Source organism: Topomyia yanbarensis, chromosome 1, assembly GCF_030247195.1.
Source record: "Topomyia yanbarensis strain Yona2022 chromosome 1, ASM3024719v1, whole genome shotgun sequence".
NCBI lineage: Eukaryota > Metazoa > Arthropoda > Insecta > Diptera > Culicidae > Topomyia > Topomyia yanbarensis.
The window spans coordinates 61,647,187-61,781,621 of NC_080670.1; the positions used below are offsets into that span (position 1 = coordinate 61,647,187).

Below are 134,435 nucleotides of genomic sequence, written 5' to 3' on the forward strand. Positions count from 1 at the left end.
ATATTGCTGAATATGACATGACCGCTACACTACACACAATCGTTTGAAATCCCTTGGTATCATTCGAATTCAAGGTAGCAGTACATCGGCTCCTTTATATTTTCTAGTTACAATGGTCGCTTAAATGAATTTTTTCAACCAAAGCACAGTTGTGGTGGGTCGATGTTGCGCAGTAACTAATATAATAGGCACACAAAGTTTCAATTGCAACACATGCGGTGCAAAGTGTTGCAAAACGACGTTTTTACGATCAAAATTCAATAACTCCTGAACCATTGGTTTTGGAGAATGGATTTTTTCGAAGAAGTTTCTAGATAAAAATAGATGCATCTTTTGATATAATGAATTGAGTGATTAATCCCCTAAAAGTGAGATAGAAAATTTATTTCCCCAAATAATTTAGCTAGAAGCTCGCTGTCTTCAGTAAAGTTCTAGAAAATATCGTTGTGAAAAACTTTACTGAAGATACTAAAGCTCTATATAGTAACAGTAGCGAAATATGTAGGTTTGCTTTGGATAGACCCCTTAAAAACAGTTTTTCGAATATAACTTTTTACGATTACTTTTTATTATTAAAAGTGTCTTATACAAAGTTGTTAAAAGCGATAAAATACACATTTTTTTATAACAACATGATTTCAAAAATAATTTTTTGCCTTTATCATATAGAAAGGTTATGCAATCATTCTAAAAATTGGCAACACAATCCCGGCCCGGAGGGCCGAGTGTCATATGCCATGCGACTCAGTTCGTCGAGATAGGAAAATATGTATGTCTGTGTCTGTATGTATGTGGAAAAATGTCACCTCTGTTTCTCAGAGATGGCTGGATCGATTTGCACAAACTTAGTCTCAAATGAAAGGTACAATCTTCCCATCGGCTGCTATTGAATTTTTGATTGATTGGACTTAGACATTGGACTGAAAAATTTTCAAAGGAGGGAGTAAGGAAAAATTTCGGAATCGAATTTGTATTTTTGATGTCAAATGACTTTAAAATACATAAAACGTTGAGATTATATGCAATCCCTAAAAAAATTTTGACGAGAATTGACTTTTTTGGACTTTGGCACATTTTTGCCTATATTTTTGCCTTTCTAATATAGAAAGGTTATGAAATCACTCTAAAAATCGCCCACCTTAAATTTTTTAGACTTATATAGGCTTAGGTAAAAGTATGCAGTGAAGGGTTGCTACTTTAAAATAAAACTAGTTCAAAATTTCTTAACAATTTAAAAAATTTTGGCAGGGTCCGAACCCCCCGGATCTTCCTCCTTGATCCAAGCGATGTTTCAGTGTCGACACATAGTATCTCAAGATCGTGGCTGTCGATCCATTGTATGTATGTGCAAATCGTACTGAATATGTAGTATACATTTCCACCATTGTATTGAACATAACCAGCCATGGAATCGTAGTTTGGGCAAATGAGAAAGGCACAATTGCACCACTAGATGGATTAAAACAGATTTTTTTTTTAAATTGTAAGTACTTATATCATTTCAATAAAAGAAGTTAGATTTTTATTTGTGCTGGAAGAAAAGATTGAAAGAGAAAAGTTTGTTTCAATATATCGAGCTTCTAGCTTCTTTCGTTCATTAGTTAGGGTAACCAACCTGATTATGACCCCTATATATTTTGGACCCTGTTTTTGTATTTGCCTCCTGCACTGCCAGGTTTCTCTGCATTTGTTTGGTTTAATGCAACAATTACATTCCTTGGGTTTTCTATGAAGTTTCAATGTCATTAACAGAACATTAAACAGAATCTACAGTTTTAAAAAAAATCACCGAAAACGTTTCATATTTCAACGATAGCCAAGAGGAACAATGTACTTATTTCAACGATAGCCAATGATTTAAATGTACAATTGTAATATTTTTTATTGATTTAATTAGTTTGTCTGAGACTTCTGAAATCCATGTTGAAGAACATTTGGTCGGTGTTAGGTCAGACCGGACTAAGTCGCAAAATCTTGAAAAATGAGATAATGATAGCACTCGATACAGAAGTTCTTCTACTATACATTAGACTTTTACCGGATTTGAAATATGTGACGATAAGTAAGAATTATGGTTAAAATTAATTTTAAATTATTTTGTAAAGGATGCTTCGATGCAAACTTTAAACTCGTTTTTCTCGAAATCAATGAAATGTCACTTAGTTCGGTTTGACTTAACACCGACCATTTGCAGTTCGAATATTTTAAATTCGACGAGTTATATGTTGACAAATCTAAGCAGCACATCACAATTAAATAATGATAATAAGAGTGTGCTTGCTGATGATAATAAGAGCGTGCTTACTAAATTCCTGATAAAAATCTGAACGTAAATTCGATTTGGTTCAAACCACTTGAAATCCATCTGACGAAGAATTGCTCATGCTATCACGCGCACATATCCCTTCTATGTGTCAACTGTATGAACCAGTGGCGGATTCAGGGGAGGATGCTGAGGGTCCAGAACACCTCCGATTTTTTTTACTTGTTGAGAAATTTTAAATTAGTTTAAAGTTTATATTAATTTCAGTGCATTCCAAACCAAATTTGACTAACAAAACTTATATTCATTATATAAAGCTACTACGTATTATGAATTGTACAATGTTCATTTTAAAACCGAAATTTCAGAGACCTCCCGAAAATAATTTCTGGATACGCTCCTGGTATTAACTATATATGCACACACGTAAATTATATGTGTGTATTATTATAGTATCGGGTGCACATAAGCATTATAGTTATGAAATGTGAATGTAAGATTAATATTGCTTGTAAATACACAAATTAGGTTTATGTGTTGGTTTATATCCATGTGTAAAATTAATGGGCATAAAATTTACATTTCAATCAGTGTAGAATCGCCTAAACCACTCACACGAGCAAGCGACGCAGTCCTGCTGTTTAAACATTGCGCGGAAGACTTGAATATCACAAAGTGAAAATTGAAGCAAACGGAAAGTAGAGGAAGAAAAACAAAGAAAAGCTGAGCTTAGAAAGAATAACAAGAATCAACCTCGTAAACAAAAGAATTAAAAACTTATATTTAGTACAAGAAGATTCCTGACGAACTTTGAACCTTGATTTATCATCCATTTGAGGATGTTACTCCATGATACTCTTACAGAAGAATTATTACAGGAAATTTATTATTGCTAACTCTATTGCATAGCATTTATTGCTGCTTTGTTAAGTCTGCAGCAACCTAACTGTACCGAAAGTTTTTCTATTTTTCAAAATAATATAACTAAAAAAATACTTACTTGATGCAGTCAGCCTTTTATATAAAGATTGATGTACCAGAGATCTTGAGATAATTTTTCAATTAAGGAGTTTATTTACTCATTCGAAAAAATCGCTATTTTTCACGAAAAAATCCGTCATTTTATTAATAAAAAGCCCCCTTAATTGAAAAAAAAATTATCTCGAAAAATCAACGTAGGGGTTAGGTATTTTCTACATAGAATGTGTATGCAAAATTTGCAATAAATCGGTTAAGTAGTTTCTGAATGGCAGTTAACACCGCAAATTATGTTTTTTTCCAGAGACGTTCTACAAAAAGCTTCGTCACTGAGTCACTTGTCGATATTTTTGCAAAGAAAAATTACAGAATATTATTGAAATGATACATTTTAATGTACAAAAGTTTTTGATCAATTCACTTCATCCAAATTTCTAAAAAAATCGAAAGAAAAAGTATTTTTTTAACATGAAGCTCTTATTCTTCTCTTAAATTTCTTTTTTGCTTATATTTATCGTACGAAAAACGTACGAAAATATTCAGGGATTTTTATGTTGAAATTTTCATCTGAACGAATTGTCCACAATATGATCCATATATATTCGCTTGTACATTGATTATTTGGCATGGTAGCTGAAGCTGTGGAAAGCACAGTAAGGTTTTCACAATTTTGTAATGAGGAGTGTCCTCTCCTACCATTGAAGCATGCAAATGTCCTATGAAGCCAGCTGTTTTACAGTCCATAGAATGGAATATGTAAAACAATGCACATATTATTGATAAAAGTATCAATCCATCAGATTGTCCAGTTTTGAAGAGATATAATCACACATAAATAGAACAATTGTGGTCAAGCAATCAAAGCAATCCATTTTGAAAATTTTGGATAGATCCTCTGTAAAAGGTTGAGTTTTCAAGGTGAGAGTGCTGACTTTTTTCCATCTTTGATAACTTTTGAACATTGTTATGATTCATTGTGCAATTTTCATCACTGAATAAACCAGCTTTCCTGATGAAAATGCTGTCATTCGTTTCTTTCTATAACAACTTGACAAAAACGGTAAGGCAAAAAAAAGGAAAATTCTTAAAAGAGTTTGATTAAATCTTTCACTAATTGTTGAGTTCTTTGTGGCACATTTTTATTCCCAGACCTGACTAATGATATGAATAAACATTTATCTAGTATACATTATCATATTTATGTCTTGGTCAGCCCAACAGGCTAAACAGATTCTTATACCTCGTCGTTGTTATTTCTGTTGAGTTGAGTTAAGACTCACCTTCCAGCGTATGATCCTTTCAAGCGTGTAACACGAAATCCGGTCGGAAATTAAAAATTCATGAGAGTAGATATATACGTATATCTCTGGTTTGCGAAACTGTCTCGGTATAAATTCAGATCGACCGAACCTTTGCCAAATTCATTCCACTCAGTTTTCCTCCTCAGCTTGCCGTTCACTTTCCCGTCGGATGAGAATTATTTCCGCTTTGCGCTTTGCGAATCGATTCCCAACACCGAGAGCTTTTCGTCCATCATTTCGTTTTATCTTTATTCCACACGACGATAGTCATCGTCGGAGTAGAGCCAGGTGATCACCGTTCCATTAAATGGGATTATTTTCCTGCTTATCACTTCACGATAACTTACTTTAGTGATTCTACCGCTTTACACACTCTCTAACTTACACTCCCTCCTTTCTATCCGCCGCGCCGATTTCGGTTGCACTTGTATAGTCACTGCTAGTATCCTTTTCAGTCTTCTAGCCAAATCCACACCGCTGTAAGATTACACGTCGTGCTTTATGATGAGCTTGCGTTTATTTTTTTTTGCTTTCCTCCTCTCACCACCCAATGGGGAAGCAAAGCAGAGATTTGTCGCAATGGGCAAAAACCATCAGCGAAGCGAAAAATGTTTGTTGAACGATTTGACTGCCTGTTGTGTCTGCTTGTAAGCGATACCTATGTGTACATGTCACGTCCTAAATATGTATAGGGGCGTAATAATGGATGACAATTCTTGAACATTCTATCGAGGTAGATATGCCAACCAAGATCAATCTCTACTTCAATCCCAAACTTTCGATTGTTTTAGTGTCGAAAGAAGTCGATTTTTTTATTAGTTCGTTTATTTGATCGGCACATTTGCGTTAGCTTGGCGATGCCAACGAAAGAAGTCGAATTAGGTACGAGTTTTGATGCGACGATGGACAACAATTACAACCAAACCAATCTATGAAGTGGAATTAGGATGGGTAAATGGACAACTATTACAACCAAAACAATCTATAAGGTGGAATTAGGATGGGTAAAACCGACACCCCAACTTTATCTAGAAGTCAAATTTTTATTCATGTCGACTGGAAGAGGAAAGGTGGCAGAGATTTTCAAGCACATTAAGCTGTCGAAGCTCGCAAAGAATTATCTCATGTGGCAGGCCATCTGTTCCTGTGGCTTGGACATCGACATTTGCATCGCAACCGGCGTAATAAAACAAAAAAATGAGTGGAAAAAACGTCTGTTTCCTTTCCCCAAGCAACACAATTGCTCCGTTCTGTCTTGGGCGGGTTGGCATCTTACCATTACAAAAAAAAAACCACTCCATGTGGTAGGCTGCGAACAACGTCCAGGTGGTGCCCTAGACTATGCACACTCCCAACACGCTAGAGCTCCGTCCAATAGAAAAACATTGGGCAATATTCAAGCGGAGCCTAAAGAAATTTTGAAAATCGTGAATAAGATCCTGTAATCATGAATATAATTCACACTACGCTAACAGAGAAATCCAATAGTAATAATGAATTCTGAATAAAATATCACGATAACGTGAAAATACATCGCGACTAAGCTCCTAAAATTATGAACATCGTTTACCTGAGAGCTTTTTAATCGATATAGTTTATACAAAGAAGTGTATCCCAGAATTATGAAAAAGAATCATGACAAACTTAAACATATTCAGGGCCATAAATTCGAATGTAATGTCATGTATATTTGTAGCGCGAAATAGTTTTTGGAAGCACAATTATTCATGATTTCAGGAACTTAGTCACGATTTTCGTAAAGCGTTCAGTTCACGAAATCGTGATTTTATTTTAATGAATTTACGAATGTTTTCGTGCAGTTGGATCTTGTTTATGAAATAACAGAAGCAGGCAAACTTTAAACACACGATGAACTATCTGCCAGTTTGTTCTCAATTATTTACTTCCAGGTTCTGCGCCGGGTGTTGTGTGCTTTTCCCAACATAATATTTTGCTTGTTTCCTCTGTTAGATCCCTGAGCACTAACCACAACTTTAGTCATAGTCCGTATGTAAATGTTTTCTTAACTAATCCAATTTAGTTTCAATATAAAATCGATTTGGCAAATAATGGCATGAGTACCACCTTTAGCAAATTCTGCCGCCTGAGCTAAACAATATGCATCCAAAAGTAGCTTAGCTACTACATTGCATATCATTACTGAATTTGATTCAATTGGGACATTACTGGATCTGGAACAGTTCGGAAATGCGTTACCAGCCACTTGCTCTCTTTCCTAATCAGTGTTCTGATTTTTCGTCGATTCTTTTACCCTAATTCTGGTGTGAAAAAAGGACATAACCGAAAGCAGCAGAGTGGCAGAACAAGTTTTCCGATATCATGATTACTGGCGGTAGGAATTTTCTCTACCCCGGCTCATTATCACCGAAAGGCTCCTAAGCCAAATTAACAAAGGTTTAGGAAAATGAAAAAGAAATCTCCCTTATTGAGCCCCTGATCATATGCAAAAGCACTTAGGGCCGATTTTTTCACCCTCGCTTTGCGCTTTTAGCCAGGTTTAAACATACTGGTGAACCTGGTTTAAAGCGAGGGTGAAGAAATCGATCCTTAAAATACCAAAAACGCAACCACCTTATTTTCACCAAGAATCTTCAACTGGATTTACATCGATGTAGGGCAATGAGGCTATTTTAACTATATTAAGGAGGGGACCTAACTATTTTTTGAATAATTTTTTTATGTTTATACAACTAAGGTAGAACCGTTTGTCCGTAAGTACTCATTCAGATGTTATATACTCTTGTTAACTTTATGTCTGGCCATTCTGAAATATAATAGGTAAAATCGCTTATATGGACAATTTTGACTCCATTGAATTAAGTAACTCAAAACGCTATTTTGAACCACTGTGCAGCGATTTGAGCGGCAGAGTGGCCTATACTATTGGCGCTTCAAATGAACGTGTCTGTGATATGGTTAAGCTGACCAACTCTGACGAAAAAATCCGTACGCATTGTGAACTGTTTACCTGAGCGTGGTGAACGATTACGCTTCTTTACGGTATGGTATACGGATTTTTTCGTCAGAGTTGGTCAGCTTAGATATGGTCATAGCTTGGCATTGTAAGGTTTTTACCAAATTTTATTGTTCCTATTTCATTTGATATTTTATTGAATTTTCCTCACATATTGCAAATAATATATTACGTAAAATGACACGATTATTTACAATGGGATTTAAAGTAACGTTAATTAAAATAAATAAAGAAAACTGTTTTAATCCACCTAGTGGTGCAATTGTGCCTTTCTTATTTATCCAAACTATGATTCCATGGCAGGTTATGTTCAATATAGTTGTGGAAATGTCTATTACATTCTTAGAACACTTTGCGCTTAAACACAATGGCTCGCCAGCCTCGAACTTGATGAGCTACGCGTCGACGGTGAAACACTTGAAACAAAAAAATATAATCTTTAATTTACACCAATTTTAATAAAAATTTTCATCATTTTGATAGTGGTGATAGTGGTATGAACCGAAATCGATAGCAGGCGATGGAAAGGTTGTACCTTTCATTCAAGAGTAAGTTTGTGCAAATCGGTCCTGCCATATCTCGAAAACAGAGGCAATATCATTTGCCACATAGACACATACACAACACATTTTCCAATCTTGTCGAACTGAGTCGACTCTCCGGAACTCGGTTAAAAAGTCGATGTTTGGAGCGATTTCATAACTTTTCTATATGAGAAAGGCAAATTGGTCATCTGAAATCATAAAAATTGCCCCGTGTTACCGAGAGTGGAGCGAGTAAAGTGATTATGACGCATAACCAAATACATCACGTGGTTTCCACACACACACCCTAAAACGATACTACATTTAAATCGCACGTAACCAGAAACGAACAAAATAGACCGAAAATCGAAATGTATTCCTATCGTTGTTCTCAAGACAGAAATTGTTCAAAATTGTATATTTTCTTACACATACTAAATTAATATCTCTATGTATCAAATCTGATCAGATGTATTCAATAGGTGCAAATTTGTCGGTCATTGGAACTGGTGAAGAAGTTTAACTACGGAATCGGAAGATAATCTCAGATCATTTTCGATCTGACATTTTTAAAGAGCCGGCAGCTCGTTGTGCAATTATTCATGAATGAAAATAATAACTACATATTTAGGATGCATCAGGATTAAGCTCCGTATTATAGTGATCAAAGTGTCTTTTGGCCTGCAAATCTATGTAATTTAACACTAATTTTAATAAGTTTTACATCATCTAGGTATCATGGTGGTTCCAGTTTATATGGGGATTTACTTTACCGCACGTCTAATCCAGTAACTCCGGAACCGGATGTCGTATCAGTAATAAATTCAATAGCAACCTATGCCTTTCATTTGAGACTAAGTTTTGGAAAATCGGTTCGATTATGTTCAAGTAACCGATGTGCGATTGTTGGTAACATACATACACACATGGACACTCATAAGCACACACATATTTGCCGAACTCAACGAATTGAGTTGAACGGTATGAGTTTCGGCCCTTCGGGCTTCTGTTAACTGGTCGATTTTGAGTGTGATTGCATAACCTTTCTATATGAGAAAGGTAAAATGTTTTATATGGGAAATTCACGTGCAGTGCCAAGAAATTACACTTATCAACGTTTAAAACCGACGACATTGTAAAGTAGGATAAATGATGTTAAGTGGGACTATAGAAAAACGGATCAAGATTAGGACTATTTGAAAAATATGCTACCAGGCATATTAAAATAAAATGATGCGCCAAAACCATCATATACAGCAAAATTTAGCATATTTTAAACAATTTCCCAAGATTACATATAGCTAGAATTAATTCGAAAACACCAAATTTTTCGAAACAAAATTATTTCTTTTTCCGACACATTATGTTGCCTTGAGTGAGCTTTGTTAAACAAGCATGCTTATGATAAAACGCTCGAAAATTTAAGTTTTATATTTCTAATGGGAGCAAACACCAGTACATTTTCATTCGAATAGATTGAAAATACTACGGAAAATGCCAAGTATAATTATGGTTTTTTGATGTTAATCGCATTACAAATAATCATGATTGAGACCAATAGTTTCAGCTATTCTCTCCTAGAGGAGTTGTTTTTGGTAGCATTTTGGTTTGAAAAAAACTAAATTGGGAAAAAATTCTAATTTGTTTTTGGCATGCTTTGATAGAATATACTCTCGATATGTTTCGTAGAAATTTCAGCATTAAAACCCATTTAATCATTTCCAAATATATTTTTCATCCATTTGGGATACCAGTATTTCATCTGAAACATGTTAAAACTTTTAAAGAGGGCAGAAACTATAGTCCAAATCAAAATTGTTTTTAGTTCCATTCCAGATTAGCACATTCTTCAGTCAGTAAAACTGTTATTCTGGTTGCAATTACTGTTTAATTTAAATTTCAACCCACAAATTATCAAAATTATTAGTTTTACCTGTCATCTGATACGTGTTGCTAAATATTTTTCTAATTGTATTTCGAAATCGAGATATGTGTCGACGATACTGCAGAAAAAACTACAAAATGTCCCACTCACCCTACTTGATTTATGAATTTCAATATCATGTAAAATAAAAATCGAACGTGAAACTATGTCATTGTTGATGCTCGTATGTGAGGGTAAAGATCCTCAAATTCGCACTATCTTTTCTAGGTGTGTAGAAATTAAGGAGGGGAGTAAGGTTTTTTCGGTAAAAAAGTATTTTTTTTTTCTGAAAACAGATACAGAGAGTCTTGTAAGTCTATTCAGTCAATTTTCATACGATAAAGCCCAGGGGCGGATCCAGAACAAAAATTCGGGAGGGGTCTGAAATTTCAATTTTAGAATGAACATTGTACAATTCGTGATATGTAGTAACCGTATTTAACGAGTAACAGTTTTGTTGGTCAAATTTTGTTTGGAATGATTTTGAGTTTGAAACTAATATAAAATTGGAACTAATTTAAAATTTCTCAACAAGCAAAACAATTTCGGAGGGGGTCCAGACCCCCAAGATCCGCCACTGATAAAGCCACATTCAAACTATTTTTTTTCTGATTGTTGTCTCCGAAATATTAAAAATTAGGCGATTGATTGAATCTTCAGGATGTACACCATAGCTCGAAATCTCTTAGACCAATCGTTCTGAAATTTTGCACAGTTCTTGATCACATCATTGCTCAAGTAACTACAGGAAGTTTTTTATGAAATTTTTATTTTTATCTTAACATGTTAACCGATTCTTCTATAGTAAAAACCGGACTTTTGGCTTCAAGGTCCACCAAAAATTTAAAAATCGAGCAAAAAAGTTCCCGTAGTTACCTGGAGAATGATGTGAAGAACAACTGTGAAAAATTTCAAAGCGATTTGCCCACTCGATTTTGAGTTATGGTGCACACCGCGCAATAAGTTATCGATGGGCCTCCGGAGATTCACTGTCACTCGCTCTATTTTCAGCATTGTGATACTATTATATAGAAATGGAATTAATACACTAATACTCTTCCTATTGCCACAACTATTTTTAGAACAAAATATGCCTTTTTACCTAATTTATTAACCTTACCCTTAGAAACGCCCCCACCCTCGTCCCTATAAACTCCCATTATAAACTCTCAAACCGAATTCTATTGTGTTGATTTCCCACATCTTTGATGATTTTGTTCCAATGTTTCAACTCATTGTTTGTTTTCACTGAACATTGCACGATGCATATAAGAAAAATGCAAAAAAATATACAAAAGGCAAATTAGAATCAAATTAAACTAAATCAAATAAGTTTTTTTTATTTCGACTATGTAGTCACATTTTTCTTTTTTACTTTTTAACGACATTCAATTAACTAGAGATTGCTGAGTAGGGAACGTTATGAAAATTTAAAGCCATAGTACTCAAGTGAGAGCAAGGATGTGAAGTATACAGATCGGAAAACTAGAAGTGGTAGGGTCCTTAGAACAGGCTTAATACCTTACGGGCTTAACTTTTGTCTTCTGTTGATGGGGATAGAGCTTAGGCAGCATAATTACGAATCATTCAAGTCCACCAACATGTCTCTTGGTAAAGACAAACTTGTAACTCTTTACCGTGAGAACCGACATCCTTGCTCTCACTTGAGCACTATAGCTCTAAATTTTCATAACTTTCCCTACTCAGTAATCTCTAGCTAATTGAATGTCGTTAAAATGTAAATCAAATTAGAATTGTAAAAAATACTGGTTGCAAATTAATCTCATTACCTAAAATAGTATGGAATTGTAGTGTCATCCATTGGAGCACTACTTGGTTACAATAATGACCACTTGGTGCCATAACTGATAACTTACGTATCGCATTTAACCCAATTTGTTGACCAAATTCATAAGTTTCCTGACACCTTATTTAGAGATCTTTTCAGAATGTCATGAAAAGAATAGAGCGCTAAACGCTTATTCGCCTAATTAGAGCCGTAAGTCAGTGGTTTTCAACCTTTTTCGTTCCGTGTACCTTTTTCCAAATATTGATCACCATGATGCGTCAGAAAAAAAAAATTCGATTGGATAAAAAACATTATTTTGCAATCAGAGACCTGTTCCTGAGTACTCTCAGTAAGCATATCAATTCTTGACACACTGAAATAAATATAAAAGCAAATATCCGACGGAAATGTTAGGATAACAAGTTAAAATTTGTCCCTCTACAAAAGTCGAATTTACCCCTGGGGGTAAATTCACCCCCGAATGAAAACCACTGCCGTAAGTGGACCTGCCCTACTTTTATTTATTATTTCAGCGTGTGCAGTAATTCGAAAGAAAGCGAGATGATTGACCCCCAAACAGTAGAAAGATGCGTATTTAATGGCTACCCAGCATAGAAAGGAGATCTCGAAGCGATGTATCGAATTGCGTATAAAAGAATTTATCAACATAAGTAATTCAAAAGTAATTTGATCGTATTTTTAAAATCACAAATCATCTAAACAACGTGAAAAGTACCGAACTATAATTTGATTGACCATATAGCTGTTGAGCCTAAGATTGACAATTTTACTAGTTATACAAAAAATTAGCTTCATTTCCATGTTCAGAATACTAAAGACCAAGATAGATTGAATTAATATGACCAAGTTTCAAGACTGTATCAATCGTAGTTTGTGTAAAGGTGGTTAATTAGAATTACAATCGGTCGCAACTACACGCTAATGCATTTCAAAACTGTTCTTCGTATTTAGTTGATACTACGAAGTTGTTCACGCTGAATTTCTGAGATCTGAACTTTTCTTTCGCTTTACACACAACTTCCTCAAACAACAACTCCCTATCTTTGCAGTCTTGCTCGACAATAGCCTGCTGTTCAAATTCGGGAAGATTACAAATTACGTTCAAGGTGATGAATGAACATTCGCCGTGTGTCTTCATGTCGCGTACGTTGTAAGTATACCATAATTTTGTATTAACAATCTATTATGCATACATCAACAGGATTCTGTCATTGATAAAAGGGCGCGAGTGAAACGGAAACCCGAATTACTCCCGCCGCAAGCAAATCGTAGCAGCAAGAGAGTGCAACCATTCATTTTGCACGTTATATTCCACCTACATAATACGTTTTTCCTGTACACAATACACCACCGAACCATTCTCTGGGAAAATTTTCACCGCTCTCGAATCCCAGCGATGAGATTTCTCTCTTCTCCTATTTTCACTGATCCCCGTCCTCGCTGGTGTTTTCGAAGGAGTCTTCCTACGTTCTGGCTGCTGGCGAACTGAATACCTTTTTTATCAATAATTAAAGGGAGGCATAAAAATTGAACTTCCTGGTATTCATAACACTGGCGTTTTCCTTCGTTATCCTATTTTTTTCGTATGTCGCGAATAAAGCATTTTCAGATACCCACCCATGGATTCCATATTATACACCCCCTTTCTTTGCTTTTGTGCTTTACTAACCATGAACTATTCCACACAAAATATTACGTGAACCTTTTCACCTTGCACAATGCTACATACATCACCACCTATAACAATTTTCAGTCAGTCCCGGAAAGAATTATCCTTATTCACATACGGTTACGCGTATTCCAGTATTTTCAAAATGATGATTTTTCGTCACATTTGACCTTCAATTTACTTCAAATGAAGCCTTTAGTAACTAAACGACGAAAAAGCCACACTCCCTTTGGCAGAAGCGATGGAAAAACAATTTTCACTGTCCCAGAAAACCACTGCCAGAACTGTGGTGTGGCTGGCTGGTTTGAACAGATCCAAAGGGCCACGACACGAGATTGGAAATTCCGTGTTGCCTCCAACACTGGCTAGGACCGAGTGAATCGTAGACTGTGAATTTTCTCATGTCAGGACGAGCTGAGAGACCGAGATTCAGGCTGGGGAAAATCGCGCACACACACAACTCATAAAGGCTCTCCACAATATAGGAGATCCACACTGATGGCACGGAGAGAAATTTCGTAAAATTTAGTGTATCTTCAAAATTCCAACGAACGAATAATACTTACATTACAATTATTTTTTTTTGCGTTTAAATCGTTTAAAAGTTATTGATCTGTAAATATCTGATATTTCCATATGAAAAAAATCAATAAATTTGAATCCACGCTTTGATTTCATTTCTTCAGTAGACGATAGCAGACTTGACCAACAAATGAAGTAAAGAGGACATCCTGTTCACGCAAACCAACTGGTAATGGTTAAAAGAGATGTTCTGATTCGGCTGCATATACTGAAGAGATGCAATCGAAATTTTGAATCGAACTTATATTATTATTATATTACAGTATATATTAGGGTGGGGTACTGTTGTATGAAAAAACGTTAACTTGGTCGCATCAATTCAGCACAAAGTTTGGTTTGGTTTCTTTTGAGGCCCTAAATAACTCAGCAAAATTTGGGGTCGATTTGTTATGACTCAGCGTAGCGCTTTGCGTTTGAAATTTGTATAGGAACTCAATTGGGAAAACATGCCCGTCCCCCTTTCCAACCAGGAGCTGTTTTTGTAATAAGGTGTTCACATTTCGTACTACATGATTCTTTTGCTGATTTAGATCTAATTTAAAAAAAAATGAAATATATATTAACAACAGATGCGCAGCAGTTACTGTGATATGTCATCTGATTTTAGTACTGACTTGCGATAATCTGAGGTGCGTAGCTTGGTCTTTGCAAGAATATGGGCTTATAATTCAAGTGGGGTTAAATATTAAGTTATTGGTCCAGATTGTCACTTTCTCATCACTCGGACATCCTTGAAATTCTTAGAAATCTCAAATTGATCCCACCTCTCTTTATTGCGACATCTATGTTACCATCCTTGTACCTAGCGATCTTGATAGTCAGAAACAGACGAATGGATACGACAATATTTGACGTCAGCCGCAGCAGTGTAGCTTAATAATGCAGAAATATAAGAAATTGTTCTTTGCCTTCCAACAATCAAAGTAATCAAAACGGGTGGAACTGTTCTTAATTATGTTGCTTTGTGCACTCTACACTGAGTGCCTATTAAAGACACCAGAGAGGCCTGACTCTACCATCAAAACCTTAGACTTACCACTAGGGTGTCCCAAAATGACATCATATTAAAAAGTCATCGGGTTCACTTCGTAAATGAAAGGTTAGGGTATTAGAACCACTTTCTTCTTCGGAGTGAAATTGTTAAAACGCTTCCTACTGGTGGCGAATTTTGATTTTTTGAAAAATCGGCCGATTTTGGATAACATTTCAATTTTTATGCCTGGTGAAGTGGTCCTGAACTGTCTTAGATTTTTTTCAGCATTATTTATTTTTCTGGAGATCCAAATGGAGAAGTTTGGTTAGTTAGTTTGTACAAATTTTGAATTATAAGAGCGGCAGAGCCATTAAAACTTAGTAAAAAGTGAAATTTTTGGTGTTTTTCAGTATTTTTTCTTGAAAATTGGCTATCTAAAAAATTTTAAAAGTATAGAAAACACTTTGTACGGATGAGCCGATCACAAGGGCGTAATGGGGCATAGCAGTGCATGGTTGTGTATCAGTACTCGTCATCTATGCGCACAAATGCACTACGCTCGGTGAGGTATGATATTATCCACCGTGTCAGCCACTCAGGAGGTCCCATTCACTCAAATTTGGCCACGATTAACAAATGAGGCACCCTATCGAACGCTTTTGCAAAGTCAACATAAACGGCATCAACCTGCTGAGGCTTTCCAAGCGCGCTATTAAATGACGAAACGTACGCCATAAGATTAGTACTCGTCGAACATTTTTTCACAAATCCATGCTGCCACTCGGAAATGATATGGTAAACCTTCGGGTACAGCAAATCGTGAACGAGGCTTTCAAAAATTTTCGGTAAACAGCTCAAAATTGAAATGGTCAACCATTTGGCCTACGACTGAGAAACAACAACAAATTACTTGGTATTGTGTTAGTTGTTCTCTTAATTCTTCTTTAGTGTTTTTTTTCTGAAAATACCAATTCTAATATGGAAGCTCGATGGATGAGCTCAAATTTTGTTAATTTCACGAGCATCTGCATTTCGTGGAACGAGTAATTTGCCTAAAACGGTGAAATGCAAAGGATACAAATTTAAGAACATTATACAAGCGAGCCACAACATAGCTCCTACGCCGCACACACCCCTCTCCCCTGCCTAACCATCTATCTGGCATTAGAAAATAAAAAAAAATACGTTTTTTCAATACACTAACCTTGCGTGTGTACCACGAAACTGCTACTTGAGGAAGCTAGAACATTTTCTTATACAGCCAACCCGAGTTTTTGACGGAATTCCATCTGTAGCGCTTATTTTGTGCGAAAATATCACCCCTCTTCACTTGGGGTTTCTTTTCGAAACACTCTTATTTTTCTTCTTCTCATTTTCAGTGCACTTTTTCAAATGCACTTTAATCCCACATCACTGCACAAACACTCGCGAAATTTTAATCGTTTATTAACAAAACTTCAAATTTTCTGGCAATGTACAGATGATCGAGGGAAAATGTCCGAAAACTCTCATTTGTGCGTTTGAATTTTCACTTTGAATTCCATTTTTTCTCAATTTAAACAAGCGCGTCGGTGCCTAGCAACAAGCGTGCGTTTCCTGGCTTCCACATATCTACACCTTAAAGCTGGCTTCGACCGAGTAGGCCGTCAGGGGACCTTAACCAAATGTCCACTTACTTTGGCATTTGTTTGGTAAATGACCTTCGTGATGCTTCTCAGTTTAGCAACATTGTTGATCGTAAACTAGTGTACACTTTGCGAAATGAAATTTTTCGCTGTTATAATTTGACCACAAAATTAAGCGGATTTGAAAACTAATCTTGATGTTGTGATGCTGCAGATTACTTAGGTTGCTGTCGATTATCCATTTCAATTTGATGTTTTGCTAAAGACATTTGATCAGCAAAATCAGGACAAAATTGGATTTCTTATTTGACATTCATAACCTAAAAGCAAATTAGGATTTCATAAGATTACATCAAAAAAATTTCTGTGATTTGTATGTTTGACTTTGCTCGGCAAGTAGTACGATTATACGTTGACACAGTAAAAACATTATTTTTGTATTAGTAACAATAACTCGGGGTAAGATGGCTACGAATGAATCAATGTATGTTTATTTGCAGGTAGTATCTAATATAAAGGTAGGCACAATGTCTTTGATACAAGGTACTGTAATGGTAACCTAAGTAACAATTGAAGTTTTATAGCACGCCACAAGTGCAACCGAAGTTTTATCAGTGGCTCTAAAACTACCATAAAACCTCAATTGTTACTAGGGAAGGTAACAATAAAACGACCATTTTTGAAATCAATAATCTACACCCTCTAGCATCGCTCCAAATCCTGAAGAAATGACACTGTGCAAAATTGAGCGAAATCGGTTAACCGTAACCCCTCTCCTAAAGAGCTAAAAGTTTGTATGAGATTTTGGGCCAAAATGTATGGGGAAACACTCGCAGTTCACAAAATTACCGCTAGGGATCACTGTAAACATTCGAACATGGACTAGGAAGGAGTTAAGCTTTTGAAGATATGCCCAACGGGTTTGTCGAAGACTGCAAGATAATCCAACTAACCGTTAAAGAGTTATTAAACTTTAAAGTTGGATACTGCTGCTTAACATTCGCAAAAGGCGTAGCGGAGTATCTCATGTATGTGAACCACGTGTATAGGTGGAGCAAATTTAAGAAAAACTCATTTATCTCTGAAACGATAAAAGATAGAAAGTTATGATGTTCCACAGAGTTATGGAGGAATAAAAGGACTTTGGTGGAGGTAGTGAGCCAAGCAATTTAAAGGGAATATTTTGATGTTCTACAAAGTTGTAGAGTAGCAAAAAATACTTTCTTTTCTCATTTAAAAAATGCAAAATTCTGCCATATGGTGGCGCCAGAGAACAAAATTAATTTAAGGTAATACGCATACGAAAATGAAAAAGACAAAACCTCTAGAGCATTGGGAGCGCTTTTTCTTTAGTTACGCGTGTGTTCATGACAAAATTTGTATGACATGTCATAATTGTGGATGGAAAATTTTCTATACAAATAATGCATCAATTTTTAACTTTTATTCATATCATCGGCTTAATTTGGTCTAGAAACAATCGGTGAGATGCATTTTAAAGGAAATTAGGAATCTAGAAAAAAAGCAGTAAACTTTGTTTACAATGTTTCCAAGCATACATTTTTACATTTCTTATAAAAGAAATGTATAGAATTCGCTCAAACTTTCAAGATTTTTTCGGAGGCCCGGAGGGCCGAGTCTTATATACCAATCGACTCAGCTCGACGATTTGGGACAATGTCTGTGTGTGTGTGTGTGTGTGTCTGTGTGTGTATGTAACGAACAAATTCTCATTCGTATTTCTCAGCAATGGCTTAATCGATCTTATCCAAACCAACTTTAAATGAAAGAACTAAAAAACAGTACGAACGCTATTAATTTGGTTTTGATTCTGATGTTTAGTTTCCAAGATATGAATGCTTGAATGCGTAAAAATGGCGTTTTTTGCAGTTTTTTTGAATTATCTGTCGAAATTGACAATATAGATTAACAATTTATATATTTTTAGACAGCTTTAACGAATACCTTTCGAACAAGCTATAAATTGTTGAAATCGGACTATTATCAAAAGAGATATTTAACATTAAATGCGGACGAAAGATTTTTATCATTTCCCATTGCCAGAAATATGACCAAAAACATGTAATCTATTATTAACGCCAAAACGGCTTATTTTAGGTCAATAGTATCTTCGGAGAATATAATGGAGGCAATATGCCCTTTCTTTTGGTGTTGTGCTTTTGCAGATTAATCCTCCTATGAGTGAGATATTTTCACAAATTTTCTTGGAAGTGATTATATCGAAATTATGCCTTCAGCAAATTTGTAGCTCTTACTTTTGTGAATAACTTTAGTGAAGACTTCAAATATCTATTTTGAATACTTTAAAAGTTATGGCTTGTTGTTTGTGGATTACTCTTTGTCGCCTATTTATTGTTCAATATAGTAATAATCCATTGAAATAAGCCAAACATTATTTCGATAAAACGAATTTTGTATTTCATTTTTCTATCTATAACCGCTAGAAATAATCACCGAACACTTCCAAGTTGTCTGGAAGGAACTTGATAACTTATCTGTGCAAAAATGTTCATTTGTGCGAATCTTCTGACTGCAATTTTTCTAACTTATAACAATCGGATCGATCTGAAACATATCGAAAAATGAGAAGCGAAATAAAAAACTCCATGCAACGGCGTAGCCAACAGAAGGTTTTGGGGTTTAACACCATACAACCCCCCCCCCCCCTCGCATCACCCAAATAAATATTGGATTGAAGTTGATAATTTATTGATGCTGACTGATTTAATTCAATATTACAATAACAATTATCTGATCCGTAGCTTGATAACCTGTTGTTGTAAACATCATGAGGACTTTTGATAAATTGTCAAAATGGGGTCCTGATATGTAACTGATCTATTGGTCTTGATTTCACAGTTGTCTAATAGTATCAATATCAAATTCCTGCCTGAAAACATTCCAATAGAAAATTCCAGAGTTCTGTAATCAATCATAATCCTCAGATTTATTTTCAAATCGAGTTTTTGTAGAGATGTACTGTAATAAGGGTCTTTATTTAATAGGAAGCGAAGTTAAAATTGATTTAATGTCTATGAAACATAGAACTGCTCACCAAAAAATGCATAACTTTCAACATTTGCTAAAAATGTTTTTGCCTTTCTCATTCACTCTAAAATTCGTCAATCTAATCCCGACCGGGAGGGCCGAGTGTCATATGCCAATCGACTGAGTTCGTCGAGATAGGAAAATGTCTGTTTGTGTATGTATGTATGTGTATGTGTGTATGTGGAAAAAATGTGACCTCTGTTAATCAGAGATGGTAGGATCGATTTTCACAAATGAAATGAAAAATTTTCAAAATCAAATTTGTATTTTTGATGCCAAATGACTTTATAATGCATAAAACATTGAGATTTGATGTAAACTCGAAAAAAATAATGTTTGACAAAAATTGACTTTTTTGGACTTTGGTACATTTTTGCCTTTCTCATATAGAAAGGTTATGCAATCACTCTGAAAATCGTCAATCATACCGGCCCGGAGGGAGTATGCAGTGAGGGGTTGCTACTTTAAAATTAAAACTAGTTTAAAATTTCTTAACAAGTTGTAAATTTTCGGCAGGACCCGGACCTCCCGGATCTTTCTCCATGATCCGCCGCTAGTTTTAAGCGATGTTTCAGTATCACATAATATCTCAAGATCGTGGCTGTCGATCCATTGTATGTATGTGCAAATCGTACTGAACATGTAATATTCATTTCCACCATTGTATTGAACGTAACCAGCCATGGAATCGTAGTCTGGACAAATGAGACAAGCACAATTGCACCACTAGGTGGATTAAAACAGGTTTTTATTTTGGGAATGCGTCGAGTTGAGACGAAAACGTAATATGATTAATAACGAGGATAACACTTTCCGAATGTAGAGAGAAATTTATGAAAAATGACGATTTCCATTCGACTCTAGCAGGTCCTGATCGATTTTGATGAGCATTTGATTTTTGTTGTATGACCAATTATATGTATAGGTCAAATGTTCAAAAACAGTAATTTAAGGTCAAGATAACATCATTTTGAAACCGCCAATTTCGGAGGTTTAGTATCTTCGATGAGTTTTACAAACGTTAAACAGCGTATCATTTGATAAAATAATTTTGACGGTATACCATCCAAGAAGTATTTATGGTGAATTTTCTCAGGTTAATATTCATGACTACAATAAAGTCTCAACAAATTCGCTAAAGACACGAACTCTGTTACTATTTTCTGAAAAATTAATTCTGCATAATTTTAAGACTTCAAAAATTACGGCTTCGGAATTATGCCGTTTGGACAGTAAGATCGATTTTCACCAAACCCCCACCAATTGTAAAATTGGTATTGTAAAAAAAACGTAAGGGCGATACTTCAATGCTCATAGGTGGGACCGAAAAAGTAAACAATCGCCAAAGGGGCGATACTATCATTTTGTCAATTTCAATAGCAAACACAAATTTTAATTTAATAATTTCAAATACTTCATGAAGTTTTAGGTTTCGATCACTGAATCATGCAATCTAGGATGTAAAAACACAATAGTTCTTAAATAGGAAATAAAACCAAGTCTGGAAATATTCACTGTTGATTTTCTTTGAATGGTATCACTGCTAGTATCGCTTTTTTCAAGAAAAAGCGTTGATTTCTTAGTTCTCAGTCGCGTTAGAAATTTGAGTAAAGTATAAACTTCAAATCGATTCAAAGAAAAATTCGATTTGGCTCAGTACAATATACATAACCCCTTTAGGAAAATTCAGTTTTCCCACCACAATGCATTGATTGAGGAATTTAGATATTTTATTAACAGAGCATTAGCAATAATTCGTTTGTATGTCTATTTTATGGGGCATTTTTTCGCTTTCCCATGGATTTGGTTTGAGATTTCTAGCACTGATGCTGTCCTATGCTGATTTGAGCGATTCTCTGAGTCCTGCCACTATCCCATGTAGTATGTGTTATCAAAAACATCGCGAAGCATCAAGTTCTAAATGTTCTCAAACGATATAATATCCGAAGAGAGTGATAAGAGTTATAAGAAATGTCTCATCACACTGTTAAGTGGATTAAAAGCGTTTTTCTTGTTTAAATGTATCTTTCGTTTGAAAATAAAAGAAAATTAACGCGAAAGGTTGACATGTTTTTTGCAATTGTCGTCCCGGACTGCAAGAGAACAGCTTGATCGATTTTAATAATATTGATATCAAATTAAAGGTAATTTCAACCTCCTCAATGTAAACCTTAAATAATATGAAAAATTATTTACATGTCTTAATTCATTGGAAGCACGGATTAATTGCTGAACAGCTAACTTCTATGTATGAAAAATTATAAATCATAAAACAACCAAACCTTATATAATGATTCGGCAATTCCATAAAAAGTTTATTGACTTGAGTTCAAATCCACATTTTCAAATCTATCATAACTGTTGAGTCACGTTTCAATTATTCTCTAAACATAAGTGCGCTTGTAATCATCCTCTAATGTATAACATTACGTCATTTTTTATGCAATTGAGCCAGGGAATTAAATGGCGGCAAGGAACAAGTCATGGAACAAGTGTACTTGCTCGACAAACATAAACAATGAAATATATCCTGAAACAAGAAACATTCACGTATATTTCCAATACTCAATGCGCTTCAAATTCCTAATTTATAGGGAAAGTAGAAGCAAAAATCCTAAGCCCATTAAATTTAATATGATTTATTATTACCTTTTCAATTTGTTTTCAGATTCGGCACACTTTGAAGCAAGGCAGGGAACCTCCCTTTCTACAATTATTCGGCTAGACGCGTAGGGTAAATGATCCTTTATTCATCGCATTTATCTGGGTGCCACATTATTCCATTGATTACTCGGTCTTCATTCGATGGATTGCGCTTACGAAGCGGCGTACTAATGGACTAATATGAATTAAAGAACAGGTACCCTTGATAGTGATGATGAAAATGATTCAGCCTATAAAATGATAATGGGGCCTTTAAAAGGCACATTTTGGAAGGCACCCTTTCTCAAGTACACTAAAGTACAAAAAGGATGGCTCAGCTGTTGCAAGCTGTATCAGCAAACTGTTACTAGTTACCCAACCCTTCCGAGATTCTTTCGCATTGATAACCGCCTGTGTATAATATAAGTATTTATTTTTCATTACGGTAGTGTTTTTCCTTCTCGTACAAAAATTGCAACATTAAAATTTTGCTCTTCTTCCGTTGAGTGCTTTATTAGAAGAATTGATGCCCACCATTACAAAAAGCTTCTTCTATTTCCGAGCAGACCTGAAATCGCATGAAGGGCGAAGAGTTGTATTTAGTTATCATAACATAATGGAGCTCCGTTCGGTTCTTAGCTCTCATCTCCTGCAGTAAAATATGGATGGTGCATTGCCTGTAATTAAATATTAATTGATTATTTATTGCATTGATTCTATTAATAGTTGGAACGAATAAAGTTATAGTGTACAAAAACATCGAGCGTCGATGTTTGTGTTTAGCTTTAGAGCGTATCTAGCGTATCGGGCCCATTTTTAACCTATTCATAATGTCACCCCACTCATTTGGCAATCTAACGTCAATAACAATTGTGTCAAAATTTTCCCCCCACATCATTGAGTATCTTTGCGGTCAAACTTGTCGGTTGGGATAAGTTGGCAGAATCCCTTTTTCTCCGTTCCAATTAGACGTGGTGCGGTTTCTTGTTGTGCACATCGCTAAAATCCAAACTTATATTTCATGTATTCCACACATATGATATGCATATGTTCAAAAATGTGCTAAAATATAAATTATATTAATCACGCACATACATTTGATGTCAATTCAGCTATGAAAAAAAATCTATTATAATTTTGATGTACGCCACATTAATTTCAATAGTTTTCACATGATATTTTTGTGTGTGCTAATACAAATTGCAAAAAATCATGTGTGAAATCAATAGATTCAATATAGCGAATTTTATCAGTGTACATCACCTAATGCGAAATATAAACACTCATAGTAATAGACTCGCGGATGTAAAGACCGCAAAACTGGCAACTAGAAGAACAAGCATGTTAAACTGGCATCACCCAAAAATGTGCAAGCTCGAACGTGCTCGACTGCATTCGATCATCTGTTTTTATCAAAATAATTTTTCAAATGGTTCAATATATGAATCAAAAGAGTAGTTATACGTTTAAAACTAAACAACAAGGAATTAATAAAAGAAAAAAAATCCAATTTCTTCAAAAACATGCTTTTTAAGCAGTTATAGTGAACACAATAAATATCTTTCTAAATGACGTTGTAAAATACTAATACGCATATATAAGTGCACGCCTGTCACGAACCTGATAAGCAAATTGTCGATACAAACACACTTGAAACAAACAAAAATATAGTATTTATATACCTCAATCAGCGTGATTGAACTCACGCTGATTAAACTATATAAGGTGGTTAACTTTATGGTGGAGAAGGGAAGCGATATAATTAGTGGGAGGGGGAGGATGCGTCGTGAATCATCTGACTTATTATAGTGTACGAGGTGGTTGAATAGAATGCATATGGGAGGTTGGCCTGACAGGGTGGGGGGTGAGAGAGGGGGGGGGGGAGGTTGATAGGTAGGAGGTGGAGGGGTAGATGGAGGATTCAACACCGAACTTCATTTGAGACTAGGTTAGTGAAATTTGGTTTAGTCATCACCAGTGATGTGGCTTTAGATTTGGAATTTGCCCGGAACCCTGGAACTTCCGGAATTATCGATAGTGGACAATACATTCCAATAATATTTGATTCGCCATCAGTGATCTAGGCCTGCGAATCGAATTAATTTGATGTTCATTTTAATAGATTTTAATCCTATGAGGTATTGCGATTGTTCCGGTTTATATGAGAAAGTCCTATGAGACCGTAATAACCAACCTGTAACTCCGGAACTAAAAGTCAGAACTGAATGAAATTCAATAGCAGTCAATGGGAGTATTATATCTTTCATTTGAAATCAAGTTTGTAAACATCGGTTGAGAGTTTGCTGGAAAACAGGCGTGACATTAGCTCGGAAACTTGACTAGTTCCCAGGGGGCATCAAGAACCGTCATAGGTGAGCAATGTGGTCAAAACTACTTTAATTGGTCATTAGTGATCTAGACCCGAAAATCCAAATAATGTTGAACGTATTTGAATATGTATTACATCATTCGGACATCATAGGGGTACCAGTTTACATGGAATTTGCTGTGTGACCACACTTTTCAACCCGTAACTCCGGAACCGGAAGTTTGATCAACTAAAATAGCGTCTTATAGGAGCGTTATACCGTTCATTTGAAACTGAGTTTGTGCAGATCGGTTCAGCCATCTCTGAGAAAATTGAGTGACATTATTTGACACACACATACATACAGCCACACATACACACATACATACACACCCACAGATATTTTGCGATCTCAACGAACTGAATCGAATGGGATATAACACTCGGCCCTCCGGGCCTCTGTTAGAAAATCGATTTTTGGAGTGATTGCATAGCCTTTCTTTATATGAGAAAAATCGTAAAATCAATTATTATCTTTCGTTATAGAGTTATGGTGTCTTCGGAAAAGTTGCTGTATGGCACTTAGCGTTTTATTTGGTTGAATAACACTAGTTCGGAATTCAGTCGCTAGGGCGGCGCTGTTATCAACTTTTTAATGAAGAAATGTGGTGTCTTCGAGAAAGTTGTAGGTGCTATCATTTTAAACATATCTTCTGAAGATGCAATCATTGTAGGTCCTGTACGTTTTGAGACAGAGAAGGTTTTAGTTAGAACATTTACTTACAGATTGTGTTTTCAAAAATGCGCGATATTTCAAAACCTGTAAGACCTATAAATTTGGTGTCTTCAGAAGATATACTTATAATTACCTGATATACAACTCTGCTGTAAGCACCATCTTTCTATCTCATTCCATTAAAAAGTTGATAACAGCACCGCCCTAGCAACTGAATTCCGAACTAATATGAAATGATCAAATGAAGTGCTAGATGTTACCCAATAATTTTGCCAAAGACACCATAAATCTAAAACGAAAGATTAGGAAAAAAATCCGGCTATGTCCTATAGAATCTTCGGACTTTTTTGCTTAAGAAACACTAACTATGGGAGCACGTATTCAGCTCTCCACCAAGTTATATCACAGACCAACAGACATAGCACTCGAAAACAATGATTCGTCCGCTTTAACGGTAATTTTAAATATATTTACAATTCGGACTGTGGTCGCATTTGCGATGATGGCGCCACTGACATATGAACGAGCATGCAGGGGATAGACCACTAGTCAAAAATTGTTACCAAAACTCTTAATAAAGAATTTTTTCGAAGAACCTGAACTGGTAGGCCTAAGGGTTATCCATTTATAAAACGTTTTCTATGGCATCCCCCTAAAATTAGAAAAAATTGCTGATTTTTTTACGGAAAAGACAACAAATATGAAAAAGTTAGCCTGTCCTATTCATAGGGTTCTGAGTGCCATGGATCAAAACTCCGTACCTTTATTATGCATAGTTTAGACATTGAAAAAAGTGCCTGCTCGTGCATTTTGGTTTGCACATTTCTTTCTTATACGTAGTTGAAGTTGACATAAAAATTTTAAAAAAAAATTTGAAACGAATTGAATTACATACAGTCTTCAAAAATATTATGTGGTTTTAATGCCTCCACATTTGTCTGAAACATTGTTTGCACAAAAAGTCACACCAAAAAAAGATATAGGTATTTAAAAAATAATTATAAGCGGAATGTCATAGAAAACGCTTTATAAATCGATAACCTTAGTCCTACAAGTTTAAGTTCATCAACAAAATTATTTAAAACGAGCATTTCTAAAACTTTGTCGAAGACACAAACTTCTACCTCGTTAGTATAAAAAGTTAATTTTTTGAGCTCGATCATAGTCAGCCGTACCTAATTTGAATTTTTATGGAATTGTGGGAAATATTCCTACGAACAATTTCTCCAAAGACACCCTGTGAGTATATTCAATGGTTTGGCTTCTAGTGAATTCACGTTTTTGGCGTTTTCGGCTCCTAAATCTGAAATCAAACGTTGTCAAGTTTTCGCGTCACTATTTTGAACGCTAACATCACTGTTATTTATGGATGGATTTCTGTCTTTTTACTACCAAACAATTCGGAATTAACTGGAATTGCTATATAGTTTTTGTATTTCAATAGTAGGGGAGACCGGGGCTAGTTGGCGGTGTTTTCAGTTTTCATTTTTACCGCTTTGATTTTGATAGATCTTGCAAAATAGAACACGTTGCATGAAATGGCAGACTGTTGGCAACATCTCTGAATTTTATGAAAATGTTTCATACGTTGTCTTTATTTCTAGAGAAAAAAATATGTGACGCGGAAAAGCCGCCAACTTACCCCAGCCCCGGGGTTGGTCGAAATAATTGTCCCGTGCATTGATGAGAGACACAAGAAAAAGTTTCTCTTACTTTTGAGTGAATTCGAGAAATGAAAATATTTGATGACTATTTTTGCACTGTAAATAGTACCGCCAACTTGCCCCGTGTGCGTCACCGCCAACTTACCCCAACCGCACTTTTTATAAAAAAAAGGATTAAAAAATACTTTTGTGTATGGATAGGTGTAATATATATATATATATATATATATATATATATATATATATATATATATATATATATATATATATATATATATATATATATATATATATATATATATATATATATATATATATATATATATATATATATATATATATATATATATATATATATATATATATATATATATATATATATATATATATATATATATATATATATATATATATATATATATATATATATATATATATATATATACGGATACTGAAAGCTCTTTTCACGCACTATCGAAAAATATAATCATTCGGGGAATATATTGAAAAACCACCTTAAATAACACAAAATGTTTAAAATTAAGAAAATTTACAAAGTATGTTCAAAAACACAATATCACCCACAGCTTCTACAAAACAAAATGATTAACAACAAAAACACATTGGATAATGCGTTTCACATTACGAGGTTCACAACGAGAGAGAGCGCTTTATGTCTAATAGAAACGGAGAAAAGGGGATTACGCCAACTTACCCCAACCGCCAACTAGCCCCGGGCTCCCCTACACTATCGAAAACTCGTAAAAATGAATAGATATCGAAAAAATTGAAAGCTCCCATACATAATTCAATCTATTCCGGGCATAGCCGTCAATAGGGAGTACGTAGCGACTCAAACAAATACCACGAGGTAATAAATAGAGGTACCGCGTGTCTGTTTGAGACAGTCGATGCTTGCAGTCCAAACGAGCAACATCGTGACTATATCGTCCAGACAGTAGAACAAGCGGTAAATGCTATGGCATTTCTGCAACCCGCACACAGTTAAACCGTGTACAACATGCAGCCGTTTCCTTGTTGTGTGCAAAGTTTATTATGCGCTGCGCAAGTTGAAACTTTGCGCTTACTAGAAATGCGATAGGTCCGAGACGTGTACACACAATGATTAGCAATTTGGGAGGGAAGGGTAGGTTTGTAGGGTGGGTTTGGACTGAGTTCAACACTGCAGGATGCGACATATATGTGCTGCTTGTTTGTTTGGGAATTGGGATAAATTATTTTTAATTGTATGCTTGTGTGTGCGGGTGGGTTGACGGTGTGTTTGTTGGAGATTTGGATTGAGTTATGTTAGAGCAGTTTAAGTTTGGGTTTGTTTTTAAAACGTTGCGAAGCTAATCTGAAGCAATTCTTGGTAGTTAATTCAAAAGTAATGCCGTATGACCTCGAGAAAGCACTGAGGGATAATCCATAAATGACGTAGCATTTTTTGAGTGATTTTTAACACCCCCCTCCCCCATCGTAGCATTTCGTCACAAACTCCTAAATACCCCCTGGTAATTACGTAGCTTGACGGTAACACACCCCCCACTCTTGTTCCCGTAAAATTTTTGAAAAATAAAAAAAAGATGTTAGATGAAACGGGTAAGATGGCCGTGACATCAGGTCAACTCCTATTCCCGTTTAAAAAAGCTACGTAGCATTGCATGACCCCACACCCCCCAGGAGTTATAATTGGTATGAAAACAATCACATCTCCAGCAGAGCGTTCTGATTTATTATTTCGGACAGTTTTGTCTCGAACTAAAATTTTTATATACTGCTGTTCTCATTATTGCTTCATTTGAAACACATTTAAAACTGTGTTTTGAATATATAAAGAGTACTCAGAACATACACTCAGGTTCAATAGATTGTGGAAAATTATTTCGAGTCGAGTAACGACTTAATGACACGTTCTAGAGAGATTCATTTTCAGATTGAAGTTTTTCGCTTCTTCACGGAAAATTTTAAAACTGAAACTTAGTCTACCCAGCAGCAGGTTAAGCGGGTGTTCTTTTTAGTTTAAAATTCAAACCATGCCATGTCTTACTCGACTTAAAATTATTTTGCCCCCGTTTATCCAGTCTGTGTATCTGTACTGCTCTATGTATTTGAAATTAAGCAACAAATAGAACGGCGGTGTACCGTCAAGTCGCCAATCGTCGTGCGTTATCCATTCACCGTGCAGTTGCAAAACCACGAAATTTATGGACCTAGTTACCTAAAACCCACAAATCCTACCATTTTATCGTTTTACTGAAAATTCTAAATAAAGTTGAATCAAAATTTTAAATACACGGGTAATGGATCCCTTCATGTACAGTTAATGATGGCATGGAACGGTAACTGGTGACTATGACCTGTTCCAAACAAATGCCCTCAACACCTTATTTTCGTTTTGTTGCTAATAGTTTAATAGTATTTCTAAATTGTGACGTATTGTGGAAATATTTTTACGTTGACTATGAAAGCGGTTATCATTTCGATAAAAACAAGGCTTGAAGTCACGCGAAATCCGCTTAAACGCATGGAGACTAATGACTTAACGGTACACCAATTTAAATTTTGATACAAAATTGTTCGAAATGAGAAAACAGAATGCTATACTGTGAATGTATTTGTTTCAGTTCTAGTTCCACATTGAAACTCCTATGTAAAATATAACACTGCAGAACTTGCACTAACTTCATATTTTTAGTTTCAAGCTGGATCCGGTTTAATTCTAAAATGACCAATTCAAATTTATTAAATAATGTTATTTATTGTTCGTTATGGTATTTTAAACGATCTATTTTATGTGCACAATTCATTTTCGAAAACATTCTTTCGTTTACACATTATTATTGATATCTTATGTGCTACATAACACTGAATAGTTTATAAATTGACTTGATAGCTCACCATAAAAATTACTAAAATCTGAAAATAGGTGCTACATGCACATGCTAATGTATCAATCGTTTCCCATAAGTGTTTCAGATTTTATTGTCCCGAGTTCTGATTTGTCCTTGTTAAATTTCCGGATGTTGTTAATATCAATCACGTCCCTGCGCGTTTATGTCCCTCCTATTACCCACTTCTATTATAGAAACAGTACAAACTCACCTCATCTGCCGTTAGCCTGCTGCTAGGATTGTACGTCACGAGGCTGTCCATCAATCCAATTTCGTTCTGAGTAGTAAAACTGGGGAATATATCCTCCCAACGTTCGCCTTTAGCGTTGGGAAATCGAATTTTGTTGTAATCCGGCAGACTCCGCACCTCAGGCCAGTCCTTCAAGTTTGGTGTGCCGAGTGTGCGAACAACAAGGGCAAGCTGTTCAATGTCAGTCGCGCCGGCAAACAGCGGCACGCCACGAAGCATTTCAGCGAAAACACACCCGACGGCCCACATGTCTATAGAGGGCCCGTACATTTGGCATCCCCAGAGGATCTCCGGTGCCCGGTACCACCGCGTGGCCACCTGCGGCGAGTATACCTTTACCGGGTCTTGGTCGTTATAGAGCCGGGCGAGACCGAAGTCAGCTATTTTTAGGACATCGTGCTTGTCAATCAACAAATTCGCTGGTTTTATGTCCCGATGCATGATTTTTATGCTGTGTAAATATTTCAGTCCGTTTAACAGCATAGCCGTGTAGCGACGTATTTCGCCCCGGGAGAGAGGATGCTCCTCGTCCTTCATTTTACTGTATAATGTGTGAGGCATATACTCAAAGACGAGCGACATCCCGGACAGATCTGGGTACATATCCAGCAGCGATAAGATCTAAAATAAAACAAAGTTGATGGACAGTATGAAATGTGTGCGCTTTGTTATATATTTTGGTTGAATCGTCATTCATGTACAAACTTGTACCAAACGGAAAGCTTTCACATTTAATCAATGTAAAAAATATCAAGTGAGTTTCTTCTTACGTAAAAATTAATGCTGAACACGAGTATTGTGTAGGTTTTTCGATATTTTTGATTTTGAAAAAATATGGACATCAACATGAAACATGCGCTTGGGGGCATGTAAATTTGAATTATTGAAAAACGACAAAACGAAGTGAAGAAGACATGCAAATGCATCTGCTCAAGAAAGCGCCAATATTCGATCAGTCTCTAAACAATTTATGGTTCCGTTCGAAACATTACGTGCTCGTGTGAAAGGAAAGTGCTCGTAATCAATAAAAGCGCGTCAGATATTTCGCGTGAGTTTGCAATATAGTAATTCAAGGTGTTGTTGCGGCAGGTAATCGAAAAAACATGATCGAAAAAGCGAAAGAAAAGAAATCCAAAAAAATGCTCCGAAGCGCAAACGTAGTCGTTGTACAACTAAGTAAACATGTGAGCGGAATGCACAAGTTCAATTCCACAATCTGACGACAACGAGGACACTGAAGAAGTCATTTGCAAGTACAAAACCAGACGATACTGGTGAAAAAACATGTTTTTTGATATTTCCTTCCACGGTTTCATAGTTTTTCACATCATTTGCCACTTCCTCATTTTCTTACCTGAATGACGTCAACAGATTGCATTAATTATTTATGTTATTACATTTTAAATAATCTTCAGTATTAAGTCTCTTCAAATAAAAGTTAAACCGCTGATTTTTAGATGTGTACATTGTTTTATTCAACCTCAAATATATACCTATCGTGCCCCCAGATTTTAAAAACATCGAAAAAATGTACCATCGCCTTATCGGTTTTGGCTTGAAAAATATTTAGCCATGCATAAAACCATTATTGCCACAAAGTTGCCAAATGTTTCCAACGAGCGCTTGTTTGTCAAAATCGGTGCAAAAATACCATCCCCCGAGCACGCTAAAAAATTAACCTACTTGACCCCACTCTACTCTATTTTTCAACCGAGTGAATAGTGGCTACTTCTTGTAAATGTTTAAACTTCATAGAGAAATTTGAAAATTTGTGACAGATACGCATAAGGTTGAACAATTCATCCAGTGGATGTAGATGGTACGATGTGCACCGCATTTTTCCGAGGTGTCTGCGGAGATTTACTGCTACTCAATTAATTTCCAATATTTTGCAATGAAAGTGACATTCAATTCTTACTCACGTTATCGCACTGCGAATTCTGTAGCACCTTGATCTCCCGTATCGCATTCGGTGCAATCCATCCGTGCTTGGTCCGCAGCGTCAATTTCTTGATGGCAACAATCTTGTCATCGTTGCTAAGATCACGTGCCTTCACTACAACGCCGTGTACGCCTTCGCCGATACGCCCCAACAACTGGTAACGCGGGGGCATGTAGTCGTCCATTTAACCTGTGGCTGTGTGGCAGGATTAAGAAGATTCTTTCCTGGATTATTGTGGATAACTAGATACATTTATTCTAAACATGTAGTTCACTTGCTTTCCAGAGCGAGACGGTAAATATATCTACATTCTCAATGTTTACCAGTATGCTTACGTTGTTTGTACAACACGTTGCCATAGGAATAAGTGTTGTTCGTGTATCGATATAACCGGAGTGAAAAAGCGAATCTACCCCAATCTGGAAATCACCGCAATAGTAGCTGTATCCGAAACAGAAAATAGGTACCAATTTTCATTTTAATTTTTTTTTGGAGATTAGTATCATAGTGGTTTCGACATAAATATATTCAAGAAATCAGTTTAAGTGTTAATAAATTATGCCATTTCATTTGCCATCATTAATAATTCCACCATCACCGTAATGGCGAAGACGAATCACCCGAATAATGATCTAATAAACCACTCATCTTTTTTCCGGCGCCGGCTAGCGTAATGAATCAATGCATAGCATTGTCCAGTATTAATTTGTCTCACGCTTCGAAGCTTAACCGTCTGCCGTGCCTCCAGCTCTTACAGTGCTAATGGTGATTTATGGGGCTCGACAAATTCGCTTTTCCTCACTTTGGCCGCTGCATCCTTCTTCCGGGAGGAGTGCACTGAGAGCTGCTTCAGTAAAAATATTATATTTTCTTCTCTATTCGCAATGTGGTGGCGACTGCTTGGCAGGGAATGCTTCTAATTATTTATTTATTTTTTGTTTTGAGGCGGAATACCGAACGTCCTTCGGTTAATGAAGGACGATACGCATTTTGAGTACTGTCTTGACTGTCAGAATAAATAACAAACTTTGAGTTGACGTTAATGTGTTCATTGAGTACTAGTTAGTAATCCTCATGAGATATTTTTATTCTTTAGCAGATACTGTACAGAATATAGAAGGTGTTTTATTCGCCATTACGACTCTCTTAAAAGATGATAGAAAACTTATGACCCATGTGATCTTAACCGTAATAGAGTTGTTGAACATTTTCTGTAATTGACTCGTTATTTTTTAAATGACACCATCACTTAAAGTATACCTTTTTGTTTTGATTCTTTTAGTTCCACTAGATAGCTTAGAAAAGTTTCTATAAAATAATGTATTCGTATCTTTCAGTTACTGCGCTTTGACTCATTTTCAACATTTGACATTTAAAAATCACTTTTCTAAAAATGCTATTTTCATATCTAGTTTTATATTTGATTATATTGCTAGGTTACTTTACATCTCTAATTCAATATAATGGGTGTTCAGTCACAGATGGTGGCTTTTAGTTCCTATTACTTACATGATTCGCTTAGTTACTATTAAGATATAAAATGATTTCGCAGTAAAGTTATTATTGCAGTAGGAATTTTTTAACTTACTTGTCATGTGAATAGAGGAGCTAAATAAATTTTGAAAACTAATATATAAACACATGAAAGCTTTGTTTCATGTGTAAGCGACATCGCAATAACTTAATCGAACTATTATCAAAACTATTTTTTTATACTCCTTCTCGACAAGTACGGAATCGCAGTATCTTTTCTACAATTCACCGCTAAGTATGCCAAGTTCGACCCTTTAAACTAAATGACGAATACTTTGAACAAACGTTGCGAAACCATTGAACTCAAATCTGCCGCTCACCGCATTGTCCCATGTGTATAGGGAATCCCATAGCGCATGGGACATTTATGCGTATAGTCGCAGATATGTCGAAAACAAAATTGTATACTAGGAAAATTATGGGTAAAACCGACACCCCGCAATATTCTCTAGAAATTATTTTTTCATTCATTTCATAATGACAGTACCATTATGTAGAGCATTTGAAGACAAATCGGATTTAGTACGTCAACTGTCATGAAAATAAACAAAACCTACGACAGCAGCGTTCATGCTTGTCTGGATGTCAAATTTTGTTGGTAGATTTTAAGGTTTTACGCGAACAAGAGCTTTTCAAATCATCGCCTTTTAGTACTCATTATTATCGGCCTTTCATAAAGCCGTGTGGTGTCTGGCGGGCTAAAATCTTTTTACACAATTTCAGCCAAGAATAGAACCACTGCGAACCGGCTCCCATGTCGTAAGATGCGACTAACAACATGCTAGGAGTTCCTAGGTCAAGGTATTGCTCCGTACCGAAGGCTTAACCTGGATGGACCTTAAGGTTATGCATTATAGCCTTTATCCATTCTGTATTGAGTGAATCACTGACATACATGACATGACCTTTTCAATGTTCCCGATTGTATACCAACATTTTAGGTTTCTTCTGGCGGTTGTACAATAGCCGTAAAGGATGAAGTCTAATTCATAAATAAATAAACATAAACAGCATAAATTAATATACCGGCTCTTTCACGCCAAGGTATAATTTTTAAGGCTTTAGTTTAAAATCGTATTTAAAATAGCAAACTTTCATGTAGGAAATTTATTGAATTGGCCTAAGATGAAGCTGTCGAATTGCACAAAAAGTTTTTTGTTCAGCAAGCGATCTGTAGATGTGTCGAAACAAGCCATTTTTTTTATTAAATCTGAAAGTCTAACAACAAATCTACATTGACAAATACCTCCAAAAGTGACTTCTTGAGGCCTCAGGAAGGTCTGACACTAGCTTTTTACTACTTTTGCTTTCCTAAACAGTGGTAAACATTACATTCCAGAACTTCACTCTGTCAAAAAATGAAGTGCCATCGCAAACTAAAACTTCGTAAAATCGCACTCCAGGTCCTTTCTTCAAAATCATCCAGTGCAGTACTCTGCGTCATTTTTTCGAGTTTGAGCAGCTCATATGGTAATCGGTATTTGCCAGTATTGCTCTTCTACCATCCATTCTTCTTCTGGGCTGCCGATGGATCAAAAGCCCTTGTCGTTATGTTTATTATATTAGGCATAATAAACGTTTGCAATTAGGCGTTTAACCCTATCATGAGAACGTGTGGAGAGTGGAGATGCCAACTTGTCATTAACATTTCGCAGTGAATTTCTTCACACTCATTTGGGATATCTTTTATGCTTTTTGTTCACTTTCTTTGTACTGCAAACTTTGGAAATGATTACTGAAGTGTTAATAAGAAGCAATACTCCCGATGGCCGGATGTTCGGAGTTCAAATTGCTCGTTTCGAATTCTCGGAAATTGATCGCGAGCGACTTCGTACATATTGCTAAGATCATAATGTCTATAGATGAATAGACCTCTATTATATTCCACACGGCTTTATCCTTTTATGTAACGCCCGCGGAAGGATAATTATTAAAATGCCTATTCGACTGGCATTTATATTTCTACTGGAGGTTGCACTCCTGTAAACTTTGATCTAAAATAAAAAAAGCGCATGAGTATTTAGCTAAATCACAATATCTACCAAGATAGGGCGATGAGCCTATTTTCGCCATGTTTCTATTATCACCCTACCCATTTGAAGCCGTTGGTTAGAGCAGCGTCTTTGTTCAACGCATTGAGTCAAATTGTAGCGCAACAATAGCACTCGATTCGAATGTTCGGTGCGTTAAAACACGAGAATTTCGCCATTTTCAGTGCATTCGTGTTATTATCTTGATTCTTAACAACGAAGCAAAGCTGTTGATGCCAACTTGTACGCATTCCATCGATTGTAGGCCGAGCAATTAATGAATTAGTGAGGCACCCTCCTTAGGATGGTGAAAATAGTCACTTTACCCTATATCCTAATTCATCTCCCTACCTACTAACACCAATCCTATCCTGCGACTTTTGTGAATGATGCATAGAATTACTCAGTCATAATAGTTACAAGTCTAACATTCCTTCCCATCCCAAAATTAACCTGCGTGGTCATCTACGTTATTGATTATACTAAGCTTAGTCTCTGGCTCTGATCAATCACGGGAAACTCACGGGCGGTCAACTAAGCTAAGCTCATTATTATCGGCCTTTCATATGATCAACTGGGTGCATTGAAGACGAGTTTGAACGCTGGCGGCAAAGGCTCAATTGTGGTGGAGGATCGGGGTCTTTTATAGTGCCAACTGCGTTGCGTTCCAGTATGCGCTCAAAATCGACACTCATTCATAATGTCGGTGTAGTATGATATGGCGACATTGTCAATCGTTGCGGAGCCTTCGATAGGGTTGTTGACGGGCTGGGTTGAATCAGCGGATTGCATACTTCTTCTGAAAGCGGTGGGAAATCGTTCGGAGGGCTCCATATATTCTGGGTACGGCTATCCTCGATTTCCCTGAACAGTAGGTCTTGCGGCCATGTATCTGAATTAACCGCTTCATGACGATGTTGTTAGTGGACAACAACGTTTTTAAACAGCTACAACTTTTGATTGTTGCAAAATTTGCTCACAAAAACAAGAACAAGTAAGGCTGATAAATGTGACTATTACCTTTCATTTGAGTACTAACAGTTACAAGGGCCAGCTCTAGAACTGAAGTTATTGCAATTAGTCTGATTGAATTCCGCTGGAGCAGTGCTGCCAGGAACAAATTACGTTGACACGGAAAATAATTTTTCATATATCTTCGTTATGTTGCAATATTATTAAAAATTGATAAAAATCATCAATTTAGACTGTCTTTGGCTACGTTTTCCACGCAATCGGGCTATTATAAATATTCTAGGAGAATTGTATTGAGCATTGGAAGATAAAAATTGAGCAGCTTCTAGCACTGCGAGGGAAGCACCTATTTTTATGAAAAAAAATGCATCATATCAAACATTGCGTGCTGATTTCGTTCAAGAACATTAACCAAGCTGAGTCATTCGCCACGCGAAACAACATGCAGCACACCGCCGAATGCGGCAATGTTAAATATAGCATTCCCGTATACATCGAGAACGGCGCTGTAGAAGTTCGTGTCCATGATTTGGCTACGCGTACCCTTGACAGCGTGATTAAAAAATGCTTGCAAAAATACGGAGAAGTAGACTCCGTTACACACGATACATGGAGGAATTTTTTCCCGGGCATCCCTAGCGGTGTTCGTGTGGTGAGAATGCGTGTGACCAAGCCAATTCCCTCATACATATCCGTCACAGCGTTAGGAAGTGACGATGTTCTCATTCATCAGACATCACTAGTCACGTACCCAGGGCAAATTCCTACGTGCCAATTCTGCACGAAGAAGCTGCACCTCGGAAAACCTTGCGTAGAAACTGTTAAGGAAAACCAATCCAACTTAAAATCAGCCCAGAACCATCTTACGCTAAACCACTAACAGCTGCAAAACCAACATCTCCGGATCAAGCACCAACAACCAGCAACAACAACAACGAAACGAATGCCGAAAAATACGAACATACAATAACGACCGATAAGAGTAAGACACAAACTGGAACATCTGACCGCGAGCAGCAGGAAAGTAGTACGGATGAGGACATGAACATGAACGACAAACGGATCGAACCTCAAATTGCAGTGGACAACACTGGCAATATTTCGCCCCTAGAAAATCTCAACACGGATCAGAAAGCTGAGCCTGAACGAGACAAAAAACTTAACTTAGTTGTTTTTTTATTTATTGTATAAAAAAACGAACAATCGTCGAGCTACCGAATTCGGGCCTAAATAAATTTAATAATTATAAAAAAAAAATACATACCGACTAGTTTATTTATTGTATAAAAAAACGAACAATCGTCGAGCTACCGAATTCGGGCCTAAATAAATTTAATAATTATAAAAAAAAATACATACCGACTAGTTATGGATGATTTAATTTACATACACTCGGTGCTATATGCAAGCAATACTTTAAAAACCTGTTTTAATACACCTAGTGGTGCGATTGAGCCTTTCTCATTTATCCAAACTATGATTTATAAGCTGGTTATGTTCAATATAATTGTGGCAATGTCTATCACATTCTTATTAAACTTAGTACATATCCCACGCCTACCACAAAATTCGACGCTCACACACTGATCATATTTTGAAATGCTAGGGGAATGGGTTTAGAAGTGGAGCGGGTGGGGGCTAGTAGAGAAAGAGTCGAGGATAGGTCAGAAATCCTTTATCCTTTTTCGGTATGCGGGGTGGAAAGCTGGTGTGAGGGTGATCGACGAGGGGAAAGTGGTGAAAGGGGGGGGGGGGGGTGATGTAACGGTAAGAGGGGGAGGGGTGCAACAGCCATCTGCATATTCTACCTTCCATTTGAGACTTGGCTTGAGAAAATCGGTTCAGTCATCACCGAAATATGGATGTGATTTAAACTGGGGAATATGCCCAGAAACCGGGGCTTCCGAAATTGTCGATAGAGCACAATATATTCAATGGTTGTTTGATTGTCAATCAGTGATCCAGACCTGCGAATCGACGTAATTTGGTGATAATTCCAATAGATTGTTAGCCTCTGAGGTATTACGATTGTAACAGTTCATATGGGAAATTCCAGTGTGACCTTACTAACCAACCTGTAACTTAGGAACCAAAAGTCAGAACCGACTGAAATTCAATAACTGTTAATGGGCTGCACAAGAAGAATATAATCGTAAAATTGAGACTGAAATCAAGACCTGTCCAAAGAATTTCTTCAATTACGTGAAAACGAAATTGAAAAGTAGCAACTTTCCATCCCAAATGCATTTTGACGGACATGTAAGGAATAACAATACTGAAATTTGCAATTTATTTGGAAAATTATTTCAAGAAGTCTACACTTCATATTCCGAAACACACCGCGACCGCAACTACTTTTCATTTATACCTGAATTTTCAAATGACATTTCTGTCCACGAACTATCTGAACACGAAATAACCACTGCACTAAAAAACATAGACGCATCAAAAGGACCTGGACCAGACGGAATAGCACCAATATTTTAAAAAAATCTAGTAGAAGAATTCACTTTACCGTTACTACATATTTTCAACATGTCACTGAAAAATGGAACATTCCCAGAAATATGGAAATCATCCTTTTAGTGCCAATTTTTAAATCAGGCACTAAATCGGACATCCGAAACCATCGTGGGATTGCCATTATATCATGCATTCCAAAATTATTCGAAAAACTAGTAAATATTTCAACAAATCAAAAATCAAATAACAAGCAAGCAGCATGGCTTTTATAAAGGCCGCTCAACAACATCAAACCTTTTAGAATTTGTACATGGAACCATGTAGAAACACTCTACACAGACTTTAGTAAAGCATTCGACCGTATTGGCATACCTTTATTACTCTTCAAACTGCAAAAATATGGCATAGAAAATAAACTATTGAAATTGCTCGAATCATATTTAACGAAACGTGAACAAACAGTTCGCTTTCAGAATATTCTCTCGGAACCAATTTCTGTCACCTCTGGCGTACCCCAGGGTTCCCACTTAGGCCCTGTTCTTTTTATTTTGTACGTAAATGACATTACCTTTATACTCAAACATTTTAAAGTGCTTATATATGCAGATGACATGAAACTTTTCATGGAAATAAGAAATGTCAAAGACACTGAAATATTCCAAAACGAAATCAATATATTCCATACGTGGTGTAGCAAAAGTCTACTCCAACTTAATGTAAAGAAATGCAACTCAATAACCTTCAGCAGAAAAATTTCAAATGTTCCCATAGACATACATTTAAAAATTTATTCTCCTCGCGAAGAGCAATTTTAAACCGGGACATATCTTCATAAACTAGGTACTAAACGAACGAAGAACCTCGTTCAGTGTATGTCGCTACGGCTTTTCACACGAAGTATACATGCGGGCGTGATGAACAATTCATGTTCATTGCTCCAGTTTCCAATCACTGCTCAGAAATACATTCTGCGAAGACCACTAATGTTCAGCAGTAAATCTAGTGTACAGTCAGCAGTCGCATCTCCCTAGAGAGTTTTTGATCAACCTCCAAAACTTAATGAAATGGATTTCGGACAATATCTACACCAATCATTCAGTAGACAACGGTACTAGGCATCACTGGAAATCAGTAGTTTTCATACATATGGCATTGAACACTTGCTGGCAGATACGCTTGTAATAGGTGGAGTCGTTACTCCCAACACTTATAAGACCCCCCTCTACACTTCTCAGGGAAGGCTTGCGATCGCGAACTATTACCAAGAAAACACTTGTTTGACATTCAAGTAAAACCCTCTATATTTTCGGATATCTATTTCACTTTAATTTGCCTTTTACACTGGTTGCGGACTTTTTCCACTTCCTTAAGCTACTCCTACCTCCCCAAACAACCAGAAATCGCATAAAGTTGCATAGATTACATCGTACAAAGTGCTGTTTAAAAACATTATCGTATATCTGTTATGGTCATGTACAGAGTTAAAAATATTCAAATTCATTGAATGAAAATTGATCATATTCAGCCGCATTCATTTTCAATATTCAGTGACGCCGCTGAAAACGTCAAACGAACAAATCGCCCATTCATCCATGCAGATTTTCATTCGTCTCCGATTATTACACGAAGCGCCCGTGCAGCAACGAATCAAATGCATCAAAGTAGGCCCTGGCACAATGTAAGCGATGATGATTGTTGTTTCATATGCTTTACCGGCATTTGAAAACATTTTCCTAGAGAAATAGTGAAATGAATATATTGTACGATATTCAACTGAATGAATAACATGGATATTTGAATGAATGTTTTTTCTTTTCACCGCGAGTCGCATCAGCTTCATTTTCAGCCGTCAACAAAGAGCTTCGATTATTTTTAACTCTGGTCATGTATATATTTTTTCGCATATAATGATATTACATGAACTTATTGCGATTAATATCACAGAATCGCATAACCATGCAGATGAATTCATGTTATGTATGCTGAAACTCGTCAGAATTCCTCAAACTGATCAATATACGTGAGTTCCAACAGTTTCCTTGATCACACTGTATTGTGTAGGTAATACGTCGTACAAACTGATAGTTTATAACAATAAAAATAATCGCTTGAAGTCGGATTATATGTTGCATCATTGTAGCAATGTGTAAATAAATTCAATCACTCCTAAAGTTTTCACATTTGTAGCATGAAGTGAGACATATAAAATAATGTGTGATTATTTCAATAGTAAACGATTTATAAAAGCTCGAAAAAGTGGGATATACAGCCGATTATTACAGCGATATAGGAAAAATTGGACACTTGTGGATAATGTAACAATTGAAAACCCCGAACTTGATGGAAAGCAGAATACAGTGCTTTCCACTGAAAATCAGTACGAAAGTTACTTAAAGTATCTACGAACATTGAATTAACAGCCATGCCATTGTTAATGCACATCGGGTTGTTATTCAAAACAGCAGCCATAATACTTATTTATATTCAATATTGCATGATTATTTACAAGGCAAACATTTGCAGCTGACAGTACGAATCTTGCTACTGACATTTGGTACTAGTCCACGGAGTTCCACATCACTCAAACCGCAGTGAAATCTATTGTAGGAATCCTCAACTCCTACTAGAATTGGAATCTGCCGAGTAATGCTCGTACCATTATGAGGACCCCTAGAAACATACGCATAGTAGAAATGTCGGGAAATGGACAATATTGGCATCAGGGATTTAAAAACTACTTAAATAAAGCATTGGAACAGCTTTACCGACCTTTGTCAATATCGTCTACTATTAACATTGACGGTTCACCAGTTCACAGAAGTAGTACTAAAAACTTTTGGCCAATTCTCTTCGAGGTACACGAGTTTCCTATAACCCCCCCTCCCCTATGGCCATAGGAATATATCACGGAACCAACAAACCTAAAAATGCTACTTTTCCTGCAACTATACCGCGCGTTTTAGAGAGGTTTGCGGGTCGGAAAACTCCTGCGGCCAAGCACGCTCTAGTGGTTTCCTAGGGTAAAACCGAAGGGGTCCTGTGGATACAATGAGAGATGGTGGTATTACGGAAATATTGGTCATGGCAAATCGAGGTATGGAATATTTTAATTGATGGTTGTTATTACTTGTTTGTCTGCTCCTCCTTAACGATTCGATTTTCTTCTTGCCACTTTTTCGTACTCCGTTCAGTTTATCACCGTTAACGCGCTTATGTTATCCAAATTTTCTTCTAAATCTTTCCAACAATTGAACCTGACTCCTAGTTGGTTTGATAGTTACTATGCTAATGACAATCATGGGAAAGTTCGTTCACTTCGAACCTCGACTGTTGACCCTCTTAGTCGTCCACATATTCCGCCCCACCCTATTCATACAGCTGTGTAGTTATCGCCACCCTCCATGGCCGCCTACTTCCTTCGATATGCGCTGCCGGTGGTGAGTGGTGGAAACTGCTGCGTGTGATGGATGGCTGCGTGCTGTGTGGATGTTGGGTTGGCTGTTTACCTCAGATGATACATTTATTTGACACTAACATAAATAAACACAAAAATTACGAAACGCGAAAATCTCAACAGTCTTGGACGAAACTATACCATTTGTTACACGGTTAAGCGAGCAGCCATATGAAGTACGGTACCAAGAGGTAGTTAGCAGTGGAAAGTATTTTATAATAATATCTGGCAACAATCAGAAAATTCTCATCGTCTAGCACCAGTCAACGAAAACATTACACAATATTCAGAGGAAAATAGTCAAAGTCATTTCCCTTTTTAAAAAGTGCACTACATCAGTGTAGTAGAGTGTAATGATTACATCGCTTTTGACACGACACCGGTGTAGCACCACGTAAAAACGAAAACGCTATTAAATATTCGCCTAAGGGACGTAATGAATGATGTTATAAAGCGCAACAAGTAAATGCACTTGTATTCGCTTGAGAGAAAATAAAGGTATAATATAATTAAGTAAACTGCGTTCTTTTGATTTCTTTCCCTCCCGTCAGCCACACATTCTTAATAAATAAAACCAGTCGAGTAGTAGTTTTTGAGAACAAATTTTATTCGCCATAATGTGTACTACATTCGTATTCACTGATTTACTTGCCTTAGCTTATTTAAACAAATACGGTTTGTTCATTCGATAAAATATAGATATTTTTACAAATTCCTTCAAAAATGCTACACTTGTAAATATATCTTTTTTCCTTACCCTTAGAGGGTTTAAATGTATAAATTTGATTTCCCTTCCACATCAGCATACTATTCTGAATAGGCTTTCATTCAACTTTCTGCGATCGTTTTTTGTTCCAACTTGTCTATTATTTAATGCATCCTAAAAATAATAAATCAAAGCTCTTAAGGTTAAACAACGCGAATTGATATTTGCAAACATCCGGCCAAAAAATGGTAAGTCCGAGCAATCCGTGGATAAATATATTTATTTGTGTGTAGCACCTTCAACGCAACTGCTGACATGGTGTGAAATCTTCTGTACTCGGTGCGGAACGTGAGCTATGAACTGTTCTTACTGCAAGACGTGGTAGTATGATTGATGGTTCCGAGAGATAAGTGTGATAATGATATCCGCTGTCACGTGCGAAAGGAGGAGATTGTTTAAGTTAACACTAGGCGTTGCATATTTTGACTTCCGGAACCATTTTTTTTAACTTCGCGTAGGGGCTGAATGAAATTATGCACGCTGTGATGATTTGATGCAGTGTTCGTTTGTCATTGAATACGCCTTTTTGATATATGCGTAAAATGTGCAGCGAATCTTTTCTAATGATTTTTGATGAATAAATTTAACTATGATGTTTCATAATCATAAGTCCGGATGAGATGATCAAACCCAACAAACAATTTAGCTGGATAGTGACTTGAACAGCTCTTGTTCAGCTTGTTCTCTTGTAACAAAGGCTTGTTCAGCTTTCGTTGTTTGTTGGGAATGCTAGGTTACAACGTCTTTCATGGTAGAAATTGGCAAACATCGGTTATAAGCCTTCAAGCAACTCATATGAATGCAGAAGGTTATCACACGGGGAACTTTGAATCTGTAAATGCTCAGTGATATTCGCTATCAAGCAATGTGGTTCCAGCTTCGCGACGGAGACGTGTGGTTCTTTGCTGTCGGTACCAACGACTAAAACGTGACAAGCTAACTCGTAAAGAAATATATTGCTTAGGCAACTTATAAGCCAGTGCGCCTGCGAAATGTATATTTTTAATAAAATAGCGAAGAAGCATGCGAGCGAACTTCTGTTACGAATCGGTTTGCATTCGTTCAGAGCGTGTTATGATTTTGGATTAATTAAATAAACTGCTTTTCCATGCTTCACTAAGTGCTCTATTAACTTACAAGCTAATTCAAATCACTTCTATCAAAAAAGAAAGAAAATATTTGCACACATAATTTGGGATAAGGATTCTGCTTGTCCAAAATGCCTTAAGCACATTTGTTACGATGACAAGCACAACAATATACTAATGATAAATCTCTAATAAATATAAAACCAACAAAAAATATGCGAATGAACTCAAACATTCTAAAAAATATATAAATAAATTAGATAAACCATATTTGTAAGGTATTAGCGTTATTTTTGACGTGACGTGCAACCGTTAGCGACCGTAGCGAAGATGAAGGATATAGTAGTGCATGTAAATGATCCGATTGTTAACCTATCGATGTTTGTAACCAAACGACGTTACATTGAGGCAAGAGTATGAAAAGACCTACGGGCGCTGGAATTGCAATCTTACCAAACAATTTGGAATATAGACAATATGAAACAATAGATTGGTAACCCAATGAATCCGGTTGTCGCAGCAGACTAGCAAAGCAAAGTGAAGGAGGAAAAGTACTTGCTAAGAGCGGGAGCTCAATCGATCTAATCTTACTCCTATTCTAGCTCTCGCTTCGAGGGCGGCACAAGATGGTCGGGCAGTGAGGTCGGTAACTCGTTTCCATCCATTTTGACGTTGATTAAATGCATAGCTAGCGCGAACTCCTCAATATCCAGGAAACCGTCCTGATCAACGTCAGACAGTTTCCAGATTTTGCTTAGCACGTTGTTCGGTAGTTTGGATTTTATGAGCTCCGATTTAGCCGCTAGAAAACAAAACACAACAGCGTTAGCGTTTGTTGACATACCATCATTGTCGCATATACGGTTGTGTAACTTACCAGCACCGGAAATCTTTCCATCGATTGGTTTCAGTGCTTCAAACATCGGGTCAGTACGCGCCCGATCGCGATTACAAATCCAGTCCACTTCACCGCAACCGGCGTCAATTCCTTCACCTTTGCGATAGCCGAAAGGAGACACTATGTCTTCAACACCATCGAAGGCGCCTCCTGCGTGAAAGAGACAACAAATATTAGTACCCTTAGTTTTAGAGGAAGAGAAATAAATATATAGAATGGAGAGAGAATTGTGATACCCACATTGGTGGGGTAGATTCTAAATGTTGGCCAGTAGACAGATAATTGCTGTATAAATCTAGATGGTTGTTTATAATATTCTCATATCAGAAAGAATAAAGTAAAAAAAAGGGGGTAAGAGTAATCACATACACATAAAACCTAAGTTACTGTGATACAGACTAACTAGTGTAACTAAGACCAGGACTGCAGACGTGTTTAAAGGAGAGAAATATCCTGTCCCAGTGGAATAGACACAACCTCTTATGAAAAATTTCTAACCCTATGTGCGGGGTTGGGACTCGAACCCAGGTGCGATTTACCATACACGCTACGTCCATCTCCTATCCTAAATTAGATTCATAATAACTAACTCAATTAATTCCATATTCTCTCATATACGTTACAAATGCTCGCATCCTTCGCAATAACACAAACTTGGTCATGCAATTGCAATCATCCACACATACTTACGTCCGCGATCTCCCCAACAATAAAACACCCCGGTAATTAAGGGAGCGTTTTAGCACATCTAAATTCACAAACGCGGTCTCAGGAGTAAACCTACAAACGCCTGTATTCGCGCGATCAGGAATCGGTTACGTCTGAAAGTCCCTTTCCTCGGTACTTGTAGCATAGGTCCAATGCCTTCAGGTGGACCAAACAAAAAATGTTGCTCTTATATACTAAACAGCATGTTCAATGGCAACAAAAAAATCGAATTTATGCACGCAAAATCACATACATGCGACAAACATGTCAACATGCAAATGCTTGAACCCTTCACGATTATCCATGCAACCTACAGCCGCGATATCGCAAACATGGTATCATCCTGGTGATAAGGTGAACGTCTCAGAGCTTATAAATTTCGAAGCACACTCCCGCGCTCGCACGATCAGGAATCGGTCACTTCCGGAAGTCTCTATCCGATCTAGCAGTCTGGATCCATACCTTCCATTAAACCAAATAAAAAAATAGAAAGCTCTCACATCCAGTAGACGTTACATGGCGACATGACCGGGACTCTAGTGATATGGGGTAATTCAGAATCTAGGCAGTACACCAAAAACTAAATATCAGATATATATACCATCCAAAAACACACGCGAATATGTGAATGACCACACGGTTATAAAATCGAATTCATACATGCGAAGTCACATACACGCGGCAAACTCGTTAACACACAAATTCTTGAATCCTTCGCGATCATCCACACACACCTACGACCGGGATCACGCATTTTTGATAACACCTCATTACGAACGTTTACGAAGTTACAAACGCAGTCTCAAACGCAAACCCACAAACGCCCGTGTTCGCGCGATCATGGATTGGTCACGTCCGGAAATCTTTACCCTCCGTCCTAGTAACTTAGGTCCATACATTCAGTTGGACCAATCAAGAAATAACGCTCATATTTACTAGACAACACCTTTCAAGGCAATATGGCATGGAATTCTAGTGATATGGAAGATATCACTTTCTACTAGCTGAACCCTACACCGAAAATTAAGTATCAGAGTCACGGTCCGCGCGCGATCATCCAAGAACACACGCGAATATGCGAAAGCACACGGCCATAAAATAGATTTTATACACGTGAATTACATACACGTTAGCACACGCGACATACAAACGCACACGCAATCGAACACGTTAACGTACAAACGTTCGAATCCTTCGCGATGATACACGCAATCGCGAAGTCCCTATACCTGCACATCAGAGAACCGTACAATGAATATCACATTCAGAATCACGGCTCGCTGCAATTGGCCTCAGGCAGTTTTTTATTGGGTGACATTTCCTGTCTCGTCTGCAATTGTAGTAAGTGATTCGGGCGGGGGGCCCTGCCGGGACCCTAGCTCTACAGCTCCTATATGACAACTCTCAAAAAAGTAGTCTATTGAAAATCGGGAAAATTGAAAAGTTCACGAAAAAGGGTATTGCTGATGTACGCTGTTGTTCTCTTTGTTGCTTTATTCGAAACACGTTTCGAACTGTGTTTTGAATATATAAAGAGTATTTAGCGCCGATGCACTTAATTTTGTTTTACCGAATCCCAGCTTTTTCCGCAACTTTTACCGAGTTTTACACAGACGAGCACTCAGTTCAAAAAGAAATTACCAAAATCCCAGCAGAAGTTATGTTTTTTTCGCTGAAACTCGGAAAATATATCGCTGAAAATTAAATTAATTAATTAAAGTAATTAAAAGCTACTTTGCTGAGCTCTCCGTTGACAATTTCTACTGAAAGTTCAGAAGTGCGGAAATTACCGAACAGAGTTAAATGTGTGTACTCAGGTTCGATAGTTTGGGGAAAACAATCAGGAAAGCAACCCAATGGGGAGTAGAGGGTAGAATAGCTACAGGGTTGTTAATCGATAATTAATCGTCATCGTCGATAACGTTAACCACCCTTCAACGTCATCGGAAACTCCGTAAACGATAATGTATCGTCGGATTCATCGTCATCGTCGATAATTCATCGGTGGCTATCGCGATACATTTTGCGTTACTTTCCCGTGTATTGGAGTTGAAGTTGATGCGGTTAACTTTAAATTGCTTAGAAATAAATAACTATTGAAGGACATGTTGTTGACAGTTGAAAATCAATAGTTTTGGACATTTTCTATGAAAAGGGGGGGGGGGTCAGACGATGTGCCAAAATGGAATTTTTTGTCAACTTTACGGGAATGTTTTATAATAAAGGAAAAGTTATTGGCAGTTGACAATCAATAGTTTTGGACATTTTCAAAACACAGGAAGTTCGACAATTTGTCAAAATGGATTTTTTCAAATTTTGGGGAAAGTTTTTTATATTGAAGAAGTTATTGGTAAGTGAAAATAAATAGTTTTGGGCATTTTCAATGTACCGTCGGTGGGTCAAAATAGATTTTTTTTAAACTTTTTATATTGAAGGGCAGGTTGTTGGCAGTTGAAAATCGATAGTTTTAAACATTTTCAATTTATAGGAGGATCCACCAGTGCACAGTGTTTCCAAAGTGTCAAAAAGGTGAAAGAAATTCTTTGAACCACGAAAAAACATTTTTAGCTATTGTGTCTTCCGCAATGTTTATTTATATTGTTTTGCATTTAAAAAGTATTAGTTGGGTGATTATTCCCTCTGAAGCTGAGAAGCAAGTTTTCGTTTGGTCATTTATGAAAATTAAAAAAAAAACTTTTTTGGCAAAGTTGTTGAGCTTTAACTTTGCTGAAGAGACAATGTGTCTATCTGTCGATTTTAATATACATTTGTGGAGATAGCTTTGATATACCCCTGAAAATAGCTTTTTCCAAAATACTTGCACTGGTAATTTTGTAGAATTTCAAAATGTTCCAAGATTTTATTCTGCATAAAAAATACAGAATTTTTGTAATGTAAGTTTATTTGTATCTCTTACATTTTAGAAGTTATCGAATGTTTTAGTGTCCAAAAAGCAATATTTTGGTATGGAAGCTGCAATTTTCTGCAGACGAAGCTATACCAATACGAATCTGTAAAACAAACACTATCAAAAACGTTTGGTAAGCTCTAGCCCACGTTCAAGTCAAATTCGAGTAAATTCCTTCTTTAGCATAATTTTCTTATCTTAGTGATGCAAAATATACAAAAATAAAAATACTGTACTGTAAGACCTCCTTAAGGGACATTTTTACTAAATGATCAGAACAGGTTATGAGGCTTTGTCGAGGGACTAAAGAAGAATATATTAACCGCTGCGGTTTTTAAAAAGAAAGAAAAAAAATATGTTAGTCCAGGTGTTTGCGTTTCGACTTCGTTTCAGAACCAGAAAAAATATGTGCCGATTTTGTCAATGTCATCGTTTTGTCAGTCTAAAATTCACCAAGGGGCTGATAAAAACGGGTCTTCACTGTATTCAAAAAACGATTAAAGCTCTATTATGAGGCCGTTCATAAATTATACTACATACACTCAAGTTTTTTTTTATGCGGTTTTTTTTGCGCGGTTTTTTTTACGCGGATTTTGAAATTTACGCGGTTTTCATTTACGCGGATTTTGAAATTTACGCGGTTTTCATTTACGCGGTTTTTGAAATTTACGCGGTTTTCATTTACGCGGTTTTTGAAATTTACGCGGTTTTCATTTACGCGGATTTTGGAATTTACGCGGTATCCATCAATGAGGTTCCCTTTATCGCGGATTCTTAAATTTAAGTGGTCTTCATTTACGCGGATTTTGAAATTTACGCGGTTTTCATTTACGCGGATTTTGAAATTTACGCGGTTTTCATTTACGCGGATTTTGAAATTTACGCGGTTTTCATTTACGCGGATTTTGAAATTTACGCGGTTTTCATTTACGCGGATTTTGAAATTTACGCGGTTTTCATTTACGCGGCTCGTATCCCCCGCGTAAAAAAAACCTGAGTGTATTTAAGAGTAAAACAAGGAAGCATGAAGCATCTTGTTACATAGTGGAGAGAAGAAACGGAGGAGGGGGCTTAAAGCTTCCCAACTAGAAAAGGAAAACAAAGATTGGAAATATGCATATTCTCCTTTTTAAAATCCAAAATCTTCTAGTTTAAATTAAAATTATAATAAAATCTGTTAATCACCACACCACTTAAATGTGTAGTGTAATTTGTGAAAGGCCTAATAATAGCGGTTCAGTAGTTTTTTCAATATATGTTTTTGCGTTCTAAAAATTACTAACTACACAATAGCTCAAAATTTGTTTTCTTCGTGATCAAAACATCTTTGATCACCTTTTTGCCACTTGGAAATCGTCGGACCCCGCTGTACATGGAAAATGTCCAAAACTATTGATTTTCAACTGCCAACAACATGTCCTTCAATAGGTATTTATTTCTAAACAGTTTGAAGTTAACCGCATGAACTTCAACTCCAATAAACGGGAAAGTAACGCAAAATGTATCGCGATAACCGATTAACCGACGATGACGATGAATACGACGATACAATTATCAACGATGACGATGAAGGCGACGATACATTATCGTTAACGGAGCTTCCGATGATGATACATTATCGTTTACGAGTAACGCCGATAAATTATCGTGAAAAATGTATCGTATTAACAACCCTGAATAGCTAGTAAAATTCTGGTGATGGCTGAAAAGAAACAGTAGGCAGAAACGTCAACGAAAAATATAAATTAAAATCCGCTAAAAAAATCTGACTATCTGTGCATATTTTTCACGAAGTTGCTACCGAATGGTAAAAAAAATTACATCCTCTTATAAAGCTTCTTAATCAATGCACAGTGGTCCAGAATGTAAATTTAGCAGGAAGTTTGAGATTTTACAAAATCAAAACAACTTACCTAATTAAGCTTTGGAAAAGTTTTCGTAGTTTGTGAGCCCCTTCTTTTTGTTAAAACAACAGTTGGTGTGGTTCTAATTTTACCAAGATCAATTTAACTTAGTTATTTAACTTTTTAATCATTCCAGCTAGAGCCAAACGATCTTCAGCGAACTTGTAGACCGACAAATTTTGGAAAAGTTTGCTGAAGACATGTAAGCTCTATCTGTCATACTTATTGTTTTACAACAAATTTTAAATCAAATGTTGGGGTGTTTCTTAGAAAAACTGATTTATTCAAATAACTTTTGCGGTATTGCTTTAAAACCGATGTCTTGTAGTCTTCAGACAACTTTAAGGTTGTTTTAAGACGGACAAGTTATTTCATGGCACCGCATATCTAACTATTTTCGATAAAAAGTTATGAGCACTTTTTCGCCAAAAATTTGGTTATTTGGAATATCAATATCACTCGTTGGGGCAAAACAAAAGATAATTCTTTTTCAACTATAATTAAGGTCACGATAATTGAGCAAAAAACGAAGAATATGATATTTTTTAAATTAGCCAAAATTGATTTAAAAAAACCTATTTTTGAAATATTAAGTACTTATATCTTTTGAATAATAGAAGCTAGAGTTTTGATGTGTTAGAAGAAAATGTTCGTTCTCAAAAGCTCTGAAAAACATCAGAAGAATAAATTGGAAAAAAGTGAAAACTGAAAAAGTTATATTAAAAAATTTGGTTTTGCATGAATTGACCCTTTGTAATATGTTTAAATTACTTTCACGGTGGACAATATATAAAATATAGTTTCGTTTTCATGAAAAAATATTGCACTTTACAATTAATTTCTATTATTTTAAATAGTGGGTAGGGTGGCTCTATTTTTTAAATCGGTAAAATTAACTTTTTAATGGTTCGAGATAGAGTTTCACCGCCTTCCAGCAAATTGAAGAAAATAAAATTTTAAAAAACTTTGGCGAAGACACAAAAACACTAAGTCGTAAACTTTCCATTTTACGATAAATTTAAAAATATCAAAAAAAAATATCTCTTAATCTCTAATCTTAAAAAATGTTTTTTGTACAACTTTTGCAATTTTGATTTTTCAATAAGATCACTTTAGAAATACTATCAGATATTTTGAAGGAGAGCAATTTGTTTTAATACACTGAACCTCTAGCTTCTCGCGTTAGAAAGTTATACATAGTTTTTACTAAAATTAAACATTTTTTTGAGTAAATGTTGCAAGATATAAAAAATATCGTTTTTGCCATTTTCTGGTGATCTATACTACAAAACATGCTTTTTCATATGACAGCAACGGTATTTAATGTTAAGTGCCCCAATCGAAGATAATAAAAATAATGCTATCTGTAAAAGTTATATTTTTTAAATAAAAGTTCTCATAACTCTGAAAAGGAAAAAGGTTTAGTAAATGGTGTTTTAAAGCAAATCATGCGCCCTAAAATAATCTTCAAGTTGTCCAAAGGGTACTTTAGTGTAAAATAAAGACTGCAAAAGTTATAGAAATAAAACCGTTTTTTTTAAGAAACACCCTAAAACTTACCTTTGGATTTCTCGTGCAATGGAAAGTATAAAAGCTAGAGCTTGCATGTCTTCAGCAAATTTGTCTAAAATGTATTGCTCTACAACTTCATCGAAGACAGTAAAGCTCTATCTCGAACAGTTAAAAAGTTCAATTTTAAATATTGCTAAAATTAGAACCACCCTAGCATATGTTTAAACATAAGAAGGGCCTTGCAAAGTACAACAACTTTGCCAAACATATTGTAAGGCATTTAATTTGGGCAAAAAGTTTAAATTCCTGTCAAATCACATTCTGGACCACCGTGCAATGCTTCTACCAAAACCCAAGGAAATCGTTTATTCCTGAGCCATGACCGATACAGTGCTGGACAGACAGTTCAATTATCTCTAACTAACATCGTTTAGTACCACTTGAAACTATGAGTCATTCCTGTCGGCGCAGCTAGCTGCATTCTGTTCCGTGAAATCATTCGCAGTTTTTTTCTTCGCTTTTTCAAGATCACAATCCACTACGTTGGTTTATCCCTTTCATATCCATGCATTTTTCTAAATCATATTGGGTCCAAAGACTATTTTTCTTGCAAATGATTAGAGGAAAAACAAAATTTGTTGGGATCAAAATTCATGGCTTCCTTGCGGTGCTGGAGGCTGTCCAATTTCTCGTAACTAGTTTACAATAGTCCAATTCCATTAAGACTGCCTAAACCGATATATTTTAACATTTCCTAATAATATTTCAAAACAGCGAAGCCACAGCAACGTGTTTTCCAGAAAACCAATAAACAAATTTTTTATTTCCTGGGAAACACTGCTCCCGGAAAATAAATACAGTAATGTTTCGATTATATGACGCTTCTATATATTTTTTTATTCATTTATTCGATCTTCGGCAGATACCGTACAGATTACACTTTATCTGTACGGTATCTGCCGAAGATTGAATAAATAAATATAACTAGGCGTGATATAAACGAAACATTACTGTAAATCTAGTTACAATAACTTTAGTTCTACCGATAGTACTAATAACGGTTGTAATTAAAATAAAAGCTTAGGAAGAACTTAGGTCATTAGTTATGATCAATTATAGTTTCGGCAAGCAAAACTTATCAAAATCTAGATGCTATAGTTGTTTATGAATGTTTTGTTCATAAACAACATGGCCGTGAAGGGGTTTAGCAGCGGGAGCCATGTGTTTCGTTGGATTGTGGCGTGCGATCCATCATCGCTATAATATAGGCAACGGAAATAGATTTAGCGCTAGCCCTGTGCGACACGCCAATTGCCATCATCTTCGCTAATCATTAAGGTTCAAAGAACTTTCGGAGAGTGTCTACACGAATTGAACGCTTGATAGAATGTGTTGAAAAAAATGCGTTCAACTTTGTCACCGGTTTATCCATATAAAACATTTATTAAACTCTAAAAGAAGAATATCAGTCGATTTATTAGATTATCAGGATTCAAATTGTGCAAAATAGTGGTGGAAAAACAATTGATCGGGCGGAATGGTGCTTTTGAAAAAGTGGCGGTGATTTTTCGTCACACCACCACATTGTGCCGGGACACGCAACACAATTGCTTAGTGAAAAAACCACAGCCACTTTTTCAAAAGCACCATCCCGCCCGGTCAATTGTTTTTCCACCAACTATTTCGCACAATTTGAACACTGATAATCCAATAAATCGACTGATATTCTTCTTTTAAAGTTGAATGAATGCTTTATAAGGAAAAATCGGCGGCAAAGCTGTACACAATTTTTCATACGCATACTACCAAGCGTTCAATTCTTACCCATACTCAAACAAAGTAACTTGAGCCTTAAATTTGTAGCGACATGGTTACTTTTCCGATGCATTTGCTTTTGGAAGATTCAACAAAGCTGAGCAAAATCAATCGTTGTTTCGCTATGAATTGTCTCGAGGGTTACATATATTGCATTTTTTTATTAGAAAGGTTTTGAACTTAGGGTCAGTCGTCTCTTTTCGGGCTAGAGAAATCTCTTTTGAAAAAATCTCCAACTCTATGTGCGGGAAGGTGCGGGGACCCAAGTGAGCTGCATACAAGGCAATCGGTTACCAACTATGCCATCCCGAGCAAATACTCATGGGTTCAAACACCACATAGCCCCTTGAAGAGACCTTAAACATGGTCCGTGCCAAAATTCACAACCATCAAAACACCATAAAATGGTCTCAATAACCCATAAATATACCAACATATGGTATTTTATATGGGATCTACCGGACCATGGTGATGGTGTTTTCATGGGTTGAACCCATTTCAAACACCCATGTCAAACCCCATGAGCATGGGGGTATTATGGGCTTTTCGTTTGCTCGGGATTCCCGTCCCCTATACATTGTATTGTATTGTTTATTGGGAATTTAACCTCGATCGGTTATTCGCCCTAGAGTTACATTTAGTTTTTTTTTGATGAATATGGATAAATTTTGCATAATTCGTAGTTCTATATGCATCTTTAAATCTTTAATCCAAGAACGTTGCAATGGTGAATAAATGTACCCCACGCCTTCTTTGGAGCCATGTGAAGACGAGAATTCGGCATTTATCAACCTGGGGCCCTAACCATAATTCAATTTAGAGTTTCTAGTAAGAGTAGGGAAAGGTGGTATAGCCAATTTGCTTATAGCATTCATGGAAGCAGGTGTCAAAGTTGGCGTGGGGTACATTTGTACCCCGGTGTACGGTTGCCGCTAGCGTTTCGTCAGGTTTTGTGCGGTTAGTGGAAATGTAGCTCGTGACAATACCAGTTTAAATACTAGTTGTTTTACTACGTAAGTAACCAATAGTATTATAAAAACGTTTTTAATCATTTAATCAATTTTGAAGTATTTTGAATCGTTCTTATTTTTGCTGATTTTTATTATTGTAGTGATTTTTATAGCTTTTCAAAATAATGGCTCGCAAGTAAAATTTGCGCACAGTAACCGCTGTAACAGTAACGTTGCGTGTTACCAATGTATTAACGGTCAGATTTTTTTTTCATTTCAATTTCCACCCCATTTCGTGGTATTTTCCAAAACCCGATTTTTAAATTTTAACTCTTCCAAACAATTGCACTTTTTCAAAAAATCGAAATTCCATTTTATACCGTTTCTAGACCACGAAAAAAGTATACACTAAAATAAGTTTGTGACATTTTTCGCAAACAAAAACAATTTATGCTATAAGAAATCAAATAACAAAAACGCATTTTCTAAACATTTTATCTTACGTCAACAAAATTTTCCAAACATTTTATCTTACGTCAACAAAAAGAAAGAAAACATTTTAAATAGAATTACACCATGAAGAAACTAACAGTTAAAAAGTTTTTCTGACGATAACTTAAAACATATTTTTACATTTCATACTAATTTACAAACAAAATTATAATTTTATAATCAAATATAATCCTAAATGCTATTTCCAATCAATGTGCATTTACCAAAAATTTTCCAAAATGTTCGTTTGTTTTCGATACATTTGGAATTTTGTTCCAACAAAAACAATTTTTTTGTGGAATTGTGCTCTCTTTATAAGTTAGTCGCGTTTCTCCATTATAAACTAGCAACAATCAAATGTTTATCTTTACACACAAAAAAGATATTTTTAGTATGTTTGCATCACAGGAAGTGAAAGTAAGAAACAATTAGAACATTTTGAGAAAAGAGCAACTTTTCAAAAAGGCGTAGAACTTTCACTTTCAAAAAAAATGTTCGATTGTCGTATTTTTACCGGAAAATCGTATCCGAGAGTGAATTAAGCGCAAGTTTTCAAAAGTTGATACCCGTTGGCTCGAGAGGTCGTATTAATGTTCTCTGATTTTGATGAAGCGTTCATGTTCATGTATATGTAGGACGAACTTAGGTAAAATATTAATTTCCTACTTTGAGGGGAACTGAAGTAAAATGGTCATTGAGAATTGGCCCGAAGAAATGGATCGAAATTTTAAAATCTCTCCAACTTTGGTATAACTTGATGAAATCTAATTCAGTTTAGTTTTTTGGAAAGGGCTTTGAGAGGATCTGAAAATAGAATACACCTTTGTGATTTGTAATCGATATATTGAAAAAATATTTCGTATTTTACCCTGAAAAAATGACAATTTAAAAACCGTTATAGCTCTTTGCAACCACTTAATTGAGGGTAGATTTGTATGGATGACATTTAGAGTAAACTTAGCGCTATAAGCTAATAGTAACAACATTTTAGGATGTACTAAAACTTGCAAAATAATATAGTTTTTCATAAATTTCGTATCTTCATAGTTACATTTTTACGCAGTTTCTTTCCAACCAATTTGTTATTCAAATTTTTATCATTTTTAGATTTCTTAGGCAATTCTACCCTAATTTGATGTAATATATTTTGTGGAAAAATCTAGGTTTTAGTACGATCGAAAGACTTCCCTTTAGTATTCGTGGTCTTTAGCGATAATCAAACAATCAAGTAATGTTTCTAAAATTGCTATTTGTAAGGTAAAATATGAATGCTTCCAAATGTAACGGTTGCAAATCGAAAAAAGCACATTTCAAAGCATATTTTCAACCTTGCGCAAAACCCTTTCAGAAAATTAAACAGAATTAGTTTTTATCAAGTTGACCCTGAGTTAGAGATTTTAATATATCGACTTATTTCTTCGGATTGAATTTCAACACTCGTTTTACCCTCCTTGCCGTAAAAGTAGAAATTTATTATTTTACAGAAGTCTGATATGCCCAACCAAACGCTGAAATTTTCATCCAAATCGGAGAACGGCCAGCGACAAAATTTAGAAAAACTGGCTCATAAAGGAATAATAGTTCTTTTTTTCGAGAGTTGTCCTACTGGAGCTGTAGGATCTCAGCAGGGCTCCCCGTCAGAATCACTCACTACAATTGCAGACGAGAAGGAAAATTATAGGACCGTGTGTCGCGAGTGTTCTTGGATGATCGCGCGCGGAATCTTAGTTTTCAGTGTACGATTCAGATGCTAGAAGAAAGTGAGTTCTTCCATATCACCAGAGTTCCCAGTCATATCGCTATGGAACGTGTTGCCTAGTGGATATAAGCATTATTTTTTTGGTTGGTCCTACTGAATGTATAGACCCAAGTTGTTAGGAGGGAGGGTAAAGATTATTGGAAGAGACCGATTCATGATCGCACGAACATGGGCGTTTGTGAGTTCACGTTCAAGATCGTGTTTGTAGCTTCGTAAGTACTAAAACGTTCACCTTATTGCCGGAGTGGATCGCGAACTGCTTAAGCGATCTTATGAAAACGTGTTTGTCGTATGTGCTCGCGTGTATAAATTCGATTTTATAACCACGTGGCCATTCTTTCTGATGTTTAGATTTCAGTGTACGGTTCAGATTCTGACAGAGAGTGAACTACCCCATATCACTAGAGTTCCCGGTCATGTCGCCATGTGTTGTCTAGTGACTATGAGCGTCATTTTTTGATTGGTCCAACTCAACGCATGAGTCTAGGCTGCGGTCGTGACCGATTCATGAACACGCGAGCGCACAGTGGCACGACGAGTGACAAAACCAGAGGCGACGCGCGGTTTCACCGTTAACCTGTTCAATGTTCCACAAAGGCCCTCAAAACGTCACAATCATCTCTAATTCGACTCCATGAGACGTTTTTAGATCAGCTGAGTATTTCTTGTTTATCTCTTCTGACGTTACTCGGGTGGGTTCGACGTCCGACAAAATCGTCGATTCCATCCAACATCTAAAGAATAGGACCAATGAAAGATGTTCGTCGACGGGTTTTCTGTTCGCAAGAGCTGAGCAAAACAAATTTGTTGTCAGAACCCACCGGTGAATTCTCAAACAAACGTCTGGTAGAATGTTTAAAAGAGCAAAAAGTACACTGAGACTTTCGAACGCTTATCACGAATCTGTTACATAATTTAAACGAATTGTTCCATAAAATACACGAATATCTTTATAATATTTACGAGCATCCTTCGCAATATGAACATTTTTTTCTGGAGAGTCCCCAACATAAATATGAACCAAAAATTCATATCGCGAATTTATTCGTATATCTGCTAAAAATAGATTAGATGCTTTAATTTCGTGAACTAACTGAAAACATGGCGACTTGATGGACGAAAATTTTCGTAATTTTAAATATTTTATGCTGCTCTATCCAGAGCATGCGGTGAGAGTATGAGATGCGTGCATGGCTGAGATTGAACCGTTCATGGGCAGAAATAAAATTTTTGAAATGTACTTGCTTGGTATGCTAGGTTGGTTTTGTCGTTTGGATCAAATTGTCGAACTTCAAGGTTGGGAGATTATTACTTTCATTTAAATTAATGCTGCTATTAATTTTGACTGAAATGGATTTCGGGTCAGTTTTTGGTTGTTCAATGAACAGGTTGAACGTACCGATGCGTCGCCTCTGGACAAAACCCCAAAAATCAACGTCTTGAAAATCTTTTGCAGATATTTTTTTGATTCTTTTTTCAGTTTGAATATATTTATTTAAAAAATTTACGATCATCGGATGAAAAATCAATTTTTATTATGACGTTGAAGCAAGCGATGTCGAGGGTTTCTTTTTTATTCAATTCACAAGAAATGTTCGTAACTTCTAACTTCAAATGGCGATATCTCAAAAACTATACAGCCGATTGGAGTAAATTTGATTTCTTTGGAAAGAAGAATGAATTTATCTTTATGCGTCTTAAAATTTTTGAGATGGTTTCCCATGGGTCACGCAACATGAATCTGACTCAAAATTTAATGTAGTTTTAAAAGATATAGGCCTCATTTTGCCCATTTTTGCACCAAAATTTTTATATCCATGCTTCTTGAAAATACCCATACGGAGACGCCCTGTAGCTCAAAAATTTTGTAACATCTTGGTTGCCCAAACAACATCATATTACTGGAAAAATTAGAGATTTTTACTAGTTTTGTCAACCATATCTGCTATCCGATGCATTTTTTATTTCGATTAGAGGTTTTAACCTTAAGGTCATTCGCCTCTTCGAGTTAGAAAAATCTCTTATGAAAAAATTCTAATCCTATGTGCGGGGTCGGGACTCGAACCCAGGTACGCTGCGTACAAGGCAATCGATTTACCAACTACGCTACGCTCACCCCTCTGATGTAATCGGCTGCTATTATTAACGTTTATATTAACGTCCAACGCCTTCAAATGGGTGCACATAAAAATGGTCAAAAAAAGAATTATGTAATTTTGAAACTGATAGCAGAAATGGATTCCGCGACCCCAAATTAGTTGAAAAGCCATTTTTGTCCGACATAACCAATTTTTACAACTTTGTATGGAGAGATGCCACTGTGGAGCGGTAGGTTAATGCTAGAGAGTTTGTGAAGTTATAAGTGCTAAAACGTTTACTTAATTACCTTGGTGTTTTAATATTGGTGAAATCGCGCGCATGAGTAAGTGTGCATGATTGCAATTACATGTTCGTGTTTGTGTTACCACGAAGGCCACCTTTGTACGATTGGAATGAAAGAGATTGTGAATGTATATGAGAACCTGTGCACGATGACGAAGTCGACCGATAAATTGACACAAAATGAACCCCCCCCCCCCTGTGAGCCGCGCCAATCTCCCACGCCATTGTGTACAAGCTGTTGTTTGACTAGTTATGGCTAGTGCAGAGCATGAAAAAACACAAAACATAAAAAGGCCCAAAAGCCCTCTTTATCTCCTCGATGCACCACTATCGAGGCGTAATACAATAACCGTCTTAGAGTAGTTGTCTGTCAGAGGTTCTTTAAAACTGATGCACAAATATGCTTGATGATATTTGCAATACCGTCAAACCCGTCAACCAAGGGGAGGATCTTAAAGGCAATGAATAGTTCTGCGCTAAAAATATACGCTAAAAAAGTTGAATTTTTTTACAAAAAGAAAAAATTATGTTAAAAAATTAAATTACAGAAAACTTTTTAGGTGTTTTGGTTTTTTGTCCACAAAAAGCCTAAAAGAAAGGAAACATTCTAAATGTCATTGCATCACGGGGAACCCTCGCGCGTTTTTCGAAAAGGGCCAATAAGCGTACTGTCAAAATTCATTTTGAGAGAAAATTCCGGACAACCGTAACTCGCCGAGAATGGATGTTAATATTTTATGAAAGAGGAAGGTTTTACTTTCGTTTACTGCTGTGGTATATAATTGGCGATTAATGGTGTGTCCAGAATTTCCTCTCAAAGTGAATTTTGACAGTATGCTTATTGGCCATGTTCAAAAACAGGCGAGAAACCATCAGTAAAAAAAATTGTGACAGCAAATTTTAACATAGTGTTATACCACTACGGAAAAACAAAATTTTCTTTTTGTCTTTTTGAGTCTAAGTTCCATTTCAAATCAAAACGCTAATAACATTTTTTTGGAAAATGTAGTCGTTTTCATGATATAGTAAATTTTGTTTCGACTAATAGAATTATTTTGATGATTCAACTATATAGTTCAATCATATTTTTATTGTTTTCAACAGTGCGTGACAACTAGAATCATATTGTGTAATACAGTTACAGTTTCGTAATAAAAAATGTGTGTCGAAGATGCGTTGTAACATGCTAGAAAACTAAACCTGATGTTGACGGTTTGGAAATAATGAGATCCTTAACAAACTGTTTTTGAGATTTAATTTTTGTTTTTACTTTAACAGTGCATATTATTACATTTTTCGGTAATAGATTGTAGATAACATACTTTAAATTAGAAGTTTATAGGGCCAAAATAGGTTCATCACCCTACATTGTTTCAACAAACAGTAAATCACGATTGCATCATGCTGAACTAACACAAACGACTGAATCACGCCATCGAACTGGGTGGCAACATCCATGAATTGTTAGTACGCATTCTTACAGAGGGTACACTACTGGGCATTTTAGCACTTCGAAACGGTTGAATCATTACCACTTTACAGTGCTGGCGATGGGTCCCTTATCTGAAACCTTTTGAGCAAATAGCGCACCTAATGAAAAAAAAAAACAGTAACCTATTCCGAAGCACCTCTGCGATAAACAGTGCACATACTTATATCGGTTTCTAAAGCAAAGGCGCGCCACACCTTACTATGTCGCTGTTTTCAAATCTTTGTTAGAGGGTTTTGGTACCAAAATGTTATATGTTTCATCACTATTTCTGTTTCAGGATTGTTACGGAAAAACGATAAAAAAGCAATATAGCAAAGAAAAACAAATCCAAATCTGCGAGGTTCCTGAACCAATTATTTACAAATACAGTATCAAAACTTAGATTTAACAATGATTCTTAATCAAAATTTCTTGGAAAATTTCTCTTGTGTTGAAATTGTTTCTTTGATAGACGTTGGCTTTCGTGCTATTCCCAACTTTCAGAAACATATTTTTAGGCAATTCGTTAGATCTTCGCACCCTGACCAGGTAGGCTTTTCACTAAAATCTGAAAGACTGTTCAACTTAATATAGTGTTAAAGTCAAGTTTCACAACAGATTTATTTTAAGAGTTGCCTTACATGAGCTGTAGCTCTACAGCTCTGGATTATGGGGAGGGCACACTTTCAAAATACCTCACTAATTACAGACAAGACGAGATACGTCACTCACTAAAACACTACCTCAGGCCAATTACAGCGGGTCGATATTGTGATTGTGATATTGAGTGTACGGTTCAGATTTGCAAGCATAGGGACGTCACGAACGCGTGGGAATGAGCGTTCATTTGTTCGCACTTGAGACTGCGTTAATCTCATTATAAGTGCTCTAGCGCTTACCAAAACATTAAAACGATTTGGTGTTTGCGATAACTCGGGCATGGTTATGCGAGAATGATCGCGATTGCATGTTCGTCTTTGTGTATCATCGCGACGGACTAGAGCGTTTGTATGTTAACATGTTCGATCGCGTGGGCGTTTGTGTGTTGCGTATGTGTATGTAACTTCGCGTGTTTCAATTCGATTTTATAACCGTATGGCCGCATATACGCGTGTGTTCTTGAATAATCGTGTAAACCGTGAATCTGATACATAATTTTCAATGAACGGTTTACATGCTACACACTTAGAAAAAATGAAAATTACATTTGACGTAAACAACATTGCGACGTATTTTCCTGTCTAATAATGGAATTTTACATGTTGTACATGTGAAATAAAATATTGTGTCTCTTTTGATGTAGAACTCGGTTGAATGGAGATGGAGAATTGTGAACACAGCGTATTTTTACATGTTCTTGAATGTAAATTCAAGTGAATTGTGATGCCCCTTCAATGTGCATCTTGCGAGATGTAAATATTTGTAAGTGTGTAGAAGAAACTAATTTTCCCCATATAGCTAGAGTTCGCGATCATATCACCATGGAACGTGGTGTCTAATGGATTTGAGCTTCTTTGTGTATTGGTCCGACTGAAGGTATAGATCTAGGCAAGGACCGAGGGCAATCTTACGGACGCGACCGATTCATGATCGTGCGGGCGTTCGTGGTTCGCACTTGTGACTTGAGACCGTGTTTATAAATTTATAAGTGTTACTATGTTTTAATTGCCCCAAGGTTCTACTGTATCGATTTTGTTGGCTATTTTCGGCAAATTTAGACTAAGAGAAACGAAAGCAATGAAATTGAAAGACGGATAGGTATTCTAGAGCGAATCAGTTATAAACTTAGAACGGAAAACTAGAACTAGGCAGGCTCATATGGGCATGATCGAAAGGAAATGTGAAGAATTCTTTGCCTTATGCAGAGTAGGAGTTGGGCGTTGCACCCAAGTCTACCGCATGGTCTATGGTAGAACATAACTCATCATCATGTTTTACCGCCGATGCCGGCGGTAGTTATAAAACAAATTTATAAGTGCTAAAACGTTCGCTGAATCACCGGGGTGTTAACATGTTTGCGAGATCGCGGTTGTATGTGTGCGTGGATGATCACGAAGTTTAGAATATTAACGTGTTTGTGGCGTGTGCTAGCGTGTCTGTAACGTTGCCTTTATAAATTCGATTTTATAACCGTATATCCAATCGCATAGTCGCGTGTGCTCTTGGTGATCGTGAATCTGATGCTTAATTTGTGTGTACGATACTAGAAAAGTACTCTCTTCTAGTGATTCCTCGTATCACTAGAGCTTTCGGTCATGTCGCCCTAAAACTTGTTGTCTAGTGTATATAAGCGAAGTTTTTTTTTTTAAATAATCCTAGTGAAAGCATGGACCTAGGCTAGACGCAAGGGTCTTCCGGACGTGACGAATTCATGATTACGTGGGATCGCGTTTATAAATTCGTAGATGTAAAATGTAATCGCATGGGCGTTTTTAGGTTAGCAAGATCATGGGTTTTGGTTTGTGACCAATGTTGCATTATCACGCAGAGCTCGAGCGTTTGCATGTTAGCGAGTTTGATCGCGTGGGCGTGTGTATGTCGAATCGCCATTAGGTCGAATGGCCTTCAGGCCGAATGGTTATTAGGCTGAATTGCCAATATCCCAAATGACACAAAGCCGAATGAACCAAAGAGAGCAAGTTTTCAATGAAGAGAGAATTTTTGCGATTCTTTTTAAACTTTAAAACTGTTTTGCGTATAGTTTGTTGGCCGGTAACATATATTTATATTTAGGCAACAAGCAAACCAAAACTAATTAGTTTGTTAATCTTCTGTGTTACTGGCGTAATGAAATAAATAGAGTTGTAGCCTAATGTAGCTACACCTATAAACACTCATAGTAATAGACCAGCGAAGGCCATTTTATCGAGCCAAACAGACTGTCAAAATCCGGAGTCAAACAAGCATACAATGCAAACAAGTACTGTGAGTTTTTTTTAAATGAATTCTGTTATTCGCAGTAGGCTTCATTTTTCATGTCCGTATTTGTATTTTACAATGTTATTTAGAGAGATATTTATTGTTCTCTACCTAACTGCATAAAAAGCATTTTATTTATGCTCTTTTTCATCGACTTTATGTTTTTGGAGAAATTGGATAATTTTATTGCTTTTCTTTATTTCTTGTTGCTCAGTATCAAACGCATAACTTTTCTTTCGATTCATATATTGAACCTCTTGGAAATTTATTTTGATAAAAACAGATAAACGAATATAGTGGAGCACGTTCGAGCTTGTACATTTTTGGTGAAGCCAGTTTAACATGTCTGTTTTTCTAGTTGCCAGTTTTGTGGTTTTTACATCCGCGAGTCTATTACTATGAGTGTTTATAGCTACACTCCAACTCGCGTAATCTACGACATCGCTGCCGCTCCAATGAACTTAAATTAATTCATAGCAGCTATCCCTAGTGACGATTGAGGTTTTATGGCACTCTTGAAGCCTTTCTTAAAACTTAGAATGCACTTGTAGTGTGCTATAAAACTAGAAATGCTACTTGGGATGTTCAGGGGACCTTCTCCTGGATTCGGTGGAAAATCAAAGTAATATTTGAGAATTTTTTGCGGAAAAATGAAAAGACATAATACTAACTTCTGCTTTTGATCTTTTATTCGTTATTTATCGATAATTAGAAAATGATTTTTTTTTCGCAAACTCAAAATGGCGGCTTCAAAATGGCGTTTTTCTCGAAACCATGGTTTTCTGCTAACGTCAAAAATAGCTCTTGTTCTATTGATCTGATTTGCTTTATTCAAAAAATGTTTGGAAGTATCTACACTCAGGTTTTTTCACGCGATATTTTTTGACGCGGTTTTTTTACGCAGATTTTTTAACTTCCGCGGATTTTTTAATTTACGCGGTTTTCATTTACGTGGATTTTGAAATTTACGCGGTTTTCATTTACGCGGATTTTGAAATTTACGCGGTTTTCATTTACGAAGTTTCGCGCGCAGAGGCCGACGAGAGGCCGACATTTTGAAGCTGCCGTTTTGAATATTCGAAAAAAAATCATTTTCTAATTATAGGTAACTATCGAATAAAAGATCAAACGCAGAAGTTCGCATGTCTTTTAGTTTTTCCACAAAAAAATCTCAAATATTGCTTGATTTTCCGCCTAATCCAGGTGAAGGTCCCCATAATCTTCTCTACTAACGAAAATCTAAAGACAACAAGCGACACCATCGTTGCCAGATTCCTTATGCATACTATTCATAATTGCTGGAAATAATCGTACCGCAAAGATCGCACCTAACCCAAAAATTCACAAACCTGCCTTTAGAAATTAAATTTTATATTGATTGATGTCTCTTTTAACAATATACGTAGTTATATCGTCATTAAAGACTTTTATTAATTTTGCATGAAATGTTTATATACCTGTATCCAGAATAGATCCAGCAGCACTGTTATTTAACCCCTTTGTAAATAAAATGAACACTCTTGATTGTAAAAACGACCAATCATGAGCTGCTTCAACTTTGCGGATATAATTAGCTCGCGATTGTCTTCTCTTTTCTTAGGCCAAAACAAATAGTTTTCTTCTTGATAATGTATAATGCTTAAGATCTGGCAATGAAAAACATCAATTAGCCACGTATTCTTTGGGTGAATGAAAATACAGCCACACTGAAAGCGATGGATGGATTATAATCAGAGCACCGAAAATTGGCGAACATTGATATAAGCAGCCAAAAGACTGCTGAAGGTAGTTACCAAATCTAATCATTATTACACCTTTCCTTCGTTAAATTTAGACATCGGCGAAGCATAATTTACCAGACATCAATTACGCTTTAACTGCAAACCTTATCGAACTCTTCTGATCTGTTTACACTGATCATTTTCATGACGATGAAAGTTTACACTCCAAGGTGTTGTGTGAAACATTTCCAAGAATGAAAGATTAGACTGAATCACTATGGACGATCGAATAACAATGAATAGCGTTGACATTATGTCACTCGAGCCGCATCATCGATGGTATTCTTATCGCATTTTACCATTAGTTTCAAACTTTTAAGTCGAAAGAGAAAATGCACTCGAACATTGTGCTGATTACGTGAGCACGAATGAAGAGTCATTGACCACCATCCCTGATTTATTTCCGAGCTGTGTGAGTATCAGGTAATCGTTCCATGTGCAACTCCAGCTGATTTCGAAGTGATCCTAGGATTGAGACGAAACATCGCGTACAAATTTGACTACCATGGTCGAACTCCAATAAAATAAATGTTATAAATGCGCAAGCGGTTTACATTAACAATCACTAAGCGTCCTCTGATCACACAACTTATACTTCACTGTACGTTCCAACGACGCATTCAGTACATGTTCAGAACCAACTTTAAAAATTTCATGAACCATAGCATTCAAATGCCTATGAAGCCATCTAGTTTTTTTTTAACACGACGATACATCTGTTTTGGGGCTACATATCGAAACCGAAACACTGAGAAGACAATGCTTTGAACTCCGACGTGACTGGGTTGTTTTCTGTTATAGCGATTTCAATTTATTTGTAACTCTCCCCGCCTATAGCAGACTGCATTTGCAGTGTTGGAAGAATGCAGCATTTTATCTTGTACTGGAATTCCAGACACTATCTTAAATTTAGATGTTTGAATATTTGAGTAAATAGTGAATAAACTGATTTTAATGCAATATTGCTGAAGCACTTGTAAATTGCTGTATTTGAATTACCAGTGTATTCTATCTCACGCAAACTATGTCTCTGATATTACCTATCCATCCCTTATCTCTGTATTTTTTATGAAGACCATTTTTAAAAACAAAATAACAATTGTATAGAAGGGGCGACATAGCGTAGCTGGTGAATCGATTACCGTGTAGGGGAACTGGGGGGAAGCCCGACACCCTGGGTAAGCCCGACACCCCACGACTTTTCCCTGATATCAAATTTTAAATCATACAATAATGACAGGATATTATTAGTACGATTATTTTTGGCATTTCGATACATATCGATGCCATATGGGTTCATAAACGTCAACAAAATAAACAAAACAAACGAAAGCAAAGTTGGTGCGCTTTTGGATGTTATTTTTAGTTGATACATTTTAAGGTTTTAATAATACAAAAGCTTTGAAAATGACCAGTTTTTTTGTCACACATTCTATTCTACTCTCCATATCGTTATTTGTATGTATTGAAGATAAGTTTAAGTATTTCAATACTGTTAATTGAGCATTTAACAAAAATGGGCGCTGTTGGGGTAAGACCGACAGTTTTTGGGTGGGGTAAGACCGACACGGTGTTTAGATAATTGGGTTCATTTTTGATTCGATACAAACGACTGGGTATATTTGTTGTGTTCAATTATACTATAATTACGTCATGTTAATAATTGAAATACACGGAAACTATGTTGTTTGCATTCATTTATCAGTATTGTCTCAAGCCGACCAAAACAATTAAAAATTAATTGAACGTGATTCATAATAATATTACAAAAAGATACGAAAAGTGTAATCTAATATGAGATTTTGAAATGATATTGATGAAAAAATTTCATTGACCGTCGGATTGTTGATCAACAGTGTTCCGAAAAATCACAACACGGATAGCTTACTACGAAGCGTGCGTCACTTCTAAGTGAATGAGTCCTAGTAACAGCGTATATAATCTGCTTGCAGAACAGCTCTTCCTCGTTAGAATGGCTATAGAAGTGGCAATAAAGCTCGAAAGAATTACTTGAGAAAACCCGTACCATAATATAAACCATGCGTTAAACATTATTTATTCATAACACCACGCATTCGAATGCTCTTCCTCTTGCTACGCGATGAAACTACAGAAAGTATGCGTTTGCATCACACATACTCATATACACATAATTGCACTTTATCACACATACACAATACATTTTTAATGGAAAAATTTGGACAAAAAGAAAGTTCAAAAGGGGGTCGCTCTTGCCCCTTTGGGGTGTCGGTCTTACCCGCAGCGTTTTTAAAATGACTTTTTTCTCCATTTTTTGGCAACCAATAATTTTTAATGAATTCAATTTTTTGAAATGCTGAAAAAATTATATTTTGTTAAGAATCACCTAAACAAGGATTATGCACAGAATATAAAATTTTAGGAACTTTGTGGAATTTTAGAAAAATTATTGCGCTTAAGGTGTCGGACTTGCCCCGCGTTCCCCTACGCAGTTCATCTGGGCTCGATTCTAAGGAATCTAAGGTTAAAAACTCTATAATCGAAGCATAAGAAAAAGAAACAACATTTTCATCCTCATTTTGATAAAAACCTGTTTTAATCCACCTAGTGGTGCAATTGTGCCTTTCTCATTTGTCCAAACTACGATTCCATGGCTCATTATGTTCAATAGAATGGTGGAAATGTATATTACATATTCAGTACGTTTTGCACATATTACATACAATGGATCGACAGCCACGATTTTGAGATACTATGTGTCGACACTAAAACATCGAGGAGGATCCGAAAAACTGGAAAAACCAAATTTCCACATTCACAAAATTTGGTCAAAATATTTCCCATTTCAAAAAAAATGCATAATGATATGCCATGTATGGTTGTTGTTAGTCGAGGCTGCACGGTCTGTATTTCGTAGCACTTTAACATGCCCAAAATATACGATCCATTCTTAAGTTATTCCTTTGAATCGATTCATTGAAATAAGCTAACGAGCAACAGTTCTTTTACAAAGAACCGCTGGCAATAATACAAAACTGAACCTGCTGGCGGTAGCTATCAACGAAATTGCTATTTCTATTCTTCATAATTGTGTTGCTTTGTTTTGTCACTTTTTCAGATTTAGGCTGCGCTGGACCATTTGGAAAAGAATGGATGAAAAATGGGTGGTTGCATCAGAGACACAACGGGAATTCATAGCCCGGAATTTTCGCAATTCCCGAGAATCTCGAATCCTGGGAATTTAAGTTTATTGATTCCCGGGATACGGAAATCCCGGAAATTTATATTATTTATTGCAAGATATTTCTAGATAAACACGTGAAAAGCGCCAAGGTGCAAATGAGAGTCTCTCTTTGTTTACTTTCTCTTACGTCAATTACTAGGTCATTTTTACATTTGCTTTTTAATTCTTAGCATAATGTGCTAGACGAAATCAGAATTTTTCCGATATGTACTGAAACAATGTTGGAAAGTGTTATGACGAAGCCATTATAATCGAAATAGAAAGTGAACACCAAGGAGCTTTTATTCTCAGGTTATACGATCCTCAAAAACGCCGGTCAGCCATGTTGGTTTTAGAAACGACAACACCATTGTTTATTAGTAATAATAATATACATATAAACATCTCCATTTATGCTTTGATTCCAATGTGTCAACAAAGTTTTTCGCTGTCATTTTTCGTCACCCCAGCCTGCTACACGCTTAGCTCACTCCACACCTAGTTACTGCCATGGACGAATCGCCTTAACCCTTTCATGCCCAACTTTTTTCTAGCACATGTAGGGTTTCAAAACTATTTTTCCTTGAAAACGGTGGGGTCAAGAAACACGAAAAGCCTATTTTCATAAAGACAGGTGCTTCCATGGCAGTGCTAGAAGCTGGTCAATTTTTACTTTCTAATTCTAACAGAATAATTACAATAGTCCATTTACGTGGAAAACGTAGCCAACGACAGTCTAAATTGATAAGTTTTATCAGTTTTCAATAATATTGCACCATAACGAAGATATATGAAAAAATCATTTTCCGTCGTCAACGTAAACTGTGGCAGCACTGGTTCATCAGAATCCAACTACACTAATTGCAAAAACTTTAGTTCTAGAGCTGATCCTTGTAATTGTTATTTATTTATTTATTAATTTAATTTATTCAATGAACTTAAGACCTGTGCCTTTTATGTTCTAGTTATAAATGATAGGAAGAAGCGTTTCTAAAAATATTATTAATAACCAAAAATTTAAATTAAATGAAAAACTAACATTTACACACAATTTAGATGCTCCATATATTCCCTTTTGAACCCTACTAAAGAATTTTTATTCTGTAATGCACTAGGTAACAAATTCCAAAACGCAATACCTCTCACAAGTAATGAATTAGAATAGTAATAAGTTCTGCAATGGGGAATGTGGTACTTTTTTCCTCTTTGACTTCTTAAAGGTACAAAGTTTTGTAGAAGATAGGCCGGACACTTTGTTGTAACGATGTTGTGTACTAATATTACAGTGCGACACTTTGCAAAATTGGCAAACGAACATCCAATCAAAGCAGGTTGAAAACGTGTTATACTTGAATATCTATTAATATTGAAAATAAATCTACAACAGCAGTTGAGAGCTACTTTTAATCTATTTAAACTAATAGCTGTTGCTTGAGTGAGAATAAAATCACAATAGAGAAAATACTCAAATTAAAGGCAATAAACACATTAATGAGCCTTACTTGTTTTTGTGAGCAAATCTCGCCCCAATCAAAAGTTATAGCTGTTTAAAAACGTTGTTGTCCACAAACAATATGGGCATGAATGGGTTAAAACCCTAAGCACACAGAGAAGCTCTCATTTGCACGTTTGCCCTTTTCACGTGTTTGTTCAGATTTATATTCTTCATCAGCAAATATATGCCAAATTTTTATTTCAGCAGTAATAATCAAATAAAAATTGTTTCTGATTTTGAGGTTTCTAACATGGGACATATTTTTTCGAGTGTTTTTAGAATCACTCACTACAATAGCAGGCGAGACCAGAAATGGCACCCACCAAAACACTGCTTAAGGCCAATTGCGCCGGTCGAGATTCTGATTGTGATATTGAGTCTACGGGCCAGATGTCCGGGCGTAGGGATTCAACGATCGCGTGGGAATGAACGTTTATTTGTGCGCGCTTGAGGCCGCGTTGATCAGATTATAAGTGCTGTACTGCCCATGCTCGCAAATCAGTCCCATAAAGATAGGAAATCCCAAAGAAAACGGAACAAATATGCGATCATGGGCAGTATACCATAGTGACAATTGAGGCTTTATTCTGGTTTTACAGCCACTTATAAAACTTAGATTACACTTGTAGCGTGCTATGAAACTTAAATTGTTACTTGGGTAGCGTTCACTAAATCATCGAAGCGTTTTTGTGTTAGCGAAATCTTAGCAGTAGTTGTGCATGGATTATAGCGATTGAATATGTATTCGTTTTTGTTTATCATCGCGAAGGTCTCGAGCGTTTGCATGTTAACGTGTTCGATCGAGTGAGCGTTTTTATGTCACGGTTTAATTCGATTTTTGACCGCGTGACTATTCGCATATTCGCGTGTGCTCTTGAATTATCGCGCGTACCGTAAATTTGATACTTAATTTTCACTAGAGTTCCCGGAAATGTGTTATATCGGGTATATCAGGATTATCTTTTGTTAGGCGGGCCAACTAAGGGTCTAAGCTTATACGTACTAAAACGTTCACTTAAGCACCGGGACGTTCTTATGTTTGCGAGGCCGCGAGCCTAGGTATTCGAGCGATTGTATGGTAACGGGTTTGATCGCGTGGGCGTTTGTATGTCATGTGTGCTAGTGTGTATGTAACTTCGCGCGCATAACTTCGATTGAATAACCGTGTTATTATTTGCATATTTGCGTGGATTCTTGAATATTCGCGCGGACCGCGAATCTGAAGTTTGATTTTGAGTGTACGACTCAGATGTTATAACTAAAGGCACTGACATAGGTTGCTAAAATCAAAAGTAGGAGCTTCCGGACGTAACCGATTCAAGATCGCGTAGAAACGCACCAGAGCTGTATTATCGCACTGGGTTCAAGTGTTTGTATGTTAACGAGTTTGATCACGTGGGTGTGTATGTAACTTCGCGTGTATAACTTTGTTTGTATACCCGTATAACCGCCTACATATTCGCGTTAACCGCGAATTTGAGTGCAAAATTCTAAAAAGAGAGTAAGTTCCCCCATTTCACTAGAATATCCGGCATTGGTGCCGTTTTTGTTTTTTTAGACCAATGTTCAAAGCATGGACCTAGGTAAAGGCATCCGAGCGTCACCGATCCAAGTTCGCGTGGGACCGGTTGTTGGTATAATCACACTTGAGACAGTGTTTATAAGATCGTTAGTGCTAACACACTGACTTGATCACCGAGGCGTTAGGTATGTCAGATCGCGGCGTAAATGTGCACAGATGATCACAATTACATGATCGCATGTGATACCAGATCACGATTAACGCGAGCGTTGATATGCTACCGTATTTACAACTTCGCGGGGTTGAATTTGTTTATATAACCGTGTAGCTGTCTGCATGTTCGCGAGAGCTTTTAACTGTATGCGCGATCCGTCATTCTGATGTTTTATTTCGAGTAAACGGTTCGAATGAAAGAGGAAAGTGGGCTCTTCATCTCACTGAGGTTTTCAACTCTGGTACCCACAGACTTGTTTTCTTGTGAATATAAGTTCTTTATTTTAGATGTATGAGATCTTGTTCATAAATTCGTGTTACAACGTTGACTTAATCGTCAAAACGTTTATATGATGGCGAGATCATGAGCATAGGTATGCGTGAATGAACGCCTTTGCAACCAGTTGTGAATTTTCGTGAGAGCCTAGAGCGTTTGTATATTATTGTGCGCGTTCTTTTGATATTTCGAACTCAACATAAATGATACAAATACTACCCAATGGCTGAACTTTGGTTTGGGCTGGTGAGAATAGGAAAAAGCATGTAACATAAAAAAGAGTCAATAAGCCCACCCTGACTCCTAGATGCACCACTGTAGAGGTGTATTGCAACCAACATCTTAAAACAACATTTTATTAGCAGTCAATATGAAAAGCTACAATTATGTTGACTTTTGAGGTAGTATACTAGAATGAAAACAATTTAATTCGAACGGCGGGATCGCTCATGTCATATCTCTATTAACTGGGCAAGGGATTAGAAATCAGAGAGTCTACATTATCTCTGGCACCCATCAAAGTACGATGGGTAATGAGCTAAAATTAGACATCAGACGATAATAAAAACCCGGGTCTTGATATCTAGCGAGGAAATCAAATAGATCAAATGTGCTGGGTGCCAGCTGCGGTTGTGGGCGATCTCGTTTTAGAGGCAGGGTACGATTACTGTCGCCAATGCGAAAATCATGTGTTCTCTCTGATACGTCATCATATCCTAGAGATAGCATAAGGGTTTGTGCATTGGGCCGGAGTCCCAAGGGTTGCAGGTTCAAGTTCTGCCTCTGAGGGATTTTTTAACATAATTGCTTTCGCTTAATTCACCATTTCGAGCTGTTTTACCTGTTGTTGTTGGATACCACCTAAAAATCTTCAGTATAGTATTGGCACTTACGTTAAAAACCAAAAAAAGAATTATTCGAACGATTAAGTTCCATACAATATGAATAGCTATTTTTCTAGTTGACACTTTAAATGGAGATTTAGGAATAAACTAGTATCAAATATAGAAAATTGATGTACTAAGTTTATTCAAACTGATACCTGTAATATTTTTTGAAGATGTTTTCAATACCTTTAATCCAACCAGCCTAGTGGACCGATCAGAAAGGAATGCCAAAAATACTACAGACTGTGTTCTGATAACAAGTTGTGTTATAACTCTGGTCTCGTTAGTTGGTAAAATAACATAAAACATAACAGAAATTCTTCTAGTATATATCAAAAATATAACAACCTGTGATAGGCTTCTATCAGAATTATAACAAATTTTGTTAGGTTCTCCCATGGCCAATTTAGCTTCTATTACCTATTATATAGTATCAACGAATTCAGCGTGCAGGTCTAAAAATAGAATAGAATAGAAAAATATAGCATACATTAAGCCGTTTTTCGTTTGGAAAGAAAAAGCTCCATGTAGCAAAAGCTTTTTATAGTTTTGTCAAATGATTGCATACATGCTTCCTGATTGTTATTATGAATATACGACACGCTGATTGTTATTTGTGGATACATATAGCGATTTGAATCTGGGTATTCTGAGTTTTATAGGGATGTTTCCTGCATGAACCAGTGACGTTGTTTTCGACCGATGTTTAATGTTAGCATAATATTCCACGCAATGGCAAAACGATCATAGACGCAGAAGATGTTTCCAGAACGCACACATTGAACTTTGCCAAAGCCTGACTGTTTGTTTTCCTTGTATCATACACTTTGTTTTCATACAGTTTTGCTCACTACTACAGCTGCCTATATTACGATAGCCTGAATAGCTTTATAATATCTTTTCGGATTAGGAAACTGGGGTTATTTTTAGATTCTGAATAGTGCGCTTCAGCGCTTCTCCTGCACGTTAACATGTTTTACACAATTTTTAGAAATAATGTCGATGCGATATGGTGACATTGAGCGAATAATTCACCTTCATTATTTTACGGAGAATACGAAAAAGGTTACTTATGATTCCGAATAGATTCAAAGAAACAAATACCAAAGTTTTGAGGTTTGCATTTTGAGATTTCAACACTAAGGCAAAACTTATAGCGAAATTCATAAAATTTATCTTATGATGAATAGAAAAGTAACAAATTTGAATTTCATAGGAGCATCTTATGATTCTCATAATCATAAGACAAATGTCTTATGAAAAATCAAATGTCTTATGAAATATCAAAGATATATACAAAATGAAGTCATAGTAAACTGAATTGACAAAATAAATGCCGTTTCATTAGACAATCTTATTTGTATTTGTATAAAAAGTCCAACTGACAATTTGTCTAAATGAACTAAACTAAACTAAGTTAAACTAAACACAATTAAACTAGTGACAATACACGACGACGAAACTGCGAAGAATTCACGACGAAGTCGAAAATTTCAGCAAACTCGTTGAAGCGACGACTCATTGCTAAAACCGGACTATTGGCAGCGTAGTTAGTGCTGCGCATTTCAGAATGCAGCAGGGCTCGTGGGCGAAGAGAACGGGTAGGCGCGTAGAGGCTGATTTGCGCTAGTAGCTCCGGATCATCATATTCATATGTTTTACATACGTGGTACTTGTGGCCAAAAATGTACCATATTCTTATAAAATTCGCTATATTTTTTGCCTGAGTGAAGTAAAGTCGCTTTCGGGGTTTTGTTATTAAGCAGTATTAGCATTATTGATTAAGCAAACCAGTACAATTATCTCACACCTAATAAATGCCCAGAAATACAAATGTTTTACTATAGTTCAATCTATCAACTGGGATAATATTATAACAGATAATCAGAAACCGTAAAATGTCAAACTTATCTTTGGTGGAATGAAAAGATACAACAATCTCCAACTCAAACATTTTTGTGCGGAGGTTTAAATAAAAAAAATGGCAATAATTTGGTAATTCGGAGAACGCACAAAATCAGATACCCACAAACTGGACAAGTTTCGGTTGTTTATGAAAAATCCGCATAAATTGGAGAAATTAGACTGAAGATCCTCAAAATACATAACGGTTTTGTGGAAATCAGTATATATCAAACAGTTTTTTAAGTTCTGCAAATTTGTTTTCGCAATATGCACAATTAATTAAAAGAAAATAATTATATAATCATTTGACTAAACCATAACAAATAGTTATTTGAATCCGCGTTTCTTTATTTCATCTGGAGTGCTTGGTACTTCCTGCATCTTCTTTACAATAAGTTTTATATGAAAATTATAATCTTTAGAATAGCTTGTTGATAACTTTACGATTCCAAAAATTCGAAATTGCGTGTCAGACGAGTGTCTCAGAAAATTGGTAATCTTTAAATCAAATTGCAACCAAGTAAGTTTAACACCTTAATTTTCAAATTTTCCGACCACTTGCATCTAAAACTTATCTATTCTCAAAATCGTCCATGTGGAAAACGCAAACAAATCAATAAAAACTTCGAAAATTCGCTTTAAAAAGATGAATAAAGACGCATGAAAAGAGGCTTTAGCGTATTAGCAAATAGACGGTCATCGGTGGGGACTAATTTCACAAAATCATTCACATACTAAAGAACTAGATATAAAATCACTATGCTAGCCGAAACGCAACTGAGTATAGATATAAAATATTAGTGCAAATTTCCGATCCATTGATGTAACAAACTAGTTACTTCGTTCAATGACAGTCGGCCTATTGTGGCCGAAAATTTTGAAACGTGTCCCCTATATTGAAAGGTTACAAGTATTCTACTTCAAAAAGTAGTTGGATTATATTGCACCAAATCATTTTACTTCAGTGTTCTAGAACGCCGGTTTTTGGATTCGTTCGGTTTGCTCAAGATAGCGTGTTCGCTAATCTCTTATCTCTAGAAGACTTGATAACAAGCTTCTCAAATTGCAAATGATTGATCGACACAAGATTGCAAATTTGAAAGCAATGACATAACTTTGTCTGAATTCCTCAGAACACACCAAGTAAAAGCTAAAATTTATTTCAAGTGAATACCAAGTCATGAAAATGACTCGATACTATTATATTCTACCCAAAATATGTTACGTTTACCAGACGTGCACATAACCTCGTGTTTTCAACCTCTCGCCTCTCCTTCAACCCAGAAGACATTCGTTTATCTTTAAATTGGATTAGTAATCCCAACACAAATTGTTTACTGAAATAGAAGCGACATGGGCTATGTTGAATACTACAAGGTGAGCTTAGCTATGAGTCCAATTCTTTGAAAGTTTTGTACATATCAAATTTGGAATCAAGGCCACAGTTTACTAGATATGATAAAGTGATAAGAGATAAGTTGTGCATGTGAGAAAAGATATACGGCTATCTGTATCTGTTACATTATAGTTCATTTTCCCTGTTGTTTGAACTGATAAAACTTGGATTTTGGAGTGACATAATCCTCGTGTTCTTAGCCTGGTTGAGAATGTTGTCTTCGTCTCGTGTGCTTTCAGGCGTTTTCTCATAATGTAACTGTTAATATATTTTTGAATTATTTACAAAACATCTATTAGGTCGCAAGCGCAGATTATATTCCATAATACCCCATTTTTGATACTTGAGTGTAAGAGCGATTTGAATCCAACTATCAGTGCAATGAAACAATATAGGGTAAGGTGGAGCAAATCCGATCTAGTAAATTTCCGACTAGTTCCGACTGTAAAATGCTTATTTTATATCGGATCAAGTCGTTTTATATACCAAATTAAAGGTTAGACTCCTGGGAAATTTTCTGTATAAAGCATTTTATTTGGATCTTGGGAATATCTTACGATATAAGCGTTTTACAAAAATGTTCATTTTTGCTGTTTTGAAAAATGGTGGGGTAAACCCGACCACCTATGTTTTTTGATTGATTTAGTGCAGATATTACTCAAATTTTATGGTTTTCAATGATAAATCAATGAATGTTGTGCTATTGAATTGTAACATGAAGAAAATGGAGTTCAATGTCAATCTTGGAATGCTAAAATCACGAGCAGTAGCACGTAATGATATTCCCATTTGAATCGGAGCAATTGCTCGACGAATACTATAATCATCACGTTTTTGTGTCTTTCGTTTGTAATGCATAAAAATAATAACAATAAAAATATATTTCAATTTGAAAAATAAAAATTTTCTTAGCAAAAAAGCGGTCGGATTTACCCCAATATTTAGAGGTCGGATTTGCCCCACCGCGTTATTTTTCATTACGATGCAATTAAAAAAAATATGAAAAAGGTTGAACTAAATTCATCTATGCACTTTGTAGGACTTAAATCAAAGAATTTAAATCCACTTACATTTATTATACAATCAGTTCAACAATCAGTAATATCCTGTAGTCAATGATGCACAAAAGTCAAATCAAAAGTTGTAAAAACACACTTTTTGTCGTATGAGCATCTCAATGTAGACTGATAAAATGCCGTCATACCATCATTATGAATATTTTCGATGCTCTACACGACAACATTGATATTAGTTCGCGTAGTGCTTCTGATTTTCGGTAACAGAGGGGGGTCGAGTTTACCCAACGGTCGGATTTGCCCCACCGTACCCTAACACTAAAATTAATCTTTATACGAAGTTGTAACACGCTTTATTATGCAAAATTGAGTATAAAATACTATTAAAATTGCCAAAGCAGATTTCTTATGGTGATAATGATATCACAAATATATCGCATCACTTCAATGTGTAAATGCTGATTTAATATTGTTTTAATATTATAATGACTTAATAGAGTTGCTTTCTATACTCTGAATCCTACAATTCCACTAATGGTTGATGTAAATAAAATAAGTCAGTTAATTAGTGCTTGCAAAAATCCACCCCCTAAAGTACGAAGCCAACTTCAAGAAATCTTCAAGGTTTGAGCGGATACGTAACCTTTCTTCTACAAGAAAAGTGAAACCGGTTCTCTCGTAGAACATTGCATTCCATAGTAAAAGTAGACTAGAAACACTACTCGGTAAAAACCAGCAATTTATAAATTTGTTCGGTTTTTACACTGACTTACATCGAATAATCCTAGTCCGAATCTGACGTTTTAAGTTCCTAACCTTACTTACTTAATTTTTATTATCATGGCTTCCAAAAATTCCTTTGTCATGCAAATTCATAGCCGACGTTCCACTCAAATAAACTTGAGTCGAGAATTTTACGAAGCCTGCGGTGCCTTTTATTTGTGGCCGTTCGAAAACATAAATAGAACAGTATTTCATTTTCGAAACAGAACCTATTTCTGCGGAGCAAAAAAATCACTTAAACCTTTTATCAGTTGATAAAAGTATTTCCCCGATCGCTAAGTAGAATCTAATAATATATGGCCAACTGGTTAAATGAATCCCATTTGGCGGCACCATTCACAAACGAATGCACATTCACGCGAGTCAATTGTGTCATCCGACTATAGTCTCTTCGATCTCGCTATATATACACCGATACAGCAACCCGGCACGGATAAGCCGAATTCGAGCATTTCTCGTGGAGAACAAGTAGAGTCACTACATAGCACAGCAATACCAACAACAGTCGAAGCGAATAGAAAAAGATCACAATGAAATGCTAATGAATGTGCGCTACTTGTGGCACACTGTCGCAATAAAGTCACTTGGCCGCCTCCTTGATGTTCGCCTTTGCTGCTCCGACGGCGAATTCGCAGTGGTCCCGACCTGGTTCGCAAGTGGAGAGGACTGTGCCTCGACTGGGGCATACCGCGGTGGCAGCTAAGAGTCAGGAACTAGCAAATTTAGAGCAATTTCATTGGAATGCAAATATCGGCCAATGCCGCTGGAAAAGTGCGCTTCTTAGCGCAGTTGTCCCGGACGAAGATATTTATGTAAATCTAGCGTATATGTGAATGTACATATGTATCTAATAGCACTGGCTGGTTTCGCCGGCCGGCGTTCCGCAATGTTGCATCAAAAGGGCGAAAGTTGAAAATATATATTGAAATAAATATACAAAAATATACAAATGACCGGTGGCCGGCTGTTGAGCGAATGATGGTTTTCATCTCGGAGGTGCGGTAAACCATCATCATCTTGATATGCTAGTAGTGGATTATTTATTCATCCTATGCTCGATCATTTTTGCATATGCAGATGAAACTTATTTTCAGCATACTTTTGTTATTACCCATTCGAAGCCTATGATTAGAGGCATTGTCTACATCAGTGATTCTCAACCTGAGGTCCGCGGACCCCTAGGGGCCGTGAAATCGTTGCTGGGGTTCCGCGAAGAAAAAAATATTTTCGGAGTGCATATTGAAATTTCAAGTTGTTTTCAAATAAACTGAAAATAACATGTTGATAGCATACAAACTCGATGTTCATCCAGCAACCCAGGATAATTTCTAAAGGGTCCGTGGTACGAAAAAGGTTGAGAGCCGCTGGTCTATATGATCAACTCATTTCCTCAAATGCAGAGTGAAAATATACACACTCTATTTGAAATTATATTTCACAATATAAGAACAGTTTGACAAACTCCCGAATTGGATTAGAATAAGCAAATAACCCTACATGCGTCAATCGACCCAATTATATGAAGATCATTCGAATTCTCGCACGTGCGGTTACTTATAACCCATCAAAACGATCAATATCAAAATCCGCTCTCGAAACAGTATCAATCATACTTCAACTTTACGTTCTTTGATTTACTGCAACCGATGAACCATCGTTTCGTGCATCTCAATTGCTTTATCTGTATTTACTACAGCCCAGCATTTTTTTTCTTCCTCCGTATCACAAAACCGTGAGGAAATCACTTATCATTTTCTGTGAGTTATGAAGGCAATGAATTAAATGTCAGAAACCAGGTTTATATTATTTTTTGAGCTTTTATTTCAAACTAATTGTTGAAATCGATATTATAAATTTACGAACAAAGCATCCGGTTGAAAAAAAAAATGTGCCAATAAATTTTGTTTTTCAAATGTTACCGGTGCACGCAAACCACTGTGATCACTCGAAAATTCTTTTGTAGATTAACTGGTAAAATACTCACTTGTTTTTCAGATTGGAGTAGTAGAGAGGAATTCCACGAAGGTCCGTCCGAAAATCTCTAAAATCGTGACCGACCATCTTAGATTCCGATAAAACTTTACAGATTCAACCGGCATGGAAGACTAAACATTTTCCACAGTCAATAAGATTATTTTGACTCAAGCGTAATTTTTTAAAAGGGCGTAAACGTTTCTACGTGCAATAACTTCAATTTTTTTTTGTTCGATTACACTATTTTATACAGTAAACGAGTTACAGGTAATGAATACTTCTGCACGAAAAAATATACACTGAAAAAATTGTTGTGTCATTTTTCACAAAAACAAAAATTTATGATAAAAATTTAAATTACAAAAAAACCATTTTTTCTAATTTTTAATATTTTGTCAACAAAAATTTAAAGAGAAAGGAAACATTTTGAATGTGGTTTCATGATGGAGAAATTATCAGCAAAAAAAGTTGTTCTAACAATAACTTTCTCCATATTTTTAAATTTCATACTAATTGATATACAAAGCTTTAATTCTAAGTATCATTTTAAATCAAAATGCATTTAACAAATATCTTCCAAAATGCGATAGTTTTCGAGATATTTTGAATTTTGCTCCAACAAAAATAATTAATTCGTGTAATTATGTCCGATATTTGCGTTATCCCATCATAAATTGTCAAAAGTCTAATGTTTATCATTTTAGGGCCGATTTCTTCACCTTCGCTTAGCGCTTGAGCCAGATTTAAACATACTGGTGAACCTGGTTAAAAAGTTAAGCGAGGGTGAAGAAATCGGCCCTTAAAGATATAAAAGAAGCTTTTTCAGTGTATTTGGATCATGGAGAAGCTTTTAATAAAAAAGTTTTCCTAACAACAACTTTTGACAAATTTTTATAATTCATACTATTTGCAGTCAATTTTATTTTTGAATATCATTCTAAACGCCATTTTAAATCAAAATGCTTGCAACAAAAATTTTCTGAAATGTGGTAGTTCTCGAGATATTTTAAATTTTGTTTTAACAACACAATTATTTTCTTTAATTACGACCTTTTCAGAAGTTATTCGCGTTTCTCCATCAACAACAATTAGTTTTTCGTAAGGCCCATAACATTTCCTATAACTTTCCCATTGACATCAAGGCGATATTGTAAACCATTTGAAAGCTATACAAAAACAACCAAAATATAATTCAACTATATAGTTTAATCATCAGATCTTATGGTTATCTCTATGATCCAATTTATGATGGGGTAACGCGAATAACTTTTAAAAAGGACATAATTACTTGAATACATTGTTTTTGTTGGAGCAAAATTCCAAATATCTCGAAAACTATCGCATTTTGGAAGATAGTTAAGTGCATTTTGATTTAAAATGATACTTAGAATTATATTCTGTAATAAAATTACAGTTTTATATGTCAATTAGTATGAAATTTAAAAACATGTATAAAGTTATTGTTAGAAAAACTTTTTTGCTGATAACTTCTTCATCATGACATTACATTCAAAATGTTTCTTTTCTCTTTAGATTTTTGTTGACAAAATATAAAAAATTAGAAAAGATATTTTCTTTTTTTTTGCAATTTGAATTTTTATCATAAATTTTTGTTTTTGTGAAAAATGACAACATTTTTTCAGTGTATATTTTTTTCTTGCAAAAGTATTCATTACCTGTATTTCGTTCTCAGATAGTTTTACTGTATAAAATAGTGTAATCGAACAAAAAAAATTGAAATTATTGCACGTAGCAACATCTACGCCCTTTTGAAAAATTGTTGTTGTACCAGAATATTGAAATTGCCAGAAAAAATCATAGAGTTTCATAAACCGAACACAAATGTAAAGTTTCGTCCGAATCGACGATGGTCATATTTTGCGGTCGGCCGGTTTCTAATGGAATCCCTCTAGAGTCAGTTTGAGATCAGGGTTGTACTCTCGCGAACTTGGTTTGGCTTAGCAGGTCAATGCGAAGCATAGTGCATGCTATATTTCCCCTTGATGGAGAAAAATTTGGGTAAAAAACTATTTTTTCTCCACATTGTTTTGAACCACTTTGCGTGTAAAGGACACGAAACCTAACTATATTATTTATTGGAAACGTTTTGAGTTCCTCGCATAAGAATCCGACACTAACTTAGTTAAGGGATTATATACAAAGTTGGAACTCAAAAAATCGAATTTTTTTATTGAATATTCTAAAACTACATACTTTGGAAAATATCTGTGCGAAATTTCACCCGGATCGGAGCACTAGATTTTAAATTACAGCTGTTTGCAGCGCGTTGGTCCTTCCACGAATGAAGTTAACACTAAACTTTAAACGCAATTAACTCGGGATGAAGTATTTTGAAAAGTACCGTTGCGGTGAACGTGATATCTCAAGAACTATTCATCCGATTTGCCTAAGCTTTGTTTTAAATTGTTTGTATATACATTCTTGTGTACTTGAACGGTTTCTTTTTCATGAAAAAAATTTCGATTCTTTGCAATGAATTTTTGTTTAACAAAATGAATACTACGAAACTCAATTTTTTGGTCAACATGTTTTATTCGCAAGAAAAAAAAATATTGGGAAATCGATCCGTTCAAGTACACCACAATACATTTTCCTTCAATAATCTTTTTAGTTTTTGGATTTCAGTTGAGTGCTTCGGCTTGGAGAGCGTTCACCGTAACCCTCAGCCAAAAAAACACTTTTCGGGGGATCGACCATAACTCCGTCAACCTTGAATATTTTTGCCTTTCTCAATAGAAAGGTATTGCAATTGCTCTGAAAACCGACTTTTTAACGGAGGCCCGGAGGGCCGAGTGACATATACCATTCGATTCAGTTCGTCGAGTTCGGCAAATGTCTGTGTGTGTGTATGTATGTGTGTATGTATGTATGTGTGTGTGTATGTGTGTGTGTATGTGACCAAAAATGTCACTCATTTTTCTCAGAGATGGCTGAACCGATTTTGACAAACTTAGTCTCAAATGAAAGGTGCAACATTCCCATGCTATTGAATTTCTAATGGATCCGACTTCCGGTTCCGGAATTACAGGGTGATAAGTACGAACACGCAGAAAATGTCGATTTTAATAAATTCTGCAATGAATGTATAAAGGTGAAAAATTTTCCAAAATATGACCACAACTGCTTCGATTTGTAGTATTAGGTCACTAACATCCATTCAAAGTCTATTTGGCCACATTGGCCACCATCCTCGGTTCCGGAAGCCCCGGCGGAAGTATCTAAATTCAGAATAACAGTCACATCGGTTTCTCGGAGATGGCTAGACCGATTCGACTAAACTTGGCCTCAAATGAAAGGTATTGCGTCCCCGTAAATGGCTATTTAATTTCATCCCGATCCGACTTCCAGTTCCGGAGTTACAGGTTGTGGCGTGCGATCACATAGCAAATTGTGATTCAAACCGATACTCCGATGAAAGCAAAAAAGGTAAAAATTTCGCTAAAATGTCTCTCAAACAACTTAAATTTGCTGTTCTAGGTCACCGACGGCCAACCAAACTTTCGTTGACTACATTAACCACCATAGACGGTTCCGGAAGTGCCCGGGAAAAGCGGCCATCTTTCAAAATTTACGAACTCACATCAGTTTCCCGGAAATGGTTGGGCCAATTTTCACAAACTTAGTCCCAAATGATAGCTATAATATCCCCATAGATGTCTATAAAATTTCGTACGGATCGCTTATATGGTTCCGGAAATATAGACTAAACCGTCCGGTCACATAAGAAATTCCCATATAAGCCGGAACTCAAATTTTGTTTCAAAGGGGGGACCTCATGAAATTTCAGAAATCGAATTCGTATTTTTGATGCCAAACATCTTTAAAATGCATGAAACGTCGAGATTTTATGTTATCTCGAAAATTTTTTTTTTATAAAGATCGACTTTTTGGGACTTTGCCGATTTCGCACCTTTTTTCAGTTCAATATTACCGTGGCTGTTTTTTTTTCAAAATTTTAGAACTCGAACTCTTTTAATGAATATAAACAACGCACACATTCTCGTGATTCATGATTGAGAAAAGCACAATTGCACTGCTAGGTGGATTAAAATAGGTTTTTTAAATTCAACTTGTTTTTTCTATCTTCGATAGTGCTACCAACGATCTGTCTTTGTATATAACCCCTTAACGGACTAAGCTAGCGCCGGGTTGATGCTAGCACCAATTTTCTTCTTAGTGGAGAAAAATTAGTTTTTTATCCAAATTTTTCTCCACCAAGGAGAAATATAGCATAGTTAAGCTGACCAACTGTAGGCTTGGAAAAATCCGTACACTTTTCAGCTCAAAATTGTGAACACAAAAGTTGATTTATTGGGCTGTTTAGTATTTCTCACGTTCCCTATATTTTACCTCTGGCGATTGCATTTTTACAAAATGTTTTCTGGATTCAGTGTGAGTGATGGAGCACATTAAGTAAATGTCAAAGTTTGTGTGTTTTGAGTATTGTTATTTAAATATAATTTGTTTGCCGTCAAAACCTAGCTCGATCATTACACAACATCGGAAGCTTTTGAACAATCCAGGAAAAATGTTTTCTATTTAATATTTTCCATATCAAGTAATCAAAATGAACTGAATGATATGATGGAATTGGAAGGAGATGATTTTCGGAAGGCTTAGCTATGAAAGCTTTTGGAAAATGTTCCACCTGGGAAGTACAAAAGCGAAAAGACCCACAGCTGTAGCATTTCATATTACTTAAAAAAATATACTTCAACTAGAAAAATGGCCCTTGAACATAATTGTATCATTCTTATGTCCACGATCTCGCAATAATGAAAATGTGCTGATTTATGAACGATGTCTCAAGCGCCAATACACAAACGCAATCTTGAATCGTACTCGTCCGGGAATTCCCACTTTAAAATACGAAACCTATATACACTAGACAACACGTCTCAAGGTGCCATAGTTAAAGACTTCAGTAAGATGGGGGAGCTCACTTTCTTTTTCCATCTGAACCGTACGCCTAAAATCATACCTCAGTATGACGGGCCGCGTAAACATTCGAAAGCCGCACGCAAACGGCTACGAGGTTATACAAACGAATTCAAATACGTGAAACTATAGACACACCCACGCGATTAAACACGTTAACATAAAAACGCTTGTACCCTTCACGGTAATTTAAATCTAGTAACGCACGTGAACATGCAATCGCCATCATTCGCGCACACCTACGCCCGCCATCTCACATACATAAAACACTCCGGCGATCAAGTCAATATGTCAGCACTTACGAATTTTTATACTCGATATCAAATGCAATTATACCGACAGCCGTTCCAACCTGATCTTGAATCAATATCATCCGAAAGCCCCTCCCTTAATTCCTAGCAGCCTAGGTCCATGCCTTCCATCTTGGTCTCAAAAAATACGCGAACATACAATTGCGATCATTCATGCAATCCTACGCCCGCGAGGGCGAATAACCTATCGAGGTTAAAGTCCCAATATACACTAGACAACAAGTTTCAAGGCGACAAAACCGGGCATTCTAGTAATATGACGGAACTTAATCTCTTCTTGCATCTAAACCGTACATTCAAAATTAAACGTCAGACTCGCGGTTTGCGTGAAAATTCAAGAGCTCACGCGTATATCCAAGTGACCACACGGTCATGCAATCGAATTTACACGCGAAGTTACATACTCACTAACATATGCGACAAACAAACGTCTACGCTATCAAATACGTTAACATACAAACACTCGGATCCTTTGCGATCATCCACACACTGTTACACCAGCGATCTCGCAAACATGAAAAATACCCCGGTGATTAAGTGAACGTTTTAGCACTTCCAAATTTATAAACGCAGTCTCAAGCGTAAACATATACTTTCAAAAAACGTTACCGTACAGTTTCACTCTTTAATCTATTTCACCCCTGATCAAAGGATCAAACGGAAAAACGATCGAAAATGGTGAGTGAAGGTAAGCAATCATGTGAAAAAAATTCCCCCAGAGACGAGATTCGAATTCGCAACCTTTGAGACTCCGGCCCAATGCATTAACATTATTTGGTTGTTTGTGGAAGAATTTGTATTTTTCCGGGAGTTTCGGTTCAACAATTCTCATCAGCTTAAAAAAGAGCTTCTTTTCTTACGGGACATCACGTAGGACTAGAGGTTTGCTCAGAAACACAAATCGTGTTTTATTTTTTTGGAGCTAGCATCAATCCGGCGCTAGCTTAGTTCGTTAACTAAGTTAGTGTCGGATTCTGATGAGAGGAACTCGAAACGCCTCCAAAAACTAATTTAAAAATTTTCTGTTGCGATTTTTCGTTTATCTCGTGATATTGTTTACACCACTGCTTAAAATGATGAGCTACTTGAAATTTTTGACGTTTATGGAACCTTTGGAAACTTCTTGTTTGATCTCAGCAGTCTAGAACCTGGAGCTGTTTGCTTCGTATTTGTGTCTGTGCTTCCTCTAGCTGTTATATTTTCTGCAAAAGAGTGCTTAGAGCGCCTTTTAAGGAAATACTTTAGATTTTTTAAGTATTTACGCGGGGAATGGTAATAGATCATGAGAAGCACATCCTCACAATTCTTTGCCTGCTTGCAACGGGGTCTTTTTACTACAATGGCCCATTTGCTTGTATTTATTGCAAAACATGATGCGGACGGAATAAGACGTAATTAAGCAAAGCAACTCACCCGATACGGGTTTGAAGCGACATACATATTTGTCACCTCTGTGTATCCTCGGTACTACTGTAGTACCTCCCGGCTGTAGTGAAGCTTTCAAAATCTAACCAGACGTTCATTGGGCCTTTGTGTGCCTTTATGAATGTATACATTATATTGCTTATACAGCTTCGAGTCGATCGCTTTCTTAGGGGTAAAAAGCTTGGTTTTAAGTCCGCAGCTTTAAATTCCTTGCCAGATCATAAGTTTCTGGACAAATGTATCGGTGAGCACGCACTTTGCTGAATTTGATGGGGGCGTTATGCCAGATAAAACTTTTGTCCTAGGGCCTACTACTCGTTTTCGACGTAGATGTGTGCAGGATCAATTTAATGTTCTCGTCTTCTATATAACGCAACTTATTACTGAATATATCAAAACGATACTTTCACCATTGACGTGCGTGTTTTCCAAAAAAAAAAATCCCGACTGTACATTCAACAATATCGCCAATACTGTGTATTGACAAAATATTTAACGTGTAAGGGCCGCTATTGTTACTAAGTAAAACATTGTTAATGCCTAATGTGGCTACGCCACATCGCTTTTTGTCGTGCTGTCCGACTTTGCTGCCGGTCTTACATTAGGGATAGCCCCTATGTTTGGGTATACCGGGCAAACGAGTGAATTACAGGTTTGATTGTATCCTTCGATAGCAAGATCAAAACCACCTCATCCGGCGGATTCTCCACGACTTTGCGCCGCTTCGAATCCTTGGACTCGACTATGCGGCAAAGCCGCATCACATTACCTTCATCATTAACGTCTCTTTCTCATGCGCAATGCCACTGTTATTAAGGTAAGTGGAAACAACTTATTTTTCCAGTTTAAACTGCTTTAAAGCTTTCCTCCCGAATTTTTTTATTGCTTGTTATAAAATAAGCCATTTAGAACCATTCCCAAAAGAAATTAACCCTCTTTTCGAAAAAGCCGCGATTCGGAACAATTACCATGCTCTTTTTGAAGGACCTTGATGAGACACCTTCTGCCATTTACATCGAAACCTAGGAGCGGAAATGTTCATCCTTTTTCAATTGGCTTCTGGCACAGTAGAAGATTTCTCGCACTGTTTATGCGCGAGACATGTCAAGAGATCATGTAGACTTACCCGACAGTAGAGACATTTTTCGTCAACCCTACCACAACCATATTTAGGTAGCGTAGACGCGGCGAACGTATTAAGAGTTTGAGTTAACATAGATCCTCTTTCTGTCAGCAGCGACTGATGCTGAATGCAATCGTTTACTGTCCAGTATATACACTGGGCGACGAATTGCATCTTTAAAATTGTCAACCCCGTGTTTCAGCAGATAAGCGGAATTCAAACTACAGTCGCAAACGATCCTGTTCATTTCAACCCAGTTAGACTCTGTACATAGACTCTGTAGTCCTTCGTAAAAGATCCTTAACCAGCAATATCATTTGCCTGCTTCAAACTATTTTCCACCACCCTATGTTTTTCATATATCAGTCACGGCCGAATATCGCTGCGTCAGAACTCGAGAAATCTTCAATAGGTTTGTCTTTGGCACGGATAGAGATCACGAAGGGCCTGGTTGAAGAGCATGGACATACATTTTATTTCGATATCTATCTCGCTGTCATTTTTTCACAGGTCTATTGCCCAGTGCAGCGAATAGAAGGTAGGAGAAACAAGAATGGGAAAGGTAATATAATAGCGGAACTTAACTGCCCATGATTACATATTTGTCCTGTTTTATGGGATTTCCTATCTTTACGGGACTGATTTGCGATCAAAGTCAGTATAACGATTGTATAACATTCCCCCGAAAACCATTCCTCAGAAGAAAAAATACCGAAGCTTTTCCCCCAGAAACACATATTCCAGAAAGCACTAATTCCCAGAAAACTGATTCCCAGAAAGTACCAAAGCCCAGAAAACTTTCACCCAGAAAAAAACCATAACCCAGAAAACTGTTCCGCAGAAAGTACCATAACCAAGAAAATTATTTTACCGAAATTTTTTTCTTCTATTTTCTCATTAAACAATTCATTACATTTAGATCATGTGTACTTAAATACTACTACTAATTTTTGCATTTAAAACCGCTTGCTCCGCATGAGGCAATAGTGGCGCAATTGCTAATTCCGGTTCCTATAGATGCAAACCCCATTGATTACTTTTGAAGCATGCAACTCTAGGTAGATTTGGCCCACTATAGCTGCAAAGGAGTTCAAAAATCAAGGAAAACTCACTATTTCAGTTGTTTTTAGCACATTTCTATAATAAAACTTGTGTTACCTTGCGAGCTTAGTGCGAACTACAAGGCAAAAAGTAATTAACGGCGGTTGGCATTTTAATCAAGCGTTTGGCTTACTATTGCAACTAGTAGTACACCGCGGCTATTGGAGCATCCACCCTATTGTTTGTTAAATATTCAACAATCGTCGATCGAAAATATTTGCGGCATCGTGCCGCGGAAATATCCCAAAACTCTATAATACATTTGAGTTGCAAACACATGTAATATTACCTGAAGATCTAGAAACATAAATAGAGCTCTATTAGGTTAAATACCTAATAGGACATCTTAAATCTCTATCGCTTTGCGTGCCATTGACGGTTAATGATTGAGCACAAAGCTTTGGCTGCCTAGAGCTAAAAGCTAAAAAAAATCGATTTCTTGGTACAATGGCAAGCGACGTAGGATTTTGTGAAATGGTGCACTTATTAATGAAAAAACGCTGTAAAAGTCATTAAAATCGACGCAAATTTAAAAAAAAACCAGGTAACAATTTATGTTTTATAGCATACTACAAGTGCAATCTAAGTTTTAAGAGAGACTGCAAGAGGGCCATACAACCTCAATTGTTACTAGGGATGTGATAAAAATTTAAAACCCTACGTACGTCGCTGCAGATAGCAATTCTGAATACACTGTGCAAATTTCAAAACGATCCAAAAAGAGTTGTTTGATTTACATTCCCGACCAGCTAATAAGTGGCTTCGAAAAAAATCGTGTTTAAAGTTTTCAGTACGCTCGGGGTATACATAAGAGGCGCTTCGGCGACATATCATTTTCAAAACTATTTAAGCACATTTTCAACCATTGAACTTTCTTTCGATTTTTTGAAAATTCTAGTAATATGTAACCCCTTAATAACTCGATATTTTCAACAACAGAGTACTTAGCATAGATCAATAACAACGTTTTCTAGCTTAATACTACTTCATTGGTTGCATAGTTTCAATTTAATAAAAACTGTTGCATACGGACAGTTTTTAGAAGAGATGAAAGATTTTTTTGGTAATGGCTTTCGAATTTCACTTTTGAAGACGAAAACCCCATTAGGGACCGTTCATAAACCACGTAGACCGAAATTTGAGAATTTTTAACCCCCCCTCCCCCCTAGTAGACCTTAGTAGACTTTTACCAACCCCCCCCCCCCCCACGTCAAAAGTCTACGTAGACTTTTAATTTTTTTTATTCGAAGGAAATGTGAATTTAGCAAGAAGCACATTATAATGTTCAATTGAAAATTAGCGATTTAGATTTTTATCAAGCTTTTTGAATATTAAAGAAAGGTTTTTCACATTGTTTTTTGTCTATGATTGATCAAATCATTTAATACCGATTCCAGGTGCTTTCCAACATTTGTGTAGCGGAATACTTTTTTTCAAGGTTAGTCACTCAAATATATGTAAAAAGATATATTGCTATAACTAGCTTAAATTTTGGCCGAAGTGCGACCTACACCAACAATGCAGAACTGCTAAACACTTTTTGAGCATTACTGGTGCATTCAAAATTGTTAAATTATAAGAAACAATTACAAATTAATGCTGCCAATGTGTACTATCATCTAGACTAAAATAATAAACCAAACATGCACACAAATTTCACTTTTCGTGAACAAATTTCAATATTTCCAAGATAATAAGATAATCTAAATTGTCTTATTTGATCAAGGGAACGAAGCTATTGAAATCTTCCCAAAAATATTTATATTTCTTATGTTATTAATAGCCGTATCACCTTAGAGTATTATCGCAAAGTATCAAAGTTTAACTCCGAATATTTTCGACGATAAATATAGTAGAGACGGTTTGCACGAAGTTGCATAGGGTCAAGACGTAAAATTTAACGGGTGTTTAAAGATTTTGAAATCAGTGTAAATGATTGCAAGAGAAACTGATTAACTCGAGTAAACATTTTGTTGTAGAAGTTTAACTACACTACTGCTTTAACCACCGAAATCAATAAATAAAAAATAAAAAAATTAATCTACTTATTGTTAAAAATCGGGTGTTTTGTGGTTACAATGCTTAACTTTGACCATTTTTTAACTTTTTATGGTTCATGCATTTAACCCTCCGGAGGTCGCGCTTATGGCCCACTGAACGAGCAGCTGCTGGTGTCCTAAGACGATTTCGCTAGATTTTCAGAGCAGCGTGCACTCAGTGCACTAGCGCGACTGCCGGAAGGTTAATGGTTCATGCATGTCTGCTAACTAGGGGTGTCTCAGATGATTTCACAGTCAAAATCTTCCGTCGAGAGGAATTTTGGACGATCGTCTTTAGAACTGTCATTTTGTATCATTCCTAGATCAAGACTATATCAAAGTATACGCAAGAAACAACGTGTGAGGTTGTCCAAAAAAAATCGTGGGTTATGGGTTGAGTGGTCGCTTAACGAGTAGTTACCTCAATAGTGTACTAGCTTTGAAGTTTCTGCATAAATACTGAATAGACCGATATTTTGAATACAACTCTCTTTAAATCCCATTCATAATTAGTAATACGAGAATAACAAAAAATAAAAGTCTACGTAGACTTTTTCAAAGACCCCCCCTCCCCCCTCGTAGACAAACGTAGACTTTTGCCAGACCCCCCCGTCCCCCCTATGAGTCTACGTGGTTTATGAACGGCCCCTTAGCCGAAACTTAACTCCCATGTAATATAAACATCAATGTCACAAATGACGTTTCAAGGTCGCAGAGATGTTTGCTTTCGTCGTTTAAAGTTAAATTGAAAGGCCCGAAACATGTATCCTCAAAAAAAAAATCAGGATCCATTCAGTAGATCTTTCGCAAATTATTCCCAAAAAGCACCTCAATTTTAGGCCTCGAGAGTAGAGGACCCCCTTGAAATTTCGATGGTACATGATGCAACAAACATCGAAGAATGTTATAAAAAATCTTTAATATGATAGTTCGAATATGTTTTTCCTATTTTAGCCAACTTTTTGCTCCAGCTATTCCATAGTGTGCTGGAAAGAATGAATCAAACCCTATGTTTTAGAAAACCGGTCAAACGAGTGGATAACAAGTTTCATTCCGAGGGCTATTTGGCATACATATTCAAAGAATTGCTCATGTTTAAAAGAAGGAGTCAACTCCTATGTTCGAATAAACCGAGCATACGTGTTGATCACAGGTCATGCCCTTATTGATTCATCTGCTACATAAATTGCCATCCGCGGGTCAATCGGAACATCGAGCATTGAACGAACGTTCCTGCCCTTAGTACACATGCTCCTTCCAGTTAAATCAGAATTTAACTACAAAAAAGCTCTAGAAATGATAAAAACCATAGCAGCCAACAACAATATTATAATTAATCCGTCGATTGTATTGACAGTTTTTGAAACCGCTGAGATAAACGCTATAGCAAGGATTGCGATATGGTTGCTTTTTCCACCTAACGAAACATTGGTGGAAACGGAACCAAAAATTGGGATTATCTGGAATTTATTTGAAAAGCGTGCAAATGCAGATCTCTTTCGGACAAACCCAGGCCTTGTACTTTTGGTAACCTCAAGATGTGCCTGAAGGCTTGGGTATTGTCCGTGCTTCAGCTCCGGAATAAATGTCCCCGTACTTCGATTACATAAAAAAATACGTTTTGAGGAAGCGAAGGGTTGGAAAACACTGCGCACAGGCACAGGCCAGATTTTCCCCTGAATTATGGACCATGCGATACAACACCCTCAATGACATACCCAGAACCTCAAACGCAATAGAAGGATATCACAACTAATTAAATGCACTCTTAAAAGGTACCAGTGACCTTAAACTGTATGCGGTTGTAAAAGCATTCAAAGAGGAAGAGCAGTTCACGTCGGCGGAATATATGCGATATCTGCAAGGAGATATGATAAACCAGCGTCGCTGTAAAAAACAGGCAGGAGAGACAAAAAATTAAAAGAAGTTCTAATTGCCGACCAGGAAGATGGTACAACATTAAAAGATACCATTTTATCAATAGCTCTTATACTACAAAACCAAACCTGAATATTAATACTAATAAATAAGTCATCTCTCGACAAACATATGATTACGGCCTAAAAGCCAACTGTCAAAATCCACTTTGAATGGAAATTCCAGACAAACCGTTACTAGTCGAACACAGTTCACAACAGTTTATGAAAGAGAAAACTTTTCTCTTTCTTCCGGAATTTCCATTCAAAGTGGATTTTGACAGTTGGCTTTTAGCCCGTAATCATATCTTTGTCGAGATCTTCAGTTAAAATACCTCAATTTCTGGGAAATGGTTTTTTCTGGGGTATGAACTTCTGGGTATTTGTTCATTCTGGGTAACGGTTTTCTGGGCAAAAATGCTTTCTGGGAAAAGGTTTTCTGGTGACTGGTACTTTCGACGAAATGGTTTTCTGGAGAATGGTTCTTTCTGGGAAAAAACTTCGGTGTTTTAGTTTCTGGGGAATGGTTTTCGGGGGAAAGACGTACAACCACGCGCACACGCAAAAGAAAAAAAATCAATACCTCGAAGAGACGGAATTACGCACAATTACCAAAATTTACCCTCTACTTTATAACGTTGCACTAAAAGGACTGAAAAGAACATCTAAACGACCCGAGTGTCACCGTATGAATGTACAGTAGCGATGGTAGTATGGACGATAGGACTAAGAAGCAGACTAAATGACCCTCAGGAGTTATCAGGCGGTATAGGAAATGCTCTACCGCCTAGAAAAATGTAAACTGCGGCTTCTTTAATCTCACGCATCGTACCGTGTCAAATAAACGAATTGGAGAAAAGCATCTTGGCCAGGGCGAAAAAAAATTATAGTGCATACCACATGCGACATGTGATTGAGCATGGCAATGTTAAAATCAAAATCCCCGTTTGTATAAACGACGACACAACCGAGGTACGGCTACACGATTTATTTTTCGGTGCCATGCTACATTTCTTCCTAGGGAAAGAAGGAGGAAATTGAATAAAACTACGTTGGAACTATCGTCAAACTGGTGTTACCTTTGTTCAGGTCTGAGATGGTGTCAGATTCCGATGAGCCGGAATCGGAACGCAATTCCATTACCTATTTATTCTCGCGTCCTTCCAACAAGTACGTTTCAATTACCATCTCGAAATACAGAGAAGTTGAACCCGTTAAATGAGTTGTTATGAGAAAGCTGGTAACCAATTCTATGCTTTCTTACCTTAACCTACAATACCAAATTGAAAGCCATATCAATTCTCAAATCACGCATATGAGTTACATATGAAAGGCAGACCCTTAGTTCTGTAACAAGACGACTCACTACGCAACATCAACTAAAACTCAAACAGCCGTAGCACAATATCAACAGCATGAACTAAAACGATAATCCGAGAGAAAGCGGATTAATTTACCCCCCCCCCCCCCCACACACCAAGCAGCAGTAGGCGACGCAGCGAATAAATATTAAACATTGACCAAGATCTTTATGCGATGTAACAAATAGCCTACACAAAATCTAATAGACACAAAACCATATTCGAAGAATTTATTTTTATTTGCCTTTTTTAAAAATAAAAAACCCATGACTTGGACAAGCTAACGCATTGAGTCGTGTCAAAAAACAAAATTTCAAAAAAGGCTATGATTAGAAGCTGCGGCCTCCTGGTGTATTGTCGATTTCGATTCGCGCGAGCTAATTAATAGTAATTTATCATTTATGCTGAATGTCACGCTTTTAGGGAATGATGTGGTGGTATGCAAGTTAAAACATAACATCTCTGCTACACACAAAAAAACCAATCGAATGCGTAAACTGATTACCGAACGAGATTTCCATAAATTGTGAGTACATACAACACATACCTACATACCATATGAGCATCAGACAACGATTCAAGTTTCGATGCGATTGTGTATGTACTTTCCAGATCAAAACATGAAAAACATGAATTCGATCGGAATGATAAAACTGCAACGCGCCTAACTGAGAAACGTGCCATTTGAGCATATTTTATTACGACCTCCAGATACCGACCGAACCGGTTTCAACATCTGCAAAACAGTAATCACCACAGTGACATTGACCCTATCTCTCTTTCTCTCTACACGAGCACTCATTTACTCTCCGATTAGATAAAAAACGAATCAATCCCGCCAGCCAAACCACCGTTCCGAACTCCATGCTTTGTTCCTTCGCCATCATTAGCTTCACACGACTGTCGTCAACGCGACCGTCGAGTTACGCAACCATTTAGCAAGCTTGTGGCGCCACTGTGAACATGGAAAATGGAGGAAAATTGTTTTTGACTCACCCTTAATTAGCGGCTCCGGAACCATGGTCATCTCCTCCTGTGGAATCATGCTCATAAGACGAGCGATGTCGGTGGCCAGCATGCGATCGACGACTTCCAGCAGCGGGATTCTGAGCGAGTGAAACTTTGTAAAGTCCTGGTTGGCGAGAACTTCCTGCATCTTTTTCAGATCGGGGAAATCACCAGGCGAGATTTGGTGTTCTTTCTGTATGCGATCGTACACCTGGCCAAGATTTTTGATGAGGTCCTTCTTTTTACTATCCTTGCCAAACACAGTTGGCATGTCTTTGCGCAATTCCGCAATAATGAAGGCGTGTACCTTGGCCAGCCGGGCTCGCTTGATCAGGTCGTTCAGTTTACGCAGGGCAGCATTCTTTGGGAGAGACTGCAAGTCTCGGAATAGATCCTGTTCTTCGTCTTCAAATAAACGACGGTTGACATCGTAGCGAAGAGGCTGATCCCAAAACGATCCAATGTAAACTCGGGCCACCTCGGGTGTCTGAAGAACTTTACCCAGGGACCACATAAGAGCACCGTAAACTCGCATCAATTGCTGATGATCGATCATGTCCGCTTTGTTGAGTACAATACGAATTTTGTCGTCGTGTCCACGAAGGGCTTCAATAGATCGACGGAACTCATCCGAAATATCTAATTTGTGCGCATCGAACAGCAGAATGATTCGATCCACCCTTTCAGCAAACCATTCCAGAACACCAGTAAAATCGTATCCACGATCAACTCGTTGCTTTTCGCCGGATAAAATTCCAGGAGTATCAACAATCGAAATCGCTCGCAGGACCGGTGAAGGCACTGTAGAACACTGAAACCTGTTAAGGAATGCATTTCCGTACTTTCCTAACGGCCTAAACTGTTTCTTCGGATCAACGACTAGGGCGTTTCCGGGAATTATTCCTTCCTTGTCGTCGTGCATTACGGCAATGAAACGATCTGTGGTAGGTTCCGGCCCAATTCGAATACCTGGAAAGTCCCGTTCTAGCAGGTAGCGAATAAAGGTGGTTTTACCAGTTGAATACTGCCCTACGAGCAAGATCATCGGTTTCGCATCGAAATCCGGATCCTCCAATTTCGGCGAGTGGAATTCATGGAAGTTGTAATGTTCCTCCAGTGGAAGCAGCTTACTTTTGTAAATCTTTTTCAACTCCCCGAGCACATTCTCTACCACCTCCTCCGTTTTAGTTTCCCGTTTAAGCCAACTGAACATTTTCACACTTCGATTCTTTACCAGTGCCCTATTTGCTTCAATTTTCCTTCTACTCTATATATTAGCACAATCGCACAGATTTCACGGGAAAAAAAAATTAGTCACTCGCGAACCAATCGGGGGCGGATTTGTCAAGGGCAATTGCAGTGTAGCACACAAAAAATAGTCAGAACCAACCGAACCGGAACAGTATGCTCTTTCGGTTTCCGTTCCGAATGAGTCACAAATCTGATATTACAAAATAAATTGACCCGCGACTAAGAATTTCCACCAGCGAGAGAGACAGATACTCGGGTTTCGAGATCGCGCACGAACGTCTACTTCTTACGATGGATCACTGTTAGCGGTGGAACAACTCTGCGAAACTTTGGTCAGCGATGCGAGCGAAAGGGGAGAAAAATGACACATCACAAGACTTTTGTATCCACTTTTTACTTCATTTTCTTATCACGCTTTTGACGTATCCAAAAGTCAGACAGATTGCGTGGAATCGGGGGATTGCACACAGCGTGCTTTTGAGTTGGTAACGAACAGATGAAATATTTCCGATCAATGTTTCCAGATATAACGATTTGTTTTTTCTATACCGATACAAAAGATTTAACCTTAAGGTCATTCGACACTTCGGGTTACAAAAATCTCTTATGAAAAATTTCTAACCCTATGTACGGGGGTCGAAACTCGAACCCAGGTGCGCTGCGTACAAGGCAATCGAGTTATGAACTACGCTACGCCCACCCCCAATCGATACATAGATTTGGCCTCTGAAAATACTGATTTTACATTTTTTATGCTAAATACCGGTTATGTCACAGGTATTATGAGATTCCCTGATATTACAAATAGATCATAAGTTGTCTCTTTCCCAATCAAACCACTTGGAAACAACGGAATTTGATTTTGAAATTTGTTTGGTTTCTGTCTGGCTCCCTGTTTAAGAACAAAAACCGACTCCCAAACGTGTCGAAATGAACGAATTTCTGTTATATATTAAAAACTAACTATAATCAACCACCAGCTACTTATTTGTAGGCTCTTGTTTGCATTCACTGAGTTCATACAAACAAAAATCGATTGTTTTTAAGTTGTATCGATATTATATAAAACCATCCAACTACGGTAGACGCTGCCATAACCAATCGCTTCATATGTGTTGGGCAATGATACAATCAGGGCAAAATGGGTTTATTGCTAAAGAACTGTATTAAGCAAGTACTGTAATATCAACGTTGGTAATTAACTGATATACATATATAAGACACACAAAAGATTCCAAGACATGATTTGTACACATTGTTCTCAGTTTTTCGATGCGGAATTATTTCGTGAATAGATATAATGATTTTTATTGTGCTTAAATATATACAGTTGTTGCCGCGCAAACGAGATTATTATTTATTGCCATCCTTGTATAAGAAATGCATCGATGCATCGCGTGGGGAAGGTTGATGTTGATCTTAAAATCCCAAAAATGGAATGAAAAGAACACAGACAAAGTGATCACTCTGTCTATTTACCAACCTCCCGCACCTAATTTACATAAGCATGCAATATGCAGTCCGACGAGCTAGCTTTGGTTTTTCCTTCTCACTTTCTCTGCGGTTAGGATCGTAATAAAATCTTAGAAAGCGGTAGAAATGTAACCACATACTTTGTGAGCCCTTACGGGACTGGACTAGGATTGAATAGCAAGAATCCGTATTGTGGTAAACTACGTCAGTCTTGAAGAGGCAGGGCCAAATATATAAGTAAACAAATAGGAATTGCACCCCTCTAAGGCCATAGCAAATCTACGCTGTATCACAGGAGAATAGGGAAAAACTTAATGACTAAAAGGGATAAATTTTCCCGTAGTGATATATGAATCGCGCGGGCAACATGTAGCTTTAAGATAACGTTTGTAAATATTTTTTGAATAAATCAAGTTCCAAAGTTTGAATAGTGTTCCTAACCAATAAAAGAAAAATCCCTTAAGTGAAAAACAGGAAGCAACAACGGCAGCAGAAGGAGCCAAACGATGATCAACGCTCAGCAACTGGTAAGAAACAAGATCGTCAAAGGAGCCGCGGACTGGCTCAGGTATATCCTTCTCTGTCGTCATTTCAACAGTCGTGATTCGCTGGTTGGACACTTTTTAACTGGACCGCTTTTTAGTTGGACCTCCGGTAGTTGGACCATTGTCCAACTAAAAAGCATCTGAATGCCAAAATCTCATGTCAAATTTACTTTGATAATCGATCTGTTAATATTTAGAGAAGTGAATAGATGCATTTACACTGCCAACATCTCCTTTTAAGAGTTTTTGACATTTTTCAGTCGGTCCAACTAGCGAATCAAATTCGTTAGTTGGACAAGGCTGTAGCCTAACCAGCGAATCATGACTGTACATAAAATCATGGATGCCATGCCTACATATTTATATGAATTTAAAAGACTTTTATGCATCCGATATCAGAGAATTTGTCTAGATTTATCCAGACAATTTAAAAAATAGCAAAATAGTTCATAGAACTGGTTAGTTTGAGTTTTTGAAATAGCTGAAAACACAGCATACCAAATTTTCTTCGCAAAATTTTGCTGAACTCTCAACAGCTGGAAGTTTTTGTATTCAAAATTGTTGAAAGCTCCACATAATCAAATTAAATTAAACCAGACCAGATGCTTTCGGGATGAACGCGGAACGCGTTCGAGAAACCTTTTGAATATGTATGTTTCCGAGAAATTATGTACGAGTTTCGTTAAACAGTGCAATCTTTGGCAAAGATTCATGAGCTGACTCGTACCAGTATTCAACAAAGGTATCATACGAATCAGAATAAATCTCCCCAATTTGAAAGTTTCCCAACTCATAACATTTTTAGAGTGATTTGTAAAATATTCTTTTCCTGGGGTATTTTGAAACAAAAAGCAGCATATTGAAAAATGTGGGACACTTTGAGTGTCGTCTTGCCATGCGGGACACGTTCTTTGAATACGGGACTTTCCCGCCTAATCCGGGACGTCTGGTCAATTGAAATTAAATCCTTTTTGCAGAAACTCTATGCTGAAAATCGTCACGTTTCCACCGCAATATCCGAATTTTCCATAATCCGGAATATATTTAGCGAAAAAAGTTTCCCTTTTGCGCACTTTTCACTAATTTGGGCTGCGCACTTTCAAAGATCGAGTAATCAAACTGCTACGGAGAACTGCGAACTGTCAAAACACATACATTATCAAGTGATAGAGATGATGGACTCATAGACAGATCAATCGAACTGTTTAGCTTATGATCATAATTTTATTAGAAGAATGTTAAGTGCGTCTAATTTTCATTGCCCCAAAGCAATAGTAAAATGCAATAAAACAGCGTATAGTTGTACATTAAAGCATATTTAACAAAATGAATTTAACAAATTACAGACTTTTTGGAAAATATTTCGAATTTGGTGGAAAAGACACTTGGCATCCCTGGTTGAAATTGAGTTCTACGAGATGACGACACGAATGAACGCATGATGAATGAAGTTCATGTTTGACAATTCTCGGTGGTTTGTTTACCTTGTCAGTTGCGTGAGTGCGAGTGCAACGGGTGCTCATCTGTTACATTCGAACTCACGCAACTCTCATGTAAACAAACCACCGAGAATTGTCAAACGAAGTTCATCCAGCTCATTTTGTGGGGTTATGTTGGTTGGTGTAAAACCTAATATTTCTCATACCCAGGATCAGAGTTGTCAGTTTATTTTATAAGACACTTGCTAATACTACTAAGATTTCTGACAGCTGATTTACAACCACAGATGTAATGCATCGCCAAAGGATTTTGGTTTGTTTGCCTTACTAAATACCTAACCTCAACCGGTTTTTGCAGTTCAAAATATTTTGTTTTGCTCACGAAATAATTCGGCACCGTTTCTTTTTTAACGGGAATTGAGTTCTACAAGATGACGACACGAATGAACTCATGATGAATTAAGTTCATGTTTGACAATTCTCGGTGGTTTGTTTACTTTGTCAGTTACATGAGTGCGAGTGCAACGGGTGCTCTTCTGTTACATTCGAACTCATGTGACTTCCATGTAAACAAACCACCGAGAATTGTCAAACGAAGTTCATCCGGCTTATTTTGTGGGGTTATGTCGATTGGTGTAATGCCTAATAGAAAGGTCAATACACAGAAAATTTGCATTACCTAGCAATAGGTAATCTTAAATCTGTGCATCCTACTTCCTCCAATGAAAAACGAAAGAGAGGGAATCCAAATTTACCCAAAAATAATGCGATATTCCCCAAAGCCGACTACACTTCATCCCATTAATTTTGAGTAAAAAAATCATTCCCTCTCGTTTGTTTTCCGGCAGTGAAATAAGGACAGCCAATAAAAATTACCTACTTGTAGGTAATGGATTTTAATGGCGATTTCGCTTGAACCTGAAACTGAGTCAGGTTCTAAACCCAACTGCTGTCAGTTCATACATTTTGACAGCAGTTGGGGTTAGGAACTGACTCAGTTTCGCCTCAAACAAAAACCACACAAGTGTTTCTATTCCCGTTAAAAAAGAAACGGTGCCGAAATATTTCGTGAGGAAAACAAAACATTTTGCACTGCAAAACCGGTTGAGGTTAGGTATTTCGTGAGGCAAACAAACCAAAATCCTTTGGCGAGACATTGCATCTGTGGTTGTAATTCAGCTGTCAGAAATCTTAATTAGGCAATCCATGAGACGTTTCTGATTAGCTGATTATTTCTTGTTTACTTATTCTGACGTTACTCCGAGGGGTGCAACGTCCAACAATATCGTTGATTCGATTCAACATGAAACGTCGATAGAAGATAGATAGGTAGAACAAAAAAAAAATCGGTATTTGTTGCAGAGAGACGCTGCCCATCAAATTTTTCATGACTACCTGGACGGGACTCTATTATTACGATTAAACAGCAATGAACAATACTTTTTATTTATTGTTTATTTGTTGTACCGTCACCAACAGACCCCTTGGCCCCAATGGTGGTTACTTAAACTAATTACATTTCAGAATACGAATTATTTTAGTTTTTATCGAATTCCTTGTCAGGTTAAAGTCAAACGCGGTCGCCACACTGTTAAACACACGCTGGAGTCCGGTAACAGCGCTCTGGCGCCCATAGTTAGTTCTCCTGAATGGGACTCGCAGAAGAGAGTTATTGCGCAGAGCTCGAACGCGAGCTTGAAGATCGAGGCGTCCGAGGATTGTAGGGCAATCCACCCTGGCAGACAGTAAGTCAGAGACGAACAGGGCTCGAGAGCAGTCCCTCCGGATGCTTAGAGTCTCGAGCTGTATTAACTGACAACGGTTTTCGTAGCTCGGCAGCTGAAATCTGTTTTGCCAAGGAAGATGTCGGAGTGCAAAGCGTATGAACCGGCGTTGGACGGCCTCGATTCTGTCGACACCGTTCTGGTAGTAAGGGTTCCAAACAGCAGAACAATATTCCAGTGTTGAGCGAACCAGCGCACAATAGAGAGATTTTAAACAGTATACGTCCTTAAAGTTTTTCGCTATTCGGAAGATGAACCCAAGCTGTCTTGAAGCCTTATCCACAATGGATGATGTATGTGGTTTGAACGTTAGTGCCGAATCCATGATGACTCCGAGATCCTTGACGTTAGAGTGTCTTGGAATACTCGAGTCGAAGAGATGGTAGTTAAACTGAATCGGATGGCGTTTCCGCGTGAACGTAACGATTGAGCATTTGCTCGGGTTTAAAACCATTCTGTTTAGATCACACCATGTACTAAAGCTGTCCAGTTTCCTCTGAAGAAGCTCGGCATCGGTTTTATCCCGTATTTGTTGAAAAATTTTCATGTCGTCGGCAAAAGAAAGGCGGGGTCCTTGTAATTTGATGTTGACGTCATTAAAGTAGAGGAGGAATATCACTGGACCGAGATGGCTTCCTTGTGGGATGCCGGATGTAGCGAAGAATGGTGTAGATAGACAGTCCTTAATGCTGATTTGGAGTTGCCTTACATCGAGGTAGGAACGAAACCAGCGCAGAAGTTGTCCATGAATACCGAGTTTGTCCAGCTTCGCTATTGCGATATCATGATTGATTTTGTCGAAGGCCGCAGATAGATCCATGTAAATAGCATCGGTTTGCAATCCGTCAGCGAATCCATCCATTGCATATGTTGTGAACGAGAGCAGGTTAGTCGTTGTCGATCGTTTAGGCATAAATCCGTGTTGATCGTCTGCAATGTAGTGTTTGCAGTGAAAGAAAAGAGGGTCTAAGACAACCAGCTCGAATAGTTTTGATACTGCACTTAAACACGAGATTCCTCGATAATTGTCAATGTTCGATTTGTTTCCTTTTTTGTGAACTGGAAACATGTGCGCTGCTTTCCAGCAGGAAGGGAATGTTCCAGTATTGAGTGATAGCACAAAGACTCACCGAAGTGGTTCAAGAAGCCCGCTGATGCACTTTTTGACAAAAATCGAGGGAACGCCATCTGGGCCCGGGGAACTAGATGCTTTCAGCTTGGAATTTGCTGCAAGAATGGCAGCATTATCGACACAAATTCGGTTGATGGTTCGTCCTAGAGAAGGAGTTAGATTTGAAGCGGCAGCGACTTGTTGTGGGGAAAGGTTCTCGTCGGAAAAAACGCTTGAAAATTTGTCGGAAAACAATTGGCAAATTTCCTTAGTGTCGGTGCCTAAAACTCCATTTAATGGCATACAAGATGGTAACCCGGATTCTTTTCGCTGCTCGTTCACATATTTCCAAAACGACTTGGGCTTGGATTTCAGTTGACGTTCGACTTTTTGTAAGTATTTCCAACTACTTATACACGAAGCTCTTTGTGGCGCGAGGTAAGCAAAAAAACGGGATGCAAAATGATGGACTGAAGCGAGATGTTGGGTACACAAAAAACATATACCACATGACAACCACAGCCTACCCTGTTTGTAACCTCCGCTGTAAATAATTTACATTTTTTCCGAAGAGATTCGAGACATAATATTTCGACGAGAACATTTCAAGTGGGCCATAAACTAAACGTAAACAATTCCGGTTAATACTTCCTTCAAATGGACACTAACAAAGCTTCATACACACCTTAAATAAGTCGACTCTGAAGCCTGGCTGTTGGCGAAATAATAGATTACCAAGAAGGTACATAAGCAAAATAATTTGTTTTGTTTATGTTCTCTTTCACTTCCCCTCAAAAATTAATGATTCATTTACACCAAAAAATGGAACGGAAAAAAAATGTATAGGCCCTTTTCTTAATGAAAATGACTATACTTGAAAAGAGTACAAAAACATTCCAACACCAAGAAAGGGTTCAAAATAAACGTCACATAATCATTTGCTGTAAACAAAAGGGTTCACCCGCATGCACTATAAGCTAACGTCTCGCCGAAAAGGGATTATGGGCGAGGGCACAAAACCAGTGCGATATTTCAAAAGGGACCAAAACATTTACGTACAAAAATCGTTCAAAATACATTTTTTTTAATAAATCTGGTATATTATTCGGAAAAAAATGGTTAATTTAACACGGCATTGAGTTGTTTGGTGCTTAAATGAAGCTCATGTTCATAAATGGGACTATAAAGTACGAGGTAATTTTTCAGACGCCATTTTCTCAACATCAGCATATTGTATATAATGCCTTATGAAATGTTGACGTCAATTTAAGTTTGAAGCCACACTGAACATTCAAAAATTTTACATTTGTTATTCAATAAAATTACACTTGAAACCGTCATCGCACATGGAATCCGTGGTTTTGACAAATTCGGCATCACTAAGTGTTGACACACTTAAATAAAAGTTCACTTTTCCACAACATCATTAGCAACCGGAATAGAAATGTACAGTAACATAACCATGATTTTCACTGTGACAGTACAGTAATTTTACAATAATTTACAGTAAGTTTTAATGTTATGCTACAATACAAAAACAATAAACTTTAACGTTTTTACAGTAAATTTCAATGTAAAATAGACTTTTACAGCGAAAAAGGGGGCTGGTTATGTATCTTAACATTAAAAAAATCAATTTTTCTCCATACATTTTTTTCTCGAAAACAGTAAAATTTAATGTGAATGCACTGTATCAGTTTTTTGCTGAACAGTGAAATTTAATGTTACATGAAATTTTATTGTAAATCTACTGTGAGAACTTTGCATCCAACAATGTGTAAACAGTAATAACTATAATATTTATTGTTTTATGATTGTTTGTAGGGTAAATGCTATTGTAAAATTCTATCAGGGAACTGCTGTGCAATATTAATTCCGGATTTTATCGGCATATTTTGGATAATAAGTGATATATAATTATAAATTATTACCCGATTGTTTATTACAGAATAAAGAAAATGTGCCAGCTTCTTTTCAAATGGATGAACCTATACAGTAAGTTACGTTCAGCAGAGGAGAAAAAAACTTATTTCAAGAACATTGTTATTTGCAAATAGGTTATAAGTTAAGTTATATTTTATTTTCAAATAAAGCAAAATATCCTAGCAAACAATTTAGCTGGATAATGGATTAAAAGGCTCTTGTTCAGCTTATTCTCTCGGATCAAATGCTTGTAGCTTTCGTTGTTTGTTGGGATTAGCTTAAATTGAAATATCTAGTGTTTTAAACAAGGTTTTAAATCTATATTAAAACAAAAAATATTCTCCCCATTAAGAAATTTGGATTTATACACATGCCTTTCATAAGGATATTCAAGTTGATACAATTTATTACTATGTGCATTACATTCAATAACCATCTTTCAGACAGTTGTATTGTGGTTACAGCTGAAAATCGACAAATTGTACTTGCGCCTTTGTTTTTTCGTATTTGCAGAGATGGGCAACTAATGCGCATCTTGTGTACATATTAAAGAATGAACTTGCGCATCATCTACACCAGTTGCGCTTTAGTTCCACACACAGAAAATAGGAGAAAAATCGAAAGACGCAAGTTCATTATTTTGATTTTCAACTGCAACCGGAATATTTAATGCGCCATGAATATGAAATTTAAGTTTGGCATCTGTCGGAATTAACGAGTTTTCAAAGAATATTAAGTTTCGAACACATAAGATCTAAGCAAGGATCTAAGTGTTTAATGACTTGAGTTTCATGTGTGGATTATTTGCAGTGTCTGATTTGCGATTACAAAGAAGTAATTGGTGGTTAATAGTTCATTTTAATATGTAATAGAAATTCAACGATTTCACCCGTTTATTGTGCCGGACTGAATTCAAACCAATTTTCGAATGATTTGATTGGAAAAAATAGTTACTGTTTAAAGATACATTACTCCAGCAACATTCGGTCTATTTGTAATATTAGAAAATTTTATTATATAAAAAATCAGTATTAGACGGTATAGATCTCGGTATAGTTATGAAAAATCAATAGTTTTAGAGGCTCTAAAAAGAGAAAGAGAGACCAATGCTAATAAATAGGCAGATGTTCGACTGGATTCGTTTTTATAGATAGATCAACGACGTTGATACATGTTCGACTAGATTCGCTTTGGATAGCGAACCCTGATCCGTGGAATTTATCGCTTCAAAATGGAGTTCTTGCAGCTTTATCTCGAGTTTTTTTCTAGTATAGTCAACCAAAATAGGCATATCTGGCAACGTTGCCCCGGATATTGGCTACCCACAACTGTCATATTTCTTGGTAGCCAATAATAAGTTCGGTTCGTTTGTGTTTGCCTTGCCCTTCATCGTTCGTTTCGTTCATTCGTGATTTGGAGCAGCGAGAGTTTGGATGTGAGTGGTGTTGCGCTTTCGTCCGATCATAGTCGGTATCCATTTTGAATTTTTGCTGAAACCAGTTTGTGCTGCATAATTGAAGAGAAAAAGTGATTTACGCTAGCAAAAACCAAATTTAAACAGCAGGGAAAGAGTGCAAAAGTGAAGTAAGTTCAAGTTTTTCGAAAAATAGACATTAAGCGAGTTTGAGGTGCTTTTTGGGTTATTTGCTTTCGCCGTTATGCGGCATCGATGCGGGATGCCGTCGTGTCATCGTGGAAAAATGAATGGCAGCCGCCATGTTGATTTGCTAACTTTTCGTTTTTTGGTTTTTCCGTTTTTAATTTCGCAAAATGTTTTGGTTGCAGCCATTCAAAGCAGTAGAAAATGGTTGGTTCGCGCGTTTACGTCGGGGGATTGCCGTACGGAGTCCGAGAACGAGATTTGGAGAGGTTCTTCAAGGGTTACGGGAGGACCCGTGATATTTTGATCAAGAACGGATATGGATTTGTGGTAAGTTGAAAAATGTTATGAAAAAATTTGTGGTATTGACCTATGTTTTAACATTGTTTTAGGAATTTGAGGATTATCGGGATGCCGATGATGCCGTGTATGAGTTGAACGGGAAGGAGCTACTAGGCGAAAGGTAAGTAAATCGGAGGCGTCTTGTTGCAATTGTCGAATTTGCTCGAACACGTTATCAACTAAGCATGCGTGGTTTCAAGTTTTGTTTGAAATATGTGGTAGAGTAGAGCAAGGGAGAAGCTACTTATTTCAAACAAATTTTGATCGAATTGAGTGCCATAATCAAATGAATTGCTGCCTCCGTTGGGACGTGTGCCGGTAATTTTTCCAAGAAACATGTCAACTTGACTTGGTATGGAATTAATCTAGTTTTTCGTATTCATTTCCCTCTCGTTCGTTAATGCATACAGGTCTGATCGAAATCAAGAGAGGCCACAAAAAACCAGGTTAGTTCTGTCCAGTGCGAGATTGCTAGTGGTTGAAATATTTTTTGGACGAATTTCCTTTATACCTAGTTTGTACACGAACACAGGATGGGCTGTCTACCAATCGTATCGAGGGACGAAGGATTGACGTGTTTGATATGTTCATCAAAATGCTTTTTGTGTTTCGTTTTGGTTTCGAGTAAAATGGAACGATTGTGGGTTTTGTTCAAATATAGTAATTCTACGCGAATTTTTAATTTTCGATCCAACATTGCTGAACGTAATTTTATAGCTAAATTTGTTTTTCAACTGGTGTAACACAGGTTTAAAGTAAAAAAGACAGATTTGCATAAATGTAGCACTGAGACTGACTGTTTCGGTGTATTGCATTGACAAACAAGAAAGTAACATTTGTGACCGTAATTAACAGTGAGCAGTTGTTTGTCAAATATTGATCGCAGTGTTGTCGAGAAAAGTCGATAAAAGCTTTTAAACTTTTGCTCTACCGCCAGTAAAGAGTAAAATCAATCTGAAATTTTAATATATCTGAGCTGGGATAATGCGCTTACTTTTACCTTGTTTCTTTTATCGCCCTACTAAGCTGAAGCCGTGCAATAATTGGGAATTCGATTTGAGTTCAAATTGCACTCGAACGGATGTAATATACCGTTCTTAGGTATTTGTAATTGTAATTTTATTGAATACGGCATTCTGTTGGTTTACACCTAGTATCAGGACAAGGAAGAATGCTAATATTTTCTGTTATATTGGTTGCTGGAAACGAAACAAAGATATTGACGCCAATTTATACGCATTCCGTTGATTATAGACCGGTAAAGAGCCATTCAAAAATTACGTATCGCGCAAATTACCAAAAATTGACTTCCTCCTCCCGCCATTTAACGAACGGTCACAAGTTTCTTTATCCCGTCTCCCTTACTGTCCCTAATCGCAAGTCAGTCCCAATGTTCTATGGGATTCCCTAGCTACATGGGACTGACTTGCAATTATAGGTAGCTTAGTACATAACAAATTCGTCATTTTTTTCTTCAGCAAAAAGAAGTTACGTAACGTTCTACCTTATTTCCTCTAATATGTCAGCTGGTCGCAACTCCGCTCCCCTAAAAGTGTTACGTAATTTATGGACGGTTCCTAATTTACGAAATAGTTTATTTTTTGTACCTGCACCAACAGACCTTGATTCTTCTAATGATGGTTACTTCTAGCATAACTTTAATCGTATTACTCGACAAGTGGAAGTCAAATGCTGGAGCAACTCGCTGAAATCCTGGTAACTGCACTATTACGACCGTAGTGGGTTTACGTAGTTCTCGAATGCGGGCTCGTAAATCTATACGTTTGAGAATTGTAGGGCAATCCACTCTGGCACACAGTAAGTCCGAGACGAAAAGGGCTTATGAGCAGACCCTTCGGATGCCGGCCTTGGGCAGCCTCGATTCTGTCAACACCGTACTGGCAGTACCGATTACAAACAACAGATCAATACGTCAATACATATTAAATAAAAACCTCGTAAATTTCAAAATCCGCGTAAAAAACGCGCAGAAAAATCGCGTAAAATAACCCTGAGTGTATTCTCCTTGAAGTGAGAGTACCTTGGCACCTTCCCTAATACTGCCCAAATTGACTAATTACTCGTTAGGCAACACTCCCACAGGTTTTAACCTATACCGTGTATTTTCTCTTATATTTACAGAGTGGTCGTTGAACCGGCCAGAGGGACGGCACGTGGACCCGGTGGTCGTCGTGAGCACGATCGTTACGATCGATATGATCGCCGTGGAGGAGGAGGAGGGCGCTATGATAAGTGAGTATCGGGCAAGAACGGCTTAAGGGCGATTCACACGACACGTCAGGGTTCCGTCACCGGTACATAAAACGTCAACGGAACGTCAAATTTAGTTACATACAGTTAAATAGAAGCATTCACACACATCATCACGGTACGGAACGTTTTGACGTACGAAACATGCGAACGGGCACACGAGAAACGTAAATAACTTCTAAATGGAACGTTGACGTTCTTTTTCGTTGACGGAAGCTGATGTATCGTCTGAATCGGACTTTAAATGATAAAAGAGAAGCAAGTAGGACGACCAACCGAGTCGGTTCCAGTGAGGCCCCGCAGAACAGTCGTTTGATGCTTGTCTTTCTTCTTTTACTACCATTTGTCGGTTACTAGAAATAGCAGCAATTCCAGGAATAGTTCGCGATATGGACCACCGCTGAGAACCGAGTACCGACTGACTGTGGAGAATCTTTCGTCGCGCGTTAGCTGGCAGGTATGTGGATGAAGACGATTTTTACCACCTAGTGTAGTTGTATCCTTCAATGGACACCACCCCTCCCATCTATCTGAAGAGTGTGGTCCGCAAGCACCCCCACGTAGTTTTGTATATGTATAAAGGGGCAGGAAGACTAGTCACGTGTTGAATAGCACTTTTTTATAAACCTTTTTTCAACTAGACCACCTCTTCCTGTTCCAGAGACCCTGTAGCAGCCGACTGTTGCGAACAGTCTCACTTTGTTACGTGTATCTTTTTTTCCACGTTTAACTGTGCACCTACCCTAGTTTAAATTGGATTGGTTGAGGTATTAAAAGTTTAAACTGGAGCTGGTCGGTGTTAAGTCAGACCGAACTAAGTCGCAAAACATAAAAAAATGAGATAATGATAGCACTGGATAAAGAATATCGTCAGCTACATTTGACTTTTGTCAGATTTGAAATATGTTACAATAAACATGAATTATGGTAAAAATTAATTTCCAATCATAATGTGAAGGATGCTGAGATTCAAACTTTAAACTCGTTTTTCTCGAAATCAATGTTTTGTCACTTAGTCCGGTCTGACTTAACACCGACCAGCTGTGGTTTTCACTTTCTGTCCAAAAGAGAAATGTGTTCCATCAGCCCAAGTAAAATTAAATACGGTTCTATCTGCAAATGAGAGCGCCTTGTTTACTTTCTTTTTCTGTTAATATCTTGAAAAAATATTTTTTCATATGTATTGGTAGTGTGCTGCCCATAAAAGCATAAGAGTCCCATATGGATTTTTGTCGAAAATGAGTTATCTGTTGGATTGTATTCTGTATTACCACTGAATCACAATGCACAAATAAGATGACCAGGTTTGTTTAGAAAATATCGAAAAAATATCAAAACATGTTTGTCCCATCCATAAGGCTCAATGAGAATGTAAATCTTCAACGGCGGTTTTCTCGGCTTGCTGTTTTTCAATATGGGACTCTTATGCTTTTATGGGCAGTGTCTGTCTATGTCTTTTGCAGGGTCGATCGTACAAGATCTCTGGTGTATCAATAAAATTCAATTGTTGACGTGTAACTGTGAGGTGGAGTTCTGATTGATTTTTACCAGAATTCCGAAACAAACGAAGCAACCGATTTTATTTGAGGCGCTATTCTGGCGAAAACTAGACAAGAATTCCGGCTGATTTGATTGAAATGTTTCTTGCCAAGAAGTAGTATAGTATATAGGTATCCACATATGTCTATAGTCTTCACAATCCGCATTAGTATTGAGCTGCTTCGACATTTTAATTTGGAAGTGAATAAATTGTTTGCGGAGGAAATTGGGAGGAAAAAACAGCTTCTGGACCGAGTTCTAGACACTATAGTGTAAAAAGGCGCATGAAACGTCAGATATCTCAATAAGTGTGTTTGGGTTAAGATTGCAATCTACAGTTGGCGTTACATATAAGAAGAACAAAAGAAAAATATTTTTTTTAGTTATATAACTGAGTTCCAAGATGTGGTCAATTTTTATATTTTATGGGTTTACCATTCATAAACCCGAACCAATGGTGTACATTTCGAAACGTTCAAAGGCGATTTTATTTCACATTTGAACGGTAGCTTCCGGCAAATATATTGTTGATAACACTTCCCAAATAGCTTATATTGTGTCACGAATGATACATGCTGCGTAAATTGCAAAGCTATTGATGCTTGCGAGTCACCAGTAGTGAGATACCTGTGTTATTGCCAAGCGAATTCCTGGACTTCTAACCCTCCCAGCTTTGGACGGATGAGTTTCAATAACTTACTATAATCTTCTGGGCTCATTCTGAAGTATTTAAAAAAAATCTGTATTCCGTTTGAGCTTCTCGTATACTTCCTTTAATTTAAATTCCATTAGTGAAATTTTCCCCGGTACGCGATTCAACACACATTTTTCGAGCCAGTTTCGCGTAATGTCATTTAATCAAACCTGCTATAAAAAGCCAAGACATCCTTAAATCCAGAAGCACCTTTTTAAAATGCTGGACGAATGAATCAAAAATTTATGAGAATCCAGCTTAAGAAGTTATGACCATTTGAATAGTGTCCATGCTGTGAAACGACTGTTTTGACTGCGGTTTTCAACCCGACAAAAAATAATCGATCAAGGTTAGATCGAGAATGTAGGGTGATTATAGAAGATTTTCCACATTGTATTCGCTAAGAACTTACGAACGATCAGACATTCTAACTGTTTTGGGACCAGCTTGAGGCACACCTTATGCAGTTCTTTTTTGCGGAATGATGCAATTTATAATAGTTTCCAATGTGCCATTTAATAAAACATTCATTCGACGGTTAAAATTCACACACTTGCATCGGTTTGACTGTGGTTGACTGTCTAGAACGGAAGCCTGTGTGCGTTGGTACGGGACTACCACTGACTATCCAGTCTGTTAAACAGAATGTGGGAGAGTATATTATTGAAAGTATTGAGGATTAGTGCTTCTCGATAGTTGTTACACTCGTTTGAGTTTATGGTCTTTCTTTGTAAAAAGGATAATACAATTCAATTATTTTGAAGGCATTATTTTCTCGAATCACGTCGATCACGCAATGGATTGCTCCGTACAGTTGATCATTTCCGACATAGAAATTCGAGCTGAACCCCGTCCTTCCTAATAGTCTTACCGTTTTTTAGTCCTCGAATAGCCTTTGGCGCGCACCTTCAAATGTGACTGGATCCTCAACTGGTTCTTCAATCCATATTTTGCATTCTCATTTACTTGTCCTTCAAATAATAACAATTTTACCGGTACGATCTGTCAACAGATTTCCGTTCCTGCTGTTGCTTGGTCATGACGTGTCGCTTTTCCTCCTTATGTTGACAATTTTGTAAAACTTGCCTGTTGCTCCCCTATACTTCCACGAGTACGTTTTTTACTCCGAAAACGTTTTTTTTATCGACCGCCCTTAGTGCTACCATATTGTCCCTATTTTGACGTGTAGCCGCTGCAGGTATACTCGCCTTTGAGCGCTGTGTTAAAGTTATCTCTATGTAGAAAAAATCGGGACACAATTAAAAGCTCAATCACAGCCGCAGTCTCTCAAATTTGTATTAATGTAATCAAATTTTGATAGACACTGTTTTCGAAAAATATAGACAAGTTCAATGTATAGGGAATTGCGCTAAGCCAGGATGTATCTAACACAGTGGTTTTCAACCGGGGGTGAATTCACCGCCAAGGGTAAATTAGACTATGACAAGGGGCGAATTATGCGGGACATTTTAACTTATTATCCTAAAATTCCCGTCGGATATTCGTCTTTATATATTGTTTCAGAGTGTCAAGAATTGAGGTAGTTGCTTAGAGTGCTCAGGAACAAATTTGATTGTAAAAGTATGGTGGTCATCCAATTGAAAATATTTTTTTTTCTGACTGTGTAGTGAAACAATTTACATATATTATGGGGATCAATATTCGGAAGTGCGTACTTGGAACGAAAAAGGTTGAAAAACAACGGTCTAACAGAAACCTGGATTGTTTCTCCTCGAATGAATCTAATTGGGATCTGGCTTCACGATATTCATTTCACGACCAAACAACATGCTCAATGTTGTGATAACCCCTCTCCGCAACCACAATCATTACCTCTGCGAGCCCAATACAGCGGAGATGCGCATCAAAAGTATAATGATTGCAAATGAGTCCGAGACATCACACTAATGAAGTCACGACCTTCACCCAACCCTTGGAACTATGCCATTGAACGTAGCCACCGCCTCAGATCTCCATTGTCCCAAGATGTTAACCAACTAGCAAGCATCCTCTGACGAGAAGCGCTATGAAATTCATTGAAAGCGTTGGTTCTTTCATATATTTCACCATCTAAGGGGACCAATCTTGGTTACATTATTAGCTTTCTCATTGCTTGAATGGGTGTAGACCCACACTAAGGTAAATTGATAACATTTTCTTGTTATGTTATTCAGATACTCCCGTATCTTCCCCAAAAAGAACGAATCGTTGAGCGTAGAGCTTCAATTGTGCTGAGACTATCCGTGAGTATGAAATAATGGATTGGGGGTAATCTTTTAAATATTTGTAAAATATAGTGAACTGCCGCTAGTTCGGCTATATAGACAGAGGCGAGTTCTAGAAAGTCTTTCAACATTTTCAATTACTAGTTGATTCGTAACCTCACATCGATTTAGTAAATTCGAGGAAATCAGAATTGCTCTTTTAAAGGAAGAACTCCCGCTAGTACTTCGAGACTCATCGTATGAGTCGACTACTTACAACCCAAGGCAATTCATAAGCAATGATACTGTATTTGTTCCAGTTTTATACTGTGAGTGTTCGCATTTGAACGGAAACAGAAGCACCCATATACCATTACTGAAAGCATCGTTGCTTGATGCAATCTTATCAGGTCATTGTTTTTGTGCGAAGATAATGTATTCTTTGTTGACACTTTGTTATCAGATACCTAATGTGGCGTCGCCGCGTATCTTTATCGAACCAAATTTCGAGCTATTTGAAAGGGATTTGGGCTATCGTTTTCCCAATAAACTTGAGCTGAAGTTGAGATGGATCATGCTTCCTTGAAAAAAGCGACCAACTCTGTTTTCTCCGTAGAGAAATTCTAAGCTTCTAAGCCAAAATGGATCAATTGTCCTCTCTATCTTGCAATGGTTGTAAATTTATAACTTGGTCCTGTAACACAAACCATCCCATCATCTGCAAGTTGCCTTATATTGTATGTGCTGACAATACAATTATCAGTGTCATTCACGCAAAAATTGTAGAGAAGGGGGCTTAAACAAGAGCCTGACGAAAGTAGCGCCTGGTAATCATTCGGTCCCGTTTCCCTCCGAAAAACAAACTGGGTATCTAAAGGCAATCCGTTCGCCTCAACCCAATTGTCGAGACGTCGTAGGATAATTTTTTCCAGCAATTTCCTGATGCAGGATAGTATTGCAATCGGTCGATACGAGTTATGATCGGAGGTTATGATTCGCGGTTTGGAATTGTGATAACTCTCATTTGTCTCCAGTCAAGCAGTCTTGCACAGAATAACTTGTTGAATAAGTTATGCATTGTCACTCTACGAATAATTGTCTCATGTGTATAAGAAATCCTATAGTACATGGGACAGTTAAGATTATGGCGGCAGTACCAGCGTCTTTTGACAAGGTCAGGCAAATTCTTTACCAAATTGAATTTAATTCTGACTAGACCTGGAGCTGGAACTTTATTATAGCATGGAAGAAGTGCAAATGAAAATTCCACCATTGTTAAGAGCGAATCTATAGAATTATTTGAAGCAGTATTTGGGTACACATTCCTGGTTTTTATTCTATTTCTTATTCCTCTGGCAGTGTTTTAAAAGCACTAACTGATGTTTATATAACGTTGCCGTCGGTATTCTGTTTGATTATTTAGTCCTACTACTCGACCATATTCACGTATTCAGCTAAAAACTGTCTTTCGAGAAAGTAAACAAAGAGAATCTCTCATGTGCAGTTAGAACCTAATGAAAAAGTCCTAAAATGGGTGTTGTATTGTTCTACTCTCACAGATTAACAAGAAAGATTTATCGTTTTCTTGCCGAATAACGTAAAAGCATATGAAATATATTTTAGGCCAATAATTGGATCTTTCTTGTTAAAGTGCGTTAGTTTTGAAGAAGCTCTGTTATTTGTGTGTTATTCCAGTCAATGAAATTTGGTAAAGCTTACAAAACTATTTTTTTCTACTTTGAATTTCCCAACATCAACTTTGCTTAGTGGCTCTTATGCAATGTTAACGTCGTACTGTCACCCAATATGAACAATATGAAAACACGGAATGTAATGGAAAGATCAAACCTCTATTTTAATTCCTGTTTACTAGAGAGTGATAGATTTTTCTTATCATCTGGCTAGAATAAACACAAATCGCGGAGTTACAAATCGCGTGCTCAAATAATGCTATATAAATCACCTTATGTGAACGCGCGATAGTGTCTTTATTTTTGTTTTTCTTTTTGTTATCTGACACGGTTTGCGCAAACAATGTCGAGGGGTACGGACGAATGCCTAATTTTTCAAGAACAAGCGCTCGCACCAGAAAGGCACTTGAGGAAGAGGCATATTTGAAAGAGTGGACGCAACATATGGCATACTGGTTGAACCGTGGAGTAAACGCTTGGGTCGAACTGGGAATCTGGCAGGCACACAATCCAACAATATAATTCAAGAAGGAAAAGGCTTGAAGAGACGACGAGAGCATCCTTTGATTTGATAGAAGGACAACCCGTAATGACAACCGGTGGCAATTTCTCGATAGTGGGCAACGATTCCCATAGCATGGTAACTGGAAACACTCGAAAAGGCATCTCAACTGATGGCATATTAATCGGATGCACCTGAAATAAACTGCTGGACATGGATGGACAGATCTGTCAAAAGAGGACTGAGAATACTTACAGTTCGGTTGCATCGTTGGAAAAATTGGCTTCGTTCGTTCTAATCGACATTGTCTGCTGGCGCCGTTACCAACGTAGTTATGCATGCAATACGTTTGGTTTTTGTTTTACTAAGTCGGTAGTTGTGCATCCTAATTTCCTTTATTTTTAACTTAACCAACTTCAAACCCCCATTTAAACCCCGTTCTTCTGTATATGTTGAACTGTATATGCTCAAAAGTCTAACTATAATGAACACTAAAATCACAGACTCTCCATCGAAAAGAACAACAAATATAGTAAAATTATTATTATGTTATCTTTTCCTGAAGGCAACCCTCGTTTCATAATCTGGGGTTTGCAGTGAAGAATGAGAGAGAGAGGGAGACACACAGAATCTGACAGGAAGACACTCAAATGCCCTAAGCAAAGCGACCACGAGATGATGATGGGAGAAGGCTACACACGTTCGTTCCAAAATGATCTCCTAACCAACAGCAAATGGCCGCTTACTGTGTGAGACACCACCGCTGATGGATGTCACTCTTTCTGACGGACCCGTTTCATCCCTATTGAGAAACGCGAACATTTTTGTCACATTGCAAGGTTGACTATCATCATCCGTGGTTCGGAGGTCGAATCGCTATTCACTTGACTGTTAGCATTTATACCCGAGGAGAGGTATTAATTTCCATGGCCGTGTCTTCAGGAATGAATATTTCCTCAAACCAAATCGGAACCTTCCACCGACGTGTACTATTCACTGTCAGGATGAACACTTTCGGGTCATGAAAGTGTTCACTTCTCACTAGATTACCTAAAAGTACAACTCTCTTTTAACGATCAATGACTGAGTGATTTTCGCTAAACTCACACAACTGTTTGCATGTGTTGCTTGTACGTTTGAAGTACGATGCTTATTTTATGTAACGCTTTTCAAGTTAATGTGAAATTCTCAATCATAACGTGAATTTAACGGGGATAAGCTTTTGTTTTGAAATCTATTGGCATCGGAATTTGATAGAGGGAATTTGAGTCGAATTCGACTAATAAAACAACCTACAGTTTACTTGCTGTTATCAATCGTTAGGTTTAAGATTATTTAATTAGAAAATTGCTTACTTTTTCAATAGTCCAGACATTTTTTATTGCTATCGCAAGCATTACGAGTACGAACAGCTCGAATTTAAATACTAGGCTTGATAATGTTCCTTTGAAGAGACCAGACCTCCATATCGAGCGTTTAGGTTATGTAAAATTGAACGATCTATTCAAATGTAATTCTATAGTTGCCGCCCGGATGCGCTAGTGTGTTTAAGAGCTGATCAGAAGTAATTCGAAATAGCAGATAGTAATACCTATCGTTTTTAACCAGAGATTAGCAGAGACAAAAAAGTCAACTAGCAACAATAAAAATGGCTACATATAAACTGGCATCACGAAATACTGCATAAGCTTTACAAAGGCTCTCACCGTACCATTAAACTCGTTTGATTGCACCTTTTTAACAGTCACCAGTTGGCAGCATTAAACCAGCTTTACTGTAATTTGGGATACATCGGTATGGCAGCGTTAATATTATAACGATCTTGCGTTTAAATTTTTGTACAAGTAATTCACCAAACGGATCATTCTTGGTCATGCATTACAAAATAAGCATAACGATTTCTACCGATGCAAGACCCCATGCTGACAGTAATACGTGTTTTTAGGTGAAAATGACTCAGTATCACACCCTACACTAAACTGTATCATTTTTATTAACTTTCTGAACTTTTAAACTAAATTTAAAGATCAAACCAATACACTGATGCGCGCCCCACCCGGTCTCAGAGAGGACGCGTGAAAGCATGAGAGAGTAGAGGTCGCCCGTATAGAGAGCTATAGATACAGGGAGAAAAAGAGGGAGAGAATGGGACTATCTCCTGACAGGGTCCAGGACTGCCAAACCTACTTTAAGTTGCCAACCAGTGCTCGTTACCATCATCGCAGTTCCTCGCCGACAGCCAGACGCTTCCACCTGCTCGCAACGGTTATCATCCGTGTGGAACATGTTTCCGTTTTTTTTTATTTCGTTCACACATTTGTACAGCACACATTCCATCCTTTGCCTACGTCGAGTTGAACCCGATGCGATGTTTGACGAGGACTTGTCATTCAAAGAATCCAATTAAAAACCAATACCACTTGCCCTATCACGGTTTGGAATTACCCACTCTTAGACGATCTGACGTTGAATGGCGATGATGAGCGCACGAAACCCACTAAGTGCTGCATCGTTAGCGTGGAACTCCGAGCGACCGAGAAAATGGCCACATATTCCCTAAGGTTTTTCTGTGAGGCACTCGTGCGACAGTCCCACCCAAGAAGGGAGTGTCCCGGCCCAAAGGTAAAGGTCGATTTTTATTCACTTTCATTAGATACATTTCTTTTTTCTAAACAAAAAAAAAACAGCCAAGCAAGAACAAATTATTTCACAGTACAACTAACTATCCTACATTGCTTTTTTTGTTTTAAAATGTCGCTAAGAAATCAAAAAGAAAAAAGATATCGCGTGAAAGTGAAGGTTCAGGGAATTTGTTCATAATGGAAAGAATCGAAAGAATGCAACAACGGAGAGCCAAGGAAATGCTGAAACATAAAAAAGATTTAGCTGTTGATCAGCTTGAAATACGAGTGAGCCAGAACTAAGAGTCCCCGTGGAGTGACCAAGTAAAAAAGAGATGACTGATGCCACTGAAGAAGACCAGATAGATGCCTATCGATGCTTGAATGCCTGCAAGCCAAAAGAGCCGGAAGTCCAAACTTAACGAACAAGAAGCGATACACCTTGTAGAAGATGTACCAACAAGGACGGATGAGAAACCCCCAAACATCGCCAAGCAAATATTACACAACGAAAAAAGATTCTTTTCATTATGACACGAATGCTCAATAGTTGATCAGTTCCCTATCTCACACACAGAATGTAGTTTGTCGTTGATAGCAGGTTTATCTGTACCAAGATAATTGAAACGATATGCGTAGTTAGATGCGAGACATTGTTATGAATCTTCAGAACTAACCCGGTACATCACTAATTTTTGCTTTTCGTACATTTTTTGTTTCGTCTCAACCAATGGTAATATAGGATCTGAAAGACTATATGCGTCAAGCCGGAGAAGTAACTTACGCCGATGCTCACAAGCAACGCAAGAACGAAGGGTAAGATTGTACTGTGGAATAAAATCCAACCGCATTCAATGACCTTCTCTTTTCAGTGTCGTTGAATTTGCTTCAAGCTCCGATATGAAGACCGCGATTGAGAAACTGGACGATACTGAACTGAACGGACGACGTATCCGGCTGGTGGAAGATCGCAATGGACGCGCCGGTGGTCGAAACGGGCGTGGACGGTCTCGATCGTCGAGTAGCCGGTCAAGATCGCGGTCTCGCCGCCGTTCTCGATCCCGCTCCCGATCGCGACGATCTTCGCGCAGTCGGTCCAAGTCTCGCAGCCGCTCAAAGTCCAAGTCCAAATCTCCGGAAAAATCACGCTCGCGATCCCGTTCTCGTTCAAAGTAAGTGTCTCTAAGCCACTAGATCTCTCACTCATATCGCGATGGGTACTCGTCATTAACGGTTTATTTTTTATTTTTCCGCTATTTCTTTTCACAGCAAGTCCCGCGAACGTGACTCCAAGTCAAAATCCCGCTCTCGGTCGGCGAAACGCGATTCTCACTCGCGTTCTCGTTCCAAGTCGGAGCGTCGTTCGCGCAGTCGATCCAAATCCAAGGACAACAAGTCCCGTTCCCGGTCCCGGTCACATTCACGTTCGCGCTCCCGATCGCGTGGATCCCGCGATCGTTCTCACTCTGCCGATAAACGAGACAAGTCACGTTCTGGTTCGCCCAAAAACAATGACCACTCGCCTGATCGCAATGAGAGCGTAGAGGACTAGAGTGACGACCATCATTTGCTGCTTTGGGATGTAGGTTTACATTTTAATATACACACACTAATGCATACATACTCCGCCACGAAGAACGCTTATTTGATGATGTGAAAATATCATTTCATTTCCAATGAATGGAAATTGCAATCGTTTGATCGTCAAATATTAAGGGAGAAGCAGTCTTGCTTAGAACATAATACAATTAAGTAAAGGCTTAAGCTATGTTTACGTTCCGATTTTAGAAAGCAAATGTTGTTAAATTTAGCAATTGCAAAACGACTTTCTTACAATAAATGAATCCATTCTTTTGTTCTGCTGGTTATTATAATCTGGTGTAAACGAAATATATTTTTCTCACGCAAATGTTTCTTTTATCTGTAAGATGAGTGGATGCAACATAAGATAAAAGTTCTTGACAAAAATAGGAAACAAACATGAGAGAGTTCGCTTAATCTCCTTGATAAAAGGGGACACAGCAAAATTGAGTCTGATCTCACAGGTAGAGTGACATAATTCTAAAAACAAAAACTTTTGTTTTCCGCTTCTCCCTTTTCCAGCAGTGGCAGTCAGTACTAACCGTTTAATTTTAGATGAGGAATTCCACCTCAAGTAGCGTAGTGTACGGTGTTTCGGCTAGTTATTTAGGCAGGGCACCAATAGTGGTATCCCATTGAACTTGAATTCATTTTATAAGTAGAAACTTGACATAATTTGTTTCATTCAAACTATGACAAAAACTAGTTCTCCTATATGTACCTTTTTGTGTGCACGATCAAACAAAAATTGGTATGTATATGTAATCACATAATAAAGTAAATAAAAATCATTCAATAATATAATATCTATTGCTTCAATTGAATGAACAACCGATGATTTACGATTCTTGTTTACGACGAATGCGATATTCGTTCGAAAGTATTCCCGTTTACGACAGCAAAGTCAAATGGGCTTACTATTCGTTCGAATCGCTTTCGAACGAATCTTGCATTCGTCGTAAACAAGAATAAGGGTGATAATTTTATATTAGTAATTGATTTCCAAAGAACGAATAGTTTGAGAGACCAAAATTTCAAACCGCTGGATATGTCTAAAAGTGCAAGAACCGGCGGCAACCTCGATTCTGTCAATCCTCCTTATAGTACGGATACCAAACAGCAGCTGTCTTGATGCCTTATCCACAGTGTATGAAGTGTGTGATTTGAACGTTGGTGTCGAATCCATGATGGCTTTGAAATCCTTGACTTGGAATGCGCGAGTACAACAAACGATAGTTGAACTGGATCAGGGGCCTTATTCTCACAATCACGTCACGTAGTAACTAAAAGAAAATTCCCTTATAGTCCCTGAGTGGCGTTGTTACGTTAGTAATTATTTAAGTTAAATTTGGTGCAATATGAGGTATTGATAGAGAACGTGCAAGTACGCAGTCACAGAAATCATGACTGAAGACAAATGCACACCACGCGCAAAAGGCCATTGGCGTCAGTGAATGGAAAAAATCAACAAAAGAGAGGGAAAAGCAAAAAACAACCGCGTGTTCCATTGAAGGGTCTCCTTCTTTTCCTGACGGTGCGAGAGTGCGCGGACGTGTCCGTAACATGATCCGTGAAAGAAAAACTGGAATGAGTTGCTACATTTTGCAAATGACGATGCTGTAACTCACTACAACTGTTTACTTCTCGAATGTGTTGCAACTTCAGTCCCAAAATATCAACCTGCCAAGAAACCACCATGGTCTAATGGAACTCTACGCACTATTACTAATCGACGATGTCCTTTATCGAAGAGATTTTTTTTCGCTCGCTAGTAACAATTACCGCAGTTATAACAAATTTCTCTATAGACGTTACGTAAATCGAATACAACTGAACTTACGTCGGAACCCCAAGGGATTCTGGTCGTTTGTTAACACTAAGAGGAAGGAAACTGTTCTCCCGTGTGAAATGTTTCTCGACAACGATGCATTTCCCTCTACTGAAGATAAGTGCAGCTGTTTGCACGGCACTTTTCGAGCGTCTTCTCTCAAGATTCATCATCGCCTGACAATGCTGTTCGAGATGTACCTTCTGACATTATCAACATGGATGTTTTCGCCATCGACGATGAAATGGTTCGTTCGGCTAACCAGAAGACAAAAGCGTCCTTCGATCCCGGTCCGAGTATTATGCCTGCAGCTGTATTGAAAAAAAAAATGCTCGGACATCTTGGCTACACCACTCGCGCAACTTTTCAATATGTCGCTTCAGCAGCAAACGTTTCCAGAACACTGGAAATGTTCGACACTAATCCCAGTTTTCAAAAAAGGCGACAAGCGTAACGTTGAAAATTACCGTGGAATTACTTCGCTTGGAGTTGAATCAAAACTGATCGAGTCCGTGGTTAACGAAATACTATTTGCTTCCTTCCGTACGGTTTTTGTTTTAGTGTTTCGGATTCTCCTCGTCAGTAACTAGCACCAACTGGGTGTCTAGTTAGACGATGTATCTAAGCTAGTACCCAAATTAGCACTAGTTAGACACTAAAATCCAAAAAGTCACACGTCTTGCGTGAACACTAAACAACTGGCTTATACCGAGTGATGTCTCGATAGTAAGCACAGAAGTTCTGTTTGCCGACGAAGAATATGAACCGAAACTGTCTTATGGTTTGAAGACCCAAACGCCTGAAATTATGCAAATTCCCAAATGAGAAAATTTTGGACGATACCAAATTTTTTGTGCATAAGGACAGATACCTTACATAACGTACGGTTTTTGTTTTAGTGTTTCGGATTCTCCTCGTCAGTAACTAGCACCAACTGGGTGTCTGCATATTTGCTTCCTGCCGACACTACATTAGCACCTGTCAGCATGGTTTCTATTCTGGCCGTTCGTTAGAAACCAATCTAGTGAGCTTTACGTCATATTGTATGGATAATTATGTGCAAAAAACTTCAAGTGGATACGATATATACAGATTTCAAATCCACCTTTGACAAAGTGAATCGCGATATCCTGATTGCCAAACTGAAAAAACTTGGCTGAACGACTAGGTTTTGTGAGTGGCTTCGATCGTATCTTGTTCATCGTCAAGTTGCTGATTGTATTGGCACTGCTCAGTCAGATTACTTTTCGAACAGCTCTGGAGTTCCTCAAGGTAGTACATTCGGACCGCTGCTATTTTCGCTGTGTATTAATGACGTTGCTGGTTATTTTAAATCCTGGTGGCAAACTATTTTTCGCTGACGATGTTAAACTATATTACGTAATTCGTGACGGCCTGACACTGCAAGCCGTTTTGAATACTCTTAACGACTGGTGTGTGCGGAATATGATGGTTTTGTGCATTCCCAAATGCAGTGTCATCAGCTTTTATCGCACTTAGCACCACTATCCCTTTTGATTATAATATTTCTGGAAATCAGCTACAACGTGTTGACTACATCAAATACCTTGGAGTAATACTGGATCATAAGCCAACTTACCATGCTACAATCGACAAGGCCAATCGACAACTGGGATTCATGTTTAAGATATCCAACGAATTTCGTGATCCTTTGTGTTTTAAAGCTCTTTACTGTTCACTAGTGCTTTCGATGCTAGAATTTGGCCATGTCGTTTGGAATCCTTACCATGCTGTTTGGATCAATAGGATCGAAGGCGTTCAGAGACGGTTTGTCAGGTATGCTCTGCGTTTCGTACCATGGAGTCATCAGCAGAACCTACCGCCGTATGAAGACCGCTGTCGTTTGTTAGGCTTGCACACCCTTGCTGAAAGGAGAATGACATCGCATGCAGTCTTTTTGGCCAAAATACAGCTGGATGAATACGATGTTCCTGACCTACTAGCAGGCTTGTTATTTGCTCACACAATGAGCCACAAAGAGCGAAATACACCGATTAAAAATAGAGCAGCACAAAAACACTGCGATGTGCAGAACGACCGCACAAAGAGAACCATGAAAAACAAAGAGAAATATCTGTGCAACAAGAGCTGCACAATTTCGTTCAAAGAGTCACCTTGAAGAGCCACTTTTTTGTGCCTCCCCTCACTGGCAAGCAGGTAGGAAGGCGAATCAAACTACAATTCAGATAAAGTTTGATCGGAAGAACGTTTTAAAAATGTTTTTTGGTTGCCTTCTCTACTTACGTTCGCGTGGGACCAAGATACACACTAAAGAGCCTCTTTATTTCTACTCTTTGTGGCGTGCAGCCAAGGAGTGGAATACACGTGCGGGAGTAACACGCATCGGAGTGAAGAGGTTTAATGCGAAAGAGAAGAGCGGTGGTTCGCATGAAAAGTGCAAAGAGCGATTGTTATTCTTCTCTTTATTTGCTCTGAGGTGCATAACATCCCTGCCTACTAGCACAAATGCATTTCTATGCGCTATCTCGTACTCTTCCCCAAAGAGTTTTGCTTGTTCCTGAAATGAGACCAGCTGACTATGCTGCCAACAGTCCTGTCATCGCAATGGTTCGGAGATTCAAAGAATTTTCCGAGCTATTTGATTTTAACCTCACCGCATCTGGATTTAGAAGACGAATCACACTAGTTTTAGGAAATTTCATTAGGACATTAAATGTTAGATGAATAAACATTTTTACAAAATACAAAAATACAAAAAGTGACTGCTGTGAAAGAGCGTGCTCGTATCGAAGAAAAAGAGGACCAGTTGACATAATCAGGTTCCGATGTGCGGTTGCGCGGTGTGAACACAACTCGCGAAAATTAAGGTAACGGAAGTAAAACCGCGTGGTAGTGTCGGAAAAAAGCGGGACTAAATTTGCCAGTTGGTTCAACCCGGCGTGAAAGTGCGCTACGTGAACTTCACAATTCCGTTCTGTGCGAAAGCGTGAACGTGTCCGCAACACTATGCGTGAAAACAACAGCCGGTGTGAAACCGTGTGGTAGTGTCGGTAAAAAGGGTAAAAAGGGGTGCAATCTGGTATCGGTGTGAAAGTGCGCGACGTGAACTTTTAATTTCCTGGCTGAGCGAGAGTACAGACGTGACCGCAAGACGATCCGTGGAAAAAGTGGCCACATTGAAGCCGCGTGGTCGGGTCGAAGAAGTAAGGGGCCAGCTGACACAATCATGTCCCGGTGTGCTGATGCGCAACGTGTACTTTACTATTCCTGGCTGTGCGAAAGCGTGGCGGAACGCGATCAACGAAAATCAAGACAGCGAAAGCGCGGTTGTGTTGGCCGACTAGCGCGATCGGCCAAAGATGTTTGAGAAATGTAAAACACTCGGTCTCAACACGGGATTCATTGCAGCAAATTGTCGCAGTGAAGTCGCATCACGTCCTGCCGGATCCCGAATGATGGTCGACGCCACAAATGGCGCTACCCCAAGAGGACTCCACGTCATGCATCGGGTGTGTCTGTCACAGTTTCGCTAACACCTCTTGCACCTTTGGTAATATATGCATTACAATGCATTTTGGACCGTTTGGTGGTGCGGACACGAAGGAGACCCGCACATGGGCCGACCATTGTGAGCAGCTGGCCGTAAGCATATTTCTTAAATTACAACAACGTGACTGTGAATAGGGGCCCAGATGACGTACACTGCTGGCCAATAAAATAGGTGTGTGATAGATTATTTTGTTTTTCTCTCAATTACGCATACCAAGTTGCAGCAGTCTCAATCACACCTACCGCACACAGAAGCCTTGGGATCTGTCAAGTTACTAGTGGGTTGTTGGCGCTGATTATATTTGCAATCTTTGTCAAGATGCAAAACAAGACTACCGCAGGCTTTTTCGTGTGGTCAATATAATAGGTGTGTGAAATATATTAACGTGTTATTATTTTACATAATTCCATTATACGTTTTATTTGAGGAAGTTTGAATTCTGCGTGTTAATAAATGTATTTAAATGTTGAATCAGTCAAAGATTTCTTATAGAATGGGTCGAGCATCTCACTGTACTCAAGTGGAACGAATTTTGCTAAAAAAATATGGTTCAAGAAGATAAGACGTATAAATAAATCGCGAATACACTGCGGCGTTCCGAAAACTTTGTTACAAATGCCTTAAAACCTTTGAAAAAAGGAAACACGCAAAAAACCTAAGAAAACATCTGCAGCAGTTGAGCATCGTATTGCAATTTTAGTGAAATCGAACCCATTCGCGTCATCCAAGACCAATTCAGCACAAATTGGAAAAGTGGTAGGTCCGAGAACAGTTTGCTGTAGGCCGTAAGCCCCAATCTTCCAGAAAGAATTGCTAAGAAGGTTCCACTATTTCGAAGCCAAAGCCTTTGAAGAAAAATGCAATTTGCTTTTTAACAGCGTTAATGGGCCTGGTTTAGAAGGAATCAAAAAATGGCGACATATCCTTCGGAGGGACGAATCAAAGGTAAACCTGTTTTCCTCCGATGCACAACGAAACGTTAAACGTCCAAAGTGCAAACAGTTTGATCTGCGACACACGCAAAATATGGTAAAGCACGGAGGCGAGAACAATGAGGTTTGGGGCTTGCTTTTCGTAGAATGGCGCAGGTCCTATTCTTCGCAACGCCACTATAATGGCAAGATTCGAATGGAAAGCTAAAGGATGGACATCCTAAAGGATGTCATGCAGTCCTATGCCAAAGATAACGTGCCTTTACATGACAGTTTCAGCAAGATATTGACCAAAAACACACATCGAAGTAAGTAAAGGAATGATTTCGAGATAATAAAGTGACTATAATTTCGGACCATGCCAATCTCCTGTCATCAATCCCGTGGAAAATGTACAGAATGTACTTAAAAAGAAGTTATTCGATCGAAATTTCACAAATAATGATCGTTTGAGGGAAGCAGCTTAAAAGGAATGCTACCCTATACCAACGGAAACTTATCAGCGTTTAACTGATGCCAAGACAAATGGATAAAATATGGTTGAATAAGGGAGCTTACACAGGTTACTAGTTGTTAAAAATGTTGAAGTCTTAAAATCATTGGATTTGAAAAATTTTAATGCAATGGATTACAATACACCTATTTCATTGACCAGGTACTTTTTTTGGATTTCATGGAGAAGAAAGAGTTACGATAAAGCATAACATTTAATTTACAAATAAAAGTGTTCTTTTTCATATTTACGATTGTGCCTAACTATAAAATATTTGAATATAAAAGTATTTTCAGAGAAAACTCAAAATTTCATGTATTTTTATCTCACACCTATTTTATTGACCAGCAGTGTATCTGCGCAAACGTGGCAATTAAGCATTTGTTCGGGGTTAGAACCATCATGTTTAGATCACACCACCAGTTCTTTTTCTGCCACCATTAACGCTTCGACACCCAGACCCAAAGAAAGTGGACGTAAAAATCTCAAATTCCTAAACTTCTTAATCTGGGAAATACTGTGGGAAATAAGCAAAGAGGGAAAGTAAATTCAACCACAAGGAACCCTTGGCTGGACAATGATCACCTCAAAAAATGCCGTGCATTATCAAATGTATCCAAGTAGCCTTCAGCAAGCAAAAGCACCTTTAAGAAAAAGATCGTGTTCGCGGGCGTCCAACACAAAGATGTAAGTTGTATTACTGTAGGGGTACAGGTTGCCCAAGAGCAGCCTTGCTCTCTGCGATTGGCTTTAGATTCGTTTCATTAACCGAATTTATCTCCAGGGGCCTAGCATTTGCAATACTAGAAATCCCAACAGAGGACAAAAAAAATCGAAAAAAATTCAAACCAAAACTAAGCACAATTTAATACTAAATATTTAATATTTATGTATAATTAGTTTTTATATTAAATTTCTTGTTCATTTTTTACTGCATCATTTTGAAAGATTCATGGCAATACCTGTCAATGAAGTCTAGATTATTCCAGGCATCCACCGCTGAGACTTTGGAATATACTTTCAAAACATATAATGTTCGATTTCTCAATTTTATCGCCGCCCACACTTGTTCGATGCCGCAAATGATGCGTATATGTTGAACTTTTAGTCCTACACGCCACCACCGGAGGATTTGTGGCTGTTTAAGGGGGCTACGATCGCACCTGAGAACCTCGTTGTCAGAGCAAATCTCCTGGCTGAAAATAGTCTGATCATTGAGCCATGTTTCTGTCAATGCAATGCACAGTGGCACGACTTAGAACAAAAGGTGGACTAAAGTCCAAACTTTACCGTATCGGTTTAAATAGGACGCTTTTATGTAATTTTGGTGCGCTGAATTCGTTTTTGATATTAAAACATTTTAAAAATAAACATTTGCCATTCATTAGGGTGTCTCAAAAAAAATTTTTTTTTAAATCGTTCTTAAAATTTGTGTATGTTAATTTTCGTGTGCTAAATCGTTTTTTATATGAACATTTGTAAAAAAATTCATTATACACTAGGGTGGCTCAAAAATAATTATTTTGTTGAGAAGGTTCAAATTTTTTTTTAAAGAAATTTTTGTGCGCTATTTTGGTTATGAAAATAGAAATTAACTTTACTACTTATTAGAGTGGCTCAAAAGTAAATATATTATCTTTTGTAATGATTTTTTTCAATAGTAAATTTGAAATTTATTTTCCACATTGAAACGAATTGATTGTCATCTCATTATGGGGTTTTAGAAATGACTATTTTGTTTTTAAGGATCAAATAAGATGTGTTAGACTAATTTTGGAAAGTTTAATTCATTATTGGGTTACTTGACATGAAAACTACATTTTCATTCAATTCCAAAACAAACATTTTGAGCGTCTTAGTGGAATGTTGATTTACATTCACTAATCAACAAGATTTTTTTTCACAGGTGTGTTTTAAGTTACTTAGATTGCTTATTTCATATCTTAAATAAAAATAAATCCAAACCCCTTTTTTCGCGTAAAAATTAAAAATGGTCTTATTTTACATGGATAATATCGCATACCCTTAAGCTATATCAGTGCTATGCAAACTCGGATCAAAATAGTCTCACCAAATGACTAGAACTCAACTGTGTTCACTCAATTTGACAGTTATTGCATAAGTTAGCAAAAATAGTTCCAGAAACATTTTATGACATATTTCAGATGGTTGAGAATATTTACTGATTTTTAAACATTTTTAATACCTTTACCACCTAAAAACCAAACTTCCCAATCGGTTTCTTATTCTTGATCACTAGTAAAACCCTTGTAGATCATGCTCTCAATGCTATTTGAAAGTTGTGTATGTATTAATGGCATTATTCTAGCTATAAAGTGATTATTCAAATTCAATATCACTAATAACCAAGCGTCTTCATTGACAGTTTTTTAAAATTTTCACTGCTTATCGCAAGTTTTCGCAAAACTAGCATAGACTCATTTTAAAGAGAAAATTAAAAGCTTTCGAATGAGTATAGTGTGATCGCGGGCATTCACGGGCGTCGTTGTTGTTATCGCATTAGAAGTTCAAATTCAATAAAAAATCAAGACAAACAGTTATCTAAACACTAACTAAACCAACTAGTGACTAATTTTTGGCGATTTGGCGATGTACTTTTATCACACGGATAATTTTGGTGAAGTAATGCAATGCATAAAATCAACCGTTTCTTTGAAAAATGAAAATAATCGTATGTAGTTCCTATGGTCAAATAATGCAAAAAACACTTGAGTTATGACCTTCAAAAAGCTGTCAAAAATCCATTTTACGTTCAAATCACCTAAAATCTCGCGCAAATGTCTCTGATGGCTCAGCTGATACGAAAAAAATACTAGTGGGAATATCGCATAACCTTCATATACGGACTTAAGTCCGGGCCCGTCCCACTGTGCAATGGTGTCGTAACAGCCGTCCGAGGTAGCTAGGCGATAGGTATTTGCACGTGAATTCGTACCACCCACATTTTGATATTATAAATGAATGGACGATGGCTTCGGGCATGGAAGGCGGCTGACTGGCAATCCTTCATGATTAGTTCGTCTGGAAGACACCCGGGGCGACAGGGATGACAGTTATTCACAAAAGGCGCGAGTGAATTCCATGAATTGGCAGCGCACGTGATATAATTTGAAGTGCTCCCTGAATAGGAACGATCGTTGGAGAGGTTCATGCAGCTCGCAGGAAGGTTGTGCTGATTATTTGATGCGCTACTCGGGACACTTCCAGCTGGCAGCGCAAACTGATTAATTAACGGTCGGAAGCATTCAAGTAGCCGAAGTGGGCAATTCGGAAGTCCTCTTCTCCATTCTCAGACACAGGGCCGGGACGACTGGAGATACTTCTGATTGCAAGAGGTACAACTGTGCTGAGAGGATTGAGGGATTCCATATTGCTTTCTACGGTGCGTCTCGGTTGTCGTTAATCAGGCGAATTGTCGGTTCGTGGTCTAAAAAAACTGCTACTTGCGATGGATTTATCCCAGCCGATATGTTTTCCGAATTGCCTGCTTCCCATCAGTAGAACGTTCTTGCTGAAAGTCGATAAACTCGCGGAAATACATCCTATGCGGCTAGGATTCAGAATTGTGTGTAGTTCACCTAGTTGAGGGTCTATACCAATTTAGAAGGAAATGAAGTTAAGCCCTTTGAAATTTGCGTCCTTTTTCACTAGCTTCTTCACTTTGATCGCATCGCTCGTCAAAGCCACTCCTTAACCATAGCACCAATCTCATCCTCGCTAACGGTGGTAGCAATTCGTGATAAGTAGCTCCAGCATTTACTAGTGGCGGGTTCAACAGTGATTATGGGTACCTTTCTGTATCAGCCTTCTTGCCACACGCTGCATTGGGGATATTGAGTTTAGAAGCCAATGTATCATCCTCAGTCTCGCGAGCATGTTTATTCCCGGATCGTTTTGGGACGGGCCAAGATGTAGAAGTTATAGTCAGCATTGTAATCGTATTGTTCGAGAAATTCTCCACGGACTTTTTGGTTTTCTCCATTTCCGCCTATAATGCTTCAAGCGCTGCATTTTTGTGTATCTGTCAACAAACGGAATGCCTCGCTCAATGCTGTAAAGGTTTATTGAAGGAGTTATATATGTTGTGGTCGGCCAAAAAATCGAATTTTTTTATTCTTCTATCGCTTCTTAAGAATGTTACCTCAAATTTTTATAGACATCGGAGTAGTGGACGCAAAGTTATAGCGTTTTAATGTAGAATACATTTAAGCTTTCAATATAGGGGTCCCGTTTCAAAATATCGGCTGCGGCGCCGCGTCAGATTTTGAACGTTAATAACTTTTATCATACTTAACAGAATGATTTGATTTTTAGGCCAATTTGTTGAAAATATGTTCCTCTATGCTGTATTAAAATTTGAAGTATGTATAATATGCACTAATAACAAAAAATTGTGTTTTAAAAAATCTTTCGAAAACGACTCGGAAAAGTGAAAATTTTCAGCGCATCCCGCACAGAGCCGTCACTATGGTGGACCAACCGAACAATAAAATAATGAAAGGTTTGTATATAGGTCCACTACATGTTTGTTCCTATGATTATTCGCATTGGGTTGCTCGACGAGAGCAGTTGGTAGGGGAAAGACGGCATATTCCTTTGGTTAGGCCATTAGAAGCCGGACGGAAAGGAAAGGCTCATGCACGGCACGAGAACGAGCGAGAAAACAATAGTAGTGCACATTAGCGCGATTATATAAATATCTGTCGGTCGGTTTTTCTCATCATTCGTATTCGTTTAAGCACTAGCAAGCAGCCAGTCCACCGAAGGAAAGCAGTTGGCGATGACGACGGTCGGAAAAAGTGCCCTAGCTACTGGTGACTCATCGCAACCCGATCAGGAACTGTCGCCCTGCAAGAATTTCGCCCCAACTAAAGGGCAACAGAGCAACTAATCTGTATCGTTCCAGCGTCTGGGTCGTGAGATTGTGCAGGACTGCAAAGTCGAGCTACGCTTACAAAGCTCAATCGTAATGATGCCCCGAGAAGCCAACGATGCCTACTTGGTCGGTTTGTTCGAGGATGCAAAATAGCACGCGAAGCGCATAACTTTCAGGCCAAATACATTAAATTGGCTCACCGTGTCCGCGGGGAGTGCGTCTGAATTATGCTCCCGCAAAAAAACAATAAACGGTTGTTTACAGGACCAATTAATTGTGTTCTAATAAGAGTCAAACTGAAATTTACATTTTATGGTGCATAACAAATAATTTTCAGAAAGCTATATAAGAAATACGATGTATGGAAAGAAAGAAAGAGAATTTAAATTATCCTCTCGCTCGTTTTCGTGCACTGCTTTTCCATTCCTTTCTGCTGCTAATACCATAACTAAAACGAATGTGGGTGTTCCCCCACCATCCCATGGCCAGTATCAGCGCTAACAAATAAGACAAAATAATTTAAATTTGTGAAAATCTTTTCCTTCCTTTTCAAATCTGCACCATTCTTTGAAAATATTGTTGGAATGTTGTTATTGAAAAACTGAACATGCAAGTTTGCTAACACTGGCCACTAGATTGAAGGCGATGGAAAGACAGAATATTCGTTTTGGTTATGCTAGTATAGAGTACTTGACAATGTGTAACTGTATTAGTGTGTTCAACGATTTGTTTTCCTCCACCTGTCATAGGTGGAGAAAACCAAATCGAAAATAGCTTTTCGGTCGGATTATTTTCATCATGGAGCTTGACCAACCGGTATTGTACGTGTCCGTAATAAGTTTTACAGTGTCATAGAGCATTTCAACACCATTATAAATACTTTAGGCGAGCTATTTCAAATGTTCAAATTGGCTGACAGTTTTATATATAACAGCTGGAGGAAAACAAACCCCCAATTAGTGTGTGTGTGTGAAATGATTTGCATAGAACTCTATTGGTAGCCGAACGGAAAGGAAAGGCGCAGGAATGGCACGAAAACGAGCGAGAGATCGATAGTAGTGCTTTCTCGTGTTTTCATATATGAATATTGGTCGGTCGGTTTTTCTCATCATTCGTATTCGTTCAAGCAGTTGGCAATGATGACGGACCGCAAAAGTGCCCCAGCTACTGGTGGCCCATCGCAACCAACTACCGATCAGGAACTGTCGCCATGCCAGTATTTCGCCCCAACTAAAGGGCAACGGAGCAACTAATCCGCTGGCTAACATTCCATCGTCTGGTTCGTAAGGTTGTGTATTACTTCAAAGTCGAGCTACGCTTACAAAACTCGTACGTAACTTTCTCGCAAAAGAAATCAAACTGGCTCACAGTGTCCGCTGGGAGTGGGCGTAAATTACAATAAAAGCAACGGTTCTTTTCAGGACCAATCAATTGTGTTCTAGTGAGAGTTAAACTGAAACTTTCATTTTAAGATGTGTAACAAATTTTCAACAAGCAACATAATACGTTGTGTGGAAAGAAGTAGCTTGCACACGGAACAAAAATTTAAATTATCCTCTCGCTCGTTTCGTGCACTGCTTTTCCATTCCTTTCTACTTTTATTATCAGTATTACCAAAACGAATGTGCGTGTTCCCTCACCATCACTCTAGTGATCAGTGTTGCTTCAATTGCATGTGTTTAAGAGAAACGTACACTGTACCAAAACCGTAGCGTTAAATCGAATGATATTCTTGTTGACCTGGCCCTATAACAATTGGCAGTTGTGTTTTGGATGACTGCCATTTGATTTTTGTTGCAATCAACTTTTCGTCTTTGTATGCAAACATCAAATGATAGGCATACAAAAGATAAAAGCAAAAGTTGTAAAATTCGAAATAGCAATGATTCTGTTTTGAAATGTGATCATTTATTTTTCAACAACTAAAACGTCACATTCGATCAGATAGTCTCATGTTTAATTTATATAGCAAATAAGAAAATCGAACTACTCCAAATATTTTTTCGCATGCATGTCATCAAAAAATTGAATGAAAGTTGCTCGAACAGCAAGTCGATAGTTTTTTGGTTTTAGGTAGACCATCAGTTCAAAGGAATTTGTTTTTATATACTTCGTGATGAAATTGATGCAAACGATTATTATTTTAATTGGTTTATTTAAGAACTATTGGCTATTATAAAAAACTTTTGAAAACATCTCTAAATAGTATCTAATAGCTGCTTTTCGGTGAGTTTGTATTTAAACAATTCCCCTTAAGTAGGACACACATATTATCGCAGCCTAGATTTTACAAATTCGTATCCATAAACACAAA

At 37.3% G+C, this 134,435-nt stretch overlaps 3 protein-coding genes across 6 annotated transcripts; 1 reads left to right on the top strand and 2 right to left on the bottom strand.

Annotated features, from left to right (window-relative positions):
• Positions 1–7,558: 7,558 nt before the first annotated feature.
• On the bottom strand, positions 7,559–32,684 carry LOC131677755 (cyclin-dependent kinase 20). Of its 3 annotated transcripts, none has more exons than XM_058957780.1 (4): positions 32,486–32,684; positions 32,131–32,339; positions 30,170–30,829; positions 7,559–7,953 (listed from the first exon to the last, which is right to left on the bottom strand). In XM_058957780.1, exons 2-4 carry the CDS (start codon positions 32,332–32,334, stop codon positions 7,933–7,935), a joined length of 885 nt encoding a protein of 294 aa, XP_058813763.1. In that variant the 5' UTR covers positions 32,335–32,339; positions 32,486–32,684; the 3' UTR covers positions 7,559–7,932. The 3 variants fall into 3 exon arrangements, with proteins under 3 accessions (XP_058813763.1, XP_058813761.1, XP_058813762.1); XM_058957778.1 differs by lacking the exon at positions 7,559–7,953 and adding an exon at positions 22,808–23,033; XM_058957779.1 differs by lacking the exons at positions 7,559–7,953; positions 32,486–32,684 and adding an exon at positions 22,808–23,033 and having other exon boundaries at positions 32,131–32,432.
• A 10,504-nt stretch (positions 32,685–43,188) lies between these two features.
• LOC131677759 (EH domain-containing protein 1) lies at positions 43,189–97,508 on the bottom strand. The gene is made up of 3 exons (XM_058957784.1): positions 95,857–97,508; positions 45,334–45,504; positions 43,189–45,258 (listed from the first exon to the last, which is right to left on the bottom strand). The coding sequence occupies exons 1-3, from the start codon at positions 97,079–97,081 to the stop codon at positions 45,050–45,052; spliced, it is 1,605 nt and encodes a 534-aa protein (XP_058813767.1). The 5' UTR covers positions 97,082–97,508; the 3' UTR covers positions 43,189–45,049.
• Positions 97,509–106,788: 9,280 nt separating this feature from the next.
• Positions 106,789–121,243, top strand: LOC131677760 (serine-arginine protein 55). 2 transcript variants are annotated; one of them, XM_058957785.1, is made up of 9 exons: positions 106,789–106,978; positions 107,180–107,324; positions 107,387–107,457; positions 107,747–107,782; positions 109,479–109,589; positions 109,965–110,064; positions 119,601–119,674; positions 119,731–120,030; positions 120,128–121,243. In XM_058957785.1, the coding sequence occupies exons 2-9, from the start codon at positions 107,199–107,201 to the stop codon at positions 120,408–120,410; spliced, it is 1,101 nt and encodes a 366-aa protein (XP_058813768.1). In that variant the 5' UTR covers positions 106,789–106,978; positions 107,180–107,198; the 3' UTR covers positions 120,411–121,243. The 2 variants fall into 2 exon arrangements, with proteins under 2 accessions (XP_058813768.1, XP_058813769.1); XM_058957786.1 differs by lacking the exon at positions 107,747–107,782.
• The last annotated feature ends 13,192 nt before the right edge of the window (positions 121,244–134,435 follow it).

What these genes read in the sequence shown, in the direction of transcription:
- LOC131677755 (XM_058957778.1), bottom strand. Translation starts at nt 32,334, where the DNA reads ATGGACGACTACATGCCCCCGCGTTACCAGTTGTTGGGGCGTATCGGC. An exon ending in AGAATTCGCAGTGCGATAAC is followed by an intron (nt 30,830 to 32,130) that starts GTGAGTAAGAAT and finishes GTTTTATTTTAG; the next exon opens with ATCTTATCGCTGCTGGATAT. An exon ending in GCAGGCTAACGGCAGATGAG is followed by an intron (nt 23,034 to 30,169) that starts GTGAGTTTGTAC and finishes ATTTAATTACAG; the next exon opens with GCAATGCACCATCCATATTT.
- LOC131677759 (XM_058957784.1), bottom strand. Translation starts at nt 97,081, where the DNA reads ATGTTCAGTTGGCTTAAACGGGAAACTAAAACGGAGGAGGTGGTAGAG. An exon ending in TCCGGAGCCGCTAATTAAGG is followed by an intron (nt 45,505 to 95,856) that starts GTGAGTCAAAAA and finishes TCTTTCACGCAG; the next exon opens with GAGGCGCCTTCGATGGTGTT. An exon ending in TGGAAAGATTTCCGGTGCTG is followed by an intron (nt 45,259 to 45,333) that starts GTAAGTTACACA and finishes TTTGTTTTCTAG; the next exon opens with CGGCTAAATCGGAGCTCATA.
- LOC131677760 (XM_058957785.1), top strand. Translation starts at nt 107,199, where the DNA reads ATGGTTGGTTCGCGCGTTTACGTCGGGGGATTGCCGTACGGAGTCCGA. An exon ending in AGAACGGATATGGATTTGTG is followed by an intron (nt 107,325 to 107,386) that starts GTAAGTTGAAAA and finishes ACATTGTTTTAG; the next exon opens with GAATTTGAGGATTATCGGGA. An exon ending in CGTCGCGCGTTAGCTGGCAG is followed by an intron (nt 110,065 to 119,600) that starts GTATGTGGATGA and finishes ATGGTAATATAG; the next exon opens with GATCTGAAAGACTATATGCG.